General features: G+C 41.7%; 2 protein-coding genes across 7 annotated transcripts in view; one reads left to right on the top strand and one right to left on the bottom strand.

Moving 5' to 3' along the window:
* The window catches only part of CEP20 (centrosomal protein 20), a 14587-nt gene extending 3078 nt beyond the window's left edge, over nucleotides 1-11509 (bottom strand). Inside the window, exons 1-5 of one of the 2 annotated variants that reach the window (XM_043494124.1) lie at nucleotides 11376-11394; nucleotides 9514-9613; nucleotides 6504-6701; nucleotides 3104-3188; nucleotides 2064-2200 (exon numbers count right to left, since the gene is read on the bottom strand). In XM_043494124.1, the coding sequence (XP_043350059.1) occupies nucleotides 2064-2200; nucleotides 3104-3188; nucleotides 6504-6701; nucleotides 9514-9613 (520 nt within the window). In that variant the 5' untranslated portion in view covers nucleotides 11376-11394. Of the gene's footprint in view, nucleotides 1-2063; nucleotides 2201-3103; nucleotides 3189-6503; nucleotides 6702-9513; nucleotides 9614-11375 lie in introns of both variants that reach the window. The other variant, XM_038420577.2, reaches the window with a different exon arrangement.
* Nucleotides 11510-27359: 15850 nt separating this feature from the next.
* On the top strand, nucleotides 27360-111963 carry LOC119862204 (multidrug resistance-associated protein 1). Of its 5 annotated transcripts, none has more exons than XM_038418476.2 (31): nucleotides 27360-27671; nucleotides 62196-62372; nucleotides 64148-64273; nucleotides 65658-65795; nucleotides 67625-67750; nucleotides 71744-71805; nucleotides 72681-72812; nucleotides 74841-75068; nucleotides 75944-76121; nucleotides 76838-76999; nucleotides 77890-77982; nucleotides 80178-80381; nucleotides 83223-83369; nucleotides 84020-84107; nucleotides 85505-85574; nucleotides 86756-86882; nucleotides 89578-89754; nucleotides 91492-91659; nucleotides 92435-92612; nucleotides 98674-98758; nucleotides 99765-99903; nucleotides 101827-102034; nucleotides 102999-103309; nucleotides 104270-104469; nucleotides 104917-105043; nucleotides 105639-105740; nucleotides 107021-107167; nucleotides 108159-108317; nucleotides 109655-109821; nucleotides 110724-110918; nucleotides 111827-111963. In XM_038418476.2, the coding sequence occupies exons 1-31, from the start codon at nucleotides 27624-27626 to the stop codon at nucleotides 111933-111935; spliced, it is 4578 nt and encodes a 1525-aa protein (XP_038274404.1). In that variant the 5' UTR covers nucleotides 27360-27623; the 3' UTR covers nucleotides 111936-111963. The 5 variants fall into 5 exon arrangements, with proteins under 5 accessions (XP_038274404.1, XP_043350056.1, XP_043350055.1 ...); XM_043494120.1 differs by lacking the exon at nucleotides 27360-27671 and adding an exon at nucleotides 56721-56738; XM_043494121.1 differs by lacking the exon at nucleotides 107021-107167.
* The last annotated feature ends 6052 nt before the right edge of the window (nucleotides 111964-118015 follow it).

Raw genomic sequence — 118015 nt, 5'->3', positions numbered from 1 at the left:
ATCACCCATGATTTTATATACCTCTGTCATATCCCCCCTTAGTCTCCTCTTTTCCAAGTTGAAAAGTTCTAGCCTCTTAAATCTCTCCTCATATGGGACCCATTCCAAACCCCTAATTATTTTAGTTGCCCTTTTCTAATGCTAGGATATCTTTTTTAAGATGAAGGGACCAAATCTGTACGCAGTATTCAAGAAGTGGGCATACCATGGATTTATATAAGGGCAATAAGATAAGTCTCCATCTTATTCGCGATCCCTTTTTTAATGATTCCTAACATCCCATTTGCGTTTTTGACTGCCGCTGCACACTGCGTGAACGTCTTCAGAGAACTATCCACGATGACTCCAAGATCTTTCTCCTGATTAGTTGTCGCTAAATTAGCCCCCATCATATTGTATGTATAGTTGGGGTTATTTTTTCCAAAGTGCATTACTTTACATTTATCCACATTACATTTCATTTGCCATTTTGTTGCCCAATCACTTAGTTTTGTGAGATCTTTTTGGAGTTCTTCACAGTCTGCTTTGGTCTTAACAATCTTGAGCAATTTAGTATCGTCTGCAAACTTTGCCACCTCACTGATTACCCCTTTCTCCAGATCATTTATGAATAAGTTGAATAGGACTGACCCTTGGGGAATACCACTAGTTCCTTCTCTCCATTCTGAAAATTTACCATTTATTCCTACCCTTTGTTCCCTGTCTTTTAACCAGGTCTCAATCCATGAAAGAATATTCCCTCTTATCCCATGACAACTTAATTTACGTAAGAGCCTTTGGTGAGGGACCTTGTCAAAGGCTTTCTGGAAATCTAAGTACACTATGTTCACTAGATTCCCCTTGTCCACATGTTTGTTGACCTCCTCAAAGAACTCTAATAGATTAGTAAGACATGATCTCCCTTTATAGGAACCATGTTGACTTTTGCACAACAATTTATGTTCTTCTATGTGTCTGACAATTTTATCTTTACTATTGTTTCAACTAATTTGCCAGGTACTGACTTTAGACTTACCAGTCTGTAATTGCCAGGATCACCTCTAGAGCCCTTTTCAAATATTGGCGTTAAATTAGCTATCCAATACTTAAAATAAGGCTGTATATTTAACTTCACTGAGTGCAATTTTAAAAATGTCTATTTTCTAGATAACGTTCATTCCCATTTCAGATGAAAATTCCAACTATCAAGACATTTGATGGCAAAAACAAGATCTGTGAACAGTTTTCACATCTGCTTTCCAATGTGTTTGGTCTTGTCAGAAATGTATGTTTTTCTCCTACCTAGATGTTACAAGGTAATGTGTATGAATACTTCATTTTTAAAAGAGAGCCATTAGACACTTTCAAGAAGTGAGGATTCTTGCTTCATAAAATTAGCTATGGTATGTATGAGCAAAGATTTCTTTCATGTACATATAGCTATACTGGTATTAATGTAGCACTTTGTAGCAGGATATATGCTGCAGCCCTGGATCTTAATATGATTAGCCAACAAGTTTTGAAAATATTAACATAGTTCTATCAAAAACAATCACCACAAGAAAAATTGGAAAAACAAATCTCAGCCTTTATGCATTCTTTGCATAGAAGAGGTTATACACTTGGTGTGTTTTATTTTGCATTCTGATGTGTTCCACTTTCATGTTCTTGATAACTTCATACATGCGTATAGATCAACTAGAGAAATAACTTAATATGGATGGACTAGGCAAACTTTTGACTATAGAGATCTAGCTTGTGAATTCACTTTTACATGCAAAACACCTATGGATCTATGCCAATGACTGTTCCCAACTGTTAGCATCTTTGTTCTATAAAATCTCCATGTCAAGCTCAAAACAGGGCACGGGAGGTGGGAGGGAATAGTGGTCAAGTTCTACTTGACAATACCAGATTATCTGGAATGGAGAACTCTCTCTAATAATTGTGCTAAAATATGCCCTTTGAAGCATGAGAACGGATCAGAGCAGAGTCAGTAGTGGGCAGAGGGCACAGTGCTGGCTCTTCTTGTAGGACCTAAAAACTCCTGAGGGAAACCAAGTTGGAGATTAAGACATACACACCCTTTCGATTTCTTTCATTAGGTAGTTTGCTGAGGTTCCGTCCTGGAAACTGCAGTGAAGATCCTTTTGGAAACATATCATGGATGTCTCCTTTACTACCATGTAAAAAATGAGCTATAATTCCATACAAGAGAGGGCTGTTAAGAGAAAAAAAAAAGTAGTGTACATAGAATGTAAAGTGCTGAGCATAAGAATCCCCCCACCCCTTTTTTTTTTTTTTTTTTTAATTTCAAAGAACATAAAGAGTCCGGGAACAGGAAAAGGCCATTTAGTCCTCAGTATTGGTTCCCAGAATGTAGACACAGATGTCTTCGCTCTTCAACATAACTATTTCCCAAACATTGTGTTTTTACTCAAGGTTTATAATTCCTGTCTCAAAATTATTTAGCTTAAAACTGTCACAGCTAATGCTCTTTTTCCTTCTGTTTGTAAACAAATAAACCTAAAACACATTCCTCTAATTTGGAAAAAGCAATCATTTGATCATCTTCCCTCATACAGAATGTCCTAAATCAGGGTAAGTAAAAAATTATCCTCTGATTCTTTATTTATATTGTCAAAATTAGTAACTGTTGCTGTATTGGTAATCATTTCATTGGTTTATGAATGTCATATCAAAGAGCACCACACAAATTCACATGGACGTCTCAAAGCATAATTTTACAACCAACTTTGGAGTTAGTTGAAAGATATGCAGAAAATCACAGTGAACAGATCTCTAAAGAGTAGTGTCTGAGGCTTGCATTTTGTGGTCCTAATGTGCAGTTTAGAGACTTTCACAAACCAGGTAGAACAGTTCAGCATATGTATTTCAGATGCTAACTGTGTGCAAGTTACTACATAAATTGGTAACATGCTTGCGCAGAATTACACCCTTGGAGCATGAAATGTAGGCCAGTTCCTCCAAAGACAATTTGCACGTTCCTCAAGACTTAAGACCGTAAATAGCATTTACATGGTCTTAAACAAATATTACAGCAGGCATAGAAAATGTGGCACACATACTGAATGCAGTGCACTGTGATTTCAAAGCTACTTACACTGATCTTCTATTTGGATCTTCCACTATATTCAGCTCATGGACAAGAAATTGTCTATCCAATGGTACTTCAGGTTGACCAGATTCTGAAAAGTAAAATATTTTAAACATTTTCCCAAAGTTCTTAAATAACTAAACTAAAAGTTGATAATCTCTTTTTTGTTTTTTTTTGTTTAAAAAAACAAAAACAACAAAAAAACCCTCTAGTCTTTGGAACAACATCAGAGTGCACGTTACTTTTAACATATATTCCCACTGTTTAGATATTTTCTATTCCCATGATGGCTCTGAGTCCAATACTACATGGGATTCCTATAATAACTTTACAGTAGAGAATAATTATTAAAGAAAAGTTATATAAAAGAAAAACATTACTGAAGTCATTTTTAAATAAATAATATTTGGATAAGTTATTTTCCTCTACAGGGATACCGTTATAAATATCAAGCTGATTCCGCAAATAATGGAATCCACAAACTCCTTTCTCTCTCTCCCAATCAAAAGACCTGTGGACATATCTGTACATTTAAAATATCCTTTTAAGAGAAAGTTGACTCTGAAGGACAATGTCACAATGTGTACAAATATTATATTAGCTCCTTACTTGAGCATCTTTCATATTGCTTCACCTCAACTATTTTCAATCTAATTATTGCATCTTTCCACTTTAAATATTATTGCTAAGCACAATTAGAGCATGTTACATGTCTTTTTCATACTACATTTCAAACAGGCAACAGCAATAATACCAGAACCGAGGACCTGTACAAATTTCAAATATGTATAAATATGTAGGACAGAGATTTATTTTATGAACAGTGTGATTAAATAATATATCATTCTAATCTTGGAAATATAATCAGCATTAAAACATAGGTGTAGTTTTCAAACACTGGATTACTCCTTTTTACCCTCAATCCTACGTTTTACTAAGTATCTGCTAACCAAGTCTTGGGTGCAATTATATAGTGTATTCATAGTACTCCAAGACATAAGAGTGCCCTCCACCTCATTTGGAGTGCTAATATAGTTTGGAATCATTTGTTGATACCTGAATTTTCATCCTTCATTTATATTTCCACTTGGCACTTTTCTTGATGGGAAATGGAAATATAAATGGGACTGTATGCTTTAAAAGACTCATTCCCATTTCCAAAAAACCAAGAGTACTTGTGGCACTTTAGAGACTAACAAATTTATTAGAGCATAAGCTTTTGTGGGCTACAGCCCACTTCATCAGATGCGTAGAATGGAACATATAGTAAGAAGGTATTTTATACATATTTTATATATACACACACGCACACCCATACAGTTTGTATGGCAACTTCCACCTTCTCTGTAAGATGCTAATTAATTAAGATGAGCTATTATCAGCAGGAGAAAAAAAACTTTTGTAGTGATAATCAAGAAGGCCCATTTAGACAGTTGACAAGAAGGTGTGAGGATATTTAATATGGGGAAATAGATTCAATATGTGCAATGACCCAGCCACTCCCAGTCTGGAGGAATTCCACCATGATTTTGACAATTTCCATCCCACCATCAACCACAGCCTAGACCAATCCACACAAGCGGTCCATTTCCTGGACACGACTGTGCTAATAAGCGATGGTCACATAAAACCCCCCCATACCGGAAACCTACTGACCGCTATACTTACCTACATGTCTCCAGCTTTCATCCAGGACACACAACGCGATCCATTGTCTACAGCCAAGCTCTAAGATACAACCACATTTGCTCCAATCCCTCAGACAGAGACAAGATCTCTATCAAGTATTCTTAAAACTCTATCAAGATCACCTACAAGATCTCTATCAAGCATTCTTAAAACTACAATACCCAAGTGAAGGAACAGATTGACAGAGCCAGAAAAGTACCCAGAAGTCACCTACTACAGGACAGGCCCAATAAAGACAATAACAGAACGCTATTAGCTATCACCTTCAGCCCCCAACTAAAACTCTCCAGCGCATCATCGAAGATCTACAACCTATCCTGAAAAATGATCCCTCACTCTCACAGATCTTGGGAGACAGACCAGTCCTCGCTTACAGACAGCCCCCAACCTGAAGCAAATACTCACCAGCAACCACACACCACACAACAAAACACTAACCCAGGAATCTATCCTTGCAACAAAGCCCGATGCCAACTCTGCCCACATATCTATTCAGGGGACACCATCATAGACCTAATCACATTAGTCATATGATCCGGGGTTCTTTCACCTGCACATCTACCAATGTGATATTTGCCATCATGTGCCAGCAATGCGCCTCTGCCAGGTACATTGGCCAAACCAGACAGTCTCTATGCAAAAGAATAAATGGACACAAATCTGACATCAGTAATCATAACATTCAAAAACCGGTAGGAGAACACTTCAGCCTTTCTGGCCACTCAGTAAAAGATTTAAGGGTGGCAATTTTGCAACAGAAAAGCTTCAAAAACAGATTCCAACGAGAAACTGCTGAGCTTGAATTAATATGCAAACTAGATACCATTAACTTGGCTTTGAATAGAGACTGAGTGGCTGGGTCATTACACATATTGAATCTATTTCCCCATGTACAGTATCCTCAAACCTTCTTGTCATCTGTCTAAATGGGCAATCTTGATTATCACTACAAAAGTTTTTTTTTCTCCTGCTGATAATAGCTCATCTTAATGAATTAGCCTCTTACAGTTTGTATGGCAATTTCCACCTTCTCTGTGTGTGTTTGTGTGCGTCTCTCTCTCTCTCTCTCTCCTTACTATATGTTCCATTCTATGAAACCGATGAAGTGGGCTGTAGCCCACGAAAGCTTATGCTCTAATAAATTTGTTAGTCTCTAAGGTGCCACAAGTATTCCTGTTCTTTTTGCGGACACAGACTAGCATGGCTGCTATTCTGATTCCCATTTCAGAAAATATTTGGACATTTCAGTGGTGGCAGTTTGCATTCCATATACTATACGTGCGTCACATGGGATTGGGCTTAACTGGCAAGAATGTTTCTCCACCTGCTACTGCAGACTGTTAATTTTTGCCTTAAAAAGCCATCCTCTCCTGTGCATCAGTTACTACGTCAAAGGATTTACCTTATGGTAAGAAGCCTGGGAAAGAGACACTTCTCAGAGACTATTGCCATTATTTAGCCTGATGTCTGAGGGAAAAGAGAGACGCCTACACTTTATTTATCTTCATTAATCTTCACAAGACAAGCCGATGGGAAGAAAGGGAAGGGAAGGGGGAGGCGGGTGAGAAAGGGAAAGAGTACACACATGACCCTGAAGATTTTCTGACTTATGTCATCATTATGTAATATGATCAGATTTATTGAGCTAATCCAGCTATTATACATTAAAATAGAGATTGTAACTAAAGCAGTTGAAGCCAGTAAGCCAACCCAATACCTGCTGTTAGAACAGATGCAGTGTATTTATATTTATTGTATTCCAAGTATTCACGAATTAGTTCATTGATTAGAAGATTTTCATGAGACAGTGGTGGCCGTGGTTCACTTTGGTCATCCAATGCATTAAAAACTTCAGCTCTGATTCTTGCTTTTATTTGTCCCAGTGCACCTCTCTTTTCCAACGTGTCCTTTAGTACTATTAAATACATAAAAAAATTTCTATTACTGCATATAGTCATAAGCTTATTATTCAATACTAACCCCAGAATCAGTCGTTTTATGTAACTTAATCATTTTAAAAAAGTCAGTTGTCCAAACTATTTGGAATGGTGGTTAAGGATTATTAATTATGAAGAGAAATGCATGGGATCTGAAGCATGGACAAGACGGCTGGCTTTTTAAGCACTGATTAGAGACCATCTCTGAGCAAAGTTAGATAACATGAAATTAAAAACAATATCAGCCACTGGGAGCTCAAGTATATACAAGGTTCCCATGTTGCTAAAACCAGTAAGAAATTATTTCAAAATTCCTAGTATAGGAAAGACCAGAGTATACTCGCATTGTATCTGATTTGGGTATTACCTATTGGCTGGTCAGCAATACATACTATGTATTGTACTGCCAACCAAGTGTTAAAAAATTATGAGTCAGGGTTCAAAACTAATCATGACATTGGTAAACAATAATGAAGTTTGAGAAATACTTTAATGAGTTCTATTTATTTGCCTTCTGGGGTTATTGGAATCCATCTTTCCGAACTGTTCTCTGCAACCATGAGGTCTAGATACTACTTTTTCAGCTATTTAAATCACCAAGTGGAAGGCCTTGATTTAAATCAATTTTAATAAACTTTTTGTACTTCCTTTATTTCTCTAAAGAAAGGTGCACTCTCACTAGTTCATATAAAAATTAAAATGTTGATTTACAACTAAACAGTCTGTACACTAGATTTGCTACATCTTTTTGTCACTTAGGAAGGTACACTATAATACATGTATGCAATTATAGCTTACAATTTTCAGATTTTTAATTGTACATTTATAGAATGTTAGAAAATGGTGAATATCTTGCTCATTTACTAGATAATTTTTTGTTCAACCTGCATTAGGTTGGAAACTAGAGTTACACAACAGCATATAAAATTAATTTTTTTATTAAAACCTTAAATGTTTTTGGGTACGTTCTCATCAAAACATGTTTCACATTTACAACTCAATCATTTATTAAAGAAACAAGTATTAACTGTAGTCAGTGAATTAAACTGATTTCAGATCAGCTTTGGGAAAATTTTCCAATATGCCTAAGTGAAAGTGACTGGAGCTTAAAGTCCTACTTGCCTAAGTCTCCTGAAAATGAGACCGTTTAAGTTACTTAGGCTGTCCTTCAAACTTAAAACTGTTAGATCTCACCCCTCCCTCCTCATCTCTATTAACAGACTGTAAAAGACAAGCTTTCCTGCTTTTTTTCAACTCCCAATCAATTTTTCAACTTTGAATGAATTAGTCCAGATGAAGAAAATATGTTTTCTGTGCCTGCAAAAGAGACTACTGTGGTCAAAAGCTGGCTTAATACTTCAATAAGCTCTGTTTCACGTGATTAGCTATGATTTCCACCAGTTCAGTAGCATGGCTGTCTTTAAAACAGCAGCAATATGTATTATGCTTAGAATGATTGGGTGATTATTAGATCCCCATATCATAGCAACATATTCTTTTTCAGCAATTAAGCATCTACCCTCATACTTTGGGTTGAGAAAATTGGCAAGGAAATGAGGTAGCATAGGTGCTTGATCCATCTGCTACTTTATGGCCTTAAATTTAACTTTGTTGTTGGCATTTCTTCAACGTCTGAATTCTTTCCAAATTTCTTCATCAACAGCAATACAGTAGCAATCTTTCTGCTGCAATTTGTCCAAGGTTATGAAAAGGTTTCAGTACACTCAGCATATCTTCTACATTCCTCTCTAGTCCGATGTTGACTACTTTAGTGTAATAGTTCCATCTATTTTTGCCATTATTTTCTTCATAAAACGTCATCAGAATAGGCCAGTCCTTAATAAACAGCTCAAAACAGTCAACTACTGAATTCCATCTTACATCTTAGGGGAATTAGTTTGGATCCTCCTGATCTTTTCAGTGAAGCAAATGAGCTTTTCACCCATTTTACAGTTTACAGGCTCCCTTCCTTATCTTCTAGATTTCTTCTCATCTTTACTACATCTGCATTATTGTCTGTGACCAAGTTATGTACTTCACACTTGAATTTTTGCTGTTTTGTTACAGCTTTTACTGCTGCTACTTTTGAGTATTCTGCTATATGAGCATTTCCTGATGTACTGACTGTTTCTGTAAGATAGACATCCCCATCTTCTGTTGTCACACAAACCATTACTGTATATTGTGTACATTTCTCGACTCATTAAGACTTAGATCAACAAATTTCTATCAATGCTTTTTGAACACTGTTCAATTTCCTTCTGATACACTGTATGCAGCAACCTTCCAGCAATGTCTGCTCCGCCTGGTGGCATGTAGCCTGGTCGTGTCGATGAAATGGTTGGTCTGCACAAGATAGAAGGGCTAATTTGTTGCATAAATGAACTGAGCAATCTTTTCATCTATGGAGTCTTTTTGGTACAGACTCGAAAACTTGATCAATAGAGGGGAGGTAGGAAGTGGCCCCGGGAGGGCAGTTGTAAGACACTCCTGGGTGCCAGACTTCATAGGGCACTGGACTGGCATCTAGTATGGTGGGAGGGCCGTGGGTTCTTAAAACATTTCCCTTCTGTATTAAGGGCCTGACACCCCTCCCCGCCGATGCTTCCAATAAGTACTAACCATCACATCTAGCGGTAAACTAACATACCAATTATGAATTTCAAAATATTTGTTTTCAAAATAAGTAATCTACCTAAAACACAAACTTATGACAATCTAAGTTATTTATTAGCACAGTAAGACATGGTAGGCAGTCCATATAAATGGTGCAAAAATAAGCTTACTAACCAGTTGATCCAGATTGTTCAGAAATGTCCACACCTTCAAAGTCATTGACTTCTGAGTAACATTTTTCATAAAGTTTCATGTTGACAACCAGACCTTGCATCTTTGTTGCATTATTTACATTTGGCAGGTGTTCATTTTTAGCCAGAGGTACAGAAATTTATTGAAAATATTCCCAATTAGTGTATTTTTATGACTTGCAGCCATGGCAACTTTTTTCCTCCAGTTCCCAGGTGTTGAAATCACACCTTAGAGGTTGCATTCTGAAGAATGTTGTCCCTTCTTCAGTGTCCTACTTTGACACCAATGCTGTTCCTTTTTGGTTAAGCACTCTGCTCCTCTTCCCTTGTCACATAACTCCCCACCCCAAGAAAACAAAAGAACTAACAATCCAAGACTTTTGCTCATGTGACCCACATGTCTTTTGAACTGAAATATTTTATTTGTTTGGAGACAAAAGGGAGGCCCTTAAACAAATCTGTTATTTTCTCATCTGTGTACAGATGCAAAGAGACAGAGCGAGGTCATTTACGTGAAGTGCCCAAAACTGTCCAGAAGCAAGAGCTGATAGTTACTGGCAGATCAATTGGGGTTTTTTCCTCCCCCCTTCCATGAAACGAGTAAGTTTCTATGGTGGAAGGAGTCTTAAATATTCATAATTTAAGAACTGAGCCAATCATAACATAGGTGCAGAGAAACTCTAAAATAGGATTCAGAGTAGCAGTCGTGTTAGTCTGTATTCGCAAAATGAAAAGGAGTACTTGTGGCACCTTAGAGACTAACAAATTTATTTGAGCATAAAAAGCTTTTCTTTTTTCTAAAATAATAGGAGTATGAGGCCACCCAGGCAAGCTCAGTGGATGATCCTAATGAAATAATAATGGTGTCTCCTGGAGTCAAAGGCTAGGTCCCAATGCCTGTGATGACTTTGCCAGTCTCTTGCACCCAGTAGTATGGCCCCTGGGGCCCCCACCTGATCAAGCCCTTAATACAGTACATGCATGACCTATTGTGCCATATTTAAAAAGCTTAACTTCAAGTGTTAGATGACTTTTCTCAGTGTTCTTTATATTTAGTTGGTGGTGAGCAAGGGGCTTGGACTAGATGACCTCCTGAAGTCTCTTACAACCCTAATCATCTACGATTCTATAAAGAAAAAAGCAGCCTTTAAACGCAAAGATTTTGATAGGGGGGAAACTAGATCCATGCCCTTGTTTGTTTCTAGATGATGTATAAAAGGAAACATGTGAGAAGCTTTATCCTATTTTTTTCTCTCCATTATAAAATGCAGGCTTGGTTGCCCTTTTTTTCCTGCCCAACTCTGGCCTCACTGCTAAGGGAAGGTGTGTTTATAACAAGGGGTAACTACTCTGTGCAAGACAGAGCCGAGAGAAAACGAACTACGGGTAGGGGGCGCAGCAGTGCCTTCATCCCCTAGCTTACCCCTGGGGCCTCGTCTACACTAGGGCTGGGTCGGCCCTTGGGGTGGAGGAGAGCCGATTCAAGCACCAGCGGCTGTGGACGGCGGGCTCCGTCCACACGTGCGGCAACGCGCACCTCTGGCAACGCCGCGCCGGGAGCGAGCGCTGCGCTATCGGGGGTAGGGCCTCTAGCCCAACCGTCTGTCAGGGCGAAGCTGGGAGCGAATCTCCGCTCAGGAAACCGGGCCGCTGGCGCTAGCTGAGGAGGCGCCGCTCGACCTCCCTGGGACCTGGCTCCCAGGATTTCTCCAGCAACGCCAGCCAGGCGCACACGCTGCCCCCAGCGGCTCCCACTGCCCGCCTCTCGCCAGAGACCGCCCCGCTGCGGGCTCCCACACAGCGCGGGCGCTCCGGGAACAGCTGCTCCCTGCAGGCAGCCATTACCTGCTTTCAAATCGGCAATAGTCGCCATCTTCCAACGGCCATTACTCCGCCGAGGAGCGGGAGGAGAGTAGGCCCCGGCTGAAAACGTCACGGTTACGGCAACGCGCGCGCTGCGCCTGCCCAGCGTGCTAACCGGCAACGGGGAGGTGGAGCGAAAATGGCGCTTGCCTCAACGTTCCGTCGCTGCGCCCTGAGCCAATCAGGGAGCGTAGCCGCTGGAGCGTTCCGAAGCGTGGGGGGGTTTGAATGGGAGAAAGTGGCTCTCTGGGGCGGGAGGGAGAGATGGTGTCCACTGAGGCTGGGGTGGAGCTGGATTCTGCCCTTGAGTCTGGGCAGGTGGGCGGAGTGCTTGTTGCGGTGGGTTTAGTCTTATTGGGATCTGGGAAGTGGGCGGGCGAAGCCCGTCCACTGCTAAAGGGTCCCCCCCAGCCTAAAAGGGGGATCCACAGGACCTAGATACCCAAAAAATTCCGGGGGACAACTAATAAATAACAGGGACAGGAGTGCGGTCAAAGGGTCAAAAGAAGGGAACCGGACGGGGACACCGAGCAGAGAACCCCGGACAGAGCCCACTGCTCCTCAAAGGCGTCAAGGGAGTCAGAGGATGCCGCCCAGAGGAACTCTGCCCAGATACGTGAACGGACCGAGGATCGGAAATAGGCCCCACAGTCACCGAAGACTCCATCAGCCAACCTCCTCACTCTGGTTTTGTAGATGGCCATTTTAGCTAGGGCCAGGAGGAGGTTGACCAGGAGATCCCGGGACTTTGTGGGGCCACGGATAGGGAGTGCATAAATGAGAAGGTGAGGGGAGGAGTGCAACCAAAAACGTAATAAGATATGGGTGAGGAGCCGGAATAGGGGCTGCAGCCTGGCACACTCCAAGTAGACATGTGCCAGGGTATCCCTCACGCCGCAAAAGGGGCAGGTGTCTGGGATTGTGGTGAACCGTGCCAAGTACACGCCCGTGCTCACGGCTCCGTGAAGGAGCCGCCAACTGACATCCCCGGCGGGCTTTGGGACTAAGATGGAATATAGGATGGCCCACCGGGGCTCTTCACCCTCCAAAGGTGGCAGGAGGTCCCGCCATTTTGTATCGGGGCGGGACACGAGGGTGCGGGCGTGAAAGGTGTGAAGCACAAGCGTGTAGAGATGTTTTCTTGGTGCGGTTTGAAAACAGACCGGCTGCATCTGCGGTGGGTTTAGTCGCGTGGGTGGGAGGAGCCCCTGGTCAGGAAGCCTTTCGTATCAATCCCCAAGTTTTGGCTGCATTATGTGAGTTTGTCATTAATCGCTTTGGCGGACAAAGAAATACAACGATCTGTTTCCTTCTGACCTCTTCGGGGGGGCCGGACCCTCTGCGGGTGCAGTGGGGGAACTGGAAGGGAAGGCCTAGCTACTCTTTGAGGAAGAAGAGAAAGCTAGGCGAAAGGGAGGCCCTTTCTGGGGTGGAGGAAAGCATATGCAGAGAGGAAAAGTTCCAGAGGTCTTATTTTTAAATAATACATTTGATTATATATGCATCATGTTAGTCATGGTGATTATATGCCTTTGTCTTCTCAGTTACCTTTTATTTTTATTTTATTCTTATTTAACGTTCTCTACCTGGGGGGGTCTGTCCATATATATAGTCTTTGGTGTCTCTGTAGAGCCTAGGTTCTCGAACTTCATTCAGTATGACTCTCTTCTGACAACAAAAAATACTACATGACTCCAGGAGGACCAAAGCCTGAGTCTGGCCAAGTCCCCCTGCCCCAGGAGGGGTGGGGCAAAACTCAAACCCCACTGCCATGGGCAGGACCGAAGCCCAAGGACTGCCTGGAACCTGGGCCCTGCCACCCAGAACTGAAGCCCTCTGGCTTTGGCCCCAGGCTTCGACCCTGGGCCCTAGCAAATCTAAGTCAGCCCTAGTGACCCCATTAAAATGGGGTTGGGACTAACTTTGGGGCCCTGACAAACAGTTTGAGAACTGCTGCTGTAGAGCAGTGGTTCTCAACCATGGGTCTGGGGCCCCCAGGGGGCTGTGAGCAGGTTTCAGGGCAGCCTCCAGGCACGACCAGTGTTCGGCTTTCTGCCCTGGGCCCCAGCAAGTCTAAGGCCCACTGCATGAGGTTGAAGCGTGGGGCCCTGAGCAGCTTAGCTTTATGGTGCCCCTGTGGCATGGGGCCCTGGGAAATTGCCCTGCTTGCTACCCCTTAATGCTGGCCCTGGCTTTTATATGCAGAAAACCAGTTATTGTGGCATAGGTGGGCCATGGAGTTTTTAATAGAATGTTTGGGGGCCTCAGAAAGAAAAAAGTTGAGAACGCCTGCTGTAGAGGCTCTGCCTACTCAGGCCCTGATCTTATGATTGGATTCAATGTTGTTAGTAAAATCATATATAAAAATGATGAATATTATTGGAACAAATATAAGCGGGGACTTGCAACTATAGATGAACCCTACCATGGAAGCTTTCATTTTGGCCTTCCCCTGCCCTTTTTTGGAATTGTATGGGGTGTCAATATTTTTCCTTATAAACATGGTGCTGCTAGGAAGTGGATGATCTTTGCTTTTTAATTGTACCCCTTTATATTCTGTGATAAAAGGGTTCTCTCTGTACTTAGACTCACAATAAAAATGAGATTTTAAAAAACGTAAAAAGGACTTGTGAAAGTGTATGTTGTGAAATGTTGAAATCACTGGGACTCTGTGTGCATGTAGAGTTCTGTTTGTGTGGTTCTCCATGCAGGATTGGGGTTGCGTGTGTGTGTGTGTGTGTGTGTGTGTGTGTAAAATGTAAAAGCAACTCAATCAGTATGGACAATTAACCTGGATTTGCTGAGATCTAGATAGATCAGTCTGCTTTTGGTTATGTGGGAACATGACTCCTTTATTTACAGTGTTTATTTTCTAAGTGTGTTGTTAAAGCAAAACACTTACATTACACAACTTTTTGAACCCTAGAGGTAAATCCAAACTGCCAGGGATGATTTAGCAATACCTTGAAAGAGAAGATCTCCACTAGTAGCAGCAAAATCACCTGAACCATCCCTCTTTAATATGGTGGTAAAATTTCATCAACTTGTTCCTGATAGTTACAAAGAGCATCTTCTCTAGCATATTGAATTTATGCCTGATGTAAATAAATGGAGTTGCTGGATGGATGAAATTGGTCCCTTGTTTAACAGGCATAGCAAGTTGGAAATCCTAGCTTTTCCCTTTGTCTAATACTTCCAACATGTGATGTGCATTTTCACTGATGGGGTTCGATTACCCCTTAATTTCCCACAGATGCACTGGCACACTTCTCCTTCCTCCCCTCAGTACTTTCTCCTGGTCTCTCTGCCATTGATTTTTATCATTTTTTAGCAAATCTTAGAGTTCAAAATAGAACTTTTTTTTTTCTGGTACCCCAAAGGCTATTTAATTTCAATGTAATTTTGTGGTTTCTTCTGTATGTATTATCTTTCTGCAAATCAGGTATAACCAGCTGCTGATATACAAGTGTTTTATGAAATCCAAGTTGAAGTCCACACTGGGCTTCCCTATAGTTCAGGATTTTGCTTTTGTATTTTTGCGCTGCTTGAGTACACATTTGACCTTTTCAGTGGTTTGTTTGTTTTTCATAGAATCCTAGAATATCAGGCTTGGAAGGGACCTCAGGAGGTCATCTAGTCCAACCCCCTGCTCAAAGCAGGACTAATCCCCAATTTTTGCCCCAGATCCCTAAATGGCCCCCTCAAGGATTGAACTCACATCCCTGGGTTAAGCAGGCCATTGTTCAAACCACTGAGCTATCCCCTTTTTTTCTTTTTCCCCTTCATAATTTTAGTCTTTGGAATTCTATAATGCCTGTCTCTGAATTTCTTCTCCCCCCCTTCATTATGGCAAAGTGCTCTGTACTTTTGGGGCAATGGTTCATTTTGGTGATGTGGTGTAACCTATTTTGTTCAAAGTTTCTGTGGTGAATGAAGTGTATAGAAGTTTAATTTAGAGCCAGATCCAGCTCCTGCTAAATCCAACAGGACTTTCATTTTCTCTTGATGCTTTTACATCTTTTATTGCCACTCATGTTGCAATACTAATCAGTCCCATAGACTTTTAAAAAAATATTTAGTATACATTCTCTGTTATATTCCATTATATGTAGATGGGTTGTTTTAGATGCCATCTTCGCTAAAGTTGGTACTGTCTGACACTGAAATTTCAAGAATGCAAGTGGGTATAATTCTCAACAAATTATTTAACAATGACACAGACTTACACCTATTTACATTCTTGAAATCCCACTGTGTCAGACTTTACTAATTTAAGCAAGATGGCATCTAAACAACCCATCCAAATATAATCTGAAAGCTGTATGGAAATACTTAAATTGCACAGGAAAAAACAATAATTAATTTATCAAGAAACAAAATCAGAGTAAGTATAGTACTAAACTAACTTTCCTCAGATGTAGTAATAAAGAATACAACTGCTGTAGGTTATTTAGCAGTACTGCAAAGAAGAATCCATCTATTTTGTCAAATTAGCTTGAAATTATCAGACCTATCAACCTGAATGCTCTCCCACCAAATCCAATAGCACACCTGTTCCAGTTGAGAGGCTGGTGGAACAATGTACTGTCAATGTCTGTGGGGTTTTTTTTTTATTAAATGTTTTGGATAAACTTTGGAACAACAAGAATACCATCAACTCTGGTCATTATCATTGGTATAATGACAGCCTGATGGTTCAAGGCAAAAGGTCTTCATAAAATACTTTGTTTCAGAGTAGCAGCCGTGTTAGTCTGTTTTCGCAAAAAGAAAAGGAGTACTTGTGGCACCTTAGAGACTAACAAATTTATTAGAGCATAAGCTTTCGTGAGCTACAGCTCACTTCATCGGATGCATTTGGTGGAAAAAACAGAGGAGAGATTTATATACACACACACAGAGAACATGAAACAATGGGTTTATCATACACACTGTAAGGAGAGTGATCACTTAAGATAAGCCATCACCCACAGCAGGGGGGGAAAGGAGGAAAACCTTCCATGGTGACAAGCAGGTAGGCTAATTCCAGCAGTTAACAAGAATATCAGAGGAACAGTGGGGGGTGGGGTGGGGGGGAGAAAACCATGGGGAAATAGTTTTACTTTGTGTAATGACTCATCCATTCCCAGTCTCTATTCAAGCCTAAGTTAATTGTATCCAGTTTGCAAATTAATTCCAATTCAGCAGTCTCTCGTTGGAGTCTGTTTTTGAAGCTTTTTTGTTGAAGTATAGCCACTCTTAGGTCTGTGATCGAGTGACCAGAGAGATTGAAGTGTTCTCCAACTGGTTTTTGAATGTTATAATTCTTGACGTCTGATTTGTGTCCATTCATTCTTTTACGTAGAGACTGTCCAGTTTGGCCAATGTACATGGCAGAGGGGCATTGCTGGCACATGATGGCATATATCACATTGGTAGATGCGCAGGTGAACGAGCCTCTGATAGTGTGGCTGATGTGATTAGGCCCTATGATGGTATCCCCTGAATAGATATGTGGACAGAGTTGGCAACGGGCTTTGTTGCAAGGATAGGTTCCTGGGTTAGTGGTTCTGGTGTGTGGTTGCTGGTGAGTATTTGCTTCAGATTGGGGGGCTATCTGTAAGCAAGGACTGGTCTATCTCCCAAGATCTGAGAGAGCGATGGCTCGTCCTTCAGGATAGGTTGTAGATCCTTGATGATGCGTTGGAGAGGTTTTAGTTGGGGGCTGAAGGTGATGGCTAGTGGCGTTCTGTTGTTTTCTTTGTTGGGCCTGTCCTGTAGTAGGTGACTTCTGGGTACTCTTCTGGCTCTGTCAATCTGTTTCTTCACTTCAGCAGGTGGGTATTGTAGTTGTAGGAATGCATGATAGAGATCTTGTAGGTGTTTGTCTCTGTCTGAGGGGTTGGAGCAAATGCGGTTATATCGTAGCGCTTGGCTGTAGACAATGGATCGAGTGGTATGATCTGGATGAAAGCTAGAGGCATGTAGGTAGGAATAGCGGTCAGTAGGTTTCCGATATAGGGTGGTGTTTATGTGACCATCGCTTATTAGCACCGTAGTGTCCAGGAAGTGGATCTCTTGTGTGGACTGGTCCAGGCTGAGGTTGATGGTGGGATGGAAATTGTTGAAATCATGGTGGAATTCCTCAAGAGCTTCTTTTCCATGGGTCCAGATGATGAAGATGTCATCAATGTAGCGCAAGTAGAGTAGGGGCATTAGGGGACGAGAGCTGAGGAAGCGTTGTTCTAAGTCAGCCATAAAAATGTTGGCATACTGTGGGGCCATGCGGGTACCCATCGCAGTGCCGCTGATTTGAAGGTATACATTGTCACCAAATGTGAAATAGTTATGGGTCAGGACAAAGTCACAAAGTTCTGCCACCAGTTAGCCGTGACAGTATCGGGGATACTGTTCCTGACGGCTTGTAGTCCATCTTTGTGTGGAATGTTGGTGTAGAGGGCTTCTACATCCATAGTGGCTAGGATGGTGTTTTTAGGAAGATCACCAATGGACTGTAGTTTCCTCAGGAAATCGGTGGTGTCTCGAAGATAGCTGGGAGTGCTGGTAACGAAGGGCCTGAGGAGGGAGTCTACATAGCCAGATTTCAGAGTAGCAGCCGTGTTAGTCTGTATTCGCAAAAAGAAAAGGAGTACTTGTGGCATCTTAGAGACTAACAAATTTATTTGAGCATAAGCTTTCGTGAGCTACAGCTCACTTCATCGGATGCATTTGGTGGAAAAAACAGAGGAGAGATTTATATACACACACACAGAGAACATGAAACAATGGGTTTATCATACACACTGTAAGGAGAGTGATCACTTAAGATAAGCCATCACCCACAGCGGGGGGGGAAAGGAGGAAAACCTTCCATGGTGACAAGCAGGTAGGCTAATTCCAGCAGTTAACAAGAATATCAGAGGAACAGTGGGGGTGGGGTGGGGGGGAGAAATACCATGGGGAAATAGTTTTACTTTGTGTAATGACTCATCCATTCCCAGTCTCTATTCAAGCCTAAGTTAATTGTATCCAGTTTGCAAATTAATTCCAATTCAGCAGTCTCTCGTTGGAGTCTGTTTTTGAAGCTTTTTTGTTGAAGTATAGCCACTCTTAGGTCTGTGATCGAGTGACCAGAGAGATTGAAGTGTTCTCCAACTGGTTTTTGAATGTTATAATTCTTGACGTCTGATTTGTGTCCATCATTCTTTTACGTAGAGACTGTCCAGTTTGGCCAATGTACATGGCAGAGGGGCATTGCTGGCACATGATGGCATATATCACATTGGTAGATGCGCAGGTGAACGAGCCTCTGATAGTGTGGCTGATGTGATTAGGCCCTATGATGGTATCCCCTGAATAGATATGTGGACAGAGTTGGCAACGGGCTTTGTTGCAAGGATAGGTTCCTGGGTTAGTGGTTCTGTTGTGTGGTGTGTGGTTGCTGGTGAGTAATTGCTTCAGATTGGGGGGCTGTCTGTAAGCAAGGACTGGTCTGTCTCCCAAGATCTGAGAGAGCGATGGCTCGTCCTTCAGGATAGGTTGTAGATCCTTGTGATGCGTTGGAGGGGTTTTAGTTGGGGGCTGAAGGTGATGGCTAGTGGCGTTCTGTTGTTTTCTTTGTTGGGCCTGTCCTGTAGTAGGTGACTTCTGGGTACTCTTCTGGCTCTGTCAATCTGTTTCTTCACTTCAGCAGGTGGGTACTGTAGTTGTAGGAATGCATGATAGAGATCTTGTAGGTGTTTGTCTCTGTCTGAGGGGTTGGAGCAAATGCGGTTATATCGTAGCGCTTGGCTGTAGACAATGGATCGAGTGGTATGATCTGGATGAAAGCTAGAGGCATGTAGGTAGGAATAGCGGTCAGTAGGTTTCCGATATAGGGTGGTGTTTATGTGACCATCGCTTATTAGCACCGTAGTGTCCAGGAAGTGGATCTCTTGTGTGGACTGGTCCAGGCTGAGGTTGATGGTGGGATGGAAATTGTTGAAATCATGGTGGAATTCCTCAAGAGCTTCTTTTCCATGGGTCCAGATGATGAAGATGTCATCAATGTAGCGCAAGTAGAGTAGGGGCATTAGGGAACGAGAGCTGAGGAAGCGTTGTTCTAAGTCAGCCATAAAAATGTTGGCATACTGTGGGGCCATGCGGGTACCATCGCAGTGCCGCTGATTTGAAGGTATACATTGTCACCAAATGTGAAATAGTTATGGGTCAGGACAAAGTCACAAAGTTCTGCCACCAGGTTAGCCGTGACAGTATCGGGGATACTGTTCCTGACGGCTTGTAGTCCATCTTTGTGTGGAATGTTGGTGTAGAGGGCTTCTACATCCATAGTGGCTAGGATGGTGTTTTTAGGAATCACCAATGGACTGTAGTTTCCTCAGGAAATCGGTGGTGTCTCGAAGATAGCTGGGAGTGCTGGTAACGAAGGGCCTGAGGAGGGAGTCTACATAGCCAGACAATCCTGCTGTCAGGGTGCCAATGCCTGAGATGATGGGGCGTCCAGGATTTCCAGGTTTATGGATCTTGGGTAGCAGATAGAATACCCCAGGTCCTGGCTCCAGGGGTGTGTCTGTGCGGATTTGTTCTTGTGCTTTTTCAGGGAGTTTCTTGAGCAAATGCTGTAGTTTCTTTTGGTAACTCTCAGTGGGATCAGAGGGTAATGGCTTGTAGAAAGTGGTGTTGGAGAGCTGCCTAGTAGCCTCTTGTTCATACTCTGACCTATTCATGATGACGACAGCACCTCCTTTGTCAGCCTTTTTGATTATGATGTCAGAGTTGTTTCTGAGGCTGTGGATGCCAACTCTGTCCACATATCTATTCAGGGGATACCATCATAGGGCCTAATCACATCAGCCACACTATCAGAGGCTCGTTCACCTGCGCATCTACCAATGTGATATATGCCATCATGTGCCAGCAATGCCCCTCTGCCATGTACATTGGCCAAACTGGACAGTCTCTACGTAAAAGATGAATGGACACAAATCAGACGTCAAGAATTATAACATTCAAAAACCAGTTGGAGAACACTTCAATCTCTCTGGTCACTCGATCACAGACCTAAGAGTGGCTATACTTCAACAAAAAAGCTTCAAAAACAGACTCCAACGAGAGACTGCTGAATTGGAATTAATTTGCAAACTGGATACAATTAACTTAGGCTTGAATAGAGACTGGGAATGGATGAGTCATTACACAAAGTAAAACTATTTCCCCATGGTATTTCTCCCTCCCACTCCCACCCCCCACTGTTCCTCTGATATTCTTGTTAACTGCTGGAATTAGCCTACCTGCTTGTCACCATGAAAGGTTTTCCTCCTTCCCCCCCCTGCTGTTGGTGATGGCTTATCTTAAGTGATCACTCTCCTTACAGTGTGTATGATAAACCCATTGTTTCATGTTCTCTGTGTGTGTATATAAATCTCTCCTCTGTTTTTTCCACCAAATGCATCCGATGAAGTGAGCTGTAGCTCACGAAAGCTTATGCTCAAATAAATTTGTTAGTCTCTAAGGTGCCACAAGTACTCCTTTTCTTTTTGCGAATACAGACTAACACGGCTGCTACTCTGAAACCTGTGATTATGCAAGGCACTGAATTTAGCCGTATAGAGTGGAAATCTGTCAACTTCATGAAAAAACTCGCACAGATACAGACAGACATCATCTTCCTCTCCAAATGCAAACAGATGGACATCATACCGAAAGGACTGAAGGTAAAAAATCCATTACAATCTACATACCACACAGACTATGCTGACAGCTTGTGCCACACACTCTCAAGGAAACTGCGGAACCACCTGATCAACATCCTCTACAGCAAACAGGGAAAGATTAAGAATGAGCTCTCAAAACTGGATACTCTCATAAAGAACCAACCTTCCACACAAACTTCCTCATGGCTGGACTTTACAAAAACTAGACAAGCCATTTACAAAACACACTTTGATTCTCTACAAAAGAAAAAGGACACTAAGCTATCTAAACTACTATATGCCACAAGGGGCCACAACAATGGTTCCCGTAACCCACCCAGCAATATTGTTAATCTATCCAACTATACTCTTAGCCCAGCGGAAGAATCTGTCCTATCTCGGGGCCTCTCCTTTTGCCCCTCCACCCCCACGAACATGATACAGTTCTGTGGTGACCTAGAATCCTATTTTCGACGTCTCAGACTCAAGGAATATTTCCAACACACCCTGACCAACATATTAACCCACAGAGACCTTCCTGCCAACACTACAAAAAGAAGGATTCTAGGTGGACTCCTCCTGAAGGTCGAAACAGCAGCCTGGATTTCTACATAGACTGCTTCCGCCGACGTGCACGAGCTGAAATTGTGGAAAAGCAGCATCGCTTACCCCATAACCTCAGCCATGCAGAACACAGTGCCATCCACAGCCTCAGAAACAACTCTGACATCATAATCAAAAAGGCTGACAAAGGAGGTGCTGTCGTCATCATGAATAGGTCAGAGTATGAACAAGAGGCTACTAGGCAGCTCTCCAACACCACTTTCTACAAGCCATTACCCTCTGATCCCACTGAGAGTTGCCAAAGAAACTACAGCATTTGCTCAAGAAACTCCCTGAAAAAGCACAAGAACAAATCCGCACAGACACACCCCTGGAGCCAGGACCTGGGGTATTCTATCTGCTACCCAAGATCCATAAACCTGGAAATCCTGGACGCCCCATCATCTCAGGCATTGGCACCCTGACCGCAGGATTGTCTGGCTATGTAGACTCCCTCCTCAGGCCCTTCGTTACCAGCACTCCCAGCTATCTTCGAGACACCACCGATTTCCTGAGGAAACTACAGTCCATTGGTGATCTTCCTAAAAACACCATCCTAGCCACTATGGATGTAGAAGCCCTCTCCACCAACATTCCACACAAAGATGGACTACAAGCCGTCAGGAACAGTATCCCCGATACTGTCACGGCTAACCTGGTGGCAGAACTTTGTGACTTTGTCCTGCCCCATAACTATTTCACATTTGGTGACAATGTATACCTTCAAATCAGCGGCACTGCGATGGGTACCCGCATGGCCCCACAGTATGCCAACATTTTTATGGCTGACTTAGAACAACGCTTCCTCAGCTCTCGTTCCCTAATGCCCCTACTCTACTGCGCTACATTGATGACATCTTCATCATCTGGACCCATGGAAAAGAAGCTCTTGAGGAATTCCACCATGATTTCAACAAATTTCCATCCCACCATCAACCTCAGCCTGGACAGTCCACACAAGAGATCCACTTCCTGGACACTACGGTGCTAATAAGCGATGGTCACATAAACACCACCCTATATCGGAAACCTACTGACCGCTATTCACCTACATGCCTCTAGCTTTCATCCAGATCATACCACTCGATCCATTGTCTACAGCCAAGCGCTACGATATAACCGCATTTGCTCCAACCCCTCAGACAGAGACAAACACCTACAAGATCTCTATCATGCATTCCTACAACTACAGTACCCACCTGCTGAAGTGAAGAAACAGATTGACAGAGCCAGAAGAGTACCCAGAAGTCACCTACTACAGGACAGGCCCAACAAAGAAAACAACAGAACGCCACTAGCCATCACCTTCAGCCCCCAACTAAAACCCCTCCAAAGCATCATCAAGGATCTACAACCTATCCTGAAGGACGAGCCATCGCTCTCTCAGATCTTGGGAGACAGACCAGTCCTTGCTTACAGACAGCCCCCCAATCTGAAGCAAATACTCACCAGCAACCACACACCACACAACAGAACCACTAACCCAGGAACCTATCCTTGCAACAAAGCCCGTTGCCAACTCTGTCCACATATCTATTCAGGGGATACCATCATAGGGCCTAATCACATCAGCAACACTATCAGAGGCTCGTTCACCTGCGCATCTACCAATGTGATATATGCCATCATGTGCCAGCAATGCCCCTCTGCCATGTACATTGGCCAAACTGGACAGTCTCTACGTAAAAGAATGAATGGACACAAATCAGACGTCAAGAATTATAACATTCAAAAACCAGTTGGAGAACACTTCAATCTCTCTGGTCACTCGATCACAGACCTAAGAGTGGCTATACTTCAACAAAAAAGCTTCAAAAACAGACTCCAACGAGAGACTGCTGAATTGGAATTAATTTGCAAACTGGATACAATTAACTTAGGCTTGAATAGAGACTGGGAATGGATGAGTCATTACACAAAGTAAAACTATTTCCCCATGGTATTTCTCACCCCCACCCCACCCCCCCACTGTTCCTCTGATATTCTTGTTAACTGCTGGAATTAGCCTACCTGCTTGTCACCATGGAAGGTTTTCCTCCTTTCCCACCCCTGCTGTGGGTGATGGCTTATCTTAAGTGATCACTCTCCTTACAGTGTGTCTGATAAACCCATTGTTTCATGTTCTCTGTGTGTGTGTATATAAATCTCTCCTCTGTTTTTTCCACCAAATGCATCCGATGAAGTGAGCTGTAGCTCACGAAAGCTTATGCTCTAATAAATTTTTTAGTCTCTAAGGTGCCATAAAATACTTTAGATCTTGAACCTAGGCTTTGAAACTAAGTTTTGTGTAAAAACAATGAGGAGTCCTTGTGGCACCGTAGAGACTAACAAATTTATTTGGGCATAAGCTTTCATGGGCTAAAACCCACTTCATCAGATGCATGGAGTGAAAAATACAATAAGCAGAATATATAACACCTGAAAAGATGGGAGTTGCCTTACCAAGTGGGGGATCAGTACTAACGAGCCAATTCAATTAAGGTGGAAGTGGTCTATTCTCAACAGGGGTGAATATCAAGGGAGGGAAAATTACTTTTGTAGTGCTAATGAGGCCAGTGCAATCAAGGTGGCCCATTTCCAATAGTTGACAAGAAGGTGTGAGTATTTTTGTAGTGATGTAAGTTTTGTGTGGGCATCTTTGCATTTATATTGTCTGGAGAGAAAGATGAGGAAAAGACAGATTAGGTACTGTCTTTCCACTTCTGACTTCATACTAGGTGTCCCTTCCCTCTGCTTGGAAATGCCGTCCTCCTAGTAAGGCATCTCCCTCTTCGTTGGAAGACCTGTCATGTCCATGAAGCATTCCGGCTATATCACCCTCTTGTCTGTTTGTCCTGCAATGTATTGCCTTATATTGTACCCACATGTGCCTTTAGATTGTAACCTCTTCAGAAGAAGTACTATTATCTTTTCAGCATATTTTAACCTATTTTACAGTGCTATTAAAAATAATAAATTACAAACTCCAGAACTTCAGCGTTTTCAACTTAATCCTTAGTAGTTGTCAGTATTATTACAGTTTCAGAGTAGCAGCCGTGTTAGTCTGTATTCGCAAAAAGAAAAGGAGTACTTGTGGCACCTTAGAGACTAACAAATTTATTAGAGCATAAGCTTTCGTGAGCTACAGCTCACTTCATATTACAGTGTATATCCTTCATGGGGCAGCCACCACACAGGATACATCTAAAACCATTGTAGTAGGGGGTCGTAGTACATATACACCTTAAGTACTCCTCTGTGCCCATTTTTTGGATATGGGTCATAGTAGACATGGAAGGGTTAAACAACTTCCAACTAGTTTTTAATATCTTAAAGAAAGAACAGGATCCATGAAATCTGATTTAGAAATATTTAATTATACTAAGTCCGTGAAAAGTTAATATTTAAACATTCAATTGTGGTGTGAATGGACCATTCTAGTTTTATTGTGTAAAGTGAATAAAGAAAAATTACAAGCATAATGAGCTATGTAAATTCTGTCATTTGACTCTGCTCTGAAGGAGAGCTACATATCCTGGCTTCTACTAGAGTCTGTCAATAATTCTTCTGTCTTGAGCAGCAGTAGGTGTGAGAGATCACTGTGTACTGAATGCATACTCAGCCCTCTTGAGGGGGAGAGCTTGTGTGTGTGTGTGGGGGGGCATCTTGACCTGCAAACACGCTGCGTGGGACAGTAGTGTTCCATTGTCTGTCTGTGGTTCTACTCTACATCTCTATTTCCCCTGAAGGGTTTTAGAGCTATCTAAGTATAAGACGAGTAAGGGGAAATCAAGATATGGTATGTGGTGCTGTGGGAGAATACAAAGATTTCTGATTAACCCCACTTGTATTACCTGTAATCTGTGTTTTTACACAATCTTATTTAGCTTAACTATATAAAACATTACAAGGAAAATTAAATGCAGGTTCATTAGGGGACCTGCAAAATAAATATTTGCAAATATTTAGTGCTTAATCATAGTAGTATAGTATTCAGAGTAGCAGCCGTGTTAGTCTGTACTCGCAAAAAGAAAAGGAGTACTTGTGGCACCGTAGAGACTAACAAATTTATTTGAGCATAAGCTTTAGTCCGATGCATCCGATGAAGTGAGCTGTAGCTCACGAAAGCTTATGCTCTAATAAATTTGTTAGTCTCTAAGGTGCCACAAGTACTCCTTTTCTTTTGCGAGTAGTGTAGTATGTATGCTTATCACCCATTCCTGCTGGGTATAGTGCCATCGCTGCACAGGGATATTTTGCACTACATGTGCTATAGACTGTACACATTGTCAGTTGAACACTGGTAGCGTGCCTAAGAGATACTGTCTGAGCCCTACACCAGCTCTGCATATCAGATGTCTTTCATATAGTTGCCAGCTGTATAGTGTACATAAGGTAGCATAGAAAAGTGGCCATATAGTGTGTGCTGTTCTACATGTTATGTACTCAAACATCTTCTTGCATTCACTATTAAAAACATGGTAACTACAGCCCTTGCTTGCACTGGATGTTTGGAAATATAACATAGGGAAAGTATGTGCATATAGCTGTGTTTTAGACCACTATTTGGTCTGTTTTGAAAAAAAGTGAGGTATATGAACTACACTGGTTCATACAGGGCCTGATCTAAATCCTGATCAAGCCCCTAGAAAGACTTCCCCTAACTTCAGTGGGAAGTGGCCTAGGCCCTTAATCCTCCCAATAGTTCTGTTTCTCTCAACTGAAAATAGGGCACGAGCATCCTCTGACCCCTAGCTCAGGGGAGACCACCAGCAAGTTCGCTGCAGCCCTCCACTGTGCACAGTTAGAGAACTTGTGACACTGCACTTATAGTATGTCACCTACACCTGGTAAATGTAATGTGCACCATGGGCCCTATAGCAGTGTAGAGTAGGTTACACTAGGGCAGAGGTGGGCAAACTTCAGCCTGCTGGCCATGTCTGGCCTACCAGACCGTTTAATCTGACCCTCAGCTCCTGCCGGGGAGTGGGATTGGGGGCTTGCCGCACTCCGCATGGCTCCAAGGAAGCAACCGGTGTGACACCCTCCCCGTGTTCCGGCTCCTACGGAGAACACAGACGCATGGCCAGGCAGCTCTATGTGCCCCGTCCACAGGCGCCGCCCCCACAGCTCCCATTGGCCATGGTTCCTGGGCAATGGGAGCTGCAGGGGTGGTGCCTGCAGCTGGGGCAGCACGCTGAGTTGCCTGGCCATGCCTCAGAGCCGGGGGGGGGGGGATTTGATTCCGGGAGCTGCTTGTGGTAAGCGCCACCCAGAGCCTGCACCCCCGAGCTCACCCCGCCCCCCATCCCCTGCTACCGCTCTGATCCCAGACTAGAGCCCCCTCTTGTACCCCAAGCCCCTCAGCCAGAGCCTCCTCCCTTCCCCCGTGCCCCAACAGCCTGCCCCATCCCTAATCCCCCGCCTGCCCTCTAAACCCATTGGTTGGAGCCTGGAGCACTCTCCTGCACCCCAAACCTCTCAACCTTAGCCCCACCCCAGAGCATGCACGCAACCCAGAGCCCCCTCCCCCAACCCCAATTTTGTGAGCATTCATGGCCCCTCATACAACTTCCATACCCCGCTGTGGCCCTCAGGCCAAAACGTTTGCCCACCCCTGCACTAGGAGCTGTGCCCCGGGGGGGGGTAGTAATGACTTGACGCCCCCTCATGCCTGTCGAGTCCAGGCTGCACTGATCACTGCACTTCCAGGAGGAATTAAATCGCTTGACGCTGTAGCCGCGCAGGGCGGGCCCGCGAGAAACCGCACCCTGGGGAACGCGTGCGCACTGCACCTACCGGGCATGTACCGCGGGCTCCGCAGACAGTCGCAGGCCCAGCATCCCCGTGACCGAGGAGCCCATCAGGGAGCCCGGCAGGGGCTCGCCCGGCCGCTTTTCCCCACTTCCCTGCAGTCGCCGCCGGCTGGGGAGCGAGAGCGTGGAGCGGGGGCAGCCTCAGCCGTCGCCGCCCCCCCTCCATGGCGATCCAGGACTTGTGCAGCGCGGGCGGCTCGGAGCCCTTCTGGGTAAGAGCGGCGCGGGGTCTGCGGCTGCGTTTCCCCCCCCCGCCGCCGCGTGCTCCGGGCTCCCGCACGCCGCCTGGCTGGGGTCCCCACAGGAAGCAGGGCTAGGGTCTTCAGGGAAGGGATGCAGCCTTTCCCCGGGTTAGGCCCTCGGGCGGGGGGGGGGTGCAGCCCCCTCTTCTCTTCCAGGAAGGGAGCGCCGGGAGCGGGGTTGCAGGGGCCCAGAGGGAACAGGTGCAGGGCCCTTGGTCTGAGCAAGGGGTAGAGTCTCTCCCGCCCATCCCAGGGAAGCGCTAGGGTACCAAGAGCTTGGCTGATGCCTGTTAGTTCTCTCGCTCTGTCAATAGTTATGTAAAGGGGGTTGGGGGGCTCGGAAATGGGTTTGTGACTGATTAGAATGGAGGCTGTGCTTTTCTTGGAGGTGTAGGACTGTCTCCTAAACGTATTTACTCACTGCAAGATCTTGATGATTGCACCCAGGCTAAGCCTAGTTTCAGTTTAAGTAGCTCCGAGGTGAAAAGGAGCAGCTCTGGCCCCATGAGGTGGCTGTGAGTCGTGCGCTTGTATGGTACAGGCTGCTTTACAGGCAGAGCGTGACACCACATGCATCACATACATAAGGCTTATAGAATAACAAGCCCCCACCTAAAGAGATTGTGAAGCCCAGAGCACATGTTTATTGAATAACAAACAGAGCTGCCTGTTCTGTGCTATGTCAATTGTGACATTTGTTAAGAGAAAAAGTGCTTTTAATTGTTTTCTGTCTCATCAAGGTTAGATTGTGTATGTTAAGTAAGTAAATTAGTATGGGTGGCTCTTTGTTATGGTCTCTCAAAAGTTAATTAGCAAAGGTTCTTGTATCTTTAGTTGTGGTTTTTGTGCCCCAAACTCTGATTCTCCTTCCAGTTCTCTGGAAGCTACAGTCTTATGTTGAACTGCACTTTGTATCTGGATATTTGAATAGTTAGGACATGGGCTACATTCTGGTTGTCCAAATCATGTAGTGGAATGTGGTTTTCTTGCACTATGGTTGGTTACATGGTTCTCTTTGTATTGGTTTTTTTAAATATTAATATTCTGGTAGCAAGTCAGAATTGGGCTCCACTGTGCTAAATGCTATACAACACTTATACATACATGGTCCCTGCTCTTGTTAATGAATTTTTCTCTGGTTTTGCTTTCATTTGGTCTCTTTAATAAGACACGTACAGCTCACTTGCCTGATGTCACCTTGAATGTAATGTAAACAAAGCAACTTTGGGTGTGAATAGAGGTTTATGGGAATGTTCCCCTTTATACCTGAGATAATGATAAAAAAAAAAACACAAAACTTGCTTTGTGGGTCAAGTGGAGCCCTAATCCTGAATGGGGCTTTTAGTTGCTACTGCAAATATAGAATCCTAGTTTCTAGTGACACTTGAACCTATCCTTTCTATGATTCCAACTCTACATGATACCTTGTAGACTCGATAAGTATTCAGGGTACTAGCCACAAAATAGAGTGGTGGACACGTGGTCATTGTAGTAACTGTTTCCTGCTTTGGTTAGATAAACCACAGCTTTGAATTCTCACATTTTCAGTTACTTCAGTCATACAAATATAACTGACATGCTTTTTGTTGAAGGTTTGTAAATAGTTAAGGGGTTACTAGTGCTCGAACTTGTAATTCATTGTGCATTTGCAAGTTGGGAACTTGCCTTGCTTACTGAAAAACAGTTCTTGTGCAAGCTGGAGCAGTTGCTAAACCAATCTGTTTGAAGTGAGAGAGAGTTCCTGGGAGGAAGATGCATTGTTCTGAAGTAGTAATCTGTGTTGCTCATCAGATTGTAATGGAAACGTTAATGATTGCTGAAAATGCTACCAGTGTGCATTAAGTACATTGGATTGTTTGTAGATGAGTTCAGAGGACTTTATTTGGGCCAACTTGTAGTAGCTATTGAGCGCTTGCTTTATTTCTACTTTTCCTGAAATTTTCAAGAGGTATTAAAATTGTGAGCGGGGCTTGAAAAATTCATTCTCCCATGGCAAGTAGGAAGCTTTCCCTGGTGTGTTCCCTCAAATTCTGCAGAACACAAGTTTTCATTTTTTAGGAGTCTCCAGTCCTTATGGTTGTGAAGGTAACCTCCCAAATGAGAGCCACTTGTGTACAATGCAGTGTGTAGGTATGGGATATATCTTCATAAATATGAAGACCTACCACTTCAGTGCCTTTTCTGCGGCTTATAGGTTTCCGTTGCAGCAGAGAGGGAGCTATGAGAGGGGTTGAGTAGCAGAGACTCAACACCCATGCCCTTGTAGTAGCTAGGAGGCTACTTTTCATATTGGCCTTTGGCTGTTGCCATGCTTCGTTGTTGCTATTGCTCCGGCTATTGGGTGTCTGGTAAAATTTCCAAGCCCAATGCATTTTTGGTCAGAAAGGGTGGGAAAGAGACCGACGGGTATAAATTGGAGAAATGAAGTACAATATAAAGAACGTGGAAAGGAGGCAGTAGAATGGACAATGTAGGAAAATAAAGGAAGAGAAGTGGGAATGCAGGGAGAGAATATGGAAAGAGGAAAACAGTGAAGGAAAAATATATTTACTATTAAAGCGAAGAGAATATAACAAAAGCAAGATATATTAGTAAGTAGGGATGGTTGACTAGAACTGAAAAAAAATCCATTAATTTCACATACCTGTCAAATAGTATTTGAACATATAATAAGCTGATTGGATACTTCAAGAGAGAATTTGTAAGATAAGTAATTCAACAATACTTATGACATTTATTTATTTGTTGGTGTTTATCTTGCTCAACAGGTGTTGAAAAACTATTCAGCAAGTATGTTATCTATGAGTATTGGTGACATTCAACAAATCTCATTTTGTTTCTCAGCTATCCAAACATTTTCATTAAAAAAAGTTTGACAATATTACAGTTAAGCATATAGTAATAAACAGCACACAACTGTTTTAATTAAATAGCAGGAGATGTGGTATGTGGCAAAGCAAGGGAGTAGCTTTGGGGGGGTATATATTTCCCCCCACCTATTATATTTGAGCAAATAGATGTTGGGTAGATTTTTAGAGTTAGTTGCCTGATTCAGTTTTGAAATAGGCATATGCATACAGTGTGTGAACTTTTTTCTTTTTTTCTTTTTCAGATTTCTAACTACCTGTTGACTTCTCTCGTAACTTAAAATATCACAAATGCAAAATGAAAAATTCAGTTATAGAGCTTATTTTCAAGATTGACTGGTATGCCTTTGTATCACTTTTTACTAATTAGTTGGGTAATGCACAATCACTTTGAGGATTTCAGACTCCCTTTGTTCTTGGGTTTGTTCCAAATCATGAGTACAAGGACAAATTCTTTCTGCTTGATCTAAGCTGTGATCTGGTGGCCTTAATTAAAAAGGTAAAGGTTGTGATCATATTCTTTTTAGAGTTAATTTGCAGTCCTTTTAAAATTAAGATTGATTGATTGATGAATAATAAATTATGAATAGTCTTTTTTGTGTGTGAATAAAGGCAGATTTCTTTATAGCTAACCTCTGCCGTTGGTATGTTTGGTGAGAATTCTGTCCTTATTGTGAAATCCCTGCCTTGAAAAAAAAATATGCAGTCTTTTGGTATTTTTCAAAAATACAATTGCCCGTAGGGAAAGGTTAATTCTTAAGGGTTGACCATTAGAAAGAAGCCTACTGGAATAGAATTTGTAGATCAGATAACTTTTAGGACCCCCCCAAAAAATTATAGGTCACATGCTTTCTGTTTGAAAGCTCTGGTAAAACATGAGCCCTGTTTGTGCGCTTGTTTGTTGCATTTTTCTTCAATTACTTCAGGGAGTGAAAACTGAAATCAGGTTAGGAGACCAAGTGAACCATGCCCCCTTTACAAATACATTGCTTCACAAAGAAACAAAAGATCTGTAATATTCTTTAAAATAACATCTTTGTTCCATGTCTTTATATAAAAAGAATGCATCCGATGAAGTGAGCTGTAGCTCACGAAAGCTTATGCTCAATAAATTTGTTAGTCTCTAAGGTGCCACAAGTCCTCCTTTTCTTTTTGAATACAGACTAACACAGCTGTTGCTCTGAAACCTATAAAAATAGTAGTTTAAAATGTCATGTCTTTCATACAAACAATTAGTAATAACTATTCTGATTCTAAAGTATTCAAACTGTATACGGAAAATCGTACAACTTCTCTGAAATGTAGCCACTTCTTGGGAAGGCTGTAAGTCACTAGTGGATGCCACAATGTACTGGAATTTTTGTCCAAGCTGATGGATGCTCTAGAAACATGCAGATAGGTAGATCATTACCTTCTTCCTGAGAACTAGAAATCCCTTTCAGTCTTCCTAACATATCTTTGCACCATCCATTTCTGTGGTGTGTTCACCTGCTTTTTGGATTCTTCTTGTATAGAAGAGCCTAATCATGCAAGGGAGTGTGTGCTCTCAGCTTCAGTTGACTTCAGTGGCTGCTGTGATGGGGTTTAACCTTAAGGAATTTTTTTGTCATGTTGGTTTGTCACAACTTTAATCCTATTTAAATGTGGAAAGTAACTTCCTTGTTAAGGAATACTATTTTTTTTTTTTTTTTGGAGAGTAGACAATGTGTGTGTAGTACTGGATAATAAGGTTACACAACATTTTCCATTATGAAGCTGTGTATTTGATTGCTTTGCCAAACTTCAACTGTGTGTGTTGAAATTTTGCATGCCGGGCTTTTTTAATTTTGTGTAGGTCCCATCATACATTTTGCTTTCAGCTTGATCTGAGCAGCCTCTGAAGGCCTTTCAGGTTAAGATGGAGCATTGTGTACTGGGGAGCATTCTCTGAGGGCATGCCTCAATAGTAAAGGTCAGAACTGCTCCAAACTGCTTCATTCTGTGGAAGATTAGGAGCTTGAGAAGAGTACTGTACTATCAAGGTGCTGATGCAGCCTTTATTTTGGCAATGTTTGCTGCTTTGTTAATTGTAGAATTCTGATCTAAATATCTTGGAATTTCTGCACTTGTAGATAAGCAAATGTCCTCCTTAATTTGCATGCTAATAATCCTTCTAAACTTTGTCAGCTGCTATTTTTCTGTACATTCAAGTAGTGTTTTAAATAGGATCAGTTTTCAATTAATGTTCCATCTTTCGCAAAAAGAAAAGGAGTACTTGTGGCACCTTACAGACTAACAAATTTATTTGAGCATAAGCTTTCGTGAGCTGCGAATACAGACTAATATGGCTGCTACTCTGAAACCTGTTCCATCTTTGAAACCTTTCCAGATCATACTTGTTCTTTATCTTCCTGTTTACTCTTTGCCTTTTTCATTGTTTAACTCATCTTTGTTCAACCACTCAGCTTCTTAATTTTTACTTGTATCTAACTTAGCTTGCAGAACTCAATGTTTCTCCCTCACTTCCCCTCGGACCAAATTCCCTTTTTATAAGGACACTTTCTTCCTCACTCTCTTGCTTCAGTCAGCATTTCAAAGCTTGCAATGAATAATATAAAAAGGCAAAACTATGTTTGCAACAGGTAATTTTGCTTCTCATTTTATATAATTCTACACTCCAAGTAAAAGGATTACAGTACATTAAGAACTTAAAACATACTTGGAGTGTGAATTTAATTAAGTTTCAGCTGTCATTTTTTAAGTGTCCTGTTAAAATGAAAATCCTGTTTGTGATTTGAGATGGCTTTTTCTATAGTATCATTAATTTATGAATGCATTTTAACTTTTACTTCATTATGCAAAACAGCAGCTCCCCTTTGCCTTTAGCTGTTCAGTACCAGCAGTATTAAAGCAGTTCTAGAAGTTACCGTGCTCTGTGTAGCTGCTGACCTAGCTCTGTGGGTATTGTAAGTGGGAGCTCTCACAGTTGAGACAGCCTCAGTACAGTTACATTTTTAAATAGCTACTATGTTTAATTGCCTCCAGTTTTAGTTTAACACAGTTTAATTTTTCTATACATTTTTGTTGTGATCTATCAAATAACATTTAAGTCAAATTATTTACGTTTTAAATCGTCTTGCATTTGGTGTGTGTGTATTGGAAGGAAAGGGGAAAAAAATACCTCTTGCCTTCTCATACCTGACTCTTTCATATTGTTTGAAAAATTAAATGGTGGATAGGGCAACTACTAACCTGATCCTTTTTCCAATCTCTCTCCTTCTGCTTTTGCCAGTAACAATACTGGAGCCTCAACTCCTAAGAGGCTAAGAATCTGATGATTTGCCTGATTTCCTAGGTTGAATTTAGGGGAGGAAAAAGGAAACATTGCTTATTTTACATAAGGACTACTTAGGTTATTCAGAGCCAAAAGTATTTAATCAAAAAAGAGACAAGACAGAAGTTATTTCTAATTCTTCTTCACTTTGGTGGGAACTTCCTGGAAATACAATGTCTCTAAATATGGTGGGTCCTCCACCACAGTTTGTATTTTGAGAACTCAATCCTGAGAACTCTCCTTCTAGGAGAGCTTTGTGCTGAGTACATCATGCTGAGTACATACGGTGCATGAAGCCTGCCAAACAATCATTGGGGCCACTGGACGATCAAAGTGCTAAAGAAGCACTAAAGGAGAAATGCCATGGTGAAGAAGCTAAGTGAATTCTTTGAATCCATCTTCATGGCAGAGGATCTGAGGGAGATTCCCACACTTGAGCCGTTCTTATTAGGAGACAAATCTGAGGAACTGTCCCAGATTGAGGTGTTAATAGAGGAGGTTTTGGAACAAATTGATAAATTAGACAGTAATAAGTCACCAGGATCAGACGGTATTCACCCAAGCATTCTGAAGAAAATCAAATATGAAATTGCAGAACTACTAACTGGTATGTAACCTATTGCTTAAATCAACTTCTGTACCAGATGACTAGAAGATAGCTAATGGGAAACCAATTTTTAAAAAAGACTCCAGAGGTGATTCTGGCCATTACAGGCCAGTAAACCTAACTTCAGTACGAGGCAAATTGGCTGAAACTATAGCAAAGAACAGAATGATTAGACACCTAGATAAACACGATATGTTGAGGAAGAGTCAAAACATGGCTTTTGTAAAGGGAAATCATGCCTCGCCAATCTACTAGGGGGTCAAACATATGGGCAAAGTGATCCAGTGGATATAAAATACTTGGACTTCCAGAAAGCCTTTGACAAGGCCCCATACCAAAGGCTCGTAAACAAACTAAGCAGTCATAGGATAAAAGGGAAGGTTCTCTCATGGATCAGTAACTGGTTAGAAGAACAAGGAAACAAAGGATTGGAAGAAATGGGCATTTTCAGAATGGAGAGAGGTGAATAGTGGTGTGCCCAGGGAATCGGTGCTGGATCAGAGTGCGATATCAACATACTCCTAAATGAAATCTGGAAAAAGGGGTAAATAGTGATGTGGTAAGTCTGCCGAACATACAAAGTTAGTTAAGATAGTTAACTTCACAGCAGACTGTAAAGCAATACAAAGTCCAAGTTTTATAATCTCTCCATCTATGGCAGCCGTTCCATACTCAACCTTTTTTCTTGCTCTTTTCTGATCCTTTTCCAAATCCAATACACCTCTTTTGAGGTGGGGCAACCACATCTGCAGTAGTATTCAAGATGTGGGCATACCATAGATTTATATCGAAGGAATATATTTTTCCTGTCTTATTATCTATCCCTTTCTTAATGATTCCCAACAGTCTGTTCACTTTGTTGGCTGCCGTTGTACATTGAGTGGCTGTTTTCAGAGAATATCACAATGACTCCAAGATCTTTACTGAGTGGTAACAGTCAGTTTAGACCCCATCATTTATATGTATAGTTGGGATTATGTTTTCCAATGTGCATCCTTTGCATTTATCAACACTGAATTTCATCTGCCATTTTGTGCCCAATCACTCAGTTTTGTCACAGTAAGATGCACACATCTTAAATACTGTGTAAGTTCTGGTTGTCCATCTCAAAACATAAATTAGAACTGGAAAAGGTACAGAGAAGGACAACAAAATTAAGAGTATGGAACAGCTTCCACGTGAGGAGAGACTAAAAGGCCAGGACTGTTCAGCTTGGAAAAGAGATGACTAAAGGGAGATATGATGGAAGTCTATAAACTTGATTGGTGTGAAGAAAGTGAATAAGGAAGTGATTATTTACACCTTGCATAACATAAGAACTAGGGTCACCCAATGAAATTAATAGGCATCAGGTTAAAACAAGCAAAAGGAAGTATTTCTTAACACAATAGTCAACCTGTAGAACTCCTTGCCAGGAGATGTTATAAAGGCCAAAAATATAACTGGGTTCAAAAAACAATTAGATACATTGTGGATGATAGGTCCATCAGTGGTTATTAGATAAGATGATCAGGCTTGTAGCCCCCACTCTCTGGGTGTCCCTGAGCCTCTGACTGCCAAAAGCTGGGAGCGGATGACAGGATGGATGACAGGGCTATCATTGCCCTGTTCTTCTCCTTTCTGCTGAAGCACCTGGCATTGGCCACTGTCAGAAAACAGGGTACTGATCTAGATAGAGCACTGGTCTGATCAAGTATGGCTACTCTTATGAGTGGGGCTCTAAGAGTGATTAGCTGAAGTTTGCAAAGCTTCATAATAACTCTGTGAGGTAGGTGGGTATTGGTCCCATTCTTCATGTAGGGACACTGGATAAGAGAGAGAAGAATTTTCCTGATAAATATTGTCATAAAGGACAAATGTCTTCAGTTTTGTCATATTTAATCAGATTTCATGGTGGATATACATTCAAAATATTTGTATTTTAATTTGTGGTTATATTTTCATTTAATTAGTTATGTTCAACACTAGAGTTCCAAGATAAGTGAGCAGCTTTTGGTGCATACCAATAACCTTCTATTACTTATAGAAATAGATAACATATCTGCCATATCGGATGATAATGTTTGTATAAGCAGCTATTGCACAGTGAAGCGTGGGGACACATTCACGATAGTAAGCTGCCTATGTCAAACTTTCAGGCACAAAAACAGCTGTGGTTTAAAACTGCCATAGCAAATGCTAATTTAAAATAAATAAATGTCCAAAGCAAACATGTTCACAGTACGTGAAGTAGATTTGGCTTTAGTCTTCTAGCAAAAATCAATGTTTGTTGTGGAATGGGGGACCCTAGTTCCATGAGAGAACCTGATTCAATATGGGGGGTGGGGGACTGACTGCACACCCCTAGCTGTCACCCACCCCTCCCTGGAATCTATATGGGATATCATCGGAGAATTACTCAATGGGGAGCACATCCTGAAAAATCTTTTCCAAACTTCCTCTTTTAGCATTCAGACAACTCCCCAACTTCACCAAGCTCATAATCGGAAGCAAACTCTCCAGAGACCATTACATACCAATACAAAGTGGCTCCAGACACTGCCATAGCAACAGATGCAAAACCTGCAGCCGTATCTCCTCTACTCTGATGATCAATACCATCCACAACACCCCTTCCAAGATCCATGAGTGCTACACATGCCTATCGCAACATGTGGTGTACCTCAGCCGTGCATCAAATGCTCCAACAACTATGTGGGTGAAACTAGACTATCACTATGCTCTCAAATGAACTCACCCAGAAAAATGACAAAAACACCCTAAGACCTGTGGGTGAATGTTTTTCACAAAACGATCACTCCATATCTTACCTCTCAGTCCTTGCTTTCAAAGGAAACCTGCACAACACCTTCAAAAGATGAGCCTGGGAGCTTAACTTCATAATTCCGTTGGATAACAACAATTATGGGCTCAGTATAGATACTGGTTTTGTGTCTCATTTCAACAATCTGTAAATTCTTTGTTTTATATGGAGGTGTTAATTGCCCACTTCATTATGAATGGTTCGTGTGTCGGCTCCTTATGTGTATATTAAAAAAAAACAAAAAAAACCCACTGTTCCACTTTGTGTTTTAGCTGTGATACTCTTATCTTTCCCAGACCTGAAGAAATCATAGAAATGTAGGACTGGAAGGGATCCTGATAAGTCATCTAGTCCAGTGCCCTGAGGCAGGATTAAGTATTGTCTAGAGTCTGTACCATCCATGACAGGTGTCATGGACGTAGTGGCTGAGGGATGTACTGGCCGCCGCTTCCAGCAGCTCCCATTGGCCTGGAGCAGCAAACCGCAGCCGTTGGGAGCCGCAATCGGCCGAACCTGCGGACGTGGCAGGTAAACAAACGGGCTTCCCTGCAGAAGCAGCAGAACAAGTTTGGGAACCACTGCTCTATGTGATGATCCAAATCAATTATGAATATATCAAAGAGAATTGGGCCCAGGACAGATGCCTGTGAAACCCCACTCAATATGCCCTTCCAGCTTGACTTTGAACTATTGATGATTACTGAGTACAATTTTCCAACCAGTTGCGCACCCACCTTATACTATGTTCATCTAGGGTGAATATATTTCCTTAGTTGATTTGAGAATGTCGTGTGAGATGGTATCATACGGTTAACTAAAGTTGAGATATACCACATCTACTACTTGTCCCTGCCCCATCCACAAGGCTTGTTACCCTGTCAAAGAAGATTAAGTGGGTTTGATGTGTAGAGTCCTGCAAATCTGCAGATATCCATGGACCATGTTTGCTGATTGTGGATAGATGTGGATCCAAATTTTATATCTAGAGTCCTGCATATCTGCAAACAGCTGCTTTATATCTGAAGACCATGTTCGCAGATTAGATGTGGATAAAAATTTTGTATCCAAGCAGAGTCTATTGACGTGATTTGTTCTTGACTGTTGACTTCCACGTTGACAGTTACTTATCACCTTATTTTCTTCTAGGTGCTTACAAATTGATTATTTGCTCCGTTATCTTTCTGGGTACCAAGGTTAAGCTGATGGGTCTATAATTCCCTGGGTTGTCTTCATTCCCCTTTTTATAGGTAGGTACTATATTATATTAGTACCTATGTCCTCTTCCAGTCCTCTGGGATCTATCCTTGTCTTCCATGAGTTCTCGGAGATAATTGCTAATGGCTCAGAGATCTCTTCAGCTGGTTCCTTAAGTATTCTAGGATGTATTTTTGTCAGGCCTTGCTGACTGGAAGACATCTAACTTGTTAAAAATTATGGTACTTGTTCTTTCCCTATTTTAGCCTCAGATCCTACCCCATTTACCTTGATGTTCCCTATGTTAGTCGTCTGACTACTGCTAAACTTTTTTCTTGAAAACTGAAACAAAAAAGGCATTTAACATTTTGGCCATTGCTGTGTTGTCTGTCGTTGTCTTTCCCCTCTCAATGAATAATGGGCCTACCCTGTCCTTGATCTTCCTCTTCTTGTAATGTTTTTGTAAAATGTTTTTCTGTTACCTTTTATGTTCCTAGCTAGTTTAATTGCAGGCGACAGGATTCCAGATCCAGGGCGAGCCCATCATCCCCCTGGCAGAGGGGCAGGCGTACCAGCACCTCTGCACGCCGACGGGTTTCCGTGTCCGACAGACAACCGAGGACACCATCCAGGAGATCTTGCAGGATGCTGCCAAGATTGACGTCTCCCTGCTAGCACCGTGGCAGAAGATAAACTCCCTGAACACCTTCCTGATCCCCCGCATCCCTTTCATCCTAAGGGGATCCGCCGTGGCGAAAGTACCCCTCAACAAGGCAGACAAGATTGTCCGGCAGCTGGTGAGGAAGTGGCTGTTCTTACCCCAGAGAGCCAGCAACGAGCTGGTCTATATCGCCCACAGGCATGGCGGTGCCAATGTCCCCCGCATGGGTGACCTGTGTGACATCGTGGTGATCACCCACGCCTTCCGCCTGCTGACGTGTCCCGACGCCATGGTAAGGAACATCACAGCAAACGCCCTCCATGACGCAACAAAGAAGCGGATCGGCAGAGCCCCCTCCAACCAAGACACCGCCAGATTCCTGAGCAGTTCTCTGGATGGCAACATCGCTTCGATGTGGTCCCGCGCTCGCAATGCCACGCATCGCCTGGGGAAGCACATCGGCTGCCGCTGGGACTGGTGCGAGGAGCTGGGAGTCCTGGTGCCTCAGATCAGGTCCGACGACAACACCATCGTCATCCCGAGTGCCAGGGGCATGCTGGAGATGCTGAAGGCGGCCATCCACTCGTTGTACATGGAAACCCTGAAGTGTAAACCAGACCAGGGTAAAGTCTTCGAACTTACCAGCAAGTGGGATGCCAGCAACCACTTCCTCGCCGGGGGCAGCTTCACCCGTTTCGCTGGCTGGCAGTTCATCCACCACGCCCGGCTCCACTGCGTCCTGCTCAACGGAGCTGTCCGCCACGGGAACCGAGACAAGCATTGTAGGAAGTGCGGCTACTCCGAGACCCTGCTCCACGTCCTGTGCAGCTGCAAGCCCCACTCCAGAGCTTGGCAGCTGCGCCACAACGCTATCCAGAATTGCCTGGTGAAAGCCATTGCACTGTGCCTAGGGGAGGTCGCCATGAACTCCACCATCCCCAAGACACAGCCAGTTGCAACCTGATGTGGTAGTCACCGACGAGGACCAGAAAAAGATCATCCTCCATCGACATCACGGTCTCCTTCGAGAACAGGACCCCGGCCTTCCGCAAATCCCGAGCTCGTAAGCTGGCCGACGCCCTGGGGCTACGGGGTGCAGATGGATGCCCTGATCGTCGGAGCCCTGGGCGCTTGGGACCCCTGCAACGAGCGTGTGCTGCAGACCTGTGGGATTGGTCGACAGTATGCACGGCTCATGCGGTGCCTCATGGTCTCAGACACAATCCGATGGTCCAGGGACATCTACATTGAACACATCACCGGCCACCGACAGTACCAGGAGGTGTGAGCCGGTACAATATCATGCATCAACCATGGGAAAGGGACTGAGAGACTTTTTTTTTTTTTTTTCATTGGACCATATGAACTGGAACCATAAACTCACTGAACATTAAATCCCACCATATGAGGGTAGATCCATCCTCCTCATTGTATCCGCTCATTATACTCCACACCTGAACATAGCCATTATATGGACGACATACCCCCATATCTCAATGTCTGTACTTTGACCCGTTAAACTTTTACCCCCAATTGGGGAGATTGCAGATTATGTATTCCTTACGCCACCCGCTCCTAAACTGAACTTCGCATCCTTTGATAATCTGTACCTTATTCCCTGATAACCAGAAACTTCTATGCCTAAACTCTGTACCGTTTTCTTTTTACTTCAACATTATTTTAATTAAATCTGTACGAACACAATTAGCAGCTTGCAAGTTTCACACATTGAAGGAGAGAAACAGTACCAAAAACCAAGAGACTTCTTAATTAGTAATACCCTGGAATTTAAACTATGGGGAATCAAACTCATTTGTGATTTTAATACAGAACTTATTTAATGTGATCCAACAAGAGGAAACTGGAAGCTTTAAACAGTGTGGGGCTACCTTTAGCATAAATAATTTTTTATAACCTCATTATCATGACTCAGTTGTTGGTTTTTACAGTCATGAAAGCCGGAGGCAGGATAAAATATTAGTGTGGGATGGAAGCAAATTAGGTTTAAATGTGGGGAAAGTTGAGAACTATATCACTACCATACCTGTCTGAGCAGCCTCAGCTGAGAAACCAAAGATTTGAGCGTGCAAAGAAATTGTTACTATATCTCTGTTAATCTAGAGGTAGATTACTCCAGGACAGGAGTGGGGAAAGTGTAGCTTGATGCCCTTCTTCCATCTGTACTGTTTTAAGTTGAGGAGATCAGTCTTTATGGCCTTCAGTTCAAATGAGCACTTTCAAGATCACTCCAAAAATGCATAAGGAAAAAATGTGTCCTGGCATCTTTCTCTCTAGCTGCCGGTGGGGGAGGGGTGGGGGGTGTGTGTGTTTAAAAAGCCTTGCTAATTCTGGCTTGGGTGAAGGTTAATCTAGGCTGCAGTGAGGTTGTTCTGGGCCGTGTCTCAAAAAAGCTTGTCACAAGGGCCGACTTTTTCCTTACTTTTGATGGGTTCATATTAGCATCTGTTGGAAAGAGAAGGGGAAAATAATACTGGTCTGGTAATTAGTTTATAGGACCTAAAAGGTACAAATGATCTATCTCTTCCTTCCTTCTGTGACAAAAAGTTACAAAAACTTGAAGCCCACTGTATAGTCTAATCTCAAGACTTGGTATCTTCACTGTCACTTTAGTTACGATATGAGGGAGGCTAACCCAAAAGACTGTCTTAGATACAAAGTAATGAAGGCACAACTTATTTTGTATGTCTTTAATTGATCATGGTTTAAAACCAAAGGGTTTCCCAGAATAATTAAAAGAAAGTCCATTTGGTTCTAAAAATGTGGGCCTTAAATGATAGACAAATGACACATGGCCAATTGTCTCCTCTAGCTGTACCATCAGACAGCAAGATGTGGGGCTGTTAAACTGTCCATAGCTGGAGGATAAGTATTTATATTTTGAAAGTTCGTAAGTCTCTTTTGTCACAATTTTCCTGCAATTAAGAACACACAACGGACCAGAGGCTTTTTGATTCTTGGATTACAATGGCTAATTTTGGTGGCATGTAAAATCATGGAAATGGCTCTTTTTGGAACTTTTTAGGCATCTACTTCCCATTTTTTTTAACTTGACTAAGCAAAAAATGTTGCTTTTTTATTGTATTGTTTCTCTGTTTACATTTAATTATTAGTTACTATTTCAGCAGATGCAATACTTTCTGTCACAGGAACATTTAATCCTTATTTCTTTGGCCCTACATCAGGACCAAAGCAGAGTATGAGAAGTGCTTGATGTTTGAGCTCTCCATGAAAGGAAGTATGGTTTAGTGGTTATAGGACAAGACTGGGAGTCATGAGATGCATGTTCTGTTCTTGGCTGTGCTGCATACTTGCTGTGTTAGCATTATGCAAGTTCATACTTTGGAGATCCTTTTTCTGGAAGGAGTTCTAGAAGTGTAAACTTCATTTTATAATCTTCAAAATGCAATAAGGGAACCCATAATGGTAGAGTCTGTTATAAATCTCCTGTTCCTTGGAGCACTTGTAGTGAAAGTAAACTGTAATAGACAAGATGGATTATTTTTTCCTATCTCTTACCAGACGCCATTTATATTTCTGTTGGAGCACAGCTGATATTTGTTTTCCTTAAGCATTTTAGTTTTGGTTTGAAAGACATTAATGATGAGCCTTGTTTCTGTGTTTAGAGACATTCTGTAGTCATGTGATAATATTAAAAAACAGTGAAAATAAACAATCGAAGACTCTCGACTTTGAGTTCAGTGACTCAGGAATGTGAAGGTGGATGGGATGAAGCTCATCCCTCAACACCTTCTCTCTGTCTAGAGCCTGGTCTTCCGTGGGGTGTGGGCCGGGGGGGAGATCAATTTAAGTTACGCAACTTCAGCTACATACTTAGATCTACTCACCAGGGTGTCTTCACTGTGGTGAGTCAACTGCTGCTGCTCCCCTGTCGACTCCGCCTGCGCCTCTCACGCCAATGGAGTACAGTAGTTGACGGGAGAGCGCTCTGGGGTCAATTTATCACGTCTAGACTAGACGCGATAAATCAATCCCCGCTGGACTGATCACTGTCTGCCAATCCGGCGGGTAGTATAGAAATACCCTGAGACTCCTGAACAATCGCACCCAACACGCCTATCAGTAACGTTAAGGAGAATCAGCTGGAGGGCTTGCTCATGAGTAACGCAGGCCTTGTCTTTGCTGACACAAAGTTGGTTTTACAGTGAGATAACTATCACAGGTTACAGAGTAGCAGCCGTGTTAGTCTGTATTTGCAAAAAGAAAAGCAAAAACAAATTTGAGCATAAGCTCAAAGTCCTCTTTAACAGGGAGACCATATTGAGTCATTACATCGCCTATAACATCATTCCTAGTGATGTATATTTTTTTTAATTGAGTGAAATCTCTGATTACACTTAATAGAACAGGTATGTCTGTCAAATGTTTATATTAAAAAAAAATTTTTTTTGGGGGGGGGGCAGTGAACGTACTTTGTGTGTGTGAGTTTTGAATAAAAGGTAACCAAACATGTAAGTATCTATTTGCCCTCTATTTGTTTGGCAGGGTACATAATCACAACCCTGTGTGTGTGGTTATGGGATTGGTTTATTTATTTTTTATTTAACCATTCCTCTATGGCTAGACTATTTTTTCTTTTTCCAATGAGACTATATCAATAGCTGAGCGGCTACAAGATGAATTCCTAATTTCCTTTTGGGTGACCCCTCCTCCCCCAACAAGCTCAAGGAGAATTACCAAAGGATCACTTGGTAATAAATCCATAATTTGTAATTACAGATTTAATAACTAGACATGCCTACCATATACGCATAAAATCCCTTCATCACAGTTTCTCCAATATTTGTCCCTATTCAATGTCTATTTTTTAACCTGACTGGTGTGAGGTACCATTGAAACAGTATCTTTAAATAAATAATTTTTTTTTTTTTGTACCACAGGCTAAGGTTGCAAAAAGAAAAGGAGTACTTGTGGCACCTTAGAGACTATCTCTATTATTATTTAAATATGTAAATTATTTTGTTTCAGACCTGACCAGACACCATTGCTTCTATTAAAGTTAGCTTTCTGTATGAAAGAGGTTTTTCAAGAAAATTGAGAAACATAATGTCTAATTTGAAAGTACTGATATCAGGGGAGACTAGGAGAGGGAAAGTTCATTTTGATCTCAAAATGGGAAAGAAACTTTTAATCTTGAAAATTCTTTGGTTTGTGATTTGGTTAAGATCTGCATTATTTGCAATGGGTGTCATTGGCGAGAGAAAATAATTTCTCTAGTTCTATTCCAAATTCAGTGTCTCTTTTGCTAAAGGATGTGTATACTTTTCTGGAGGGCATGATTATTTTTTTGTTAATCCATGGTAACCTAGCAGTGTTTACACTGTCACAATTTTCTTGTTCAATAAAGACCCAGAGTTTGGCTGGTTTAGAGCACCCCTAATCCACTACCGATTTGAGCTGTCTGTCTTAATAGTACCATAGAATATTTGGAACAGCTAGTGCACCCAGTTTAATGGGTCTGTACAAAGTATCTGCACTCACCTTTGGTCTTTTCTTATTCCATATAAATTCTAACATTTTCTGTATTCCTGCTAGGGTTTCATCTGGGATGATCACAAGAAAGCCTTTGAAACAGGAAAAGTGATCCTTGGCAAACATTAATTCTTCTCAAGCAAGAAATTGCATCCGACCCTCAGCATGCCATATCTTGTTTTCGTCTGCTGAAGTTGTGGTTTGACATTTAAATCAAAGAGCTCTTCTAGATTAAGATTTGAATTTCCTGCTATCTAATAGAACATGTTGCTCATTTGTACCCTAACGTTTTCTGGCAAATTTGTAGCTAGCATTTCAGATCTGGTATAAGTTACCTTAATTCCAGACGCATTGTCAAAATCATGACTTCTTTAAAGACTAATTATGGGGAAATATTTGTGTGTTTAAAAAAAAAAATTGCCTCATTTGCATCTAAAGCTGTTCTCTGATGTGCTCCTGCAAGAGAGATTCCTGTGAGATTCATTGTTATCTTCTATGCAAAAGGCTCTGAAGCCAATGCAAAAAGTAAAGGAGATAGTAGACTTCCCTGCCCAGTCTCTCTCTCTCCTTTTAACTCTCACACCACCTTTTGGTCTGGTGTAAAGAGCAGATATCTGTTTAAGGAGTTGGAGGCAATGTCCATATGGGATAGGACTTGAAACAAAGTTTCAGTCTGTTGCATCAAAGGCTTTCTCCGTGTGAAGTGGGAACAAAAGAAAAATGTCTTTTTTTGATCAGGCATTAAGGATGATGAGGTCTGCAGCTGACACCAGAAACCAGTCTCTTATAACTGATGTGACCATGCATGTATCTGGCTTTTAAATCCAAAAATAAAATACTGACATAGTTTGGGGTCTGCTTTGCTGAACCCCAAACCCGTGTACTCTCCCATGAACCACTTGGACATCATCTCTCACAACCCAAAAAGTACGTTCTCCATCTTTGGGACCCTAACCCCCGTTCCTAGGGGTAGATTAGCATCTGATCATTGGAGTTCCATGGGGAGGATTTCCACAGAACCACTAAGGGATCTTCCTCATCTCCTCTTTATTTTCTTCAATCTCCTCCATCGCTCAGACTCCCCCTTGTTGTCCTCCCCCCCACCACTTTTTTTAAAATACAGAAACCAGCTATCAGAGTTGTGATCACCCCAGTTAAAACACACTTCATACTAGTTTCTTTATAACATTAACATAGTTACTTTTTTGCCTGTTTCAGAGTAGCAGCCGTGTTAGTCTGTTTGCCTGTTGATTCTTGGTGACTTCCAGGAAGTCCCTTCTAGTTAATCTTTAGGTTACTCCCCAGGTGTCTGAGTTCTCTTGTTCAGCTTCACTTCTGCCATTGCCAGTACAGTCTCTAGAGTCTTGCTTTTTTTCTTTTTCTCTCTTCCTTTTCCTAGGTTTCATAGTCAGCCTAGAGTTTTTTCAGCAGCTTGTCTTTAGTTACTACTCTGGAATATCCAAATGCACGTCTGAGATTTGAATTTGTATTCTAAGTGACTGGAGTGTATTTTGTTTGCTTATTTAAAGTCTCTTACTTTATAATAATGATTTTGGAAGCTGAATGAGAGTTCAAATCCCCATCAGTAGAGGATATTTGCCACCTTGAGTGCTGCTGTAGTTTCCCTCTGCTCTTTTTCCTTTTAAAGTAAGGACAGAATCCATGGGGAAACTGCAGCTTGTGGTAAAAAGAAAAGGAGTACCCGTGGCACCTTAGAGCCTAACAAATTTATTAGAGCATAAGCTTTCGTGAGCTACAGATCACTTCATCGGATGCATTTGGTGGAAAAAACACTCTGAAACCTGCAGCTTGTGGTAACACTCATCATGCTAGAATGCTGTTCTGGCACTTTTTTGGGGAACCAGAAAGGTGTTTATGTACTTCTGGTAATTTGTCTTTACCTTTACCTTGTGGTGTGTCTGGCTGGCATGTCTGTGGGAGCTCTGGTTGGTGACTTGACCTGTCAGTCTGAAATCATGCATTCTGGCCTTTTTTTTTTTTTTTTTTTTTTTTTTTTTTTTTTTTTTTTTTTTTTTTAGGACTTTGAATATGAGCTCTGAATGTTCTCTGGCTTTTTCATAATTTATTTCTTCTGCTAATCATGACATTTAACAATTACATCTTTGGGTCTATTACAAGGCCAAGGCAGGAGGAGCAGCACTCTGTGTGCTTTCTCTGCTTTTACCTCTTCCTGAGAACTCGGATGTAACAACTCCACAGTTAATTTTTACATACCAAATCATATTTCCTCCTTCAGCATTTTCAGGCAGTCCCTTAATTCTGATGTTTTTTTTTCCTTGCTCTGTAAAAGCCTTTTTTAATGAAAAATCATGTGTTCAGGTAAGACGAAAGGAGCCTCCAGGTTGCCTTAATTCAACTATTGTCTTTAGAAATTTGAACTTCTGTCTGGCCTTTTAAGTAAGGCATGCAACCAGATTTTGCGTGCAAGGCATGATCTAAAAAATGGCATCCTCCATGCAGTCTGACCTTGCACACACTGTGTGGAAGAAGCAATTTTGTTTTACATGTGTGTTTGGAGGCTTGATGGAATCAGATCCAGTTGGGCAACTCACAGCCAGTCGGGCTTCTGTTGCCAAGGGCTTTCTGTTTGCAAGACTAAGAACATCCAGATCATGTTTATGTTATGGCATTGAGGTCGCCGCATTATAAGGTAACCAGAATTTTTGAAAGATCTTAAGGATGTTAGGTGCCCAACTAACTTGGAATGAGAAACTTGTCTTTGTGTGTGAGTACCATGCCTAGAACTGATTCTGGTGCTGCTGGAGGGAGCTGATATAATTGCTTAGTACACCTGAAAGAAGATAAAGTACTTTAACTTTCAGTGCAATTTTTGTTGAATGTGAGCATTTAAGTGTCTGTAATGACAACTGTACAAGAAACTGTGAAGGGGAGGGTGTGGTGGGGTGGGGAGGGAAGAGCTATGGTAATCTATAGTGTGACATGCAGAGATTTGTGTGATGCTATCTCCACTAATGCTGCTTATGGGATGAATGTCTGCTTCTTATACATGAGTACTAGTGATGAAACAGCAGAGCCTTTTTAGGCAGCAGATACAGGTTAGCAAATTGTATGGAGTTTTTTCTCTTCTATGTCTGGAGCCTTTTCTATCAAAACATGATTAAATTCTAATATCTACCCACCTGTTTCATCCACCTGTAGCCTCTTAGAATTAACTTAAATAAATAAGCACTTTAGGGCAAGGACTTTACTCTAAGTTTCTAGCATCTTGTGTGATGGGATCCTGATCCCTAAGTGGGACCACTAGGTGATACTGTAATACAAAGCCAATATCAAACCTTGTGAATGTTGCAGCATGTGGGATGGAAGCTCATCTCTTGGCCATTCAGTCTCCCTGCCCACTACTACTTCTCGCTGCTGCTGCTGCTGCTGCTGCCCCTTGCACACTCGTGCCTCCTTGTCCAGTTTACTTACGACCTGTAAGGTCTCATTTTAGACCGGGGTGGGCAAACTTTTTTTGGCCTGAGGGCCACATCGAGGTTCCAAAACTGTATGGAGGGCCGGGTAGGGAAGGCCGTGCCTCCCCAAACAGCCTGGCCCCTACCCCTATCTGCCCCCTGACTGCCCCTTCCAGAACCTCCGACCTATCCAACCCCCCGTGCTCCTTGTCCCCTGACTGCCTCCTCCTAGGACCCCCTGCCCCAACTTCCCCCCCTGGAATTCCCCATCTGACCCCTCCCCCAAGCCTCTTTTGGAATGCCGCCCTGTGAACATGGGCGGAGGACTCGGGAGGAGCAGGGGCAGCTGCACAGCTGGAGAGAAGCAGTGGTTTCCCCTTCAAAGCACCGCTTCTCTCAGGCCGGCTGCTCCTCCTGAGTCCTCCCCCCCCCCCCCATTCCTGTATGCGTTCCTGCCACCCGCAGCTCTGCCTGCTTCCCTGAGGCTGCCTCCCTCCCTGCTGCTGCTTCTCCATTTAAGGTAGCTCATGAAACACCGCATTGATAGCATACCTGGCAGTCGGCACCTCCAGAGCACTAGCTCACTTTCAAGCCTGCTGTATGCAAGTTTAATTTTTTCCCCTCTGACAATGGGAAATTTTGAAACGCAGCATATTTTAAAAAGGATTATTAACATGGGAGCAGAAGGCATGTGGCTGCTCCTTTAACAGCAGCTATTGCATGCCAGGGATGAAGTCAGCCAGCTACAAAGTCAGACATAGTTTTGAATGTTTATTCCCAAAATTAGACTTATTTAGGACACAACTTTTCTTAGTTTTTTTTTCTCCCATTGACAGAGAGAACATTTCATAGGGCTTGTCTACACTGGCAAGTTTCTGTGCAGTAAAGCAGCTTTTTGCGCTTAAACTGCAGATGTGTACACACTGCCAAGCCACTTTGTGAGCAGAAACTCCTCCGTTGCAGCGCTGCAAAAAAAAAATCATCTTGACGAGAGTTGTAAGGCTATTTGCGCAGAGGCTCCAGCGCTCTATTGCCAGTGTAGACACTTGATTGCTTTCAGCACTGTAATTGGTCTCCGGAGCTGTCCCATAGTGTCTCAAGTGACCGCTCTGCTCATTGTTTTGAACTTGACTGCCTTGGAGACATGCGCTCCTCCCCTTTCAAAGCACCATTTCTGACAGTCATCGTGTGCTGTGCTGATCTGCTCCAGGATACACATACTGGACACACACCATTAATGTGGAATGCTCTTGCTGTTGAAAACTGTATGTGTGAGGAGGGGAAAAAAAAGCTGTGCAGAGAGCCCAGGGAAGGAGGCGGGAGCTGATGTTGAGGTTTTCCCTCTCCCCCTGCCTCAGGATTGGTTGCTTCCTGCTGCTGTCTGAACTTACAGGATGGCATGTGTACACACACACACTCTCTCTCTCTCTCTCTCTCTTCCCCCCCCCCCCCCCCCTGCCCTTTAGTTGAAAAGCAGCATGACCATGGAACAATGGGATTGGGAAACCTGCATCTTGTGACCCTGTGCCTGCCCCATGAGGCATTGCAAATCCTTCCTAAAGCACCCTGCAGCCAGTTGCACAGTGGGATAGCTACCACAATGCACTGCCATCTTTGCAGTTGCACAAGGAGCACAGTGGACATGCAACCGCGGCTTAATTCCAGCATTTTAATAAAAGTAGTATAACTTGTGGCACAGAAACTTGCTAGAGTAGACATACCCTTAACTTGCTGCCAGCACCACCATTTTATCAGTCTAGGGAAGTTCAGACAGGAATTGCTTTTAAGTGAGTTGGTATTATAAGCATAGGCTTTATGGGGGAATCAACTATCAGAAGGAAGAGTTCAACACTCACTTCTGAATGGAAATACAGGACACTTCTGAGGAAATGTTTGACCTTTTCCAAACCTTATGCAGTTCCAGGTTTGATTAGTAGTTAGGTTTTTCAGTGGGTCCATGTGAATGCTGGGTACCTGGTGCCAGTTTCATTTCTTGCAAGGGTACTTTTTACTTAAATTGTGGTTTTTTGTGTTTTGTGTTTGTTTTTTTGTTTTTTGAGGCCTCTTATGCCTGTGGAAGGAGCTATTACTTGGCCCCAAGACCTGTTTTAATCTCCGCCTGCATATTGTGCTCAGTATTAGTACCGACTTGGGACAGTATTTTTTGCAACCATAGAGCTAAAAATGTAACGTCTTTTAAAACCGGTTAAAGCATAGATACTGAAGAAATTGGTGGTTGATTTATTAAAAATCAATATATAAGAAGTAGTTGTCTATTTTGCAGGGACTTTGACATTTTATTAAAATAATACAATAAAAACAAAACCAGCAGCCATCTCCAGAAAAACTGCTGCAAAATTCAATACCCAATGCAACCCAAGAAGTGAGGTTCCACACTAGACTTCCTTCTCTTGTGAACAGTGGGTCCCTTCTGCCCCTAATTTTTTCCATGGGATAATAATTTCAATTTGCAAACCACTTCCAACAGCTTCAGTCAGAGCCCTGCAAGCTATGAAATTGCTGTTTGTATGAAGTAGCAATTCAGCATGCATGTGGAGCTCTTTATTTGTTGTGCTAACGAGTAAATTTTTTTCACTTGAAAAATAGAAGCATTAAGTGTCAACAAATGGGGTGGGGAAAAATAAGAGCTGTTTAATCTTTGGTGGTATCTGCATGAGACTTTGTTTTTGAGTAGCTACTGCCTCATTGCTTTTCTGGATCCAGCAGTAGAAATGCCATTGTCATATTTCACCGCTATTACTAACTTTAACTTCCGTTTATTCTAAGTTTTTTCTTTTTCTGCTACACTTTTCCTGACTTTCTTAGAGTCTTGATTTGCACTAAGGATGTGAAACTATGAAACTGACATGGACTGCAGGAGGTATAGATATTTTGATTGCCTGACTAACCTAAATGGGTTGAATTTAAATCAGCTGCTTGCTTTTTTTTAATCCTCTTCCTCACATTATTAAATTCTCATAAGAGAATAAATAAATGCTCCTGTCCTCGCACCCAAGCCTTTAGCTGGCAGGAAAACTATTGCAGCACTCAGTCACCTGCAAATCGCAGTGATGATCTAGTATTAGTGAGGAAACAGACTAGACCACGGGCAAGCAAACTTTTTGGCCTCGGGGCCGCATCGGGTTTCAGAAATTGTATGGAGGGCTGGTTAGGGGAGGCTATTTGGAGAGAAACAGCCAGGTGTGGCCCGGTCCCCCCTCCCCCCCGCTTCTCACTCCCTGGGACCCCTGCCCCATCCAACCCCCTCTGTTCCCTGATGCTTCTTCTCTCTCCCCTGCCCCATCCATCCTGCCCTGCTCTGTCCCCTTACTGCCTCCCTCCCCCCCCCGACCCATCCAACCACCCCTTCTCCCTGACTGCCCCCGGAATCCCTGCCCTCATTCAACCCCCCTGTTCCCTGCTCTCTGACTGCCCCGGCCCCAACCACCACCCCTGAACTCCCTGCCCTCTATCCAGCCCCGCTCCCTGCCCCCTTACCGTGCTGTCTGGAGCACCGGTGGCTGGCAGCGTGGCTGCACCAGGACAGGCAGCTGCGCTGCCTGGCTGGAGCCAGCCACGCACTGCGCAGCACAGAGCACCGGGTCAGGCCAGGATCTGCAGCTTTGCTGCTCCAGGAGCTCACAGGCCTGCTGCCTTAAGCATTGCACCAGTGGTGCAGTGACCTGAGGCTGCGGGGGAGGGGTCGGGAGCTAGCCTCCTGGGCCCGGAGCTCAGGGGCCAGGCAGAACAGTCCTGCAGGACGGATGTGGCCCATGAACTTGCCCACTTCTCGACTAGATTTACTGCCCTGGTTGAACTTCCCAAGGACTGGATGTCCTCAGTGACATCATGGAGCCTTCCTTTTGCTCAAAAAAACCTGGCCTCTGGACTAAGGGCTTTCCTGACTTTTGCATCTGGGAAAAGTCTTCAGGAGTGAAGAAAGAACAAATTAGGATTTCCTTGTTTCACAAATATCTAAAGTGTTAAGACTGCCCCATAATTCAGTATTTTGGTATTTCTTTGCTTATTTACACTTGTCTGCTTAGTTCCTCCTTTTCCTCTGTGCCTTTTGCCCTGTCATTTTATAAATCTTTTATTTTGCCTGTCTTGTATTTTCTTTCTCAACCAAACTGATTACAAGGGTCTTTTTATAGCCATTTCAGCGTTGGATAATTCTTTGTGAAAATACTTTCATTTTCTCCCTCGCTGTGGACCTTGTGTCAATAGGAGTATATGGGCTTTGAATCCAGCCTTAGAAAATGCGTTGCTATTATAGCTGGTAACTTCTAGTAACATTCTAGCTCTTTTCTGAACAGTCTTGCCTTGCCTACACTTTTCTTGTTTACTCCTTTGCTTGACTTTCTCTCGCTATTTATCTCTAAAGCGGTGTTGCCTTGCGTGATGTTTTGGGGATCACCCAGCCAGTAAGGGGTTCTGTCTGTCTGCCATGTAACCTTGGGTGCCTTTTACTATACAGCTTTAGTCCAGAGCCCTGACACCACTAGCCTGTCCACAAGCACAAGGTCTCACCCTGGCTTCCACCAGCCCAGTGACTCCTTGCAGGGTGACACCGACAGTCCCTCAGAGTCTCCCCAAATCCATCCGTCCCCAGGCTTTAATTACCAAACAATTTGAACATTTCCCTTCTGGATCATCACCCCCGAAAGCATGAAATCAGCCCCACAGACACCAGCTTACTTTGCAAAAAGAAAAGGAGTACTTGTGGCACCTTAGAGACTAACAAATTTATTTGAGCATAAGCTTTCGTGAGCTACAGCTCACTTCATCGGATGCTAACTTTGGCGTGTGCACTCCGTGCAGTTTGCACACCAGAGATTGCTTGGGATATAAATAAACAAAAGGTTTATTTAATAGCAAAATCTGATTCAAAGGTAGAATAGTAAGGAAAATAAACATCAAGATGCAACCTTAGGCTTTATATCGCTATACTGAAGAAAATCCCTTTTCTAATACAAGTTACCGATTGCCTTGGAACAGTTTTCCAGCATAACCCCCTATCCCAGAGGAGATCGAGCACTTCAGAGGCAGCCCCCACCAAGTGACTGTCCCTGAATTTCTGGATGAAGATCTGTTTCAAGCTTTTTTTTTTTTTTTTAAAGGGCTCTCTTGGATAGTGACTCATGCTTATTCAGAGTGGGAAATTTTAGCTTTCATGTCTATCTCTTTCCACTAACTCTGATGGCCCATCATTTGTCTACTCCTGGTTTGTACGATGCTAGGTGCTTGGAACTAGTCTTGTCTGGTTGGGGAGGCAGCCTACCCTTCTTGACTGCACCACAAGTTCTGAGCGCAGTTTTCTATATACACACACGTACATTAATAATTGGTGTGTATACGTCTCGGGGTCACGAGGTTATTACATGGGGGGTTGCGAGCTGTCAGCCTCCACCCCAAATCCCACTTTGCATCCAGCATTTATAATGGTGTTCTAAATTAAAAACACTTTTTTATATATTTAAGGGGGGTTGTGCTCAGAGGCTTGCTTTGTGAAAGGGGTCACCAGTACAAAAGTTTGAGAACTACTGGTTTAGCTGCTTATTTTTTTGGCAGGTGTGCCCCTCTGTTCTCTCGTTGGAGTCTCTGGGCTCTGATTTTCATACCTTGAATCCTTTTGCAAGGTATTTGGAAGTACAGCTGTATGAAAGACAAATGAAAATATAAAGGTCAGTTGAACTAAAAATTACATGCATATTTTCAGAATAACCTCCTGCCAGTGTATACAGCAATAATGCATAGAGCACTTCTTTCTGTCTGGTCAGTGACATGGCAACAGTACAATGATTGGCTGCTAAGAAACTACTTTCCTGGTATGTTTTGTGGCAGGAGAAAGGTCACATTTGTACAGATTATACCTTCCTCTTTTTTTGCCCTTCGCCATCATGTTTCAGAAATTGTTATTGAGGAGATGAAATAGATGTCAATGCCAGTTTTAGATACTTAAATTAATTACATAATTAAACATACATTAAGGTAGTTTGTCTGACGCATGCTCAAAGAGCACTTCTAGAATTGAAGGGGTTTTCGGTAGAACCCCTGTTTTACAGGTTAATTGGGGACTGAAGAGTTCATAAAATGGAACATCTCAAAATTACAGTAAACATGATGTGCAAGTGGCAGTCTAGTGCACTGCATTACTTTATTCTTGTCCTTTGAACCACTGCAAAGCGACTTCCAATACACAGAAGGCATAAGAATGGATGTTGACTTGTCATTCATCAACATAACATAATGAAAGTGGTAGGTTTTATTTTTCCCCACTGGGAAAATGGTTTGTATAACTGATCACGTCTGAGGTTGGTGTTCATAAAATCAGGTACTGATGTAACTGTCTCAACTGTTTTGTAAGGTCTGTAAATTGCTATCCAGTTCAATTCTCTTGACTATTGTATGGGGAGCAGCAAAACTGAAATCTTTAAAGCAGGAAACGGTTGTGTGGTGGTAAAGCATGATTAAGCTGAAAATCCCAATGGTATGCAGTATAGTTGTAGCCATGTTGGTCCCAGGATATTAGAAAGACAAGGTGGGTGAGTTAATACCTTTTATTGGACCAATGTCTGTTTGTGTGAGAAACTTTTGAGCCTCATAGACCTGAAGAGCTCTGTGTGGCTTGAAATCTTGTCTCTCTCACCAACACATATTGGTCCAATAAAAGATATAATCTAGATGGGGTCATTCAGGGATAAGGAAATATATAAGCATGCTAGCTCAATGACTTTCACGTATAGCAACTACATTCTCATTATAGCTTCTGCGGAATCATCAAAGGAGTTTTCTCCCGATGGTGCAGGGAGATCTCTTAACACAAATACACGCACTGGAAACGTAATTAGGGATTCAGGTTTTCCAGTTTTGAAATTTTACTTATTGTCAAAACAGTGGGGAGGTCTTGTGGCACCTTAGACTCTAACTCCTTGTTGTTTTTGCTGATACAGACTAACATGGCTACCATTCTGATACTTACTGTCAGTGCCTGTTCTTTTCACTACTTCCTAGGAAAATCTGTGTATTTATATATTTGTATTGAATATGTATTTGATCAGAAACCTGTTATTTCACTGCTAACAAGATATAATTTTTTTTTAAAAAAAGCCTCATTTTGTTACTTGTATTCTATAGTCCTGCTGTGTGACAGCCAAACATATCACTTACTATGTGTAACCAAGAACTGAACTTTGAATAAAACAAAATCTTGCAGGCTCTGACTTGTAGCAGACAACATGAAAAGGGTACAAATGTTGAATGACTTTCAAAAGAGCCTTGCTTCCTTCTGCGCGCGCACGCTCGCGGTCTCTCTGTCTCTCTCTCTGCTTAGGTGGTGGTTGTTTTTGTTAAACACTAGTTCCTGACGAATTAGGATAATAGTTTTTGGTTTAAACTGGAATGCCTCTATAATTCGCAAAAAGAAAAGGAGTACTTGTGGCACCTTAGAGACTAACAAATTTATTTGAGCATAAGCTTTCGTGAGCTACAGCTCACTTCATCGGATCCACCAAATGCATCCGATGAAGAGCTGTAGCTCACGAAAGCTTATGCTCAAATAAACTTTAGTCTCTAAGGTGCCACAAGTACTCCTTTTCATTTTGCGAATACAGACTAACACGGCTGCTACTCTGAAATCTATAATTCATAGGGTTTTGTTTGTTTGTTCTCCCTCCCCCCCCCATAGAACACTTCCTGGAGGAATTGAAAGTTCATATAACAGCAATATATTGTATGACATGGCACTTAAAATGATAGAGACTAGAACACTGTCAACCTGATAGCTAGCTAGTCTAAAAAAGATGAACTAAAAATATTTCCAAGGTTACATCAGCCTCTGACTTCCTTCTGCCATTGGATAGGGAAGAATTTCAAGGTGGTAGTGTGAGCTGTTGGCTAGAGGCCTGGGATTCAGGAGGGCTGAATTCTGTTCACAGCTTTGCCAGTAGATTGCTTGGTGGCTTTGGGCAGGTCACTTCACCTCCCTGTGCCTCAGTTTCTGCATACTCTACAAAGGAGGTAAAGTGCTTTGAAACGTATAGATAAAATGCTATATGAGTTGTTGAAGGAGACTATATAGTTACTGACTTTCTACACAATGTTGTAAAATGTGAAGTCAACAGAAAAAATAAAGTTTCTTCTCTAAACTGTTAGTTACAATAATCTTAAATGTTGTTGTAGTAATTTAAAAAAACAAAAATGGATATGTGAAATGCTGACTGTGGTCCTTAACTCTAGCTGGCAAGTTTCTTTAACTGTAGCATACTTTGTTTTACTTTTGGCACAGCATTTTTGTCCTGCTGTATCATTCTGTATGTGAAAAAATTTAATTTTCTAAATGGGAAGTAACTGGTCTCTTCAAATATTTGAAGAGAAACTATCTGCTGCTGAATGACATGCTATTTTCAGTTTTATAATGCTACTATAGCTATTTACTATCCCAGTACTTGATTTTGTTCATAATTATATTTTCATCTTGGTAGTGATGATCATGTATGATTTCCTGCATTGTAGTCTCCTTTTCCTTAATTCAAACTAATGAGTTCGCCTGGAATAGGATTTCCTTTGATAAGGAGTATCTGTCACTTTATATAGCTATGTGGCCAGTAACGGAAATGGTGATCAGACTTCAATTACTGTGATGGTCAGTATTCTTTTGGCTTATGTACATGATAGCTTTAGATTAGACTCTGTTTATGCACCATGTTCAGAGCATAAGAAAAATAACATCAAAGTGCACAACAGAACTTTTAGCACACTGTAGCAGTCATGTAGTGTCCACCTGGGACGTTGCTATGTGGCAAGCTAGCACACTGTCGATCTAACACCTTGGCTTGTGTCCCATGTGGACAAGCTCTTAGCCCTGGTCTACACTAGGCGTGGAGGTCGAATTTAGCGGCGTTAAATCAATGTAGCCCTGCACCCATGCACATGACAAAGCTCTTTTTTTTTTTTTTGACTTAAAGGGCTCTTAAAATTGATTTCCTTACTCCACCCCCGACAAGGGGATTAGCACTGAAATCGGTTTTGCTCGGTCAAATTTGGGGTACTATGGACTCAATTAGATGGTATTGGCCTCCAGGAGCTATCCCAGAGTGCTCCATTGTGACTGTGGCAGCACTCTCAACTCAGATGCACTGACCAGGTAGACAAGAAAAGGCCCGCGAACTTTTGAATTTCAATTTCCTGTTTGGCCAGTGTGGCAAGCTGCAGGTGACTATGATGGAGTCCCAGAATCGCAAAAGAGCTCCAGCATGGACTGAACGGGAGGTATGGGATCTGATAGCGGGGAGAGGAATCCGTGCTATCAGAACTAGGTTCCAATTTTCGAAATGCCAAAACATTTGTGAAAATCACCCAGGGCATGAAGGACAGAGGCCATAACAGGGACCAGAAGCAGTGCCGCGTGAAACTTAAGGAGCTGAGGCAAGCCTACCAGAAAACCAGAGAGGCGAAGGGCCGCTCCGGGTTAGAGCCCCAAACATGCTGCTTCTATGATGAGCTGCATGCCATTTTAGGGGGTTCAGCCACCACTACCCCAGCCGTGTTGTTTGACTCCTTCAATGGAGATGGAGGCAACATGGAAGCAGGTTTTGGGGACGAGGATGATGATGATGATGATAGCTCATAGCAAACAACCAGAGAAACCAGTTTTCCCGACAGCCAGGAACTGTTTCTGACCCTGGACCTGGAGCCAGTACCCCCCGAACCCACCCAAGGCTGCCTCTCGGACCCACCAGGTAGAGAAGGGACCTCTGGTGAGTGTACCTTTTAAAATACTATACAAGGTTTAAAAGCCAGCATGTTTACATACTATACAAGGTTTAAAAGCCAGCATGTTTAATGATTTGCCCTGGCATTCGTGGCTCTCCTGGATATACTCCCAAAGCCTTTGCAAAAGGTTTCTGGGGAGGGCAGCCTTACTCCATCCACCATGGTATGACACTTTACCACACCAGGCCAGTAGCACGTACTCTGGAATCATTGTAGAACTAAGCATTGCAATTTATGTTGGCTGGCGTTCAAACAACATCCGTTCTTTATCTCTCTGTGTTATCCTCAGAAGAGTGATATCGTTCATGGTTGCCTGGTTGAAATAGGGTGCTTTTCTTAAGGGGACATTCAGAGGTGCCTGTTCCTGCTGGGCTGTTTGCCTCTGGCTGAACAGAAATGTTCCCTGCTGTTAGCAATGCGGGGGGGGGGGGGGGGAGGCAAAATGCAACCTTGTAACGAAAGCACATGTGCTATATATGTAATGTTAACAGCAAGGTTTACCTTGAAAGAGCGTACCCATTGTTCTATAAAATGTCTCTTTAAATACCACTGTCCTCTTTTTCCTCTACCAGCTGCATGTGTTTCAAGGATCACAGGATCTTCTCCTTCCCAGAGGCTAGCGAAGATTAGAGGGCGAAAAAAATGCGCTCGTGGTGAAATGTTCTCTGAGCTCATGTTGTCCTCCCACGCTGACAGAGCACAGACGAATGTGTGGAGGCAGACAATGTCAGAATGCAGGAAAGCACAAAATGACTGGGAGGAGAGATGGAGGGTTGAAGCTGAAAGGTGGCGGCAGCATGATGAGAGGAGGCAGGATTCAACGCTGAGGCTGCTGGAGGATCAAACTAATATGCTCCAGTGTATGGTTGAGCTTCAGGAAAGGCAGCAGGAGCACAGACGGCTGTTACAGCCCTTGTGTAACCAACCGCCCTTCTCCCCAAGTTCCATAGCCTCCCCACCCAGACGCCCAAGAACGCGGTGGGGGGCCTCCGGCCACCCAGCCACTCCACCCCAGAGGATTGCCCAAGTAACAGAAGGCTGGCATTCAATAAGTTTTAAACTTTTAAAGTGCTGTGTGGCTTTGTCCTTTCCTCCTCCACCACCCCTCCTGGGCTACCTTGGTAATTATCCCCCTGTTTGTGTGATGAATTAATAAAGAACGCATGAATGTGAAGCAACAATGACTTTATTGCCTCTGCAAGCGGTGATTGAAGGGAGGTGGGGAAGGTGGTTAGCTTACAGGGAAGTAGAGTGAACCAAGGGGTGGGGGGTTTCATCAAGGAGAAGCAAACAGAACTTTCACACCATAGCCTGGCCAGTCGTGAAACTGGTTTTCAAAGCTTCTCTGTTGCACACAGCACCCTCTTGTGCTTTTCTAACCGCCCTGGTGTCTGGCTGTGCGTAACCAGCAGCCAGGCGATTTGCCTCAACCTCCCACCCTGCCATAAACGTCTCCCCCTTACTTTCTCAGATATTGTGGAGTGCACAGTAAGCAGTAATAACAGTGGGAATATTGGTTTTGCTGAGGTCTAACAGAGTCAGTAAACTGTGCCTGCGTCAGTGCGCTTTTAAATGTCCAAATGCACTTTCTACCACCATTCTGCACTTACTCAGCCTGTAGTTGAACAGCTCCTGACTACTCTCCAGGCTGCCTATGTATGGCTTCATGAGCCATGGCATTAAGGGGTAGGCTAGGTCCCCAAGGATAACTATACGCATTTCAACATCCCCAACAGTTATTTTCTGGTCTGGGAAGAAAGTCCCTTCCTGCAGCTTTTGAAACAGACGAGAGTTCCTGAAGATGCGAGCGTCATGTACCTTTCCCGGCCATCCCACGTTGATGTTGGTGATGCGTCCCTTGTGATCCACCAGTGCTTGCAGCACTATTGAAAAGTACCCCTTGCTGTTTATGTACTCGCTTAATGTATTGTGCTCTGGTGCCAAGATAGGGATATGGGTTCCATCTAGGGCCCCACCACAGCTAGGGAATCCCATTGCAGCAAAGCCATCCACTATGACCTGCACTTTTCCCAGGGTCACTACCCTTGATATTAGCAGATCTTTGATTGCGTTGGCTACTTGCATCACAGCAGCCCCCACAGTAGATTTGCCCAAACCAAATTGATTCCCGATTGACCGGTAGCTGTCTGGCGTTGCAAGCTTCCACAGGGCTATTGCCACTCGCCTCTCAACTGTGAGGGCTGCTCTCATCTTGGTATTCTTGTGCCTCAGGGCAGGGGAAAGCAAGTCACAAAGTTCCATGAAAGTACCCTTACGCATGCAAAAGTTTCGCAGCCACTGGGAATCGTCCCAGACCCGCAACACTATGCGGTCCCACCAGTCTGTGCTTGTTTCCCGAACCCAGAATTGGCATTCCACCGCATGAGCCTGCCCCATTAGCACCATGATGCCCACGTTGCCAGGGCCCGTGCTTTGAGAGAAGTCTGTGTCCATGTCCTCATCACTCTCGTAACTGTGCTGATGTCGCCCGGTTTCGCTTTGCCAGGTTCTGGTACTGCATATGCTGCTGGATAATGTGTGTGGTGTTTAATGTGCTTCTAATTGCCAAAGTGATCTGAGCGGGCTCCATGCTTGTCGTGGTATGGCGTCTGCACAGAAAAAAGGCATGGAACGATTGTCTGCTGTTGCCCTGACGGAGGGAGGGATGACTGATGACATGGCTTACAGGGAATTAAAATCAACAAAGGGGATGGCTTTGTGAGAAACTGAATGGCCGCCTCAAGGATAGAACTCAAAACCTCAAGGATAGAACTCAAAACTGGGTTTAGCAGGCCGTTGATTTCACAGAGGAAGGGAGGAGAAAATGAATACAAAACAGATCTGGTCTATTTCTTGTTTTGAGCCACTTCATCTATCTTTATGCATCATGCTGGCAGCAGACTGTGCAGTACGACTGCTCGGCAGAAGACAGTGCAATGTGACTACTGGCCATCGTCTTCTGCTAGCTGCAGATTAAAAGACAGTGCACTTCCGGTACGACTCAATCGCCATGAGATGAAACAAGGGAAATGACCTGGCTGAGTCACTCCCATGTTTGCCCAGGCGCCCAGTTAAACGAGCACACAGGACTACGTCAGCGATGGCTACTAGTCATACTGCGCTATCTGTTGCCAAAAGGCAATAAACTGCTGCTGTGTAGCAATGCAGTACCACGTCCGCTAGCACCCAGGAAACATCCGGTGACGGTTAGCTGAGCGGGCTCCATGCTTGCCGTGGTATGGCATCTGCATAGGTAACTCAAGAAAAAAGGCGCAAAATGATTGCCCTTGTTTTTACGAAGGGAGGGAGGGAACGGGGGCCTGATGATATGTACCCAGAACCACCCGCGACAATGTTTTAGCCCCATCAGGCACTGGGATTTCTACCCAGAATTCAAATGGGCGGTGGAGACTGTGGGAACTGTGGGGTAGTTACCCACAGTGCAAAGCTCTGGAAGTTGACGGTTGCTTCGGTACTGTGGACACAGTCCGCCGACTACATGCACTTAGAGCATTTGTGTGGGGACACACACACAATCGACTGTATAAAAATGCTTTCTACAAAAGCGACTTCTAGAAATTTGACCTAATTTCGTAATTTAGACATATCCTTAGATAAAGTCTGATCCTCCTCCTCCTGGTTAGAAATTGTCAGCTTCATAGAGGGAGCAGGAATCGGGCTAAAAGGGAAAGTATCTTCCCTCTTGGTTGTACAGATTATCTTGGAGAATTCTCAAGGATTGAGAGAATTTTCATGCTATTTAGTGATGCCCCATGAAGCTGGCTTTACAGCAGCACTTTCAAGATTTCTTATTTAATCTTGGATTTTTAATCTTTACATATGTTTTTCATGCTAAATATTAAGTAACATTTCTGAAACCGGTGTAATGGGGACAGGAAACTGCTGTATTTTTCTGCGGAGATATTTCTAAAATAACTAGTTAGTGAAGTTAAAGGTCTCAGTATGCCAGTTGAGTGAAAAGATTGCTGTGATAGCTGTTGTGAAACTAGCACAGAGTACAATTACCTGTGTGGTGGTGGTGTTTTGTTTTTTGTTTTGTTTTTGGGGTAGCGGTTTTTTTGATAGCAGTTTCTTGAGCAATGTGAGGTGAAGCAAAACTTTAAATATTCTCTAGTCCTGAGCCATTTGATCTTAATCTTTAATCCAGATTTAGATTAACAGTCCAGTAAGAATAAGACGACTCAGGCACAGGTGGGTGGTGAGGTGTGATTTGTTGTTGTTGTTGTTGTTGTTTTTGTTTTGTTTTGTTTTTTTAAGTGGTGAATTTTGCTTTTTCATTCACTACTTATCCATTTTGTTTCCTCAGGATTGGAACTTGACCTGGCACACAGAAAATCCAGATTTCACTAAGTGCTTTCAGAATACTATCCTTGTCTGGGTGCCTTGCATTTACCTGTGGGTTTGCTTCCCAATATACTTCCTGTACCTCCGTTGTCATGACAGGGGCTATATCCAAATGTCTCATTTCAACAAAGCCAAAACAGTAAGTGACTTTTACTTCAGAGTCTGTGCCATGTATTTTGGTTTTATTTTTAGGTTTGTACCAAATTGACTTTTTGTTTTTAAATTGTTTAATTCCATGAAATGTTTGTACTGGGATGGGATCCATGCCTACAACTCACCTGAATTCGATTTCCAAGTTTTATGCTGTCATGTCAATGGGCTGCCTGAGAATAAGTAGGTCGGGTGTGGGTGTGGTTTTTAAAAAAAAAAAAAAAAAAAAAGTATATCCTTCAAGGTCCTTGCATGTGCACTGATACGTGTTACTGGCCTTGGATACAGCCTCCACAGAGTGCTCCATGCCCTGAAGTTGGGAAGTACCGCATTGCGTTGGCCACCTTGATCCTGAAGTTTCAACCCTAGAAATAAAAGGATTTTATTAAACTAAGCAGGTTTTTGACCATCTCTTAAAGCATATATAATAGTGTATTCTTTTTTTAGACAAAAGAAAAGGAGTACTTGTGGCACCTTAGAGACTAACAAATTTATTTGAGCATAAGCTTCCGTAAGGTACAGCTCACTTCATCGGATGCATTCAGTGGAAAATACAGTGGGGAGATTTATATACATAGACAACATGAAACAATGGGTGTTACCATACACACTGTAAGGAGAGTGATCACTTAAGGTGAGCTATTACCAGCAGGAGCAGGGGGAACCTTTTGTAGTGATAATCAAGGTAGGCCATTTCCAGCAGTTGACAAGAACATCTGAGGAACAGTGGGGGGAGGCAAATAACATGGGGAAATAGTTTTACTTTGTGTAATGACCCATCCACTCCCAGTCTCTATTCAAGCCTAAGTTATTGTATCTAGTTTGCAAATTAATTCCAATTCAGCAGTCTCTCGTTGGAGTCTGTTTTTGAAGTTTTTTTTTGTTGAAGAATTGCCACTTTTAGGTCTGTAATCGAGTGACCAGAGAGATTGAAGTGTTCTCTGTCTGGTTTTTTTGAATGTTATCATTCTTGACGTCTGATTTGTGTCCATTTATTCTTTTACGTAGAGACTGTCCAGTTTGGCCAATGTACATGGCAGAGGGGCATTGCTGGCACATGATGGCATATATCACATTGGTAGATGTTCTCTCTGTATATAAATCTCCCCACTGTATATTCCACTGAATGCATCCGATGAAGTGAGCTGTAGCTCACGAAGGCTTATGCTCAAATAAATTTTAGTCTCTAAAGTGCCACAAGTACTCCTTTTCTTTTTGCGAATACAGATTAACACGGCTGCTACTCTGAAACCTATCTTTTTAGAGTAATTATATTCATCCTGTTCCATTTCTCTCACCCAGCTGGCATTTAACAATCTTTTCACAGAGTTTGTTTCTCTGTAAAACAGGCAAGAGCCTTTGAGAGGAGTTGTGGTACCTTTAATAGGTATTTTGGGGGATTTCTGCCCCGCTTATAAACCTACAGTTTTTAAAGAGTTTCTTCCCAGCCTAAGTTGAGAGATACGCCAATCTTTGCTTCATAAAACGTTAGCATGTGATCTGACATTTAGAATAAATCTAAACTATATAACACAGTAATCTAAAATTGTTTCTTTTAATCAGGAACCTACAAAGAAAGATTCTCTTTACCTCATTTACTGCGTAAATTGTGTATAGTTGGACTAATTTTAATTGCCTAATAGGGCCACACACATAGGGCAATTGCATTTGACTGTGTATGTATTAATTTGTTGTAGCAAAAGACATTTTGTTACACTTGGTAAGAGTTCACTTTCAATATTTATTCATACTTTTATGTTCCAGGCCTTGGGCTTACTATTGTGGATAATCTGCTGGGCAGACCTTTTCTACTCTTTCTGGGAAAGAAGTCAAAATATTTTCCGACCTCCAGTTTTTATTATTAATCCTACAGTTTTGGGCATAACAATGGTAAGTATAAATCATTCTACTCAGATTCCTTCTGTGATGTAAAATCATGACCACTAATCGGTCTTTCTCAGCTGTACGTATTGCCTTTTTTTGCAGCTGCTTAACATTTTCATTCCATTAGGTACAGTCACCATTTGCAGATTTCACTTGATACTGAACTGAAATGCTGATTTTTTTTTTTTTTTTATTTATGTAAAGCAACTTTGTGCTGAAAACTGCGTGTCAGCATGTTGAGAAACATACCGACTAGTTCTAGACATTTACACTTTTTCTGAGGTTAGAGGTTCCATTTACTCATGCACATGCTTCAGAACTTGATTTAATCCTGGGGGCAAGTAACTCTAAATGGAAGTTCTTAAAACCATAAAATATAGTAAAGAGAGTTGCTAACATTACTTAACTTCAAAAACAAAACTTCATATTGTTATGAATATTTGTAATAGACAGTTGAGTTCTCTGGGTCTGACTGAACTACATGTGGTGTTTATGCTCAAACTCTTGATGCTGTGATGGAAAGTGTTAAAAGTTAGTTTTCTGTGCATAGGTGCTAGACGTTCAGGGCTGGGAAGTGCAGGTACTATCTTGTTAGCTTTTCTTAAAAGCTGACTGCATTGTGCTTCTTCAGGGTTAGTAAGAAGCAAGTTGATTTTTTTTTCTTTTTCTTCAGCCCAGGTTAGGAATAATTCAAATTTAAAACTCAGTTAAAACAATACATTTGAAAAGAATAACTCAGGCCAATACCTGGCCATAATTTAATGCAAGGTTAATGATTTGACTAAAATGGGAAACCTTGGACCCATTGTAAACGTGCTTTATGCCACACGAGGGTTACATGAGTTTCCTAAAGTGTACAAAAATTCTTCTAAACAGTGTGGAAATGGAAAAAAACAAACATACACTAACCAATGTGATGTAACTTTTTATTTTAACAAGTATGAAAGAGATGATTATTTAAAGATGAACTCTTGCTAAGACAGCTTTCAAGCGCTTAGCCCTGGGAAATCCCTTGGAAAGGTTAAAATATCTTCATAATTAGACATGGTTGTGTATGTTGATTTGTGACTTTTTCTCTCCCCTTTGGATGCTTTGAACATATTTTTGTCTGGTGCTCTGCTTGTAGGTACTATCAACCATTTTTCCTCTCTCTGTATTGTGTTTTTTAAACTGACGCCCTTTGGAGTAGGAACTAGCTTTATGTTTGTAAAGGGCCGAAGACACTGAGACATAGTTGGAACTTCTGAGTGATACTCTAATAGAAACACTAAATCATGGTCTTGGATAGACATGCTTGTGCTTCATATATTGTGCTTGCTTTGTGTATAGTTTTATTTTTTTAACCTTTATGAACATAATCTGTTTATGCTATCTTTTTATCTGTCTGTAGTTGCTTGCCACATTTTTAATACAATATGAGCGAATGAAAGGAGTCCAGTCTTCAGGCGTAATGTTGATTTTCTGGTTCACCGCATTGCTGTGTGCCACAATAATTTTCAGGTCCAAAATACTGCACGCCTTAAACCTGGTAAGTGATTACTTTTCAATTAAGGTGAGTTAAGTGCTGCAATAGCAGTGGCTACTTGTTTAATGATTTAATCTGTAGTGCCCATCATTGCTTCTTAAAACACTGAGCAAGTTGATGATCCATTAAGTGTACTTTCATTCCTGAGCTTTTAAGCGCCATTAAGTTATGCTTGTTTTACTTTTATTTAGTTTTCCATGTTTGAAACTAATCAGAGGTTTGATGGTCTTATAAATGTTGGCAAGGCGGTTTAAAAGCAAAACACTTTTACTGGAACTTCTAGAAACATTCAGAACCTGTTTGAATAGAATGAAGGAGTGTAAGGTTACATCTGAAACAATGCAGGCTAAAGTTTAGTTCTTTTTCCTGTTGATTTTACAGAGGATTTCCTGAAGCACTTGCTTTGATGGTAGCTCTGTTTCAGGTGCCCATTTGGTCAACGTGTTCTCTTGTATGGTTAGAATATTTTAGATCTCGCTATGGTTGGGTAATAAACAAGTTGCCCTGAGCTAATTCATCAAATGATTGTGCTGGCTAAGAATGGAATGTTTCTTTCTTGAAAAAAGAAAAGGAGTACTTGTGGCACCTTAGAGACTAACAAATTTATTAGAGCATAAGCTTTCATGAGCTACAGCTCATTTCATCAGCTGTAGCTCACGAAAGCTTATGCTCTAAATTTGTTGGTCTCTAAGGTGCCACAAGTACTCCTTTTCTTTTTGCGAATACAGACTAACACGGCTGCTACTCTGAAACCTTTCTTGAAAAAGTTCCTCAACTTTGAGGTTTTGGGAAAACTTTTAACTGGCTCCTATTAAATTGGTATTGGGTTTAGTAGTGGCCCTGTGCTTTCTTCAGCCTAAGTTGTCTTTACTTTCTTTGGGAGCGTTGGATTGAGCTGTGCTGTGCGTAAGCATAGGAAGAGGAAGCTATGGTGACTGAACACAACATGGTGTAGTGGACTAATTTTTAATCCCAGCTCTGACACTTACTTCCTCTGTGGGCTTGGTAAAATCATGTACTACTATGCTATGAAACACCTTGTGATTTTGATCCTGGCTTTAAACTGGAGTGAATTGCACTGGTGCCAGGCATGGCTTAAACACACCACATCTGTACTAGGCGATTGTACGTGTCGCTACTCCAGTGTAGACAAGCCTTAAAAGAAAAAGAGAGTGAGAAACTCAGGAATTCTGTTTGTGGTGTCCTTAGATGAACCTGGTGCAAAAAAGCTCACATTCTCCTCCACAAAGATAAAGCTGTTCTCCTGTAATCTTTTGCATAGAAGTGGAGAGACAAGGTGGATGAGGTAATAGCTTTTATTGGCCCACCTTCTGTTGGTGAGAGGGAGGCAAGCTTTTGAGCTTTACACAAGTCATCTGAAGAAGAGCTCTGTATAAGCTCAAAAGCTTGTGTCTCTCCTTCTCTTTCCCTTTCACCCTTCACCCCCCCCCCCCCAACAAAAGTTGGGCCTGTAAAAGATATTGCCTCACCTACCCTGTCCTTTTTAATATTCTGGGACCGACATGGCCGTAACAACAGTGCATTGCGTAGAGATGGCCAGACATTCTGTTTTATCCAGGCGAGTCCTAGAATGTTGTCAGCAATGCATTTAGCCTAGAATGCCCAATACTCTCCTAAGGAATGCTTGTTGCTTTATGGCTCCATTTGACGAGCAGCGCACAACCCATCTTTTGCTTGGTTGACAAGAATATGTACTTCCTCTGATGCTTAGATGCTTATTGCCAAATAAAGGTATTTGCTACATGGTCACTTTTTGCACATTAAGCAGTTGCTTTACATCTTCTAACCAGAATATCAAATCCTTTTTTTAGGATGCTGAAGTTGATGTATTTCGTTACGTTACCTTCTACAGCTACTTTGTCCTGGTGCTAATACAGCTTATACTGTCCTGCTTCCCAGAACGACCGCCTCTGTTTTCTGAAGCAGTTAATGATCCTGTAAGTGTTCAGTAATGTTTTTGCACAGGAGTAGACTGGAATATAGTGACCTACCTCTAATATTGTTTACAGTGAGTCATTGGGCCTGATTCTGGACAATGTTGAATAGTTCAATTCCCATTGAATTAAACTGCAGTAGAAGGCACTTGCTGTACTTTTTTAAATTCTACCCAATGCTTGCTTTTTGTTACTTGAATAATTTCACATGTTTAACTCTGAGTCTAACTCTACATGTCAGCTACTCAAAATGGATTTTCAATGATAAAAGTGCATTTTCTTCCTTTTGCTGCCCTGGTTTTGGCAGCACTTTATGTGGTGACTCTAAAGATCTAGGCCTACATGGCAGAGGGAGGAGGTAGGCTAACAGCATGGTTCCAGCTACTGGAGACTGCTATGGGTTGTAAAGTGGAAATATTACGGACCTCTTCTGTGTATGGAAGTGCTGCAGTCCTTGAGCTAGTAATGGCTGATGTAGTATGTCTGAAATTGGCAAAAGAAGGAATTGATATCACAGCTTACTGTTTTTAGCTGTAAATTACAGCAGTTGCTATCTTTAAAAGTTGCCATTTACCATGTTACCACAATTACTTTTTATTTTAAATGCAGGGTGTAACTGGTATCTCAGGTACCACCCTTGGCAAATGCTGACTTCCTGTGCATAACTTGTTGGGGGACATAATGCTGCTGATCCTTTGAGGTCTCCTAAGCAGATCAGCTGTCCAGGTCTTTCGGTCAGTGTGACCACTCCAGAAAGAGATCGGGGTAGAGTAATACAGGTGGATTAAATGTCTGTTGCCATTAGGTTTTGTAAAAGGCTGATATTGTAGCACTAGATGGTGAGCACCAATTGTGTCTAACTGAAGGACAAACCGTCATTTTGTTCTCTTGTCAACTTGAATATCTGACAGACTGCCTTGGAAATGTTTTCTTCTCTGCTTTGGTCACAGTTGCCATGTATAAAAGCTTTTCTCATAATCCAAGCACTTTAAGAATGTACATGGTAATTAGTGCGCAATAGGTATTAAACAAAACATAAGCCTATTTTTAAAGACTATTCTTTTTGAAATACTGTAATGCATGGTGCATATAAGTAAATCACTTCAAATAATTTATCTTTGTATAATATTTGTTTCTAACTGCCCAGCATTTATTGAAGGGGAAAGGTTTGTATGTCTATTGAATAATTGACCATACTGAAATTGGAAAATATCCGTAAACATGTGTAGTGGTCCCTTGCTCTCAAATGGGGGAGGGAGACCACTCTGCTTCACTACAGGCAGACAGTAAATCAGTTTGTAAGGGAAACACCAGCCCTCTGGGTGGGGCAGAGCAGCAAATGGGAGCTGCAGAGTCCCCCTTCCCCCTCCTCAGCAGCAGGAGCGCTGCTGGAATCCCTCTTGTCTGTTGCCCCCCCCCCTGCAGCTGGGGGCTGCCAGGGTCCCCCTGCCCTTCCCCCTTGTGGTGGCTGGGGGCGGCAGAGGTCCCCCTGAGCATGCATTTTCTCCCCCCCTCCACCCGCAGCCCATTGCCTCAGGCAGTGGGGGAACCTTACAGCTCCCTGTCACTGTGGGAGGCAGCAGGACCCTGCAGCTCCCAGCTGCCAGAGCTGAAGTCACGGAGGTCTTTGGAAGTCTCAGATTCCGTGACTTCTGCGACCTCCGTGACAAAACCGTAGTCTTACTTATAAGTAGACTGTAGAGATACACAGAGAAAATCTAATACTTTCCATATGCCTTCTTGAGTCAGTTTAAAACTGCTTTTTTCCAGGAAGGCAGAGTACTTCAATTGCTTGCAAGTAGCATTGTTTTTGATCTGGCAAAGTGCTAGAAGTGTTTAATACTTGGAAATTGTCAAGTTCCTTATCCCTCCCCCAAATGCTGTCTGTTTCGTGCATAAATATGCTGTTTTATATTTCTCTGTGTGCTTCTTAACAGTATTTTTTTCTCTTAACTTCAATAGTTCAATAGCTCCCCTCCCCCCAGAGGTCAGATGCTTAGTCATTTGTAAGAGGGAAGAAATGCAGATCTGTTTCATGCTACTTTGTTGTAACAATTTTAGAATGCAGTTTAATGGAAAAATTGAGTGAAACAAACATGAGACAAATATTAATCCTAAAATTCAGCTCTTGTATTTTTCATGTCATCTCTGTAATGGTGACAGATGACTTTGTAGGTGAAAGTGAATGAGCTGCTCTAATTTTAAAATACACTGTATTATGGTTATTGGTTACATGTGCCAAAGGAGTGGCCGACTGTGCGTTCTTGATTTGCTGATGCTTTTGAGGAAAAATAGAAGGAGAGGAGTGTATAATTTCCTCTGGAATTTTGCACTGAATCCACGGTATTGCCTTTGAAATTCTTTCAGGATTTCTTTTTAACTTAATCCAACCACTGATATTTTTTTTAAACTAGCTAAGGCTAATGTTACACTTGATATAAACTGATAGAAAACCCAAACTAGGAATCCAGTGCTGACTTTGTGATGAGTCAGAGGGTGGAGACCAGCATAACTTCAATTGTGATATTTCTATTTGGAATTTGCATATGTGATGTACAAGAAAACTTTCTTCATGGGTAACTTAACTTTCTCTGACCAGTTGCCCTCTTTCATTCCTCAGGCTTGGGCTTTTTTGGGGTGAAAACCATGTTCTAATGTGGTTCTCATTCTAAGAAATCAGTTTTCACAGACTTAATGAAAGTCTATTAGCTACTTGGAGAGGGGTGGGTGGGTGGGGGTGTGTGTGTGTGTGTGTGTGTGTGTGTGTGTGTGAAAGATCAGAATAGTTGACTTAAAAATGGCCATGCACCAATGACTGCCTTAGTTTGAAAGCAGTTTCAATTCACATCACCAACACAAGTGGTGCACTATCCTTGCAGATAGTCTCAGCAGAGAAGCCAAAAGTTCAATAGGCACAGAGACTAAACTAGCCACTTGCCCTGAGAGGGCTGAGAGACTTCAGGATTGTATGCTGCTGGCCTTGTTGAAAAGGCCTACATTCTCTAGGACAACCAGTTTTGGCACCTTTTGCAAGCACTGCAACTGCTTAAACATAAATTTTCTCCTTGTTTCAATTAAATTTGCCAGATTTTTAAAGTAGGTTTTTAAAAATGGAATTGTGGTGCTTAGATGCCTCAATCATTCCATTGTAGGTTTTTCCCTATACCTCCACTCCATCACCAGACTATCTAAGCATTAGGTAGCCTCTTCTGCTAGTTACTGAGAAATAAAATATAAGGTTCTGCTTGATTGTCTAGAGCAGGGGTTCTCAACCTTTTTCTTTGAGGGGCCGCCCCAACATGCTATAAAAATTCCAAGGCCCACCTGTGCTACAACAACTATTTTTCTTCATGTAAAAGCCAGGCCTAGCATTAAGGAGTAGCAAGCAGGGCAATTGCCTGGGACCCCATGCCAGAGGGGCCCCGTGAAGCTAAGTTTCTCAGACTTCAGCAACGGCTGGCAGGGCATCGGGCCTTGCGATTCAGCCCCATGCGGTGAGGCTTTGGTTTTCTGTCCTGGGCCCCAGCAAGTCTTTGGGGGTTGGACTAGATGACCTTCTGGGGTCCCTTCCAACCCTGATATTCTATGATAATGGCAGCCCTGCTTGGCGGCCCCCCTGAAACATGCATGTGGCCCCCCCTGGGGGCCCCAGACCCCTGGTTGAGAACCATTGGTCTAAAGATGTATGTGTTGTGAAGTTCATGTAACTTCTTGATATTGTCTGAGTATATTTTGCATTGGTCTGCGTCACTGAAATAGAGTAAAGCTATTGTGCTCCATTCTAGTAAACCACTGGCATCCTTGATGCTGTGCTGTATCCTGTGAAGAATAACCTGCTTGAGAAAGGATGTTTAGGTTAAGAAAGGGAGACTTAGTCCTGCTGAAGAATTGTTACAATAAAGTTGTAAATTTCATAAGGATAAAAGTAGTATTTTTTTAATTGTTTCAATAGGTTTTATTTACATGGCTGACATCTTTCTCTCTCCTTTCCTTTAGAATCCCTGCCCAGAATCTAGCGCATCCTTCCTTTCCAAAATTACATTCTGGTGGATTACTGGGTAAGAGAATAAGTCCATTGTATAATGCAGCAATCAAATATCAATTTATTGTGCTTTCAGAAGATACTCAACGCTCTCCTGACCTGTAGAGATTTTTACAATTGTTCAATAGACACTTAACTACTAGAAACTGATAGGTGGATAATTACTTTTATTTTTTAATGACAGGTCTCTCCAATCTCTTGAATTCTGCTGATGTTGCATATGTAGCTTCATAAATATATATCATTAAATGATGCATTTTAATGTTTGATGAATAGGAGTGGTGGAGTGGAAACCAACTTGCATCATTTTGACCGTTGGAAGATTCCTTTTTTCAAAGCCAATACACTGAGTTATTTTTTAAAAAATTGTCTTAGTTATCGGTAGTTTCGTTTTATCTTCAGCTGCTTCCTTTATTGTGATCAAATCCGCTCTCTCAAGCTGTATGATGTCATTATTTGAATGGGAGAGCACTAAGGAATACTGTAAACACTTAAAGCATTATAGGTGATTAAGCAGGTGGTAACTTCTTTCTTAATCAGAATTTGGCCAGTGTCTCAGTGTGGTCTTAGGTAAAGGTAAAATGAAGACTAATAAAAATTCTATCGTTCAGTTTATAAAATGAGTTTTAATTGTGTTGCTAAATTCCAAGTGGGATAATTTCATTCTGTTTCCTAAATTCTCCCGGCAGTTTCATTTAAGCACTATATTACTACTCATCCTAATTTTTCTGTGCATTGTTAAATAAATTACTGCATCTTCCTTTGCAGCTGGCTGCATTTTGGGGGTGGATAAATATTTCTCTGTTATGAAATTAGATATACAGGGTATAACTTGCTTTGGTGCTCTCTAAAGAATGCTGCTGCTGATGATGATGATCCTTTCCAATATAGGCTGATGATTCAGGGATATCGGCGACCATTGGAAGCTAAAGATTTGTGGTCATTAAACAAAGAGGACACATCTGAGGAGGTAGTGCAAGGTTTGGCTAGGTACTGGGCGAAGGAGTGTGCAAATACAAAGAAGTAAGTTCAGTTATGCTAACAGTTATTAATACAAAGTGGTAGCTAATAGAATATAGGAAACTTGGATGGTGTTGGTCAAGATCCATTTTATACAGGAACTTTTTCTTGAATTCCATTTATGTCAAGAAAACTGAATATAAAGGGGAAACTATTTATTTTATTTATATGTAAAATACATGAGTGAAAGTAAAATAAGCTGCTAACACTGAGAAATACTAGTGAAGTACAACTGATTGATCACATATTATGCTAGTGTGCTTTTATCCAGTCAATTCCATTTGTTATGGAAATATTTTTATGAATATGTTCCAGAAGTCCTTGACAATCAAAGTATCATAAAGGACGTAATGAATCCACTTGCCCATTAATGCCTCAAGGATAATAGTGGCTAAAATCTGAGATTATTTGGGTTTTACCTAGACAAATTTCCATAAGCTCATTAGACGTTTCCTTGAATAAGGACCTCAGGATTTGCCCTTATGTGCTTAGACACTGAGGAGCAACCTTGTGAGTATGTGTGTGAGAGAAGAAAATCTAAATTTAAAAGAAACAAAAAAAACCTGTTTCTCATCTTGCAGATGGACTACAACCTTTGCAGTAGTCTATTTTGTATCATTTTCAACCAATGTTCATTTTGTCTACAAATTTTTCTCATGCTTATGTCATCACGGCATACTGAAGTCACTGTTCAGTGAAGGAAAAACTCTTTAAGTCATGCATTATTCTCAATTTAGCTAGTGTATAGCGGGGGTGCTGGAACAGTTTGTATAGTGGGGGTGCTGAGAGCAATGGAACCAAACTATAAACAATGAAAACCACTTCAAGCCGGGGGTGCAACAGCACTCCTGGTTCCAGCACCTATGGTAGATAGTATACACAGAAGCATAGTTTTACCTACAGCCTGTTCTCAAATACTGAGAAATATGGTTTGGCATACATTAGATGCATTTAACTTAACTATGGTTTCATTCTACGCATTAGGGATGATTTAGCATCATTCTTTCTTAGGCTGTAAACTCTTAAGAACAGGAACTGTCTACTAACTCCATTTGTACAGTGTCTAGCACAGTGGGACCTTAATCTTGACTAGGATCTATGGCTTCTACAGTAATATAAACAAACTCATGTTTGAGTTTGCAACTCCCATACAATTGTACACCTAACTGAGTATTCCATAGCTATAGGGTGTGGTTTTTAGGAACGTTTGTCCCAAGGAAAAAAACTCAGTTTCTGAAGTGCTGCTCAGTTAACCGAAGGCTAGTAGCTTCTGATAAACAGATCCCTCCATAATGTTGTGAAACACTGGGTTACCAGTCCCAAAAGTGGCTGGTAAACTACCATCTCTGATTCAGGGACACTTGGAGCTACTGAAAGGAATGACGGCAAATATCATGATGACTGCAAATCCTTGTGGTGGAGAGTATCTAAGGCTATGTCTACACTCATGGTGATGTGTAGAGTACATGCATAGTTACATGCTGCAGTGGAAAGGCTCCAGCTGTGGTGAGCTGCCAGAGTGTTTCCCTGCTTACCTCCCTGCTGCTGGAGCCTTTCCCTGCTGTCTCCCCTGCCAGAGCCTTTCCCCACTGCTGGAGTTGTTCATTGCAGTGAGAGAGGCTCCAGCAAGAGGACACTGCACTGCTAAAAAATTAAAATGTTAGAGGTGGGAGGCATGGCTTGGGCAAGTAGAGAGTCTGGGTAGAGTATATACCCTGGGATTCAGCTGTGTAGGGCACTCCACTGTACCGTACCCATCTCAGCTGCACCTCACCGACTACATTGCTATTTAAACTTGCGCTAGCTGGGCATGCAGTGTTCGTACTGTGGACGTCACAGTAAGTATAGACATATCCTAAGCTAGTTTTTCTTGGCAACTGGAGTAAACTTCTCATTTTAAGGCTCTGCATTCTTTTGTTCAATTTTATAGAAGTCCCCTTCATTCGTTTTAAATAGTTGTCAGTGCGATTCAATAGAATGTCCTAACGAATTAAAGAAATGTTTCTTTATTATTATTTATTATTATTGTAGGCAACCCATAAAAATGGTGTATTCACCCAAAAAGCAAATGAAATCAAGCAACTCAAATGGCGATGTGACAGAAGAAGTTGAAGCTTTGATTGTAAAACCATCTCAAAGGAACTCTGCACCTTCTTTGTTGAAAGTGTTGTATAAAACCTTTGGACCGTACTTCCTCATGAGCTTCCTGTTTAAAGCCTGTCATGATCTTATGATGTTTTCTGGCCCGGAAATCTTAAAGTAAGACTTCCTTTAATGCTTTCTTCAGTTTCTCTGTTTACCAAGTACCTAAGTGGATATCTTTGATTCCTTCTTGCTATTATCAGGCTACTCTTCCTTTAGCTGCAACAGCTTACAAGTTGCTTCCTTTTGCACTAGAGTTTCCATGCAAATGACTTTGCTTCACTGGTTTCCAAATTGGGATCTAACATTCAAATTCCTTTCTGATACTCTGAGAGTGACCTTTCTGACAATGGAAGTTCAGATGCAGCAGGAATGCAGCTTCATCTAAGCTAATGTTAATCTATGACAGTTCATGGGATCACAGAAGGTCTAAAGACTCCTGAAGCAAAAACTAACCCTTAATTTGTAGCTGAAGCCATGGACGGGTGAGGGGAAAAGGTGTGCTGGTATAATGTAAGGGAAGAAGTGGAACACTAAGTGGAAATGATGTACCTGTAGTTTGGATGGTGATGAAACAATCCTGTGGCAGTAGCTCTGAGTCAGTGCAGAGGCAATGTAATATATTCTGCTCATTCTCTTTTTGAGATAGCCATGCACCTTACTAGTGATCATTTCTGTCAGTGCATCCAAGAAGACCTATATTAGAAGTTTCCAAAAAAGTTTGGTAATTCAATCTTCCAGATTATAGCTAGGGACACTTGGGAATGGGTGGTGGGATAGGAAGATGGTGTGTGATGGGGGAATTCGGGGTCCTCTCAGTTACAAAGTCTGGGTAAAAATCTTGTGACATGACTGAGGCTACACCCTAGTGTTCGCTATTGCCAGTTTGGTGCGTTTGTTGGGATATCATGTCTGGAATAATCTAGTCATTGTTTGGAAACTTGATAAGCTTTGACACTGTGTATTAAGCTCACCAAATCCTCTCTTCGCAGGTTGTTAATTAATTTTGTGAACAATGAAGATGCCCCAAATTGGCAAGGCTATCTGTACACAGGGCTTCTGTTTGCATGTGCCTGTCTGCAGACTCTGATCCTCCACCAGTACTTCCATATTTGCTTTGTTACGGGAATGAGGCTTAAAACAGCTGTCATTGGTGCAGTCTATCGCAAGGTATGCATGCTTTTAAACATTACATCATCACCAGAGTAATGGCACCTCTGAAAATTGGGGCGGGGGAGCTGCAATAAAATCTTAATGATGAAGTTGAGTAAATTACATAATTTTAACTAGTTGGAACACTTTGCACAGGCTAGTATCTAATGGTAAGTAGAATGTAAGAGATCTCCTTCAGCCCACAGCTGTAAATTAAAGATACTTTCAGTTAAGAAGCTGCTTTTATTGATCATGTGCAACAAAACCCCACATCTTATCTTGGAATGGGAACTAAACTTCCATCTGCACAGAAATGGGACAGAGGTCAGTATAATGAGGATTATTCGCAACCAAGCAGACACCAGTATGCACAGTCTCAGCCTGAAACAACCTGGAGCTATTTAAAAAAGCTTTACACTAGCTGCTCTGCAGGAGGTGAGGCAGGAAAGCATACGACAAGAAGCCAGCACTCAACCCCTGGCACTAAAACTAAACAAACCCCAAACAGAAATAACTTGCTCATGTGTTTAACCCTGATTGTATACTGAATATGCAGTTTTAGTGCTTTTTTTAGACATGTAGGGGAAAAAATTAGTACTGTACGTGAGAGAAGCATTGCCTGTGACCACAAATTAAACTCCAGGAAAAGCTGTTCATGTTGCAGTATGAAATAAAGGCAAATTGAAGCTGTTTTGCCAACTATATTCAATGTCTTCCTTTTTATCGACACACAGGCATTGGTTATCACAAATTCTGCAAGAAAGACCTCTACTGTTGGGGAGATTGTAAATCTAATGTCTGTGGATGCTCAGAGGTTCATGGACTTGACTACCTATATAAACATGATTTGGTCTGCGCCTCTGCAAGTTATATTAGCATTGTATTTATTATGGCAGGTAATTATGTCGTGCTTCTTGTTTTCCTGTTTAATTATGGTAGGTGAAAGCAACTAGTGGTCAGGTGTTTTCCTCTAAAGTTCAAGACTATAAATTGCTAATGTCAGACCATTGGAGGGTATAGAGCAGGAGAGAGTGAGAATGTGCTACTGCATGGAGAACCATTTAGGACTATATGCTGCCATTGTGAAGGAAGAGAGGAGGCAGAGGGCTCTCAATTGCAAATCTAGCCCAAGCCGCCTCAAGTACCAGGCTGAGACAAAGGCTTCTCTTACCCATTCCCTGTGTAGAAAGTGAGTGTCCTGTCAACAGCCCTTCCTTCACTCGGCAATCTTGGGCCCCAGTGGCTGGCCAGCTTGGCAACCCTTTCATGTGCCAGGTGAATTTAGGCATCCTGTGCTTCTAGAGCACCCAGTTAACTGTTGGGACTCTGCTCATCCTGTGTCACTTGGCGGAGAAGTGGACAGATGAAGGATCTCTTCATTTGATTCATCATCCCGACACCCATCATGCTGGGATAATGCCTGCTGTTTCTAGTCCAGGCACTTATCAGAAGGGCAGCCCCAGTTCTGCTTACAGCCAGGAAGTTAAGGCAGGACCTTAGACACTCATCCCCCTATATTCTACTTTGAAAGAATAGCACCAACGAAAAATTGAGAGCCATACGGGGAAGGGCCTTGCATTTTAGCTTTGAAGAAGCAAAGATCATAATTATCTGCATGTGTCCTTAGTCAAAAAAGGAGGGAGGAAAGGGATAGAAAAATACAGAAAAAATTGTATGTACACATGGGGTTTACGCTATGCAGAATAATGGGATAGAAGATCTTTAAAGGTGTATTCTAACGTATTTTCTAAATAACTAGTGTGTGTATATTGTTTTTTCCTCTTAGAATTTAGGTCCTTCCGTCCTAGCAGGTGTGGCAGTCATGATCCTTTTGGTTCCAGTAAATGCTGTGATGGCAATGAAGACAAAAACATATCAGGTATGACACTTCATGTTTGTTTGTATGTGTATATGCTTTAAGACATGTTACTATTTTACAATTTTATGTGACCCATTCGATTCTTGAAAGTTTATGCTTACTATTCAAATTCTTGTCCTGCTTGCCAGGGTGTTTTTTTATAATGGGCATATTCTGCCTGACAGTAGCCTTCCCACCAGTGACTAGCAAAGCTAATGCACAAAACACTTCCAAAGTAAAAATGCACCAATGTCCTGCAATGTTGTGTTGCGGTGGGTGGGTGTGGTGGTTTTTGTTTTGTTTTTTTTTTTTTGGTCACATATAAAATGGAGTAACTTCCGATACAGTGGTAAGGTACCGTTATACAACTCAACAGAATGCCTGAGATGATGGATTAAACACTTAACAGCACACATTTTAACTGGCCTTTAGCTGACTGTTCTAAGAAATGACGTGAGAACTTGGTTCAGTATGTAGTAAGCGGTAGTCCATTTTGTGTGTGAAATATTTACTTTTCCAGGATGGTGCTTGTAAAGATAGTTTTCTCTTTGTCACTGTGTGGGTCTGTTCTATTTTTTCTGTTCATAGATGGCTCTCATCTCAGTGTTGGCAGTCCCTTTACTTCTAAAACCACACTCGCATCCAGAAGTCACTTCCTCAACTGATAAACACATTTTATTACAAAACAGATTGCTTGACAACAGGGGTGCTGGTTTGTATAGTGTGTTGCTGGGAGCCATTGAACCCAACCGTAAACCCTGTGTATAACGGAAACCACTTCAAGCCAGGGGGTGCAGTAGCACCCCTAGTGCCAGCACCTATGCTTGATAACTTTGTTGTATGGACTCTGACACAGATTTCTGTGATAGGCAATTAGACTTGTTGTTAGAAGAGGATTTTTAAGATACTGTCCCCTGTAGTGAGATTAATTTGATATAATTTTGATATATCAGAGTGTTTGGATCAACTACAAGCATCCCAAAGTTAAGTTTAACAGCATTCCAGTAGAGGACTACTCTTATGTTAATGTCAGTCCGTTAACAAATCTTAGAATACTTCTTGACACTTGGTTTTGGTTTTCAAACTAATCAGGTCAAAAAATACAAATCCATTTGAATATGGTCACTTTTTTTCTGTGAACTGTAGTTTGAAAATGTAAGCCCAGAATACGAAATAGCTGAGATTTCCCAGGTATCAGTCTGGTTAGTGTGGGTAAATGTTGACCCTTAATGGGGATCATTGCATTGAATCATATGACCCTGCTGCCACCTAAATAAAGTGAAATTCTTTTGAATTTTGCACTTACATAGTGCATTCAATCAAGCCTCTTCAAGTGCCCCATTTCACTGATGACGCTTCCCAACGTTCCTTTGAGGAATAGTATGTAGGTATTTTACCCGTTGTATAGGTGTCCTTTATAATGAAGGTAGTACCTGCATAATGTATTTGTAAATAAGACACAGGTGTGATATGTGACTGGCCCAAGGTGATCTAGTATGAGTAGGTGGCGGAGCTGAGATTAGAACTCAGAATTCCTGACTGTCTTATGCTGAATCACACTCCATCCATGCCTAGAACTGTACATCTTTTCAAAGGTTCTTTTCCTTAATTTGGAAAAGCCTCTAGGAGGAAGGAGGCTTCTGAAGTGAACATATAAATGGTGTAGTGGGGGGGGAAAAATGCTCAAAGTTAAGTAACAAGAAGGAAAGGTAGTTTTTGTTTCTGCTGCTGACTGGAAGACATATCACCTGTTGGTTCATAGACTCAACAGGAGTCTGAACAGAATGAAAAGTGTGTGGGGTGGCCGAGGGTTAGATACAAATCATACATCAATGAAGCTCAAGGGTATAATGGAGTTACTTTTTAAAACTGCATTTTGTACATAAACTCAGACTTTTTAAGGCCAGTAGAGACCATCGAGTTCCTGAATTCTACAAAGATGTCTACAACTTTATTTTTGTGAAATTGTTTTTTTGCCTTTCCTCAAAACCACCCCTAATTAGTTAAAATGTTTGTTTGGTGTTAAGGTGGCACTTTTGTTGTTCGCTTGCATTTGTCAGTGGTCTTGCCCCATAATAATTAGGTATACTTCACCAATACATAAAATATAGAGTTAAGAAATTTGTATGGGCTAAATTGGTTTATTCAAATGGCTTTGTAGACATGCCAAGTATTGTGCTATGCTAATGACTTGTTTCTTTGTAATGGGATTTTAGGTAGCCCATATGAAGAGTAAAGACAACAGAATTAAGCTGATGAATGAAATTCTCAATGGAATTAAAGTGCTGAAACTTTATGCTTGGGAATTAGCCTTCAAAGAGAAAGTATTGGGGATCAGACAGGAAGAGCTGAAAGTGCTTAAAAAGTCTGCTTACCTTGCAGCAGCGGCTACGTTCACTTGGGTGTGCGCTCCTTTTCTGGTAAGTAAAACAGGTTTGAAGTTGTGCTTTGCTGAGCGGTAGAAGCCAAAGAAACAGCGAGAGCAAAGTCCTGCTTTCCTATTAGTTACAGTACTGGTCTTTCACTATTCAGAGAACTCAGTCTTATAAACAAAACTCTATCCACAGCAACATGCAATTCAACAATCGGCTTTTCAGCACTTTTAGAAAAGATATTTTTGTCTACACTTTTGTCTTTTTTTAATATTAACAACCTCCTCCAAGTTAAACGTTTCCTGATAGGCAGTGACTTGGTTCGTTCTTGGGCTTTCATATTCACCAGTTCTACAAAAGTTAAAACTTAAAAGGAGTAAATAATAATAATAGTAATTTGGTCACAAATCAGAACAAAATGCCCTCCAGGAGGTGGCTATTATATATAGATTATCTAGGTAGCGCCTCTTAGGACTTCCCTTTACATTAACATTTATACTTTTGTAATTTTTCTGGGAAAAAAATTGCATTATAGAAGTGCATGCTACACAGATTCCCAGGTGAGAGCCTTGATCAAAATGAATATTATGCATCTCCAAGCACACCGCATTAGTCCTACATAGATGTGTGTGGATGCCTCTTTTCTCCCACCCACTCTGGTAAAGCTGATTTGCTGGGAGAAAGATGTTCTGTAGCCTAGGATCATTCTAACTTTTAAAAAGGTTTTGTTCCACATTTAAATATTATCTGACTATTTGTGGCTAGTTTGAATTTGCATGGAAATGGAAGAGGAGATAAATTGTATTAAAATTTCTTGTGGCCCTGATAGAACAAAGGGCAGTTGCTCTCATCATCTGGCAGAAGCAAACAAACCATGCCTACATTAGGGTAAAATATGTATGTTCCATTTGAAGGTGTTTAAGTGTTCTTTCCACTCATGGATTCCTTGCCTCTAAGTGCTGGTTATGTTTACATGACATTATAGGTATGATAAAAAGCAGAAGAAGCAGCATCCTACGTAGGAGAAGTCAGAAGCATTCTTTAGTGAATGTTTTTCTAAAGGCTGAGATGGCTTTTTTTAAAAGTTGATTTACTAGGTTCCTAAATACAGCTCCGTAAAGGGACTTTCCTTATTTCAGTTTCTCTGTTGAAGCCAAGAAGATTAATTTCCGTACCCAACTATCTAAACATCAGTGTGTTATGAATGTTTGTCAATGGGCCTGCTTGCATAGAAGTTAAAGGGAGTGGTGTCACTAGGCTTCTACAAAAGCAGGATTGGACTCTGAAGGAGGGGACATTTTATAACTTTCTCTTTCCCCGTTTTTTATCAGTCAGGATACCAACTTATGAAGAATAGGATTTTCAAATTGGTTCATTTCTTTCCCACACACCCTTTTCTTTTTGCCCTGCTTTGTTGCTCTTCTAGCCAGGGATCTTTATAAAATTGTTCAGTATCTGTTTCATGAAACTGGTCACTTGTACCTTTTTATGGCAGTGTGTGCTTATAATAGTGTATTTTAATATAGATTCCAGTAACATAGAAATGGGCAAACATTCTGCCTTTAAAGTAATTGTTTGGACCCTTCTTTGTTTTTAGTTTTAGGAGGGCTTTTTTCTCTGTCTGAATAAACGAATGTATAAACAAGCTACCTTACCATGCACAGTTGAGTCAGCAGGCATAAGAAAAATAGTACATGCCTTCATAGCAGTTAAATAGGCTTTTACATAAGTGTTTAAATAGACCTCATGGAGAATTAAAACCAATTTATTCACTGTGCATTAGGTAAATAAAGTGGGGTTTAGTCTTTCTAACTAAATGTAACATTGTTGGCACTTTGTCTCAAACTGGATAGCAGGTGATGATTTTGCTGGGAAAGCGTTATTGGGTCCTGCTGATGTACTGAGGCACATGATTTATTATACGGCCTAGGTATAAGGCATGTGGGAGTGGCTGTCAGGGAGAAAAGGAGCTAAAAGGTGAGCTGAGCAGTCTCAAGGGAGGAATTTTCGAAGCAGCCATGCTTGGCTTTGTGCCCGTCTTTGTTATCTTACTGTTTTCTTTGTCAGTACATAATGCCTTAGCCACACTATATGTTTAAATGTGCTTGATGTCATAGTCAAGCATATAGTTTCTTAAAGAACGCACATGGATGCTGGAACAATTGGTATCGTGGGGGTGCTGAGAGCCATTGACCCAAATGGCAAACTCTGTATATGATGGAAACTACTTCAAGCCAGAGGGTGTGGCAGCACCCTTAGCACCATTAGTTCCAGCACCTATGTGTACACAGTGATTCTTTTCCTGAACTGGGTGGGATATTGCAGAGTTTTATTTTCTAGTATGCTTAAGAACACACTTTTAAATGATTCTTCAACCTCCAGTTATGGAAGCTATGCTTGTGAAAACCAGGCTTGTTGGTAGCCATCTACAAAATGTAGTGTGGGCAAGATCTAAATCTTGTTAGTTACATTAGCTGTGTGCCCACCTTCAGAGCTGTTCAGAAGTGTGGTACAGTGCCGTGATTGTAACTAGCGGAGGGAAAAGGGGTGATTAGAAGGCAGAGAAAGCAAAAAATAAACACGCAACCTGGTACACCTGAGTTAATCAGCATACTTTTTTCCTGCTTTGCCTTGTCTCATCTTTGCTCTGTAAAGAGAGACACTTTCTCAGTTTTCCAAGAGAAGCCAGCAGCTGTTGAATAACTAACAAAACAGTTAAGACCCAATATTTGTTTTGCAAAGGCTTATTCTGATTATTTTCTTCTTAAGAATGAGTTTAATTGCCTTTCAGTGTGTAAATATGGCCCTAGTTATTAGAGAAGACGTATTTGAATTTAAAAACGTAAGAGAAAAGAATACAAACCGTGATTATTCTGTTTTTGTTTTTAGGTTGCTTTATCCACCTTTGCTGTTTATGTACTGGTAGATAAGAACAATGTCTTAGATGCTCAGAAAGCTTTTGTTTCCTTAGCCTTATTCAACATCCTCAGGTTCCCACTGAATATTCTTCCTATGGTCATCAGCAGCATGGTACAAGTAAGATTTTAATATTAATGACTGATTAACTCAAAGTGATTATTTCTATATATAGTGGCTTTTTTGAGGTCTGTGAATGCTTTAAAGCCTTACAGTCCTATGTGCATATAGAAGTCTCTACCCACCACTGAAATGCAGTCACCTTAGAAGGTAAAGTTTTTGGGTCTCTTATTTTCCTGTGTGTTTTGGCTTGATCTACACTTGAAAGTTACATTGACATAGCTATGTTGGCATAACTCTCCTGACCAACAGAACCCCCAGAAGAGGCATAGCTACGTCGAGGGAAGTGCTTCCATCGAGGTAGCCAATGTTGTTCAAAGAGGGGATGTTACTACACTGACACACTGGAGGCTATGCCGGCATAGCTATGTTGACATAGGCATGCTGGTATAACCTCCGTAGTAGGTATACCCTTTGTACAGCACCTAGCACAATCGGAACCCAATCCTAGTTGTGCCCTTTGGGTGTTACTGCAGTACAAATAAACGCATGTCTGTTTTTTCCAGTCTGAGGAGGGGGTGGGTGAAGTGGCTTGTGGTGGCTACAATAGGAGGAATATATTAGTTTTAACATCTAGTTAAAAAAGCAAAATGAAACAGTATTTTTTATAAGCTGTGTGTAAAATAGTTTTTCAATTGTTTCATGTCTAGGCAAGTGTTTCCTTAAAGCGTCTCAGGTTATTTCTCTCGCATGAAGAGTTAGAGCCTGATAGCATAATCAGAGGTTCTGTCAAAGATGGTAAGTCCTTATTTTGTATAGTTTTTATTTGCTCCTAGTTTGTGTTAATTTCCAGTGCTATGAACTACAAGTATTGGAGCCCAATAGAGCATGTTTTGGGTTGGTTCTAAAGTGTCTTTGTGGGCCTTTTAAAATAATGTTTTGCAATTTGTGGGAGTTGTGTATCTGGCAAGAGATCTGTGGATTTTTCAATTCAATTTTTGTGCAATTTCTGCAAGTTTTTTTTCTTTCCTCTTGTCCATAGTATAAAATGCTCATGTCCAATGTCAGTAAGAAACAAGGAGGGTTATTGTAAAATGACTTACTAAATTAACCAGCTTTAAATGGACACAGTGGACACCTTGCAGAAAAGTAATTTTCATATAGCTGTCAGTGTAGGTCAGAAGATGGCAAAAGCACTCCTATACAGAAAACCCCTAATCACTTTTCTGGAGAGCATCTAAACTCCACTCAGAAAGAGTAAGTGTCTCCCCAGCATAGTGACACATACATACCTCTCTTCATTTATGGAACTGCATGTAGTCATCCAACTCTGCTTAAATACAATTAATACTACTACATTCCTCCAGTCTCCCATTCTGTGCAGGGACAGTCATTCATTATGTTTGTACAATATCTAGCACTGCAGGGCCCTACCTGTTAGTGACCTTTAGGTGCTGCTGCAATATAAATTTGCGTCTGTGGATTTGTCACAGAACTGTAGGGTTTTGTAGAATCTTAATACCTCAAGTTGTAAAATGTGCTGCTCTTATAGCTGGTTTAATCCCTGATAAGTGATTCCCTAGCCATCCTTTCTATAAAGGTAATACAATATTCTCTCGTATATTTTCTCTCTCTCTCTCTCTCTCTCTCTCTCTCTCTCTGGATGCATTCAGGTGGGTTCTCCATTACTAGATCCACTTGGTTTTCCTATCAGCAGAGTTTCTTGCTATGACCCTTATTTTCTGCCTTCTTCCTTTTTTCAATTGAATCACATGTCCAAATAGAATCCAGCTTCCTCAACTGGATTCTTTGTTGGTTTTACAGTGCTAAAAGGAATAAATAGTAAAATTTGATTTGTTGGAAAAGGAAGCAGCTTGACACCCTGTGTGTATTCAAAGTCCTGTCAGTTGAATATCAAGGTAGTATTTTGATATATACTTGCTTTTCTTGCCATACCTGTACTATGGCCAGTAAATGATTGTAATTTGAAAACTCCAGCCCTGTTTGTAGAATCAATCAAAATGGAGTGTGAGCTATTAATGAAAACAGAGTGCTGGAGTTCTGTTACTAAAATAGCATTGGACCTGCCTCTCTGTGTGTCTGGATTTACTTCCCATGGCACAGTGCAGTGTACATCATGCAACTGTTTCCTTATTGGCCTGCATCTAAACATTTTTTTTTTCATTATTTGCTAGCTGAAGGAAGCATTATTGTGAAGAATGCAACATTTAGTTGGTCAAGAAATGATCCTCCCTCACTGAATGAGTAAGAATTGGTATCCTAATTAGTTCTGGCTTATAATTGCACTAAATCTTTATCACTTTAATTGTTTCTGTAGAGCTTGAAGTGTGTGCATCACTGCACAATAAATAAGCTTTGCTAAAATGGTAAGTCTGTGCTCCAAAGAGTTTACAACCTTGAAGGAACAGCAATACAAACACATTTCACTTAGACATAGATAGGATGTTTCATGCTTTATAAGGTGTGTGGGTTTTGTTTGGGGGGTGGAGGGGGTGCAAGGAGAAAGACTGTTGAATGGGAAGGGAGCTTTTGCATCCTCTAATTAGGAGTCTCTTTCAAGCATACAGGTTGGTATGAAAGAAGACAAAGTTATTAGTGGGGTAAGGAGTCAAAAGGAATAGCCAGGAGAAAATCTGGTGTAGAGCATCTGCAGGGCTAGGGTAGAAGAAGAGAAGATGGAGGTAGGAGCAGAGTTCTCTGGAGGCTCAAAGGGATGAGAATAGTTTGTAATTAGTACAAGCTTTGAGCTACACAACTAACCAGCCCTTCTTGTTTTATGACTTCAACCATGGGGCTCCTTACACCTATATCCGCTTCCCTGCCAGGCTTCCACCCTATCGTCCAAGTCTCCCCCTTAAACATCTTATCTATAGCTCTCTTCTTTCGAGTACTGGGGATGGGTAGGAAAGGAACTTTACAAAATCCTCAGGATGCACACTGTGCTAACCAATGCACCTGCAGGGTTGCTGCTGGAAGCCTTCCCTTAATTCCCCTTGTTCTTTATCATATATTTTCTAGGATGCAGTCATTGTCTGGTGTTTATAAAACACCATGCATATTTATAGTGCTGAATAGACAATATGAGGCAAAGCTGGTGCAGAGAGTATCAAGAAAAGGTGAGAATATCTGACTGGTTGGCAAGAAGGATGGTCTTGGCAGCTGCTTTTTGGAGGACTGATCACATACTGAGACTATATGATTGTTTATAAGTAGAGCTGAGCACATTCTGCATATAGAAGGTTGAATTCTCAGACTCATGTTGTTGTTAAAGAATCAGTGGACTATTGTAATTGTCGGCAGCTATAGAGCCAGTGTTCTGATTGTATCTGGTGTTTCTCTGTATTTGATACTACAATAAAATGCTCACCATTATTTGTTTGTGGTATTGTACCAAGGGAGGCTGAATTGTGTGTGATTTATTTCAGCATTAATTTCATTGTCCCTGAAGGCTCTCTGATTGCCATTGTTGGACAGGTTGGCTGTGGAAAGTCGTCTTTGTTGTCTGCCCTTCTAGGAGAGATGGACAAGAAGGAAGGATATGTGGCTGTCAAGGTAGGACATGTCTGGATAACAGTTCTGTTTGTGGGCACTTCTGAAGTGATGATGATACTTCCATAGCTTGGGCCGGGTGGGGGGGAAGCCTCTCAAAGTAACAAGTGTGTTTTTTTTTATGGGTATGGGGGGAGGAATTGTGCTTGTGCTGCATTATGATGTACATAGAGGTCTGAAAGTGTGCATGGTATTTAAAATTTTGTGTTTATCATAGAAATATCAGGAATATAAAACCTTGTTCCTGTTTTTGCAGGGGGTCTTTGTGGAGGACCTAGAGAAATGATTTGGAAGCTTTCTCAGCCCTAAACTGAAAGGGAGAGGGCAGGGTTGAATCTCTTACAGAGACCTTTTTTCCAGCTGTAAATTTGTTCTTAATACAGATTTCAGTTGAAAAATCCAGTTCTCAAATTATCTGAAAAAAATCGCTTCCCCTCTTAATTTTTTTTTTACTTTCATTTCCTTTGTGCCTATGATGTAGTCTTATTAATTCTGTCATCCTTTGAATCTTCCTGGAAAAACAAAGTGAACAAGACATGAATTCTCATGTTGCAACCCCCATTCCCCCCTCTCCCCTTCTCCCTTGTTTTGTTTTTTTTTTAACAAAAATATTCAATACAAGCCATCTTTTTCCTTATCCCCTGTTGTATGTGATGGGGAGAAATACTCCAATCTTTCATTTAATAATTTAGTAGTGACACATGCATTTCTGAAGCCTGACTCTCTCTCTTTAGTAAGGCTGTCGATTAATCTCAGTTAACTCGCGCAATTAACTTAAAAAAAAATTAAGCATGATTAATCGCAGTTTTAATCACACAGTTAAACAATAGAATACCAACTGAAATTTATTAAATATTTTGGATGTTCTTCTACGTTTTCATATATATATATTGTGTTGTAATTGAAATCAAAGTGTGTATTTTTGATTACAAATATTTGCACTGTAAAAATGATAAACAAAAGAAATAGTATTTTTCAATTCATAGAATCACAGAAGATTATGGTTGGAAGAGACCTCTGGAGGTCTAGTCCAAACCCTGCTCAAAGCAGGACTAACCCCAACTAAATCAAAATTCACCTCCTACAAGTACTATAGTGCAATCTCTGTTGTGGAAGTGCAATTTACAAATGTAGATTTTGTTTGTTATATAACTGCACTCAAAACTAAAACAATGTAAAATTTCAGAGCCTGTAAGTCCACTCAGTCCTACTTGTTCAGCCAATTGCTAACACAAACAAGTTTTACATTTACAGAACATAATGCTGCCCTCTCCTTATTTATAGTGTCACTAGAAAGTGAGAACAGGCATTTGCAAGGCGCTTTTGTAGCCAGCGTTGCAAGGTATTTACCTGCCAGATATGCTAAACATTCATATTCCCCTTATGCTTTGGCCACCATTCCAGAAGAAATACTTCCATGCTGATGATGATCATTTTAAAAAAAAAAAGCATTTGACACTGAACTCCTTGGAATTGTATGTCCTCCGATTTATCCGCATTCTGCCATATATTTCATGTTATAGCAGACTTGGATGATGACCCAGCACATATTGTTTATGTTAAGAACACTTTCACTGTAGATTTGACAAAATGCAAAGAAGGTACCAGTGTGAGATTTCTAAAGATAGCTACAGCACTTGACCCAAGGTTTAAGAAGTTGAAGTGCTGTCAAAATCTGAGAGCGATGAGGTGTGGAGCATGCTTTCAGAAGCCTTGAAAGAGGAATGTGGAAACTACAGAACCCAAACCACCAAAAAAGAAAATCACCTTCTGCTGGTGGCATCTGACTCAGATAATGAAAATGAACATGCATCGGTCTGCACTGCTTTGGATCGTCATCAAGCAGAACCTGTCATCAGCATGGACGCATGTCCTCTGGAATGGTGGTTGAAGCGTGAAGGGACATATGAATCTTCAGAGCATCTGGCACGTAAATATCTTGCGACACCAGGTACAAAAGTGCCATTAGAACACCAGTTCTCACTTTCAGGTGACATTGTAAATATGCAGCCGGCACCATTATCTCCTGCAAATGTAAACAAACTTGTTTGTCTGAGTGACTGGCTGAACAAGAAGTAGAAATGAGTGGACCTGCAGGGTCTAAAATTTTACATTGTTTTATTTTTGAATGCAGTTTTTTTACATAATTCTACATGTGTACGTTCAACTTTCATGATAGAGATTGCACTGTAGTACTTGTATGAGGTAAACTGAAATACTATTTTTTTATAGTGCAAATACTTGTAATCCAAAAATAAATATAAAGTGAGCACTGTACACTTTGTATTCTGTTATAATTGAAATCCGTATATTTGAAAATGTACAAAACATCCAAAAATATTTAAATGTATTGTTTAACCATTTTTTTTTTTTAAAAAAAATTGATTTTTTTTAAATCACGCCATAGCCCTATTAGCACTCACTACTTCTATAGAGCACGTGTGTTTGCATGGAGAATTCAACAAGGTGGATGATGATGGGGGGGGAAGCATCTTCCATTAGAAGACCATTACCCAAAACATATTTGTAACATGATTACATGGAAGAGAGGGCATGGCTAACCAAAGCTGCCACAGACGCATGCTGTTTTAGCAGGCTAGCTCTCCTTAGCAGCATATCTGTTTGCCTACCCTGGGAAGCACGCTCCCAGCTGCACTATAAAACATACATTATTGCTGTTTCTTTTTGTTTCTTATAGGGCTCAGTTGCCTATGTTCCTCAACAAGCCTGGATACAGAATGCAGCTCTGAAGGACAATATTATCTTTGGGAGGGAGATGAAAGAGAGCCACTATAAACATGTGATTGAGGCTTGTGCACTTCTACCTGACATAGAGATTCTTCCTACAGGAGACAGAACAGAAATAGGGGAAAAGGTATTGAGATACACCCCTGCATCCTAATGGATGCAGTCATTGGAGTTAGACACATACTTTCCATTCTAACTCTCTGTTTAGAACTGTACAGAACTTGAAAACCTTTTGGGCAGAAATCTTCCAAACTGGGTCTTCACCTGAACACCTTCAGGTTTGGGTTTTTCTCTCTCTCTCAAGGTTGAGCAAAAGTGGTGCTTTTAGAATGCTAGGAGAGCTGGGGAAGAAAGCCTGTCCCCATTAATAGATTGATGTAGTTACAAGGATTTTCATTGTTATTATTTTATTAAGCAGTCCAAGAGCTGAACCTTGACTAACAGTATGGAAATCACCCTCGTTGCTGAATGTTCCAGTGAAAACTGGTCTTGATTTTCAGAGTACTGACCCTTAGCACAAATTTAACTAAGTGTTGAAAAATGTAATAAAAAAAAAAAAAAAAGTATGTGAACAGGGACTGAGGCCACCTATGTAATTGGCCTGGAGTGACCATAGTTATGGACTTGCTAAGGAACACCGCTTGATGCTTCACTGTGCAGACTCTTCCCAGCAGCTGCCTCGTTGGCCCCAAAGGCCCCCAGTGCCTGTAAAAATCCACTTTCCAAGCAAACTAAGCTAAGTGCTGCTCCAAGTACAGCCACCCCTCACCTGAAAGGAGCAGGCAGCTAGGTGAATTGGGCTGTTTGTCAATGAGGAAACAGGAGGAGAGCCCTTGAAAAGCCCTTATCGGAGCCCCTACACACCACGCAAAGCATATAGCAGTGGAGGGAAGGCATGTGCATGCTTTGTAAGGTGTACAGAAGGCATTCCCACACTGGTGCATCCTGGAAGTGTGCAGCATCTAAGGAGAGTGCATAGGGCTCACAGTTCTGGTGTGGGCTGACCAAATAGTTCCAGATTATGGAGTGTATGTGGTCTCTCACTAATATTGCAAGATAGCAGAGCCAGAGTGCTAGACCACAGAGGAGGAGAGGATTTTTAAACAGGAATTCTGCACTTCTGTCTCTGAATAAGGCCCTTGCAAAACCTAGGGCTAGTCGTGCTTTGGCTTGCTCTCATGATAACTACAGAACTGAGTTTGCAAATGGGTTATTTTTCAGAGTATATTTATTTAAACATTCCATTTTTCACTTGTAATATGAAATAGCTCCTATACAATCAAGAACTCCTCTTTTCATCATGGAAACTAAATGCTTGTTTATCAGTACAGCACTGAAGTGGCTTCCCATTTTAGTAAGAAAACTAACTACAATCATGTTTTAAAATGCCTTCCGAGCTCTGGGCAAAATGTAGGAGGTGCATTCTATTCACAGAACTCCCACTTTAATTCATGGAAATCCTGTGAATGTAACAAGTTACAGGGCATGCAGTAGAGATGATTGTATTACAGTGGTGTCAAAAGTCCCTACCTGGAACTTCCTCCCTCTTGTGGGAGGTATTATAGAAACATATAGATAGATCTGGTCCCTGCCACTGATTGGTGTTTCACATGTTTAGAGGCCTGGACAGACATTAATTAATGTCTAGATTTTCCAGACATATCAGAAAAAGGAGGCATTAGCCCACGATTTTTAACACTATTAAGCTACTGAAATAATGTCTAATATTTGGTATGTTTATCATGAAGCTGCAGCTCCTCTAATGCCTTCACAGAAGCCTCTTATGACTTTTACCCTCCTTCACAAACTGAAACAATGTATTTTACTGTAAAACCCAGCAGCACTTTATTACCTTCCTCTCCAGGGTGTGAATCTCTCTGGAGGACAGAAGCAGAGAGTCAGCCTAGCTCGGGCAGTTTACTGTAACACCGATGTCTATTTATTTGATGATCCTTTATCAGCTGTTGATGCCCATGTTGGGAAGCATATTTTTGACAAAGTTATTGGACCAAAGGGAATCCTGAAAAACAAAGTAGGTATTTTTAAATGATACTTTGGATCGGGGTGACTTTTCTGTGGAATGATCCTTTCTGTGATTTTTAAACTTGGTTCAAAAGGTTCCAAGAACTAGAAAACTCCTTTGAAACAACTTCATCCATTTTACTTCCCGGTTATCATCATTTTTATTCCTCAGTTCTATTTCCAATTAGATCTGACTTGTTACATGATCTTGTGAAAGTCGCATGAAACCTCTGGACCTTGCTTTTACTCATTTGTAAAATGAAGAGATGTGAAGATGTAGGCCCAGATATTTAAAAGTATTTAGGTGCTACTCAGTTCAGCATTGCAATACCTAAGCCTTATTTTCAAAAGTGACTTGGGTGTTTTTGTCAAGTCCCAATGACTTTCAGTGAAACTTAGGTGCCTAAGTCACTTTTGAAAATGAGACACATGCTCCTATGTCAGATGTTGCAATACTGAGCAGAGCAATAGCTTTAAAAATCTGGGCTTAGTGTTAAGTGCTTTGAGCCTTTCTGATGAAAGATACAATAGCATCCATGCAAAGTATTATGAGAGAATTCAGTGACTCCAAAGGCCTAAGATGTAGGTCAGCTGGAGGAGAAAACAATTAAAAAACAAGAACTAATTTTTTCTAAAAATTACCATGTGCCTGTTGTGTGTGGTGTTACGCACATAATTAAAATCTGATGTGCATCACTTACTGCAAGAATTTAACACTTAGTTACTGTTTAGAGAGAACCTTGTACTCAAAATATATGTAATATAATATAATTTTTTAAATCTAGACTCGGGTTTTGGTAACTCATGGAGTCAGTTATCTGCCTCTCATGGATACAATTATAGTGATGACTGATGGTAAAATATCAGAGATGGGATCTTACCAAGAGCTGTTAAAGCAAGACGGGGCCTTTGCAGAGTTTCTTCGTACATATGCTAACGCTGACCAGGATGTGGAGAATGGAGGTAAGTTTACAAAGAAACTCCACTGAGCTAAAATGATGTGCTGCTTGCTAGTGGGTTTGTGGTAGCATACTTTGAGTGCCTTTCCTTCCCCATGGTAGATCAAAATAAGCAGGGATCCTTGTTTCATGAAGGTGTCCATGATTGGCTGGTAGAATTGAAAACCAGGTATTCAATATTCGGCATAACAGGTGAAGTCTGTTGGGCTGTAGAATAATCTCCTGTGGAAGTCCAATCATTAATCCTTTCAAATTGTCCAATACAGCTCTGAAGTCAATCTAAGGCTGGGCATCTGTTTATTTCTAAAAGTCGTGGAATCTCTGACTTCTTATCCAGATGGCTGATGAGTCCCTCACATAAATGGGACCTTACATAATCTGAGAGCAGGAAAGAGCAGCTGTTTCTTTTCCCAGCTCTTCCTGTTACAACACAGCTGCTTCCACACTTAGAGAATGTGGGGAATCTTTGTAACTTTCTAGTATTGCACCTTGTCTGCAAATCTCAGAAGAAGGACCTAGGCCTGTCTGATTTCTTACAAGACCCACTCAAATTGTTTTCTGGCTCTGTTCCCTGCATTAATGCTCAAATACAAGCAGTGTATTTAGTGTGCTTGGCTGGTGTTACACTGATTCCCTCTGTTTGCACATAGGATGTGTTCTTTGGCATGCTCCTTCTGCTGATGCTCACAAATGGCAGGTTTTGCAAGAAATGGATTGCTCCTGCTGATTTTTGCGTAATTCACACTATCACCTGAAGTGCTGCATGGGTGCTTGGTGCTCTAATCCTCATCCTGCCTGAACATTATCAGTAGAACAGGAGCACTGAACCACAGAATATGAACGAAACTGTCAGAGGAGCAGTAGAGCTGTACTGAATTGCTGCCTGTCCTCTCAGCCAGAAGAGAAGTGAGAGTAGTTTTCTGCCCTCTACCACAGACCAGGAGAGGGAAGTGAAGTGCTTGCATCCCCTTTCTGGCAATGGGAGAGGTGAGTGGGAAGGGAATGACAGGTGGAGAGAGGCTGACAGAGAGTGACTAGGGAACAGGGTGGAGAGTGAGGTCAGGTGAGGGGGTCTGTAAGGTAGGAAGCAGAGGTGCCCTTGTCCTTCACAGCCCGTAGAAAGCTATGACAGTGCCCCTCTGATTATTGGAGAAAGCAGAGCAGAATGTGCCTCCTTGGTGAGAGCATTTATTAATGTGTGTTGTAGAAGAGCTCAGCTTGTCTTCTGAATGTGTTTGTTGAATCTGCTCCATTTAGGTTTGCCAGGTGTCTGGTTTTCGACTGAAAGGTCAGGTCAGTACCCCTCAGAGTCAGTACCACTGACCAAGCCGTTAAGTCTGGTTGATGGGGCTGGCAGCCTCCTTACCTGGCTTCATGTGCCTCCCAGAAGTGGTGACGTGTCCTTCTGGCCTCACGGGCAGAGGAATGGCCTGTGGAGTTCTGCACGCTGCTCCTGCCCTGTGTGCCAGCTCTGCAGCTCCCATTGGCTGGGAACTGCAGCACACACTGCGCAGAGCCAGCTGGCCACCCCTAGGCCTAGGAGCAGAGAGACATGTCACTGCTTCTAGGGAGGCCCCCCCCAAGAGTTAAGTTCTGCCCGGAGCACACACCCCACAACTGTCCCATACCCCAGCTCCTTTCCCCAGCCCTGAGCCCCCTCCTGCACCAAAACTCCCTCCCAGAGCTTGCATCCCGCACCCTACTCCCATATCCCAACTCCTTGCCCCAGCCCTGAGCCCCCTCCCAAACCCTGAACCCCTCATTTCTTGCCCCAAACCAGAACCTGCATCCCCAGCCCAGAGCCTGTACCCCATCCCATACCCCATTCCATACCCCAACCCTATACCTCAGCCCTGAGCCACCTCCCACACCCTGAACCCCTCGGCTCCATCCCCCAGCCTAGAGCCCCTTCATCCCCAGCCCCATCCCAGAGCCCGCACCCCACCCCTGCTGCACCAGCTCAGAGCCCCCTCCTGCATCTTGAACCCCTCATTTCTGGCCCCACCCCAGAGCCTGCACCCCCATCTGGAGCCCTCACCCCCCTCCTCTGCCCCAGCCCACTGAAAATGAATGAATGAGTGAGTGAGGGTGGGGGAGAGCGAGTGACAGAAGGAGGGGGGATGGAGTGAGCGGGGGGGTGGGGCCTCAGAAGGGGCAGGACCTTGAAGCAGTGGGGAAGGGGCGTGGCAAGGGTGTTCACTTGTGTAATTAGAAAGTTGGCAACCCTAGCTCCACTGGACCTTTTGTAGGCACTGGCGTTCTCGGGGAGGTATGATCCTCTGGCTAATGCGCTGAGCCGAGACTCTGAAGATCTGTCCTTTTCACAGTATGATTTTGGGCATGTCACTTAATCTCTCTCAATTCCCATTCTCCCATACTGGGAGAGCTGTGGGGCAAAGTAAAGATTGTGAGGTTCTCACCTACCACTGGGACAAGTGCTACAGAGAAGCCTTTACAATAGAAGAAATATGATTAACTTGCACACTGTATAGAATTAAAGAAATAATACTTTAGGTTGGTAAGCAGCTAGATGTACTCTTATTTAAAGGATAGCTGATACAGACTTCAATGTATGAGCAGACTTCAAAGAGAAGGATTAATCTGTCTTTTTCTTTTGTAGCCTGAATAACATTTAATACTTTGCAATTTGAACAGGTATTTCCTGTAAGTTGCCTAGTTCTAGCCTTTGTCAGCTCACCTAGGCAGTTTTTTTTCTTTTTTGAAGGCTTTGTATATGTAAACGTGCTTGACAAGTATGCCCTTGCTTTTGTTGGAAAGTCTTTTCCCATTGGTTTGTTTTGGAAATAAATCCATTGTTTTAGTATGCTGTACTGATTAGCCATCCCTGCATGTAATTCTTCTTAATTACTATGACCCAGATGCACATGGGCTCCTTTGTGGTGTTTGCTAATGCAATGTATTATCATAGTGTTTGACCACTAATTGCCCTATAGTTTTGGGCAAATCTCTTTATCTCTGCTTTAATTTTTCCCTATCTGTAAAATGGAGGTATTTGCTCTCTCTACCTACTTCACATGGACTAATTTGAATTAACGGGGCCATATAAATGAGAAGTCTTCGTTTCTGAAGTCAAATTACTGTGTATCTCTGTATCTATAGTCACATAGGCAGACTGTATAGGTCTATGGAAACTAAGAAAAAGGAGTCATCACTATATAAATAAGTGTCCTAAACTCCCCCAGCCCTAGTACTTGTCTGCCATCTCCAAAGCTCAGTTTGGCTGCCTGTCCTCCCATGTTGTCTTAATGCTGTCTGAACCTTGCATAGCTTTCCGTCCACCCTCCCATAGTTGCTTTCCAATGTACCTGTTTCCTGCTCCTCCATTGGTGCAGTAATTGGGCTACCCATTAGTCTTGCCTCTTTACCTGTTCCTTCCACCCAACTTGACTTAGAATAGCATAAATGTCTCATGCTTTCATCTCAACGTATTTATGAAGAGCTCCAGCATTAACTTCGAATTTTTCTTTCTAAGCCTGCAACTACTTTTGGCAGGTTGGGAGGGGCGCGGGGCAGCTGTTTTAGTAAACTTTCATAGCAAGTAATCATTTTCTTTTTTTTAAATCCCACTCTTTACCATTCTCTTCTTGCTTCCGTTAATATACAGCAGCAAAGAAAGGAGAAGGAGGTTTGTCTGTCTTATTTTATAGCCTTTAACTGTTTCATCACCTTCTTCCCCCTTTATCCCTCTCTCTCCTTCCCCCCTGCACCTCCCCCCCCCCCATCCTGAACACAGATCCAAAGACAGGAGAAGACAAGGAAGGTTTGTGTTGGTTTGCTCAGGTGCTTTTCTGCATGTAGATAGTGGAAATAGTTGACTGTGCTATAAAAGATGTGCATGGTTTTGGAAAAGTCAGTGTATATGTTTAAACTCAAAATATTCATTACAATACCCCCTTCCAGATGTTAATGGCCCCTCTTAATCCATTTCACAATGAGGAAGTTTGGTATGTTTCTAGATCTGGCGAGAGTAAACACTATAAAAAGTCTTTTAAACTTTTACTGTTAGGTTTTTAAAGTTTTAGTTCAATGCAGCCTAATTTTTTGGCAGGGGGGGGAAAATAAATATGAAAGATGGAAATCCTTATTGAATATCCCATTGACGGGTGAGATGGGTCTTGTCTCTTAAACAACAAACCTGTCAGGAAGATGGAAATTGAGGGCCCAATCTTGCAAATGCTTATGCATGTGAGTAATCGCATGAAATTAAACAAGACCACTAACATGCATGAGAGTTTGCAGGATTGGTGCGTTAATGATTTCTTCATTTCCTTTCTCTAATGCCTGTTTAGTGTTCTAACTATACGACTGTATGATTTGAAAAGGAATTCTTCAGTGGTGACTAAAGACATGAAATAAGGATAGTTGTTAGTGAGTTTGCATCCTCACTGGTATGGTGCCAGATGAACTATACTTCTGAGAGCTTTCCTTGTTTCTCAAATACTGTATTCAACATGCGTAGAAATATTTATCGCGTACAAAATTAAATCTGACTTTGAAGAGCCGTTTGGGAGCTGTGGGCTTTTTTAAAGTGGAATAAGGGTTGCCATTAAATTCAGTCTTTACAATTGAAAGGAATTTTGAATGCTTGAAGTTCTCCTAAAGAAATACTGTCTGGGTAAAACCCAAAAACCTAAATATATTTTCTCTTTTTTAATGACTTTCATTTGTAAATTTCTTAGTTTTAATATTGTGAAGTTTTCATTTATGCTGTTTTATTCACTGTTTGCACTTCACTCATCATGGACATTGAAACAGCACCGATCAGTTTAGCTTTCTGACTCTCTGGCATTAGCACGATGTGTCAGTGTTTCATTTGCAAACGCAGTAGAGAATGCCATAAGTCAAACAGCTGTGATTCAGTGGAGTTGGTTAGGTGGTTGTTCAGAAAAATAGTTCATGGAAACAGTTAACACTTTCATTTTTAACAAAACAAACGTTTTTAGGTCTAAATAATTGTCTCCCTATTAAATGCTTTTTTTCCTAATAGATACAAACTGACTATTTTTGGCTGTATTCAGCCTCTTTAAGAATGTTTGTGTGCAGAATTCCTTCTGGGTTAAACACTGAACAGCCCTGCATACATGGAAACATTATTGCCCAAACTAAGAGAAGGTGGTACTTTAAGGGAAAAAAGTTGTTTGATTTGTGTGTGGAAAATGATGAAATATAAATGTCAGGAGCTGATAGCCACACTAGACACTGTTTCCTAGAGTTTCATTAAACTGCCTGGAGAAAGCTTTGAAATTAATTCTTGTTGTTTATCTTTACTGTTTCACAAGCTACATAAACTTCAAATTTTGAGTTGGTTTTCTAAGAGTTTCGGGTTAACTTGCCTAAAGGCAATACTGCCTCTTCTTAATAGAATAGATTTATATAGATGTATTAAGGGGGAACGTAACACCTATTTTTTTGCTTAATGTTAGATTTATAGAAAGGCCTTTCTATTTACTCAGCCTCAGTAGCATGTACTTGATTAATCCTATTGGAAAGTTGTTTGCCTGCTGTGTAGTGGTGTTTGTTTTAGGGTACGGAAGGAAAGCCAGCATTCTCCAAGTTATTCTGAATGTATCTCCTGCCTCTGCACTAAAAATCCAGAAAAAACTTGTGTGGCTTCCAGTTTGCTCTAAAATAAAAATAACTTTTTGCCTTTTTATGAATAGTCAAGGCATGAATTTTTGAAGAGTAGAAAAAGCTTAGAGCATCCTCCTAAATTAGCCCTAACATGTACTGTACTATGAAGTTGATGTGTGCTTTAGTGTGAAACACTTTTCTCTTAACTCTATTTCAAACTATTAAAATTAGTGTGCATTGAGTAGGGAAAGGAGCATAATGTTCTGTTTTTGCATTTGCTCATAAGATTAAGATTCAAACTAATGCTAAAAAGTATTGTTAAAACCTAATTAGAAGTAATTACCATATAGAGTATTAATTGCTTAATTGTGTTCTCCCCTTTGGGTGCAATTTTGGTATGAAATATTTGACTGGGTTTTGACTCTGACTTCTCTGGCTGTGGCCAACTTTGTTCATTTTTGCTTTTCCTACAGATGCAAACAGCCCAACTCTGAAAGAAGGAAAGCATATGGAAAATGGTGTTCTCGCAAATGAAGCAACAGGAAAACCGATACGTAGGTGTGTAGTTGTTTCAAAGCAGAGTAGGTCAAAGTGCACTAGGGAACTGTTAGTGCTCAGTAGTGGGGTCTACATGGACAGTTAGTGTGCGGCACACTAGTATGTTATACATTTACAGCCCATAGTTCTGTGCACTTTCTCTTCACCTAGACAAGCCCTTAATCTTTTTCTTCTGCTTTATGCTGGACAGTTTGCAGCCTGCTCTTACTGTGCAAAGTACACTATTTCTGCTCTTCATGAGAATGAGTTTCCTTAAATGATTAAAAGTCTTAAATGTCTTTTTTGACCTGAGCAAAGACTTGGAAAATAAAGTCTCTATCCTTCATGCTTCCCAAAGAGAACATCTAAGGTTGTTTTGTCGTTCCGTAGTGTAAGCCTTGTGCTAAGGAAGTTCACGTGCCAGCAAAAATTGAATATCCCATGAAAATCTGAGCCTGTTCCACACACGGGTTTGCATTTTGTAGGGAAGCTTCAGTTCAGGATACCCACAAGTCATTCCATTTCTCCTTTAAACATCATAGAGATGAATATGCCCATTTCTAGAAGTAATTTGACTGCAAATTTTGAAGGCTGACGAGTAATGTATTCAATGTATTTAATTTTCCAATCCTGCTGATGATGGGAATACTCTTGAGTCCGTGCATCTGCACAATACAATGGCAGGATACAGAAAGGCTGTTTTTTTTTTTTTTTTTTTTTTTAAACTAAGGAATCTTTCTTCCTTGAGTTTGCTCAAGCAAGAACCCCTCTCTGGCTTGTTAGTCCATCATTTTGTACTTATTCTGATGCATTTGTCGTCAGGTGGTAAGGAGGCAATCAGGTAGAGAAGAGTGAGTTATTGCTGAACAATCTCATGCATTCTCCTTCTAGGGAGGTTTCTGTCTGGCTCAGCGAAGCACAGAGTAAGATTGTATCCAGACTTGTAGATCTAGGTCATTGAAATCCATTTGCCAAGTAAACAAGTGGTCCCTCTTATGATGGCTTGTTTAAAAATATGTTTTTTCAGACAACTTAGTAACTCATCAACGTACAGTGGAGAAACAGGGAAGTCTTTGAACCAGGCTAGTACAACAGAGCTTCAGAAGGCACCAGCAGAAAAGAATGCTTGGAGACTTACGGAGGCTGACACAGCAAAGACTGGGAGGGTGAGATTTAATTATTTCTTTTCATTTCCAAATTTAGTTGATCAAATATCCCTATGATTCAGGAGATAATAGCATTCAAACGTACAAGCAAAACGCCATAAGCTCTGGAACTAGTGGTGCTGGGAGTGCTGCAGCACCCCCTGGTTTGAAGTGGTTTCCCTTATATACAGCAGGGATCTCAAACACACTGCCCATAGGCCACATACGGCCCATGGGATTTTTCCCTGTGGCCTGCCAAGCTCCCCACAGCCCCCTCCCAGTCCCGTCCCCAGCCTACCTCCAGGCCAGGGGTGGGCAAACTATGGCCCAGGGCCAGATCTGGCCCCACAGGGTTATGATTTGCCAACCCCGTGATGCTGAGGGCCCCACGCCACTCCGGGAAGCGACAGGCACCGCTTCCCTGTGACCACGGGGAGAGAGGGAGCAGAGAACTCTGTGAGCTGTTCTTGCCTGTGGGTACCTCCCCCAAAGCTCCCATTGGCCGGGAATGGGGAACCGCGGCCAATGGGAGCTTCAGGGGAGGTACCCACAGGCAAGAACAGCACATGGAATTCTCTGCTCCCCCTCCCCCTGGAGCTGCAGGGACAGGGTGCCTGCCGCTTCCTGGAGCAGAGTGGCATGGGGCTAGGGTAGGCAGGGAGCACCCCTGCCACCCCAGAGCCACTCAAGTTAAGTGGTGCTGGACCAGAACCTGAACCCCTCCTGCACCCCGCACCCCAACCCCCTGCCCTGAGCCCTTGCCACACTCCAACCCCCTGCCACACACTGCACTTCCTCCTGCACCCCAAGCCCCTACCCGGAGCCCCCTGCTGCACCCAGCAGGCAGGGGCGGGGATGGAGCGGGGGGGCGGGGGTGATGCGGCCCTTGGGCCAATGTAAGAGTCCTCATGTGGCCCTCTTGGTGATTGGAATTTGAGACACCTGATATACAGGGTTTACAGTGCCTCACAGCACTCCTACTATACAAATTGTTCCAGCATCTCTGCAAAGAGCAAGTAACTAGTTTTGGGAAGGAGGTGAACACTTTTTTTTAGTTGACTTCATTGTAACTTCATTGATTGTTTCTATACTCTATGCTATTAAATCCGTGTCCCAGGTTTGTTTGTAGGCCCAGAAAGGGCAGAGAGGGAGGAAATGAGAGCTTCACTTAAACTGGTGTGGCTAGCACCATTACCTGGAAAGCTGGAAAAAAATGAGGTGAAAATTTCAGCTGCTAATTATAACTCTATTGCGGTCACTTCTGGGAAAGAGGCTACAACATTGTGACCAGCTCTGTGACCTGAGCCCCACTCTAGAGGGATTGGAATTGAAAACCAAGTTTCCACTGTCAGATCCAAATGCTGAATCCCAGCATGTGGAGGGTTTTTGTAAGAGATCTGTAAACTAGTGCTTTGGGAGGGAAAATACTTCTCTGCTGCAGCATAGATGACAACTATTTCACTTGAATCTTTCTCTAAATGTAGCTTATATTGGGAAGTAACCTTGGGCTCAGTTTTTCCTTTGGTTGTAGTACCCCCCCCTCCCCCCCGAGGTTGGTTCCTCCAGTTAAAAGGTGGGAGGATTTTATGGCTAAAGCCCAGAAACAGAAATTCTATTCCTGGCTCTGCCATAGATTTCCTATGTGAGTTTGTGGAAGTCGCTTAATCTCTGTCACTTTCTCCATGTGTGTAAAGGCAGCAGAGCCTACCAACATCCCAGGGCAATTGTGGGTCACTGAGCTAACCTTTGCAAGGCATGCAGTTAGAATGTGGCACTGGTGTTGCCAGGCATTATCTTTCTGGGACAGGACTAGTAGGTATTTTGTGGCCTGCCATAATATGTTGATTTCACCATCCTGTAGGTGGTGATTACATATATGGGTGTGTTAGGCCTCACACTTCCTGTGTAAAGTGACCTTTTTTATTTTTCCTCTTGCATCTTTAGGTAAAGGCGACCATGTACTGGGAATATATGAAAGCCATTGGACTCTTTATCTCTTTTCTGAGCATCTTCCTTTTTATTTGTAACCATACAGCCGCCCTGGCTTCCAACTACTGGCTAAGTTTATGGACAGACGATCCCATTATTAATGGGACTCAGCAGTACACGCACGTCCGGCTAGGAGTGTATGGAGCACTGGGAATGTCTCAAGGTTTGCCTGGAATTATCTGTTTAAGCTATTTTAAAACTAATTGACTGGTTCAAAATATTAAGCCAAATGCTAAAAAGATCAGTGACTTGGTGTGTCCAGCACTGCACAAAGGCTTCCTCAGGCCTTCCTTTCGCTGCCATGAATTTTATTTTGCTTTTTATGGGAAGGTTTAACTAATGGCAATAAACTATTCAGTTTAGTGAATTTGGTTTTCTTTTAATGTAAGAAACAAAGCTAGAATGCATATGGTTATGGGATCTGGAACCTTTAGCCTCTGGGTGGCTGGTTCAAATCCATCCCAAGTCTGTGATGACTGAAAGTTACCACCATCTGATGGCTCTTTGACCTGTATGAAATGAATGGAGTCTGTCCAGTGGTCAGGAGCTGCCACACTTTTTGATCTTCTTTGGCAGCCTTACTGGTAGTTCTAGAGCAGCAGCTAAGGATTGCCGGAGCCATGTGGACTACTAAACTATCCTCTCACTGCTGCACGGGTCCTGCCACCTCAGGATTCAGACACGCTGACAGAGTATCCAGGAGAAGCTTGCACAATTGCTGCCTGTTAGGTCTGTGCTGTGCATAAATAGGCTTTGTCTGACCTGAAATTAAGCACGCAATATCCCACTTCTCTTCGGAATTGCCATGTCCAGTATTGCAACGAGAAATAAACACTTTAAAAAAGTGGTGCAGAGTGTAAGCAGGCCACGTGTGCCAAATACTCTGAAATCACATGTTCCTTCAGATGAGCTTTCCTTTTTCACTGAAGAGTCTTTTACTGCTCAGTCCAACTAGTTCAGAACACCATCTGCTGCCTTCAGTGAGGGTTGATTGATTTGAATTTGTGTTGACTAAATGGACTGTGGTTTTAGATTTCATTGATTACAAACAAAGAATAAACATAATTGGGAAAAATGTTTCTGCCCTGGGAGGGAAAAGAAGTTGTCAACTTGGTTTTCTTTTTCAGGTATTGCTGTGTTTGGCTACTCAATGGCTGTGTCAATAGGGGGGATATTTGCCTCACGACACCTACACATTGGCCTGCTTCACAGTGTCCTTAGGTCTCCAATGAGTTTTTTTGAACGAACACCCAGTGGAAACTTAGTGAACCGGTTCTCTAAAGAGATGGACACCATAGACTCTGTGATTCCTCAGATAATCAAAATGTTCATGGGCTCACTGTTGAACGTCATGGGGGCCTGCATCATCATTCTCTTGACTACACCAATAGCTGCCATCATCATTCCGCCGCTGGGACTTGTCTACTTCTTTGTGCAGGTAGGGAACGTCAGCCATTGAGCTCTCTCGCCAGCGTGTCTCTCTCCTCTCCTTTTGTTACTTAGCTTTTAGATTTTAATGTGTCTTGAGTCCATGTTTGACTGACCATTTTCGAATACTATCTGAAGTGCACTGTGCATGGCACGCCCGTCAGCTTGCTGGATTTCCAGTAGCTGAGCATTCTCTACTTTGCCTGTCTGAATAGGACACTGGAAAGAAACTCCTATAATTCAAACAATGTGTGTGCGCTTCAGAGAGGCACAGATGTAGAAAGTGCAGGTATAGTCAGAAAAGTGAGCCTAAAACAGGGAGAAGATAGGATTGACAGCAGCCTTTTTACTCTCCAGTCTTGCTTTCTGTGTTTGTCATTCCTGCTTACTTTAGTGGCAAACCTCCCCCCCCCCCCCAAAAAAAACCCCACTTCAGTGCTTTACTCTGGTTTTCCCTGCAGAGCCAATATAGCCACGGGAAAGGGAATTGGCTTCTCTTTTTTGGCTCCTGTATCAGTGGGTTTGTTGACCAAGTTCCAGTTGTTGAATCTTTTTTTCCTGGTGGTGGTGCCTGAGCCAAACAGAACTCAGCTTTACTCTCAGATCCCAGACTGAGCTTGTAGGACCAGCATATGAGGGGAAAATAAATCTTCCTGGTGTGAGAAAATGTGATCTTCGGCCATTTGGCGATCACAAACACGGGCCCCCACAATGCTGTTTTTACCATGCTTCTTAAAAACGCAGTCAGACTAGATAGTCGTATGATCTCTTCTGGTTTTAAAATCCATGAATCAGTGTATTTTTGTAGAAGCAAATTGGATTTCTCAAAGTGATGTGTAGTACTCTTATCCGGAGTAAAAGTCTGGGTGAGAGTTGGCTTCCTTGACTCCCTATAATTAATAATAGTTGAAGTCGTATCCAGGCTGTGCTGTGCCTTTGAACTCAGTGTTTTACTCAACTTGATTTCCAGAGATTTTATGTGGCCACCTCTCGTCAGCTGAAACGTCTTGAATCTGTCAGCCGCTCTCCAGTGTATTCTCACTTTAACGAGACTCTCCTGGGTGTCAGTGTCATTCGAGCCTTTGAGGAGCAGACGCGTTTCAAACAGCAGAGTGACTTAAAAGTGGATGAAAATCAGAAAGCGTACTTTCCCAGCATTGTTGCAAACAGGTAAATGGGCGTGATTGTTGGGTCAGCACATAGACAGCAGTGGCATAGCGAGGGTGCAGTTGTGCAGTCCTCGCTCTGTTACTCGGGTAATTGATTTCAGAGGAAGTTTTGCTCCTCTCTTCACTTTCTCTACATGTTCATTTAGCTGAGCTGTGGCTGTGTTGGTACCTGAGACCCAACATGTTCAAGGTTAAAACAGGAATTTCTGCCCCAAGAGTTTTTCATATGCTTCTGCGCCCCATGCTTCTGGAAATGATCAGATAGCTCCAAATATGTCACTTCCCATGTCACTGGCAAAAAGGGGAGGAGTAGATGTAAATGCCTCAGTGTAACCATATATTTTAAAAAAAAAAACAGATATGAATTTAAGCATGTTCACTCTGAATTTTTGTTCGTTTTTTCATCAGATATTTCTGGAAAATGGAATCACTTGTCTGTGTCTTGCAGGTGGCTGGCTGTCCGGCTGGAATGTGTGGGGAACTGTATAGTCTTCTTTGCGGCGCTGTTTGCAGTGATTGCTCGCAATAGCCTCAGCCCTGGATTAGTTGGACTGTCAGTGTCCTATTCATTGCAGGTAATATACTTCAGGAAATCTTTCTGCACTTTAAGACCACATCCACCTGGTAAATCTGTAATGGAATTGGAGTTGAGAATTGATCTGTCTATAGTCATAAATAGGTTTTGTCAGTACAAACTGAATCCCCAAATACATCATGAAACTAAACAAGTCCTGGAGAGAGAACTGATTTGTGGAGAATGTGATGGGGAAAATGTTTACAGATGAGATTTAGAGTCCAGGTGGGGTGGGGCTTTCTTATGTGGGAGGCGCTGAAAGGAGAAACCTTTTGAAATAATGAAACAAAGTTGTGACGTGAGACACTGACTCCAGCAGGACAAATGGGGAGCTGGTTTCAGGGTCACACTAGTGGCCAAGTTCTGCTCTATACTTATACAGCTCCCATTGCACATGTCCCAGTTGCATTTCATAATCGTAGAAGGTGGCGAGTTGTTCCCATCCCATCCCATCCCAGGTAAGGTCAAGTGCTGTGTTGTGCATTTAATGAGCAGATGGTACTTCGGGTTTTCATCTCAGTATTGCATGCTAAATGTTCTTCTCTATGTTGATGTCCATTTGTATTGTAAACGCTCCATTTAGGAATTTTCTGCAGGTTACAACATACTTAAACTGGCTGGTTCGCATGTCATCTGAGCTGGAAACTAACATTGTCGCTGTGGAAAGAGTCAAAGAATACTCTGAAATGGAGAAAGAGGTACATTGTGGCTAATAGGTTGTATAATTATGTCTAAAGATCTTCCGTGCTATTAACCAATTCTTCAGGCTTGCATTGTACGGTCATTGCCTTTCTAATGGGACAGAAGGGGGACTTCCTTTCAAATCAGTCAACCTGCCTCCTAACTGGCTAGACGACAGTATTGGTTTCTGAACAGAAGAATTTACTCTAAGATGTTTCTTGCCATTCTGCTAGTGGGCTGAATTTGCTGCATTCATGGAATCTCAGCCCTTACTGACAAGGGAATCCAGAGATATTTGTACTTGGAAATTGCTTTTTAAGAGCTAGTTGTTTTCTTCTTTCTTAATGCTGAGAGTGCCGCCTAGTGGCAGAATCTTAACTTCGCCAGTATTTTTCTTCACTTCTAGCATTTGTTTTCTCTATCACTGTATGCACTTAATTTGTAGGAAGCCTTTGTCTTCTGTCTAGTCCATGCTAAATTAACAAATGGAGCTATGCAAAATTCATTTTCAGTCTGATGATGACTCATGTAAACTTCTTTTGGTTATGTGTGTTTTCTCCTCTTAACCTTCTTCCCCCACATTATTTATTTTGGGCAATGTGTTCATAGGAAGCCCAAACCCTCAAATCGAAACCCAGCCCAGTCTGAGTTATGTCTGGGATGGGGTACAAACCAGAGAGTTCCTCCTCACTCCTTTCCACTTGTGGTTCCTCCAAACTAAAAGCTTTTGGAAAATTTCCTGATTTTTAAGAATGTTTTTAATTGGCTCTAGTAATGAATCCACTGGGATCTCTGCTTTTAATATATCTGCTGATTAGGGTGAAAACCCTGCTCTGTTTACACACCCACTGAAGTCTGAATCAGAACTCATTCATTACCACCATGCAAAGTGTTCAGTTTTCTCTGTCTCAGGCAAGCTTCTTCTAGTTCTAAACCTGGCTCTTTGGGTTGGCACCACAGTGTGTAACTGTTGCATGACCAGTTTTCAGAGTGGTAGGGGTGTTAGTCTGTATCAGCAGAAAGAATGAGGAGTACTTGGCTTATGCTCAAATTTTCGTCTCTAAGGTACCACAAGTACTCCTCATTCTTTCTGTTGCATGACCAGTTTGTCATATTTGCTGTCTGCTGTTCTCACATCAGCAATTGTAGAGAGACTTATCCCGGGAGGCTTGTTTTAGTCAAGACACACATTTTTCATAACTTTAGAGTCGAATCTTGCCCTTGGTTATACCTTGTAACCTCATTGTCTTCAATGTAGCCAAATTTGCCCTGAATGGGTGGGCAATTGTTCTTTCAGGCTCCATGGTGTACTGAGCAAACTGCTCCACCAAACAGCTGGCCTCATGAAGGCAAAGTGGAGTTCAGAGGCTATGGCTTACGTTACCGGGAGGACTTGGATTTAGTTTTGAAAAACATAAATGTTACTATAAACGGAGGAGAGAAGGTAAGTAACATGGCTAGCTGTTTATACCCACACTGTGTTTTATAAGCTATCATATGCATATAGCACTTCAGCTGACAATGGGATTTGAGCCCTGAGACTTTCAGCACTAAAAGGATGAGGTTCTACCATTGGAGCTAAAAGAATAAGTCCTTCAGTGGCTGGTCTTTATAAGACAATAAGAGCCCACTACAGCTGCCAGCTAAAGTGGGACAAGACCCCTGTTGTGGGTTGCACATGCTCACTGTTTTCCTGGGCGTGTGCTCTTTTGGTATAGAAATACAAATGACTGTACTGGAGAATATGTGACCTTAACCAGTTGCCTGTTTTATTCAACACAAGTAAAATGAAATGGCAAATTGATGAAGTTTAAACTGCACTTACTGCTAAAAACCTAAGTCATGTGTCATGTACCACATTTTACTGACTTGTGCATCCTTTTTTATGTAGGTTAATATATATTTTATTTAAAAATAAATGCAAGGCAGTTTATATTAGTATGCAAGCACAAATCCAAGAAAGGCACATGTTTATGTAACTTCCTAATCAGGCATGCAACTGAGTATTATGTTAATGAGCACAATTGTAGCCTAAATTAGGTGGAAAAACAAGATCAAAACCTATAGCTCTACAACTGAAACTACAAAACACATACAAAAGAAAGGAACAGGTGTGATGTGAACTTTGTCAGCACTTCTCTACTTCACATTTTCACCACAATTCCATTTTCCTGTCCAGAAAAGTCCCAAAGCTTTTCCAGGTGCACTGAAATTTTGATGTGCTGTTTGAAGGATATTTTCATTTTCTGTATATATGCACCATCGGTTGCTTGTGCCGACTTAGTTCTCCATTTTCTTAACATAGTTGCTTTGTACTGGGTAGATGTATGGATTACATCTGAAATTGTGTCCACTTCAGGAGATTCTCGGTGGCACTTTGACTTTATCCTTTCCCCCAGAATTATTAAATAACTACTTTGTGTGTCTTCTAATAGGTGGGAATAGTTGGAAGAACAGGTGCTGGAAAATCCTCCCTTACTCTGGGTTTATTTCGAATCAATGAATCAGCAGAAGGAGAGATTATTATTGATGGAGTTAACGTGGCAAAAATAGGGCTCCATGACTTGCGGTTCAAGATCACCATTATTCCCCAGGTAGGTGCAAAGTTCCTGCCAATACCATAATTGATTTATGGCTATTGAGGCTTTAATCAACTGAATGCATATTTTATTAATATACCTTATTAGTGTCTGATTCAACACCCAGTGGAGTCGATGGGACTCTTTCCATTGACTTCAGTTGACTTTGGATCAGGCTTTTGTGCTGGCTTAGGCATGTTTCATTTTCTTTATGTAACAAATCAAACTTGGATCTGAATTGGTTTGCTGGCATGGAGGCAGGATCCAGGGCCTTCTGAAATTATGAACTCATTCAGTTAACGCCTTGTAATAGATTTTCAATAGTCACGTAGGTCCTGATGCTGCAAATTGCTCTGACCAGGTAGTGCAGCTGGCATGATGTGGGCCTCAGTAGGTTTAGAACCCTCTAGTGCTTCTGGACCAATAGAGGGCATATATAGACTGCATATTACAGGGTAGAGACGTCTCACTAGAATTACACTAGAACACAATACATTTCACTCTGTTTTGACAATAACTTGGCAGATCAAGTGTGGTCTCCGCAGTTCACTTCTGTTTAGGAACAGTAAGAAACAACATTAATCATATGGAGCTTTGCCACAGGGCACTCCAGTGTTGAGGGTTTAGGATCATGTTTTTGTTTTGGGCTTGATGTCTGCTTATCAAATTGCCACATGACTGAGTCAATTCCGCACCCTAGGCTTGGTGGTCAAATGTCTTTGAATTCAGTTTTTAAAACTATTGTGTTTATAAGTTACTAGCTTTTAGTGTACACGCTTTTCTGCCTATTTATAGTAATGAAAGACGGAACTGGATTTAAATAATTGCAAAAGGTTTTCTGCAATTCATCTGTCTAGGTTCTGGGTAATAGGTTTGACGTCAGGGGATTATATTGCTTTTGCCCTTTTTTGATCATTCCATATTAGATTTCAGCTTTGCTATCCCTAACTGCCATAAGAGGAAATGCAATAAGTAGATTGTAAATGCATGATGCATTTATTGATGCAGCCAGTTTGGACTTTGAATCTTGTGGGAGTGTATTTTGAAGTTTGTTTTTCACATGCCATTTTATTTGAAAAAAATGTTTTGGCATTTAAATTGAAGCTGTTTCTATATATTCTTTGGTATTGCAACTAGTCTGAGGTTCTTTCTGCAGATGCATTTTCCAAGCAAGAAACAAGTTACTTTATTTAAAAATAATTGAACTCAAAAGATCTTTTGTTATAATTAATTATATTCCTTGGGTTGCTTACAAAATATACCATTTCCTTTGCCATTTAAATGAAATCTCTTGAACATTTGCCATATTCTTTGTATGTAGAAGTGTTGAGTGCATGTTGTTTTCTGACTAGGATCCAGTATTATTTTCTGGCTCTCTGCGTATGAATCTTGACCCTTTTGACAAATACTCTGATGAAGAAATTTGGATGTCTTTGGAATTGGCTCACTTGAAAAATTTTGTTTCGTCTCTTCCTGATAAACTTAATCATGAGTGTTCTGAAGGTGGGGAGAATCTAAGGTACAGTAAAATTTTTCAGTGAAAATTTACTGTTAAAGCTAAAACTTTTGACAGCATATGAGAAACGTATACGCTTGTATGTTCCCACTTTATTTCAGACTACAGGTTCAATTTTACTACTTGTGACATGATTGGTGCAGTACAAACATGAGATCCCTGACCCGTGGACCTTAAAATACATCTCAGACATCAAAACAGACCTAAAAATATAAATAAACATTGTAGTTTTTATTCACTGCATAAGACCTAATTATCTTGTGTTGGGGAAACAGAGAAACTTTAATGAGAAATTGCCAGAGACACAATTAGGTGTTTTTGAAAATATTTTAAACTTTAAGCCATGTAAGTGAAAGTACATACTTAAGAAATAGTAAGTTAAATATATTAATTCATATTTATTGGCTTGGGCAATTTGGGGAGATTTTTGGTTAACTTCAGGCTGCCGTAGTGCTTACAATTTGGAGAGAGAATTGTACCTAACGAATGCAGGTTTCATACTGCAGCTGTAATATAACTGCAGTACTAATCCTAAATAAACACATTTAATCTACTGATTGTAAATTGGCCACCAAACCAGTTCAAATACAAAACTATGGAGAACTTTGCCACAGTCTGCACTGTTTAAATACTATAAGCTGGTGTACTTACACATTACAAATGGTTTCCATGTACCTTTCTAAAAACGAAAGCTCTTTAAAAATTAAAGAATTAAGAAGCTGTAGTAAGACACCCTCCGTTTATAGAGAAGAAATAACAGAACTTGAAGTTCATTCCATATCTGAAGCTTGCCAGACTCTTGGCACCTAAAACTCACAGAAGATTGTACAGGTAACAAAGTTAAGATGTGAAACAAAATACAAGTTTCTTCTTACAGTTAACTTTTTTTTTTTTTTAAAAAAAAGTGTCGGACAGCGTCAGCTGGTGTGCCTCGCTCGGGCTCTACTTCGAAAGTCCAAAATCTTGGTTTTAGATGAAGCCACTGCTGCTGTTGATCTTGAAACTGATAACCTTATACAGTCAACAATAAGGACTCAATTCGAAGACTGCACTGTTTTAACTATAGCACATCGTCTAAACACTATTATGGACTATGAAAGGTAAAGTGATGCAGCTTTTGCAAAGGGAGAATGGTCTTTAGTGTCTGTATCTTGCATGAATAGGAATCGATGTTAACCAAAAATGGACACCAATCAACTTTTAAAAATATTTTTTCCTTACGTTTGCTAGATCTGTTATCAGCTGAAATTCGTGAGTTCTTTGTGTGTCCGTATCGCCAGTGTAAGCATGCTGAGGGTCAAGTTCTGTCCTGGGTTATCGTTTTGCAACTCCATTGTCCACAGCATGCTTGCACAGATGTGGCTGAGGGCAGCACTTGTTCTTACAATTGAAATGTAGATTCATAATGTTCCCTCTTTCTCTGAGTGGGGGGTAGGAATCAAAACTTGATAAGCCCCTGACTCAGGTGTTCTACCCTTCCACTTTTTCTGTGACCCCTGTAATTGGACTGGGGAGCCACACTATGGATGGGACAAAGCAGGAGAAGTGGGCATTGTATCCCCACCAAACTTGCAGGTATTCACCACCTCTATTAACACTCACTCAGTACTAATTCAGGCATTCCAGCCATTAATGCAGCGGAAGCCCCCCCACATTTGGTCGATGCTCCCTCTTGGGGGGTATTAGCAGTATTTTTCTCCCAGCTGTCAGCAAGTTGGGGGTAGCATTTCGACTCTGAACGCTGGGTTTCCTGACTTCTCAGAGCTTGCTTTCACAGCCTTAATGTTACAGTAACACTGTTGCTTTGCTTAGGAAGTCTACACCGATTTACTCTGTGCTTATCTGCAATAGGATCAGTGAGGTCAGGGACAAATTTCACCTTTTTGTGAAAGCTCTTGAAAATAACCATGGGAAAATAATGCAGGCTGAATGTGAAGATTGCTATGCTAAGATTGCTAAAATTCCAAATAAGTCAGTATTTTGACCATTTTTTCTTTTCTTGTTTTAGAGTTATAGTCCTTGATAAAGGTGAAATTGTGGAGTGTGATTCCCCAGCCAATCTACTTCAGAAGAAAGGCATTTTCTATAGTATGGCCAAAGATTCGGATTTGGTATAATACAAGAACTTAGCTTGTATGTGTGGGGGGGAAAAGGGGTGGAAATTGACTGACTATACACATTGAGAGGATTTTGAGAATTCAGACTTCCTTTGTTCTGCTACTCAAACCAAACGCTTCCACCTCAGACCTGGAAAAATCTAAGTTTAACATGAAGAAGATAAAAGTTACATAAATGCAAGTCTTTTTTCCTTAAGGGTTTATTTTGCAAGGAGTAGAAGTTCTGAATGTACTGTGCTAAAGACCCAACTTAGACCTGTTTGATTTGAGGCAAAAGATTAAACTGCAGTCCAAAAATGTATGTTAGTCTTCTGAAAGCAAGAAAATCCTTTCTTTTGAGTTGCTTATGTTCTGAAGGTCCTTTTGTCTGGAAAAAATCTTTGTAAAATACTACCTATTTGTTCAGTTGAGATTTACCATTTTAAGAACCATCTGGCGTGGGACACTCAGGACATTTTATTGATTAGTAATATGGCTCAATGTTTTTATTCCTTATGAAATACTGTCATGTATCAGGTCTTGTCTTGGCACTTATTGTATGTGGTCAGTGCTTTTATGCATCATGTTAAAGTTTTCATATGTGTTTATACTTTATAGCAGCAAGTTTGCAGAAATATGTCCATCTCATTGATGTGAAAAGGCACAATCATTGTCGAAAGTCACTATAACATCAAACTCTTGCTTGAATGCAAAAATTAATGTATTTCAATATTAAGTACCCAATTCTGTACACTCTGTTCACTCAATGATTCTTTCTTATGTGAAAAGTACCAATGGGGGAAGGGTTACTCTTGTGAGTAAGGATTTACCCGAGTGAAGGCTTCAGAGTCAGTTATATTATAATTTGGTTGTAGTATTATTGGTGATTGCATTTCACTGTCTCATTTAATACAGAAGCCCTGCCACATCCAGGACCGTTAGCCCTATGGAAACGGAGAAACCTTCTCTAGTGGCTGTTGCTGCTAATTCTTAACTGTTGTGCAAAATGCTCTTACTGTTCCAAAAAATATACATATTTTTACTAATTAAAATGCGTGGGTTCCAGAATAGCTTGAGAGCTTAATTCACATTGGAGTCTAGCTCCAACTCAAGTGTTTTTTTTTTGTTTTTTACTTAGTAGGAAAAATAAAAGTTTCATTCAGTCTTATTCTATAGAAAGATTGCTGAATTACTGTAGTTTGAGTTCAGATGGATCCAAATATCTACCACTCTGGAAATGTGGACTGTTGAAAGTTATGTTGCCAACCTTAAAACTAGACAAGTGTCTTCCCTTAGAATAAAAGCTATTTATTTTTTTTGTAACTTATGATTCTTTAAAATTGAGTAAACTGAAAATTTCTTTGGTATTTTTTGTAACGAATATAATAGAAATAGGAATATTTGCAAAGAACTTGGAGTAAACTTTCTTTGTTTGAAAACGATTGTCCTGATTTTTATATTCCTTTTGTAATTTTTTAATGACAAAAGTGTTTGCTCCATTATTGACAAAGGGCTTAAGGCCTGGAGAACTGTGGCTGCATCGGAGGTTGATGTTCATGCCTTGAAAACTAAGCCTCTAAAATATCACCAGTTAAAGAATTAATAGATGAGAATAATCAGCCTTGTTCTGAGGCCTGTTTTGAGGGGAATGTGGGCAAGTGTGCGCTTTGGATGAGCAGATCATAGTACTCTGATTACATGGTAACTCTGTTACTATGGCAGTATTACAATGTGAAATAAGCAGAGAGCTTCTCAGAGGTGGCATGTAAAAAAGATTGGCTCCCCAATGTGGGTGCTTTGTAGTGCCCAAGATGCCCAGTTGACGATTGCTGCTCTTTTCAGGTGGCGCTATCGCTGCAAAGCTGTTCCATTAAAATAACATTTGCAAATAAAGGTGGTTCTTTTGGTTACCAAGGGCTGACTTTTAGACTAGGGGATGTGGTCATTGATCATCAGGTGTAGCCTCCAAGGCCTTTCCTGGATTTTTACCAGACCTCCCTGCTCTACAGCTGTTCTCCTGAATGGTCTAGTTGGTGAATTATGCTCTGAACGCAATGGGCCAGACCTGAGTGGTGGTGCCACCCCATGTGCCAGGTCACTACAGTACTCGCTCAAATTTGGCCCAGCTTGCCCGTCTGTCATGAGGAGGAATGGCCGGGCCAAACCTGAGTAGAGCCTACATCTCAACAGTACCTCATGATGTCACACACTTTAAGACTTAGTTACCTATTGGTGTGTCTCACACAGATCTGATGTTAATTATGACTAGAAAGGAGTGTCGTAAATATTGAATCATGCAGCACTGCTTAAAAATAACTACATCCCATGACAAGTCTAACTTTCTTGTTTCCCTTTTTTGGGTTTGCTGAATGTTTTTGTGTGTTGCACATGCAAGCCTGGCCTGGGTGAAAGATGCATTTTCCCACTTCACCGCCTCTGTCTTTTGATGGTGGTTGGTAAGCGGGCACAGTGCTGGCATGAGGGGGTGAATTAGAACAGTACTGTTTGTTCTGTTCCCTTGATTCCAAACACCCACTGCTAACTTTTGTTCCTGTGTAATGCATACCGTGTTTGGTCTCCTTCTGTGGGGCCTCTGCCTTGTAAAAGTCTATCAAATCTCAACTCTGTTCTCTCTTTGCAGCATATAAATTTCATTACAGCCACTTCTGTTTGTTGCTTGGAAACTGTGCAAGACCTGTTTGCTCCATGGAGGAAGAGACAATCCTATGTGCAGTACTAAAAAGGCCCAATCTTGTTGTAAAGCCATTAATGCTAACTTCTTTGGAGGGGGGAAGGTTCTCCATTTCTAGGGGGGATTTTTCCTATTGGTGTGCATTTTGATGGGGCTGGGAGCTCTGAATAACCCCCCTTTTCTCTGCGGAGCAGAGGGAACCATGTTTTGAGGCAGACGAGTCACCATATCAAGAGAAGTGCAGGATCTAGAGGATGAGTTGCCACGTGAACCGGGAGTGTCAGTCAGTCTACTGTGCAGTGATAAGACAAACCAAAAACTGAGTAAAACAAAAGTTATTATCTTAAAAGTTGGGATCCAAACCTACAAGCAAAACTCAATAAAAAGACTGGTAGATGTTTCTGCACTGGCTGCTCCAAGAGGGAGATAACCCACGTAGAAGTAACGTTTACAGTATAATCTTCTTTTTTTTTTTGAATTTGCATCTCCCAAATTCACAGCACCTGTGGAGTGTAATAATAATAATAATAAAAAATCCAGCTCCATGCTGCCCTGTCAAACCCCTTATCTTGCTTCTTAACTCCTTGACTTCTCATACACACAACTGCAGCCGAACATGGTGGCATCTTCTGCAGAGCCGGGATTACACACCATAATATAAGCAATATTACACACCATAATCTATAAGTCCTATCGTTATATTGCTTGGGCCCTGGGTGCGAACTACTGTTTGTTCACTGCTTTAACATCTGAGATCAAATGGGGGTGCTCCTGATTTGAAAGTGGGAGCAGGAGTCTTGTCTTCTGGAACAAGCTTGCGTCAGTTCTTTGGGGCACATTTAAGATATTTGCTAGAAGGGATTGATGGGGTAATGTGTCAGGTGGGAAGCTTTCAGGTTGTGTTCTAAACATCTCTCGTTGGAATGGAACAATCTGTTTAGTGCAAGCTCTTGGAACATATTTCTAACTAATTTCATAGAATTTAAAGCCACGAAGGACCAGCAGTTCATCTACTCTGACTTCTTGTAATATCACAGACTACCCATACTAGCGGTCCATTCACCTTTAGGATTCCTACCAAACCATCTCCAATGCATCTGTGCAATTTGTAGTTTCACATGCAGTTGATTTAAAATAAATAAATAAATTAAAGGAATGCAGTACGTGTTCTATGAACTAAGTACCAATGGCCTCTTACTACAAACTTGCATTTAAGAAAACTATCTACTTTTCAGATGCACAGCGATATGTAAATATATAAGAATAATGTGAGATGGGGTCATGTTAATGGCCTTTGCTCTGGCTATTTTTAGAGTTCGTTAACTACTAACAAGTAAACCGCAGATGAAAGCTTGAAATAAGACTAACTCTGAAAAACAATCCTTCCGGATCGTATCTGCACACAAATCCAAAAGCATTTGCATGTAGTGAATGGCAATTACTTTTCATTATGATGGCTTTGTAGCTTAAATGATTCAGAAAAAATGTGGGTAAGTTAGTTTGTTTGTATTTAGTGTTACCAAATCATGGAATTAATTTTTTCAAGTTACTTCAGGCTTTCAACAAGGGTTAGGAGTCTGACAAAGTCCTGTTACAGGTTTTTCTTTTGTACTGAATCCTTGTTACTGTATCGGAATAACATGCATTGCTAATAGAAATCTTACACATAGTGAGGGTTGACTTTTACTTCATCTGTTCTGTATATAGCTCACTCTAGTCCATATTTCAAAGTTACTTAGAGGTGGAATGACTTGCCCTGTTTTCCTTTGTATGTAATCCTTTTATGTACTTTTGAGTAGAGAAAGCATCCACATGGGGAAGTTACTTGAGTTTGCACTGCAATTCACGCCCCCATAGTCCAAACTACAGGGTAGTGTAGACATAGCCTTAGATTGTAAGCTTCTGCCATGGAATGAAGTGCATTGGGACAGAAGGGGGGAAAATTGCATTTGTGCAAGGCCCAGGCGAGTCTGCAGCTCTTGTGGCTGCTCCCATGGTGCTGGCTCCCACTGGTCTTGCATGCTTTCCAATTACCCCATACATGTTCTCCTTAGGTGTCCCATAGTGAGATGTTTCGGGTGGACACCTTCCTATGGCATTTGCCCATTAGATTGGCCTTTTACTACTTTCATGTTTCAATGGCCTGTCAACATGGGACAATGTAAAAAATGAAAGGCCATGCTCTTGTCCGCACTGGGTTGGCGGGAATGTAGTTGTTCAGTGCTAGTAGGATGCCAGCCACTACAGTTTTAAGTCACCTGAAGTCATTTTGACTGATTCTTGCCCTAAGAGGTTAGAATCGGGGTTAATAGATGACATCAAGACCTGTTTTCTGTACTTCCTAAAATACATGCAAGTATTTTGTGTATGCCTTCAGAGTGGTCCTGGCTGCTCTGAGGGGATGTTCCATATAGGAATTGGGTGGAACATTCCCTTTCCACACAGAAGTATAAACAAACTTGGGCTCTGATGGGCCAGTGGTGAAAGCTAATTCCAGAGACCCATGAATACCTTTGTCCCCCCATTGCAGTGAGAACACCCATCCCCCATTCTAGGTACTGTTGGCAAGTGGGTGTCTACAGATCTCTCTTCTCAGGATGGAGTGATGAGCAAAGAGGTAGTCTCTAGTTCAGCTTTGAAGTGATCCTCTTCTTTGTTTAGTTCCCATGACCAAACAGCAGCCCAGGTGAAGTGTCTTACTGCGGAGCAGAAGAAGCAAGCTGATGAAGCAGAGATTCCCCAGAAAAGCCAAACAGTTCAGTTGGGTCTGTTTTCACTCTTGCAGATCCTGTGTAAAGTATTCAGTGCTCAGTATCTGAAGACCTCACTCTTCATGGCCCTATACGATGTGCTCTTGTTTTGCAGTCTGTATTTGAGGATGTAATTCATGCAGGTCAGTAGGCCACAAAAGAAATTCTGTTTTAAGAAAAAGGAAGCAAAAAGACTGAGTCAAGTTCTCAAGCTTGGAGACGCTGATCCCACTTCTCTTTTGTGGGGTGAGTGTCAGGTTACAAGGAGCTAATCCCCACCCTGTGAGGAATTGGGGGCCATATCTGTACAACTGATGAAAGCTGATTGATATTGTGAAATTGTATTATGAAAAAAGTTGAGGTATGAGAGTGTCTGTCTCTCTCAAAATGTGGATTCATATATAATATATGTGGATCAACCATTGTTGATGGGATCTGTAGCATGTATACTCCAGATAAATACCACCCCAAAAATTGTACTTAAAAACTCAGTATCTTCTCCAGACTATATTAAGCATAGTGCTTTATCAGTGCAACTCGTGTTTTCTTATGGTTGGATCATTTTTCATAAGTCATCTTCCAGGTATAGAACATGAGTCAATTAATCCCTGGAAGAATTTCATTGATCAGGTTGATTATGGTATACTTTGGTCTCACCT

This window comes from Dermochelys coriacea, chromosome 10 (genome assembly GCF_009764565.3).
Source record: "Dermochelys coriacea isolate rDerCor1 chromosome 10, rDerCor1.pri.v4, whole genome shotgun sequence".
Lineage (NCBI taxonomy): Eukaryota > Metazoa > Chordata > Testudines > Dermochelyidae > Dermochelys > Dermochelys coriacea.
Note: the sequence above shows the minus strand (reverse complement) of the source record. Positions and strands in the feature narration are given on the sequence as shown.

Bases quoted from the DNA above. Each gene is read 5' to 3' on its own strand.
- LOC119862204 (XM_038418476.2), top strand. From the start codon at position 27,624: ATGGCGATCCAGGACTTGTGCAGCGCGGGCGGCTCGGAGCCCTTCTGG. The intron at 84,108-85,504 runs GTAAGTCCTTAT...ATTATTTGCTAG, and splicing joins CAGAGGTTCTGTCAAAGATG to CTGAAGGAAGCATTATTGTG. The intron at 110,919-111,826 runs GTAAAGTGATGC...TTCTTGTTTTAG, and splicing joins ACTATTATGGACTATGAAAG to AGTTATAGTCCTTGATAAAG.